Genomic DNA, 144179 nt, shown 5'->3' on the forward strand with positions numbered 1-144179 from the left:
AAATATGTATATTTCGCTAAAAATAATAATAATAAATTGTGTGTGTGTGTTGTCATTTATTGCATCTTCCAGACAAGTCTATTAAACTGTGCTGATTTTACATGAAACTATGGGAAATTCATTTTTTGATGAAAGCATTTTAGGCTGGAATTAAAAAAAAAAAAAAAAGAAATTTTTAAAGAAAATTTTTTTTTAATACTTTTAAACTCATAATTGCAAGTTATAAAGTCAGAATTGCATGATTAAAAACATGCAATTCTGACTTATTTCTCACAATTGCGAGTTTAAATCTCACAATTATGACTTCTTTTCTTGCAATTCAGACGTTTTTCTGAAAAATTACGAGTGTATCTCACAATTATGACTTTTTTTCTCAAAATTCTCAATTTTCTCAATATTGTGAGTTTATATCTGACAATTCTGACTTTACAACTCGCGAATGCAACTTTACATCACATAATTCTGAGAAAAAAGTCAGAATTGTGAGATAAAATCTCGCAATTGTCTTGTTTTTATGTTGCATGTTTATTAGTATTCCAACGTTTGAAATATGTTACAAATTACTTTTTAAAGCATGTATTTTGTAAAATATAGTGAAATACATTTTAAAACTCACCTACCCAGCCCTGTATATATATATTACTAATATTAAAAAAAAAACATACACTTTAAGACTAATTAAAAGTAATCCTAATTTGGGAGCTTTAGTTAATAAACGCATCATATTTAGATGTTTGTGCCACAATATTAGGATAAACGTTTGCTGCGTTTGTTTTTATTGAATCTTTCCCTTTAAATCCGGCTGGTCTTGTGATGTGACATCACTGCGCAGCTGACAGTAATGAAGCACAATTGAGTTCAGTCCGATCCTCTGAGAGAAACAACAGCAAACCTCAGTGAAATCCAGGGTTTTAGCGCGTGCGTTACATACATGCGTGTTGGAGCGCTGACATTTACCCTGTGGCGCATGTGCAAAGCGTCAGAAACCTGCTTTATTTCACTTCTCTGAGTGTGTGTCAGCGTTTCTGTTATATTTTTAGACGCCAGCCCAGCGGTAAAGTGCGTCAGTCATGGCCATGATCACCTCCACCCCGATGGAGAGCCGCGCCACCACCGCGCGTTCCTCCAGGCGGAGCGGCGCGTCTCCGTCCGGCGTCAGCCCGACGCGCCTCACGCGCCTGCAGGAGAAAGAGGACCTGCGGCACCTCAACGACCGCCTGGCCAACTACATCGAGCGGGTCCGACAGCTGGAGAATGACAAGTCATCCATGCAGCTCCTCCTGGAGGAGAAGGAGGAGAGCTCGGTCAGGGAGGTCGGAAACGTGCGCCGCTTGTACGAGACGGAGCTCGCGGACGCGCGTAAAAGTCTGGACGCCACCGCGAACGAGAGAGCCAGACTCCAGATCGAGTTAACCCAGCTGAAGGAGGACCACCGCAAACTCACGACCAGGTGAAGTTTCCTCTACTTGGTTTAATTACCAGTTGATTAATATGGAAAACCATTTCCACCACATCAGAGAAATGTGCTGCTGTAAATCACACACAACTGTGCTTTTCTCAACGTATTTGATTGCAGGAAAAATATATATATGTTTGTATTGGACATTGATGGAGCAACATATATTGTGTGCAAAAAAAAAAAAAAAAAAATTGGTTCATTTTGTTAAAAAAAACTTATAAATGCATGAGGTGGTGAGTAATGCATGGGGTAAAAGAGACAGTATTTGTACAAATACTTTAGCTAAAATGTTTTTAATAATGACTCAGTTTGTACTATTTTCTGTTTATTTTGATAAAAGAATTCATTTTTGTTCAATAAATATACTGTCATTAATATATATATAGATATATAGATAAATATAGATTTTAAAAATACAGAAACAAAATTATTTTAAAAAGGAAAGATTCTGAAAGCATTGAAGCAGATCCCATAATAGCCTATTTAATATAGATTTACAGTAGTGACAATAAATGATGTCATTAATATATGATTAATATATTTTAAAATATGATTGCTTCATAAATATGGGGATTATCTCTAAGATGGATACCCAGTTTGATATGTGAATCTAACCATGTCAAGAAATGGAAAGGTCAGTCAGCTCTTATTGTGCCTTTTGCCCCAACAGCAGCGGCGCTTTTACCACAAATACCATATTTTACATGTTCTTCAGTTATTGAAAAACTCTTGCTTGAATTACCTTGAACCAAACTGAAAATCATTCAGAAGACCTTTGTCTGAAAATACAAACATTAATTTGCTTCTTAAATCAACATTTAAAAAAAAAAAACATCAAATATTAGATCAAACTACCTCAGAATCAACTTTGTGTTGCTGCCCGCGATCGCGACAAAGATCAGACAAATTTACACGCGTCTTGAAAAGCGGATGTTTAGGAAAGTGCTGCGGCAAGCTTTTGTGCCATCTAGTGGTGTAGAGGGAAATTAAATCAAAGGCGCCTTTATGCTGCGTTCACACCAGACGCGACTTGCGCGAATAAATCGCGCTCTTCGCGCGTAGTTGGACGCTTGAACATTTTGAGTTTACTCGCTTCATTCGCGCGTGAAAATCCCTTTACAACAGACGCAAACTCGCGTCATGAGAGGGGCTCTCCCGCTCCTTTATGTGTCCCAGACTCTCCCACTGCTTTCTTTCAAACACGATCCTTTTTATTTCTGTTTAATCTATCTATCAAACTATATCTATCTATCTATCTATCTATCTATCTATCTATCTATCTATCTATCTATCTATCTATCTATCTATCTGTCTGTCTATCTATCTGACTAAATCTATCTATCTATCTATCTATAAAACTACTATCTATCTATCTATCTATCTAACTATATCTGTCTATCTATCTATCATAGCAACCACCCAGATCACCCAAGCAACCACCTTGAACACCATGGCAACAGCACAGTAACCACACAGAGCACCCTAGCAACCGCATAGCAACCACCCAGAACAGCATAGCAACCTTACTAGAATATCCTAACAACCTCATAGCAATACCCTAGCAACCACCCAAAATACCTTAGCAACCGTATAACAACACCTTAGCAACCACCCCGAGTACCCTAGCAACCGCATAGTGACACCATAGCAACCACCCAGGATACCTTAGCAACCGCATAGCAACAGCTTAGCAACCACCACGAGTACCCTAGCAACCGCATAGAAACACCTTAGCAACCGCCCTGAATACCCTAGCAACCACTCAGATTACCCTAGCAACTGCATAGCAACACCTTAGCAACCACCCAGAGTACGGTAGCAACTGCATTGCAACATCTTAGCAACCACCCCGAGAGCCCTAGCAAACACATAACACCCTAGCAACCGCCTTGAGTACCCTGACTCTATCTATCTATCTAAACTACTAAACTAAAACTTAAACTTTCAAAATTTCAAACTGAAAACTCTCAAACTTTAAGCTTTTAAAACTACTTCAAACTTTCTGGACCGGCTTTTTCAAGCCAACTTAAAGTTTGTCTTCAAACTTTATCTAGTTATAACTAGATAAGTCATTATTGACCGTTTGCAAAGACCCGCCCCCTTTATTTACTGTTGCTACGGTCGAACATGTTCTCACGCGGTGAAAAATACATCACGAATGAAAGAGGTCACTAACAACTAGGGCTGCACGATTAATCGCATGCGATTGTCATGCGTGTCTCGTCAGAAAAGCCGGTTCTGTGATTAGCGGTAAATGTCCATCACCTGCTTTCAAATGGAGCGGCACTTCATATACAGAGCCGTAGTTCGCGGACAAGCTACGCAATATTGCGTTTATAATCGCAGATGAATCGCATGCGGTTATGAACGTGATATTGCGTAGCTTACCGCTAATCACAGAACTGGCTTTTCTGATGAGACACGCATGACAATCGCATGCGATTAATCGTGCAGCCCTACTAACAACGCGTCGACAGACAAGAGCAGGTTACCTTTGATATGAAACAAATTCTCAAATTTTGTAATTTAAGAAATTAAACAATAAATACCATTTTGTGGCTCTTTAATGTGTCGCGACAGATCGCTGTAGCGGCTCGTGAACCGATCATCTCTTCCTACTAGTTAATTTATAGCATCAAATAAATGAATGAACATCAGAAGGAATGTTGTGCGGAAAGACGTCAATACACCATTTTTCAAGTTCAAGTCCACCAACCTTAATCTACTAAATCTCCCCTGACGTCTTTGTCAGACGTAACGGCGTTATGATTGGTTAGATCACCTGTCAGTCAAACTCCTGGGGTCCATTTTGATTTGGTATGTCATAATCTCGATTTATTACATTTACGATTTAGTGTTTCAATTTTAACTTTTAATATCATAAACAGGACTGTCAGAATTTCAACTTTGTCATAATTTCGATTTTTTTTATTATGAAATTTATGTATCATGATTTTTTTGGTCATTAAATTGACTGTCAAAATTATAATTTTGACAAATCAGAATTTTTTTTTTTAATTTTTTGTTATTGCTGCATATTTCTGTCAGTATTAAAACAGCTTATTAAATATAATCTTAAGTTTGTTCGCTTGTCCTCAGGAATAACAAGAAGGAGTGTGAACTGAACACGGCTGTCGGTCACTGGAGGAATCTTGAAGCCGCACTGAACTCGAAAGAAGCGGATTATGCCAATTTACTGGCCGCCAACCGCAGACTGGAGAATGACCTCTCTGACCTCAAGACTCAGGTGGCTAATGTGAGTCCAAAACATGCATGAAACAAACGGGACAGACTGGAGGTATTTGTACTAGTGGTTGCACCAACTATCCATAACTAACTTCATCATCTAGACACATAATTCATGGATGACACAGTAATGTGCAGTAAAATATTTAAAGGTGCAGTAAGCGATTTCTGAGAAACGCTGTTGAAAGTGGATCGGACTGAGCAGCACAACAGCAGTGGGGGCGTGTCCTCTCATCATGGAGAGGAGAGAGTGAGCCAATCAGCAGTAGGGGTATGCGAGATTTGAAGACTGTAGAAAGAGATGTGGCTGAGAGACATTAGCTCAGATGAACATAATTTTGCTTGACTTCAGCTTTGATCAAAAGACATCCACTCGTTTTTGTGCATTTTGTGGGCGGAGCAATGAAGGGAGGGGCGTGTCTGTTCAGGTTGATTTCAGATATCAAGTGTTTCTCATAAATCTCTTACTGCACCTTTAACTCAATTAAATCCAGTAAACTCTTCTCTTCTTCTGCCTTCCAGCTGGAAACGGCGCTGCAGAACGTCCAGACCCAGCTGAACTCGGAGATGCTGCGTCGAGTGGACGCCGAAAACCAGCTTCAGACGCTGCAGGAGCAGCTGGACTTCCAGAGGCATCTCAGCGAACAGGTTTCTGGTCATGTTTTGGATGGATTTGGTGTCGATCCCCGCTGACACGCGCTGTAACGTTTGCGCTGCTGTGTTCAGGAGGTGCGGGAGATGCGCAGCCGTCACGAGAGCCGGCTGATGGAGCTGGACAGCGGCAGACAGAAGGAGTTTGAAGGTAAATTGGCTGAAGCCATGAAGCAGCTCCGAGAGGAACATGAAGCTCAAATCCAGCAGTACAAAGACGAGCTGGAGAAAACCTTCGCTGCCAAGGTAAAACGCTTCATGATCGTTCTTCAGAATTATTATTATTATTTTTATTTTTATTATTAATTAATTGACCTATATATGTTTTTTTATTTATTTATTTATTTATTTTAACGGTCATGCAAAACTATTAGTTGAGTGTGTGTGTGTATATATAAATATAATTTCATTCATATATTTTATTTATTAATATTTCTTATTTACAAGTAAAAATTTAAAGTATGTGTGAAATTAATATATTTAAAAATATTTATATAAAATTTTATAAATATTTATAAATGTTATATGTAATTTACTATTTTATTCATATCTTATTTTATAAATTGTGTGTGTGTGTATATATATATATATATATATATATATATATATATATATATATATATATATATATATATATATATATATATATATATATATTTGTTAATATTTAACTTCTTAATTTCTTTATATTTTTATTTCTTATATACAAGTAATATTTATATATAAAATAAGAGTAAAGTTAATGTATTTATAAAAATATACAATTTATAAAATGTTTATTAAATATTCATTTAATTTATAAATATTTCTTATATAAGTAATATATATATATATATATATATATATATATATATATATATATATATATATATATATATATATATATATATATATATATATAAAATATTCATATATAAAAATATAATTTATTAGTTTATTCATATATTTATATATAAATATTACTCGTATATTAAAGTTTATATAAATATTTTATTTACATATTAAAAGGATTAGTTGTTTTGTTTTTATATATATCTGTATATGTTATTTATTTATAACATTCCTTATTTACAAGTAATATTTATAAATAAAGAGTAAAGTTAATATATTTATATAAAATATAGAAATGTTTATAAATATCCATTTGTTTAATTTATTAATATTAATTTTATTAATATTTCTTATACAAGTTTTATATATATATATATATATATATATATATATATATATATATATATATATATATATATATATATATATATATATATATATATATATTCATATATAAAAATATAATTTATTCGTTTATTCATATATTTTATATATAAATATTACTCGTATATTAGTTTATAAATATTTTATTCACATATTAAAAGGATTAGTTGTTTGTTTTATATATATATATATATATATATATATATATATATATATATATATATATATATATATATATATATATATATTAGTTAATTATTTATAACATTCCTTATTTACAAGTAATATTTATAAATAAAGAGTAAAGTTAATATATTTATATAAAATATAGAAATGTTTATAAATATCCATTTGTTTAATTTATTATTAATTTTATTAATATTTCTTATACAAGTATATATATATATATATATATATATATATATATATATATATATATATATATATATATATATATATATATATATATATATATATATATAAAAATATAATTTATTCGTTTATTCATATATTTTATATATAAATATTACTCGTATATTAGTTTATAAATATTTTATTCACATATTAAAAGGATTAGTTGTTTTGTATATATATATATATATATATATATATATATATATATATATATATATATATATATATATATATATATATATAGTTATTCATAACATTCCTTATTTACAAGTAATATTTATAAATAAAGAGTAAAGTTAATATATTTATATAAAACATAGAAATGTTTATAAATATTCATTTAAATATTTAATTTATTGCTATTCATACACGTATAATGTTTAGTTTATTAGTATCTTATTCTTAATATTCTTAATCTTATTTTTAATATATTTATATAAAATATACATGTATTAGAATACAATTTATTAGTTTATTCATATATAAATATTGCTCAAATTTTATATATATATTTATAACTTTAATATATGAGTAATATTCATAAATATATAATATTTTATTCCAATATTAAAAAGATGATAACCAGCGTGAGGATTCGCAGCAGTGAGGTTTGCCTGTGTTTGACGTCTGTAACTCTCAGATTGAGATAGTCTGCAGCAGAAGTGTAGTTCAGGGGTTTGAGCGACAGGAAGAGGCTGTGACCTGGACACACAGGAAACGCTTGGTTTCACCGCATCTTTCTTTCATGGTACCTCAGTGACGCGTTAGAGACCAACTATTCTCCAGGTTCTCGTCGGTCCGCAGTAACGGTGCGGTTTATCTCCTGCAGCTGGAGAACGCCAAGCAGACGGCGGTGAAAAACAGCGACTTCGCTTCTTCGACGAGAGAAGAGCTGGCGGGAACCAAACTGCGTCTGGAGTCTCAGTCGCTGCAAATCAACAACCTGCACAAACAGGTGGAGACCTGACCTGCTCAAATAGACGCAGAAACGTGTCAAAGCATCTGAATGAATGAATGCATGTGTGTGTGGATCAGAACGCGGCGCTGGAGGCTCGTGTTCAGGAGCTGGAGCAGATGCTGGACCGCGAGAGACAGCTGAACCAGCACCGGCTCTCGCAGAAGGAGCAGGAAATGGCAGACATGAGACAGCAGATGCAGGAGCAGCTGGAGGAGTATCAGAACCTGCTGGACGTCAAGCTCATGCTGGATATGGAGATAAACGCGTACCGGAAGATGCTGGAGGGGGAGGAGAAAAGGTGAGGTGGTTTTTATCATTCGGGATGTTTGTTTTATTTTTCGTGTTTCACGCACGCTTTTCCTCCAGACTGAACCTCTCTCCGAGCCCGATCCAGCAGTCCGCCGTCTCCCGAACTCACGCTCAGCCTGGGCGGAAAAGCTGGGGAAAGAAACGCAAACACGAGGGGACGAGTTCAGGGCTCTCGCCCAGCTTCAAGCTTTCCCAGCATTCCTCATCTCGAGGGAACGTGTCCATCGACGAGATCGACCTGCAGGGACGGTACATCAGACTCAAGAATAACTCCGACAAGGTACAGCGACGAGCTTCTCTCGAAGATTTGACCTGTCAGTCGAGAGTCATTTTATACCACACTCATTCATATTCTATTATAGTTTTTATTCATATTTTTACATTTCATTTTGTTGTTTTTGTCAATTTGTCAATCATGTAATTCTTTTTTTTTTTTCTTAAATATATTTTTAATTGTTTTAGCTTTATATTTTCCATTTTCATTTTAGTTAATTTTGTTTTGTCATTATTTATAATTTTTTTTTAAATATCATATTTTTAATTGTTTTAGCTTTATATTTTCCATTTTCATTTCAATTAATTTTGTTTTTGTCATTTATATAATTTTTTTAAAATATATTTTTAATTGTTTTAGCTTTATATTTTCCATTTTTATTTTAGTTTTTTTTTTCTTTTATTATATCTTTGTAGTTTTTATTAATGTTTCGAAAATAAAAAACAAAAATTAAAAAAATAATTAAAAACATTAATGACTATATAGACATTTTATTTTAAAAAATCAACAGAATTATTATAACTAAAATGGAAATGGAAATATATTAGTTTAGTTGAAGTTTTAATTTTTTTTTTCTTAGTTTTTTAAAATGTCTAGTGTCATTGATTTATAATATTATAGTTTTTATTATTATTTTTAAATTTACTTTTAAAGTTTTAGTAATTGTCATTTTTTTTTTCTTTTTTATATAAAAATCTTTTCATGTTTTAAAAACAATTTAAAAATTACATTTAAAAAAAGTAATAAAGACAAATGCAACAACAAAGTTACCAACTTTAAAATGATAATATAAATTCTATTTTTTTCCTCTTTTATTAGTTTAAAAAATGTCTATATAGTTTTTAATATCTTCTGTTTTCATTTCAACTTAATTTTTATTTTCATATTTATATTTAGGTTTTTTTTTGTTTGTTTGTTTAATATTACTTTTTTTATTTTGGTTTAGTAAATAATAAGATTTAGTAAAAAATAAGATTAATTTTAGAGATTGATTTTTATTTCAAATAAGGTTTTTTAGGTAACAAAAATAACCCTACAGTATACATCACAAGTGTTTTTTTCTAGAAAATTCAGTGTAGAGTTTAGATGATCATGTGGCAATGTCTATGTTTGGATGATCCAGCGCATGAAAGGAACTTCATCTCATTTGAATATTTTCTCATTTTGTTTTATTTGTGGTTTGATGGACGTAAAGCAGCGGATCAGATGATCATGATTACTCATCCAGCGCTGTCTGTGGATTGTGATTTCAGGATCAGGCTCTCGGAGGCTGGGTGTTGAGAAAGAGTGAAACAGGCGCTCCTGACATCATCTTCCAGATCCCCTCGCCATGTGTGCTGAACGCCGGGCAGATGCTGACGGTAAACGCGGTGAAAACGCGGTGAATGAGCTGAAGGTTTGTCCCTGTGACCCCTCTGAAGGTGTGTGTGGTGTGTGTGGTCAGATCTGGGCCGCGGGCGCCGGTCTGGAGCAGATGCCGTCGCAGGGGGATTTAGTCCTGAGGACCCATGAGACGTGGGGCCCGTTCGGTGAAGTCCGAGTCTCCCTGCTGAACCCGCAGAACGAGGTGAGGAAGGCTTGTCACGGAGATTATTAGAGGATTTTACATTTGATAAAACGTTATGTTGGCCAATTTGAGATTATTGATCAATAAATAATGTCTGCTTGATTTATTAATAAGTGTGTCTGTTCCAAACTCTACATTAATGGATGATAAAACATGTATTTATTTTGTATTTTGTATTGGCTGTTTTTTTAACATATTTATAGTTTTTGTTTATTTTGTTTGGTTTTTATTTGTTTTTATTTGTTTGTTTTACTTATTTTTTGTTTTAATTATTTTTTAAAAATTAGTTTTATTACTATCATGTTGTTGTTGTTGTTGTTGTTGTTGTTGTTTGTTTTATTTATATTTTGTTTATCCTTTATTTTATTTAAAATATTTTTGTTTCTTTATTATTGTTTACCATATTGAATAAATAATCCATGATCTGTAGATATCAGCATTGTCATATTGGTTGATCACCTGACATTGTATAGAGAATATAAATGTTTATGCTCACCTCTGAAGTCTGATTTTGTGCAGGAGACTGCGGAGTATTGTCTGGTGTGTGTTCAGGGTAAAGGTGACGAGGATCCGGAGTACGATGAAGGCATCATGACCCGTGATATTCACCTGCGGCGACAGGTAAAACAGTTGAGCTCTTGTGAAAACTAGCTGCTTTACTAAAAGTCACCTGACGTTATCTGATAGATTTCAGTCTGAACCTCACAAATCAGTGTGCGTAAAAAAATAATTTAAAAAAATCAATCAATTGGAACACCCTACCAACCAAAACACCAGAGCAACAATCTGGCAACTGCTCAGAGCACCACATAGCAACACCCTGGCAACCATCCAGATCACCATAGCAACCACATAGCAGTGACCGGACACCCACTCACAACACCATAGCAATGCCCTGGCAACCAATCAGAACATGGCGGCAACACCCTGGCACCCACCCAAAACACTGTAGCAATGACCCGACAACTACCCAGAACACACTAAAACCTACATAGCAACAGCCCTTCAACCACCCAAAACACCATAGCAATGACTTGACAATTGACCCTTTGCTGGGAGTTTAATTGACAAGCGATCTAACCAATCAGAACGCCGAATCCGCCATTTTGTCCGACAAAGCAGTCAGGAGTTAGAAGATTAACCTCAGTGGAGTTAAACTTGAAAAAATGTGTATATTGACGTCTTTCCGCGTTTGAAACAACATTCATTCTCATGTTCATTCATGTTTATTTTGGACTAGTAAGAAGAGATGATCGGTTCACGAGCCTCTTGAGCTGAGGCGCTACAGCGATCTGTCACGACACATTAAAGAGCCACAAAACGCTTTTTATTGTTTGAATTTCTTTAAAAACTACACAGTTTGAAAGCTGGGACTTTGTTTAATATCATACGTAACCTGCTCTGTCTTGTCTATCGACGTGTTGTCAGTGTCCTCTTTGCTCCGCAATGTATTTTTCACTGTGTGTGGCGTGACAGCGCCATGGCTTGACGGACAAAGCAACAGTAACTAAGGGGGGCGGGTCTTTGCGACGGGTCAATTGCCCAGAACACCCTAAAACCCACATAGCTTCAGCCTATCAACCACCCAGAACACCTTAAGGACCACATAGCAACACCCTGACAACCACCCAAAACACCATAGCAATGACTTGACAATTGCCCAGAACCCCCTAAAAACCACATAGCTTCACCCTATCAACTACCCAGAACACCACAGCAACCACTTACCACCCTGGCAACCACTCAGAACACTTTAAGGACCACATAGCAACACCTTGGCAACCACCCAAAACACCATAGCAACAGCCTATTAACCACCCAGAACACCATAGCAACACCCTGGCAACAACCCTAAACACCATAGCAATGACTTGACAATTGCCCAGAACACCCTAAAACCCACGTAGCTTCAGCCTATCTTCCACCCAGAACACCACAGCAACCACTTACTACCCTGGCAACCACTCAGAACACTTTAAGGACCACATAGCAACACCTTGGCAACCACCCAAAACACCATAGCAATGACCCGGCAACTGCGCAGAACAGCCTAAAACCCACATCAACAGCTGAAATCTATATTTTTGTTTCTTCTTCACCTGTTTTGTAAAAGCCTAAAAGAAGAAAAAAGAAATGTTGTTCCCTCTCCTGATCTGTCCTGATGCAGAAGCGTCTGTAGGTGAGATGGATCCAGTTGTCCGACTTTATCGCCGTTTATGCTTTGCTTCAGCAATAACTGTGGCTTTGCATATTTACTAATACATCATCATCATTATCGTTATAACGCATCATATTACATGCATGTTTAATCTGTGGTTGCTGAGATATGAGTGTTATGCATTATATTTTTATTCCATATGACAAAGAATCACTCGCTTTTCTGAAACATGTTTTAGCATCTTGGTTTGGTTTGGTTTGGTACCTTTTGTCATAAAAACCTGTTGCACAAACGGCTTCTTTCAGCATGTTTTTGATCATGTTGATCATTTAGAGGCCTTTGCATGTTAAATATGATGCAGTAGCTTTATAGAGTTAATCAGATGAGTCTATAACGATGTTCTAATGCACATGACATGTTTGTGAATGATCAATCTGTCTCTTTTTCAGGGTCAGAGACCCAATCAGGACGGCAGCTGTGCCGTCATGTGACTCTCATCGCGTGTGATGTCACACATTTAAAGACGCTCCATCTCTGTTTGCTCTCACTTATCATATTTGATAAATGTTAAGGGCCAGAACTGGATTATTTCATTTTTACATAAAGAATTATTTGTTGTTCTTGGTCTTGGTTCTAATAAAGTTTAAATAATTATTAGGTCATAATAAATTAAATAAATGCTTTTTGCAAAGTCATGTTTAAAGCTTATTTTCTTGATGTCTTAAAATGCCCTGACACCTACTCAGAACACCCTAGCAACCAAAACACTGTAGCAATGACCTGGGAACTGCTCCGAACACCCTAAAAAGAACATAGCATGGCAACCACTTAGAATACCATAGCAACCACATAGTAACACCTTGGCAGCCACCCAAAACACAATAGCAATGACCTAGGAACTGCTCCGAACACCCTAAAAGAGCAGAGCAACAGCCTATCAACCAAGCAGAAGACCATAGCAACCAAATAACACCCTGGCAACCACTCAGAATACCATAGCAACACATTGGCAACCACCCAAAATGACAATGACAATGACAATGACCCGGCAACTGCTCAGGGGTGCGTTTCCCGAAAGCATCGTTAGTCAACTATGGTCGTAAGTCCCATTGAACTCTATTGGTAGTGACGGAACTTGCGACCATAGTTTTCTTTTGGAAATGCACCCCAGAACAGCCTAAAAACCACATAGCAACAGCCTATCAACCATATAGCAACACCCTGGCAACAACCTGAAACACCATAGCAATGACCTGGGAACCACTCAGTCAGAACAGCCCCCAAAAAAACACATAGCAACAGCCCAAGCCTAACAACCAACCAGAACATCATATAAGCCATATAGCAACACCCTGGCAACCACCCAAAACACCATAGCAATGACCTGTGAACCATTCCAAGCACCCTAAAAAGAACATGGCAACAGCCTATCAACCAACCAGAACACCATAGCAACCAAATAACACCCTGGCACCCACTCAGAATACCATAGCAACACCTTAGCAACAACCCAAAACACCATAGCAATGACCCAGCAACTGCTTAGAACAGCCAAAAAACCACATAGCAACAGCCTTTAAACCAACCAGAACACCATAGAGACCAAATAAAACCCTGGCAACCATTCAGATCATAGCAACCATATAGCAACCATAAACACCATAGCAACACCTTGGCAACCACCTAAAACACCATAGCAAAGACCCAGCAACTGCTCAGAACAGCCTAAAAATCACATAGCAACAGCCCAATCAATCAACCAGAACACCATAGCAACCACAACCATTCAGAATACCATAGCAACACATTGGCAACCACTCAAAAATCCATAGCGATGACCTGGGAACTCATCCAAACCTCCTAAAAGAACATACTGTAGCAACAGCCTATCAACCAACCAGAACACCATAGCAACCAAGAATACTATAGCAACCATATAGCAACACCTTGGCAACCACCTAAAACACCATAGCAATGACCCAGCAACTGCTCAGAACAGCCTAAAAATCACATAGCAACAGCCCAATCAACCAACCAGAACACCATAGCAACCACATCCATTCAGAATACCATAGCAACACCTTGGCAACCACCCAAAAATCCATAGTGATGACCTGGGAACTCATCCAAACCTCCTAAAAGAACATACTGTAGCAACAGCCTATCAACCAACCAGAACACCATAGCAACCAAGAATACTATAGCAAACATATAGCAACACCTTGGCAATGACCATGAGCCTAAAAACCACATAGCAACAGCTGAAATCTGTGTTTTTATTATCTTATGAGCTTTTTTTTTTTTTTGGTGTCTTAAAATGATTGTAATGTTTTAATCTGATTTTGTGTGATTGGGTGTAATAAACTCATTAATATAGTGCTGGTTTTACGAGGTTCTTCAGTGGATTTTGAATTCAACAATGAACCTTTTTGTCCTTAAACACCTCTTAGAATGAACTACCACCTTAATAAAGGATGTAAAAACCTCAATAAGGAGTAGCACATCCTGTCAGCTCTAACCTTGAACCATCAGAAGTTTAAACTTTGGTTAAAGAGCAGCAAATCTTGAGCTCCAGGTGTTTCATGTGTTTCACTGGCATAACAAATAGAGAACTGCACATCTGTATTTCATATTGTATTTCCTTTGTAAGCATCTGTGTTCTATTGAAGTGTATTTCCATCTCGGAATAAAAATATAGGCGCTCTGTCCATTCCTCCCATGCGGCAGGTGTCGCTGTGGAGCCGCCGCCGCTGCTGCCGCCGTATGATGACGGAGGAAGCGCTTAGCTGCTGTTGTTGATGTGGCCCAGTGTGGATGTGAAACATGGAGTAAAATTATCCTGATTAAAACCAGCAAAGATCATTCATTTCACCGCAGAGAGTCAGACAGACGCGGCGCCGGCAGCATGTTTAAGAGCTGGAGCTCATGGCTGGGCGGAGAGCTCGAGAACGAAGAGAAGACTGACAAACAGGAAACAGCAGAGGAGAAAAACATAAACACAGAGACAGAAGAATCACAACAGATCCTACAGCAGGCCAAAGGGCTCAGCGGTGAGACCGATCACTTTATATCACTTTATATCTATGGAAGCATATAAGGAAAAAAAATAATTAATTATGGCACTAAAAACTCCGAATTGTGACATAAAAAGTCATAATTATGACATTTAAGTCGAAATTATTAGATAAAACGTCGAATTTATGAGATAAAGTCGAAATATAGTCATAGTCGAGATTAAAAAGTCGAAATTGACGGCAAGAAAAAAATGACTTTTCATTTCTTATGTCATTATTGTAACATATGACAGTACTATTTAAAGTTATTGACATGTTAGAGTTAATAATCACAAAAAAAGCAGCGAAAAAGGACTCAATGCGGCGCTGAAGCGCACAAACAGATGAAAGCGATCTGAATTTATCTCTCTTTCGCAGCTTATTTCGCTTGAATGGTCAAATACACACACAATTATGTCAAAACATGTAAACGCAGTCTGTTACGTCCTTCGCGAGTTAGGAGAAAATCGGATGTGTAACAGTATATTAGATCCGTGCGTTCATTCTTAAAGGGACAGTAGCCTCATAAACTGTTACCTTCTGTTTTATTAATGTTATTTTTTTTTTTTTTAAATCACTCCATCTTTAATATGAATCAATTTATATTTAATTCGTATTGTGAAGACTATACAGAACATACAAAACGGTAAACTAGAATCAAATCTATGCATATATGGAATCAAAAGTCAAAATGGGCTTCAATATCACTTTATATATGATAAATAATATAATATACCATGGTAAAGTTACAGTAATTTATGACTACATGATGTGATAGATATATGTTTTTGGACACGTCATGGGAGTCGCATGTAAATATATGCATATCTCAGTACCATGGTTAATTTTTTTATGTATGTGACTAGATAGCGATGCAGAACATCTCAGTATGTTATATAATACCAGATGACATCATATTATCATTGGGATGTTTATTGTCAGGATCTGGAGGTTGTTTTGGGGGATGTGGAATTGTACACACGGGTCAATCTGATGTTTTACTGGAGTTTTAATGTGTCTACGCTCCTCTGTCAGGCTTCATTCTGAACTTTGCAAGCACCGCGACTAAGAAGATCTCAGAGTCTGTGGCGGAAACGGCGCAAACCATCAAGAAAACGGTGGAGGAGAGCAACATCGACGGCATCATTGACAAGGTAGCGCACATCATGCAGAACTGAAGTGTTTCTCTAGAGTGACTTTTATTGTAAACACGACATTCACACTTGGCCCCTAATATTGTTTTGATCACGCATAAATAGCATGTTTACGCTCATAGTTCGGTGACTGACTGTAATAAACAATAATTACATGTTTTCATAAAACACTCAATTCTCTTTCAGACCATTTTGGGAGATTTCCAGAAGGAACAGGAAAAATTTGTGCAAGAGAAAAATGCAAAGAAAACAGGTATGATGCTGCACAAGAAATATCTTTTTGTACATTTCTGTATTTTCACCCATCTTTGTCCGCAGACGCAGCGGTGCCGCCCTGGGTCGGATACAACGAGGAGGAAACCATTCAGCAGCAGATACTGGCTTTATCCGCTGTGAGTTTCAGATCCACGTCTAAATCATTAGATCACCTGATCATTCTGGACAACGTGACCGAATACGAATGTTTTATCTTCGTTCAGGACAAGAGGAACTTCCTGCGTGACCCTCCGGCTGGAGTGCAGTTCCATTTCGACTTCGAGCAGATGTACCCCGTCGCCCTGGTGATGTTACAGGAAGACGAACTGCTCAACAGGATGCGCTTTGACCTCGTCCCTAAACAGTGAGATTCGGCTCCATTAATGGAACATTTGTTGCTTTCCTGGGTCCAAACGTGTGTCATAACTTAAAATACGATTTTAGTTTAAAAATATTATCTGATCAGTAACTTAATGAGTGAATGCACAGTTTTTATTTTTTTTACCATGCTATTACCTCATTTCCCCCTTTTTATTAATTAAATAATCAAGAAATTCTTTGAAATTTAAAATGTTAGTAGAGCTACAGCAAAAAACAGTGATGCAAAATATATATATATATTTTTTATCAATATTTATGAGAAATTTTATTTGAATATATCATTATGTGGAATTAATAAGAACAGATAACATGAGAATTATCAGTATGAACTCTATTGACTTCAATGGATTTAATTAAATTCATTTGAACTTGGCTGCTCAAAACACTCTAAATTTATGAAAGTTACATATTCTTTTTCTAACGAAACGACATCAGTATTACTCTGAAATGTTTTCATATTCAATTTACTTAAATAAACATTTACTTTGAGATGAAAGCAGATGATAAACAGCCTGAATGTGGCGTTCATCAGTAGGGGAATGAGCACTTCTTCAAACCCTCTTTCCTTTTTCATATTTAGACTATTTGAACTATGAACTTTTGATCAGAATTATTGTGTGTGAAGCATGTTTAGAAAAAAAATGCAGTCAGAGGATAAATGTGTTTTACTGAAGTAATTTGAGACAAATCTAACTAATAGATGTTAAAAAAATCAGCATGATTCCACATTTCACTTCCGGGTCAAAACAGACTTTTAACGCAAAAGGCGAATGCCTCGTTTCCTGTTTGTGAGAGCAGATGTGTGTGTGTTTCAGGGTGAAGGAGGACGTGTTCTGGAGGAATTATTTCTACCGCGTGTCTCTGATCAAGCAGTCAGCTCAGCTCACGGCGCTCGCGGCTCAGCAGCAGGCGGCCGAGAAGAGAGAGGAGGAGAAAAACGCAGCCGCTCCGCTCAACGAGACTCTCTCAGGTTATTACAGGAACTGATCTGACTCCACTACAGCTGATATTAGAGAAAAAGACTTACAGATGATATAATTCAGGTTATTATAGTTAACTAAAACCGTTAATGGTGTACACCAAAAGCGAAGCAAATATTCACATCATGTTACTCGCAGGATTACTTGATTTTGTGTCACCTGCGTGAATAAAAACATTGCGCGATGAGGAGTGTCTTCACGCACATCATCATCATCAACACCGGGAATGCTGTGCTAACTTTGGCTAATGCCAGTGCTAACCATAGCAATGTAAACTCAAGTTACAGACGCATATTTTCATCACTTTTCTCCAAGCTGCTTTTCTGTTTTTTTTGTCCGTTCTCTGTTTGAATAAGTAGTTGTGTCAGTAAACTCTTTGCTGATTGGCTTTCACAAACAACTCGTCATGCAAATTTCCAGCTGAAGTTAAAATTTTTCAGCTTGCGCAGAAGACGCAATTAGACGAAAAAGACGCAATTGAGGCGAATATTGCACGTTTACGGTTCAAGCTTGTTTCCTCCACTAAATAAAAAAGATAATCTTGACTTTTTTCTCAGAATTGCGAGTTAAAGTCAGAATTGCGAGTTATAAAGTCAGAATTGCAAGATATAAAGTCAGAATTGTGTGATATAAAGTCAGAATTGTGTGATATAAAGTCAGAATTGTGAGATATAAAGTTGGAATTGTGAGTCGTGTCGTAAAGTCGGAATTGCGAGTCGTAAGGTCGGAATTGCGAGTCGTAAGGTCGGAATTGCGAGTCGTAAAGTCGGAATTGCGAGTCGTAAAGTCGGAATTGCGAGTCGTAAAGTCGGAATTGCGAGTCGTAAAGTCGGAATTGCGAGTCGTAAAGTCGGAATTGCGAGTCGTAAAGTCGGAATTGCGAGTCGTAAAGTCGGAATTGCGAGTCGTAAAGTCGGAATTGCGAGATGTAAAGTCAGAATTGCGAGATATAAAGTCAGAATTGCAAGATATAAAGTCGGAATTGTGAGTCGAGTCGTAAAGTCGGAATTGCGAGTCGTAAAGTCGGAATTGCGAGTCGTAAAGTCGGAATTGCGAGTTGTAAAGTCGGAATTGCAAGATATAAAGTCAGAATTGCGAGATATAAAGTTGGAATTGTGAGTCGAGCCGTAAAGTCGTAGTTGCGGGTTGTAAAGTCGTAATTGCGAGTCGCAAAGTCGTAATTGCGAGTTATAAAGTCGGAATTGCGAGATATAAAGTCGTAATTGCGAGTCGTAAGGTCGTAATTGCGAGTCGTAAAGTCGTAATTGCGAGTCGTAAAGTCGGAATTGCGAGATATAAAGTCGGAATTGCGAGTTATAAAGTCAGAATTCTGAGATATAAAGTTGGAATTGTGAGTCGAGTCATAAAGTCAGAATTGCGAGTTATAAAGTCGGAATTGCGAGATATAAAGTCGGAATTGCGAGTTATAAAGTCAGAATTGCGAGATATACAGTTGGAATTGTGAGTCGAGTCGTAAAGTCGTAATTGCGGGTTGTAAAGTCGTAATTGCGAGATATAAAGTCGGAATTGCGAGTCGTAAAGTCGGAATTGCGAGATATAAAGTCGTAATTGCGAGTCGTAAAGTCGGAATTGCAAGATATAAAGTCGGAATTCTGAGATATAAAGTTGGAATTGTGAGTCGAGTCATAATGTCAGAATTGCAAGATATAATGTCAGAATTGCGAGATATAAAGTCGGAATTGAGTCGAGTCGTAAAGTCGGAATTGCGAGTTGTAAAGTCGGAATTGCGAGATATAAAGTCGGAATTGCGAGATATAAAGTCAGAATTGCGAGTTATAAAGTCGGAATTGCGAGATATAAAGTCTGAATTGCGAGATATAAAGTCGGAATTGCGAGTCGTAAAGTCAGAATTGCGAGATATAAAGTCGGAATTGCGAGTCGTAAAGTCAGAATTGCGAGATATAAAGTCAGAATTGCGAGATATAAAGTCAGAATTGCGAGATATAAAGTCGGAATTGCGAGTCGTAAAGTCAGAATTGCGAGATATAAAGTTGGAAATGTGAGTCATAGTCGGAATTGCAAGTTAGTCATATAAAGTCAAAATTACCTTTTTTATTTATTTCATTGCAGAAAACAAGCTTCCATACTAACAAGATTTAAAGTGATTTATTTGAAATCTAAACAAAATGTACGAATTTCAAAACAATGTTATGCATTAATAAGCCTGTCGAAACTGATCTCGCAATAGCCAAATATGAGCCACTTAATCGTCCTTTAAACAGAAATAAACATGTTTTTCTGCTTCACAGAAACCATCAGACCGAAAACGCCTCCTGTCACCATCAGCGCGAAACCCAAGACTAACGAGGTACGTTTTTTACTTCAGATTTGCATTATCATCACAATCGCCCTTCTTATCGTTCGCCCCGCTCACAGGAAGAGGAAGACATCTCCACCAGCCCCGGCGTGTCCGAGTTCGTGAGCGACGCCTTTGACGCCTGTGACATAAACCAGGAGGATCTGAGGAAAGAAATGGAGCAGCTGGTGCTGGATAAGAAGGACGGTGAGTCCAGAACGCAGCAAAAACAGCAACTAGACAAGCTACTGTACCTTTAAGACTTCTGTTGTTTCTCCGATAGAAGAGACCGCCGACTGGGAGAAGGAACTGCAGCAGGAGCTTCAGGAGTACGAGGTGGTCGTCGACCCAGAAAATCGTGACGATAACTGGGACCGTGAGATTGAGGAGATGCTGCAGGACGACAGCTAAAGCGTAACAGCGCCCCCTCTGGTGTGGAGGACACAGGAAATTAAATCGGTTTCATCAGTCTGACTGAACTGAAGTTTCTATAAGAATGTTTAATATAAACAAGAGTGGGATGTGATGTTTAGGAGGTAGCGGGATTCGGTGAGGTGCCAAAAGGTTCCTCTCTCTGATTGTAGTAAATCAGATGTAGTTTGCTGATTTATTTTTTCTCATTTCTGCCTTCTTTCAGAGGTGTAAAAGCAAACCAAAACTCAAAAAAGCTGAACACACAGAATATATCTAAACATTCTTAAATCAAGATATATTTACTGGAGAAGCAGAATGACTTTAACAAAACATATCTTCAGTCATTTCTCTTCTGCAGTAAATATATCTTGATTTTGTGCTGGAAAACAAGACAGAAACACTGAGGAAGAACATGTTTTTTTGCAGTGCTCAAACACTATAAGCACACATATGACATGTCATGTGACTTGTTTAATTAAAGAAAGCAAATGCTTCTCATTCCTTTGTTTTTTGAATATGGATTTGATATTTGTACTCATGATGTGACAGGATTCGGTTCCTCTGCTGAGATCAAATTCCATACATGTTTAATCAAACAATATTTACATGTTTGTAAGGCGAGAGCTTTAGTATAACTTTGTGTTTGTTTATATTTTCAAACTGCACCTTGTCTTATTACTTTACAGATGAATAATCATGATTTTGTTGCCGTAAATAAAATCTTTGTCTCTAAAATTATCTACTTTCTGGTTTGTTGCACCCGCATTCTTTCAATACACTATAATTATGAAGTTTTATTCACATCGTAAATACTTAATGTTGTTTGTTCACGTTTTATATGCACATATATGCGTTATTTGTTGACATCTGACAAGGTTTTAAAAAGTTATTTGGTTATTATTTAGTTATTTAATTGTGCGCACGTATGTGTTTACGGATCGTGTACGTTTGTCTAGATCGTGTGCCTGCGCACGTAGACGTGCTGGCGTCATCCGGGTTGCCAGATAATGCTTAATGAAGCTTCGAAACCTTTACGAATCGATCTCTGTGAACACATGCGATCATGCAGAGTCACTGAGATCGTCTCCATTGAACAAATAACTAGGTTTTACCTGATCTCTGATCAGTTTTATACATTTGAAGACGTTTGACATCAGTATAATTAAAAGTAGGTCAATAATAGTAGTGTTTTTGTTGCATTTACACTGTTCTGACCAGCAGGGGTCACTGCTGAGAAATATACAGAAATTTACATATTAATACACAGAGAAAAAATAACAACATGCCAGAGTGTACAAACTATTGATTCATTAATCAAAAACTGAATATTCCTTAAAAAGTGAAACAATTGGTTAGCCTCAACATGTGCAATGCATTTTATAAGCAACACAAAATTATAATTAGAACATTATAATCCATGTGTTTGGGACATGGATTTAATGGAGAGACTTTTGTTTTTGTAATCAGGCTCTCAAAAATTATATAAAAATTTGGATTTAGATTTATCGGCCAATATATCGGTTATCGGCTTTCAAATATACAGAATTATCGTTATCGTATCTGTCAAAATTGTAATATTGGTGCATCCATAATATATATAAAAATGATTTCTATGGAGCCTCTAAAAGGACATGGTGGTGGAAGAAATATATTTCAATGTTTTTGAGTTCTGAAAACTCCCAAAAGTTTTGTGAGCAAATGCAAAGTTTCTCAAGGGAGCGATAAACATTTGCGAGAGAACGCAAAATTTAAATAAACACTAGTTTCAGCTAGTTGCAACATTTCTCATTTATGATTAGCTTGTTGATGTACTTAACTAAAACTTAATAAAAACTAAGTAGACATATTTAAAATAAAAATAAAAATTACAAAAAAAAAATAAAATTAAATCAAAACAGAAAATGTAGAATTAAACGCTAATTCAAAATATTGTCAAAAACTATAATAGTAATAACAACAACCCTATAATAACACTGGTCAGGCCTATAAATCTGATGATATTTTGTGAATTGGAGAATATGATTTTATGTACGACTCAAATGGCATCAATATATTAAACAGTTAATAAAATATTGGCATTTTATTGGTTATCGTCCTTTCTAGAGCAAAGGTTTTCAAACTAATGTCCAGGGATAAAAATAAATACATAATAAAAAATTAAGATCTAACTAACAAAATAAATTGATTAAAGTATATAAAAAAAGATGTATTAAAATAAACAGAAATTTGGTTTAAAAAATGATTTAAATAAATAATATATAACAATACAGTACTATAGTGAATTGGGAAAAAAAAATGTACCATTTGAAACTAAATATTTTTACACATACTCATAATATAAATTTTTCCCATTATAATACTATATAGATAGCTATATAGGATAGCAGACCGTCTCGCACAAAGATGATCATATTTGGGGGTCTGAAAAGATTGGTCGGCCATTAAAAATCATCGCTTGAAATCCTCTGAATTCACGAAATAGCATTAAATCCCATCAGTATGAGGGTGCGTCAGTATTTCGGTGGCAGTTGCTGAAATTTGTCTTTGTTCATAGTTTTGTGCAGAAACATTTCATTTAACGAGGTCGCCATTTGTTGATTATACAATTTAGAGTTGTTAACACATGTGAATACATTTTAAATACTACTACTAATTATATTTTGTATTGTAACACTTTAGTAATAAATGTATGCACATATATGCCACAATGACTTATTGCATTACGAATCCTTTTTTTATTAGTTATATATATTATATTTTTATTAGTTTTTTTGTTTGTTTTTTTAATGTTATTTTCTGTTTTATTTTGTTAATGTTTATAATGTTTTTTTTGTTTACTGAGAGTTTTGACGAGTTTTTCCCTCTTTATTTTATTTTATTTATGTAGATTTTTTTTATTTGTTTCTTATTTTATTTTATTTATTTTATCATTATTATTTTGTTTTTTGTAATTTTGTCTGTTCTGAAGAGGAGGGTTTTTACACGGAGGATCTGGCACCCGTGTTCAGTCGCTGTGGGATCTGATGGAGGCGCGATGGCTCCGTTTCCCGACGAGGTGGATGTTTTTACCGGGCCGCACTGGCGCATGAAGCAGCTGGTGGGGCTCTACAGCGAGAAGGTTCGTGTCTGATCTGTTTTAAGTGTCATTTTACACATTAAAGCTGGTTTAAGGGGTCTGACGATGTGTTTGAGGAGAGCTAGTGTTAGCCAGACAGCTAACAGACAGAACAGAGTTTATTATGAGCGTCTGATAATGCTCTGATCTCAGATCAGCTCAGAGACGCTATCTTTATCTTCAAATATTATAAAGATTTTAACCAATTCTGACCGTGTGAGCTGACAGACAAAGATTATGAGAGTTTAATGTCAATGTCTGATCTCAGATCTGTACGAAATCAGACTTTATTATGTAATATTAACATGCATTTAATGTGAATATCTGATCACAGTCAGATCTAAGATATGTAAAACACTTTATTTGTGTGGAATAATAATAATATAAGCACTCACACACCACATGATATGTAAAAATATGCAGTGTCTGATAATGTTGTGACGTATGTTGAATACAGTTATTCTCTTTTTTGTTGTATATTGATTTGCTATCATGACATTAACTTCTAAACCTTATAATCTGTGCATTAAACATCCACACAGATGTGAATTACACCACATTCAGTGTGTCTGATCTATAATCAGATCGATTGAAAACAAACTTTAAATGAACTTTACGCTTTTCTGATTGACTTTAAACCCGTTAAACCCCTGAAACTGAATGTGGTGGAGTTTTATGGTACAGTGTGAGATAGTTTTATGACAAATAGCTTTAGTCTGATTCAGTCTGATTACTGTAATTTATTCTAAACAAGCTTTGCAAGGAGATTATGATGATTTTAATGGTTTTTAGTGGGTGTGTAGCTTTATACAGGGATGGGAGGTCACACACACTGCTTATGTAAGACACAAATGTGTGTGTTTGTGCTGTGTCAGTAGGTTTGTTGTGTTTAGTGCGTCTACACACTCATCTGAACTCATTTAACATATGACACACATCCAGCGTTACATAACACCAGTTCTATTAGTTTTTAATGGCCGACGCTGATGCCAGTGTCGTGAGAAATCGAGGTCTCCTTTAGGACCCAGGCCGTAATGCCTGATCAAAAGTTGTTATCGTGATGTCTTGACTAATTATAACCTCTTTCACTATTGTATGATGTTTATTACGTTAAGCACGCAAACAACATCATCTAGAGGGGGTTTCAATCTTTTCAGACCCACAAATATGATCATCTTCGTGCAAGGCTTCGCCATCCTAAAATTTAAAAGGCAGCTAGTATGTTATTATAAGTATGTGTAAAAATATTTAGTTTCTAATGGTACATTATTATTTTTTTTCCCAATTCACTATAATACTGTACTGATATGTATTATTTATTTTTTATAATTTTTTTTAATCAAATTTCATTTTTCAAAAACTTTTTTTTCAAAATCTTTTTTTATATACTTTAATCAATTTATTTCGTTAGTTAGATCTTAATTTTTTATTATATATTTATTTTTATCCCTGTACGTTAGTTTTTTTTTTTGTCATTATTATTATTATTTTTAAATATGTCTACATAGTTTTTATTAAGTTTTAGTTTAGTACTTCAACAAAGTAATCATAAATGAGAAATGTTGCCTCGCAAATGTTTTCCGTTCCCTTGAGAAACTTTACATTCGCTCACAAAACTTTTGGGTGTTTTCAGAAATCAGAAACATTGAAATATATTTTTTCCACCACCATGTCCTTTTATAGGCTCTGTAGAAATAATTTTTATATATAATAGGGATGCACCGATATGAAAATTTTGACAGATACGATAACCGATAATTCTTTATATTTGAAAGCCGATAACCGATATATTGGCCAATAAATCTAAATCCAATTTTTGAGAGCCTGATTACAAAAACAAAAGTCTCTCCATTAAAAGTCATGTCCCAAACACACGATTATAATGTTCTCATTTTAATATTATGTAGCCGATATGACAGACTTGTGCTGCACATGTTGAGCTTTACTGTATTTTCCTTTTTGAAGTTGATTTCAATCATATTTCTAGCAATTCAAAATCATTGCTGTGTACAGTGTGCACATCTGAAGGAAAAATTCGTTATTTATTGGCTTTAATATATCGGCCAAATGTTCTTATCGGGCTGATAACGATAACATTAAAAATACATTCATCAGTATCGGTCCATCAGTATATCGGTTCATCAGTATATCGGTTCATCAGTATATCTGTCCATCAGTATATCGGTCCATCAGTATATCGGTCCATCGGTCCATCAGTATCAGTCCATCAGTATATCGGTTCATCAGTATATTGGTTCATCAGTATATCGGTCCATCAGTATATCGGTCCATCGGTCCATCAGTATCAGTCCATCAGTATATCGGTTCATCAGTATATCGGTCCATCAGTATATCGGTTCATCAGTATATCGGTTCATCAGTATATCGGTCCATCAGTATATCGGTTCATCAGTATATCGGTCCATCAGTATATCGGTTCATCAGTATCAGTCCATCAGTATATCGGTCCATCAGTATATCGGTCCATCAGTATCAGTCCATCAGTATATCGGTCCATCAGTATATCGGTTCATCAGTATATCGGTTCATCAGTATATCGGTCCATCAATATATCGGTTCATCAGTATATCGGTCCATCAGTATCGGTCCATCAGTATCGGTCCATCAGTATATCGGTCCATCAGTATATCGGTCCATCAGTATATCGGTCCATCAATATATCGGTCCATCAATATATCGGTTCATCAGTATATCGGTCCATCAGTATATCGGTCCATCAGTATATCTGTCCATCAGTATCGGTCCATCAATATATCGGTCCATCAATATATCGGTTCATCAGTATATCGGTCCATCAGTATATCTGTCCATCAGTATATCTGTCCATCAGTATCGGTCCATCAGTATCGGTCCATCAGTATATCGGTCCATCAGTATATCGGTCCATCAGTATCGGTTCATCAGTATCGGTCCATCAGTATATCGGTCCATCAGTATATCGGTCCATCAGTATATCGGTCCATCAGTATATCGGTTCATCAGTATCGGTCCATCAGTATATCTGTCCATCAGTATATCTGTCCATCAGTATCTGTCCATCAGTATCGGTTCATCAGTATATCGGTTCATCAGTATATCGGTCCATCAGTATATCGGTCCATCAGTATATCGGTCCATCAGTATATCGGTCCATCAGTATATCGGTTCATCAGTATATCGGTCCATCAGTATATCGGTCCATCAGTATATCGGTCCATCAGTATATCGGTTCATCAGTATATCGTCCATCAGTATATCGGTTCATCAGTATATCGGTCCATCAGTATATCTGTCCATCAGTATCGGTTCATCAGTATCGGTTCATCAGTATATCGGTCCATCAGTATATCGGTTCATCAGTATATCTGTCCATCAGTATCGGTCCATCAGTATATCGGTTCATCAGTATATCTGTCCATCAGTATCGGTCCATCAGTATATCGGTTCATCAGTATATCTGTCCATCAGTATCGGTCCATCAGTATATCGGTTCATCAGTATATCGGTTCATCAGTATATCTGTCCATCAGTATCGGTCCATCAGTATATCGTTCATCAGTTCATCAGTATATCTGTCCATCAGTATCGGTCCATCAGTATATCGGTCCATCAGTATATCGGTCCATCAGTATATCTGTCCATCAGTATCGGTTCATCAGTATCGGTCCATCTGTATATCGGTCCATCAGTATATCGGTCCATCAGTATATCGGTCCATCAGTATATCTGTCCATCAGTATCTGTCCATCGGTATCGGTTCATCAGTATATTAGTATCGGTTCATCAGTATATCGGTCCATCAGTATCGGTCCATCAGTATATCTGTCCATCAGTATCTGTCCATCAGTATCTGTCCATCAGTATCGGTTCATCAGTATCGGTTCATCAGTATATTAGTATCGGTTCATCAGTATATCGGTCCATCAGTATCGGTCCATCAGTATATCTGTCCATCAGTATCTGTCCATCAGTATCGGTCCATCTGTATATCGGTTCATCAGTATATCGGTTCATCAGTATATCGGTTCATCAGTATCGGTCCATCGGTATCGGTTCATCAGTATATTAGTATCGGTTCATCAGTATATCAGTATATCGGTCCATCTGTATCGGTCCATCAGTATCGGTCCATCAGTATCAGTCCATCAGTATATCGGTCCATCAGTATCAGTCCATCAGTATATCGGTCCATCAGTATCAGTCCATCAGTATATCGGTCCATCTGTATATCGGTCCATCTGTATCGGTCCATCAGTATCAGTCCATCAGTATCAGTCCATCAGTATATCGGTCCATCAGTATATCGGTTCATCAGTATCGGTCCATCAGTATATCGGTCCATCAGTATATCGGTCCATCAGTATATCGGTTCATCAGTATATCGGTTCATCAGTATATCGGTTCATCAGTATATCGGTTCATCAGTATCGGTCCATCAGTATATCGGTCCATCAGTATATCGGTCCATCAGTATATCGGTTCATCAGTATCGGTCCATCAGTATTGGTTCATCAGTATATTAGTATTGGTCCATCAGTATCGGTATATTGGTATATCGGTATATCAGTTGGTTCATGTGTTTCTCATGTGTTTCCGCCCACAGCTGTCCAAGACCAACTTCTCCAACAACAGGGACTTCCGCTCGTTTCTGCAGTCGCTCCTCGCCACCTTCAAGGAGTTCAAGATGCACGAGCAGATCGAGAACGAGTGTATCATCGAGCTGCTGCAGGAGCGCAGTCACATGGTCTACCACGTGCACGCCGACAACAAGCTGTCCGAGATGCTGTCGCTGTTTGAGAAGGGGCTGCGCAGCGTGAAGGTGTGTGTGTGTGTTTGATTCCTGCAGCAGAAATGACACCCTTCTTATAGAATTCAGAAACTCTTGTTATTAGCGCCACCTGTGGCCGTCAGGTGAACTGCAGATTCTTACACACAACCCCTTTCAGCTGAGCTGATGTTTGGCACGTTCACACTCATCTGATGCTGACCACTGCTAATTACTGATGATGTCACAGACACTCGTGGTCAGACCCGAGCGTGACGTGACACAGACCTGGTTTATGCCATTGTGTTCCATAGATAAGAAAAATACACTGTTTATGTATTTAAACAAAACTTCGATGCAAAATCATCTGAAAGATTTTTATCTTCAATAGACAAAGTCCATTTTGACGTGTCAGTCCAAACTTGCCAAATTTTGGGAATTTTCCACTTGATTATTTACAGGGCATTGGGAAATCCTGCTCCGAGTTCCTGTGCGGAAAATGGAAAGAATGAAGATCTTGAGTGTCTGTAAACAGAGTCTTTATAATAACTTCAGTTATGAAGTCAATTCTCATGCTGACGGCAGCTTATCAAAACAATCATCTGCGGTTTTTAGATCATGAACTGTACGGAGAGACGCAGATCATACTCGGACCTTGAATATTGTATTAAGTTAGTTTATTTTTGCATTATATAAAACTTATACAATAAAAAGCAAGAGAATATAATTCATATTACAGTGCCAGACTTCTTAAAGTAAAGCCTCTACCCGAACATGTAATTTTCACTAGTATATATTTATTTAAATTATTTATTTTATATTTATATATTTTTTATAGTAATTTTTATTTTTCTTGTTTTTATAGTTATTTTTGTATTTATTTTTGTTTTTATATTTATATATTTTTTATATTTATTTTTATATTTTTGTTGTTTATTTTTATATTTATTTTAGTTTTTAATTTTTATATTTATTTTTGTTTTTATTTATTTTTATTTATATTAATATAAACCTAATAACACAGAAATGTATATGAACACATCAAACCTATTTTAGTATCACTGAGATACTATTATAATTTTTGACTAATATTTTGAGTTTTATATATCTTCATTTCTAGTTTCATTTTAATTAAATTAAATTTTAATTAAAATTTTTTTGAATTTTAGTTAATTTTACTCATGTTTTTGACATTTTATTTTATTTTTTAAATCGCTCTATGTATATTAATTTTTATTTATTTTAGTACATAAAATAAAAATGAAAAAAGTAAAATAAATTGTACATTTTAAAAATAATGAATATTTTTTTATGGTTTCAGTTATGGTTAACAATAATAACGCTGCATCATACTTATAAAAATCAGTATCATCATAACAAATATTAAAAACACAGTTAAATAGCATGTAAATCTATATGTGTAATATTTATTCCTGCATATGCGTGTTAATTTATGAATATGTATGTGAATGTGCAGGAGATATTGATTATATACTGCACACCAGAAACAAACAGTATAAAATACACACAATAAATGAGGGAAAACAGATACAAATCAACATTAAATGGTCTTTTAAGCATTTTTTATGTTCCAGAAGAACATTTTTACTCAGTTAAGCGTCTGAATCATCTGTCAGTCCCAGCGTAGACTCATTTATGCCGTGTTGTCTTTTAATCCTGTAATCGTGAAACAGCACAAACGTCTTGGTTTCAGGTGAAATGTGTTGAATGTTGATTATATTCCTCATATTCTCCATTGTTGCAGCTCCTCCCTTCCCAGTAACTCTTGTAAGGTCATGTGGTTGTGTTTCAGAGCGAGTACGAGCAGCTGAATTACGCGCGGCAGCTGAAGGAGAGGTTGGAGGCGTTCACTCAGGACTTCCTTCCTCATATGAAGGAGGAAGAGGAGGTGAGAGTCACGTTCATCATCACACTGATATCACAGCATCGCCAGATTTAACCCTAGATGAGCGCGTCTGGTGTCTGATGTGTCGTGGCTGTGCTCAGGTCTATCAGCCCATGCTGATGGAGTACTTCACGTACGAGGAGCTGAAGGCCATCAAGCGTCAGGTGATGCAGCAGCACTGCAGTAACCCGTCCTGGAGCTCCGCCGCAGACGTGCTGAAGGGCCTGAACCTCTGGAGTCACGCCGAGGAGCTGCACAAGGCCTTCAAATACTCCGACCACGAGAAGACCGGAGAAGGTGAGAGCCTGCAGACGCTGAACCATGTGATTGAGTAATAATCCAGTAATGTGGGAATAAAAATTGACCAAATAAAGTGTCAAAAGCAAATAGTCATATTGAATAACACTGTTAAAATATATAATGTGATATACAGTACATAATATAATAAACTTATGAACATTACTCATTATTACAAATGCCTCCAGAGGGCGCTAACGGCCTTACAGCGGCTGTACCGTAAACTACATTTATTATTATAATTAGTATTACTATGTTGTTTTTCTTAAATGCGTTATTTTTTTATTTTATATTGAAATATCACAAGATTACAAAGTAATATTTCCCGTTTTATTCAAAATTTTGTTTATTTTTGTAATGATAATAATAATAATAATACTTAATTATGATTATACTATCAGTATTATTTTATAGTTATATTTATATATAAACACAAAATATTTGGCCGAATTGTTCAGCCCTACAAACAAGCACAGACATTTTTTAACAATAATTTACATTAATTTATATTTATTTATTTAATTTATACACAATAATTTATATGTATTTGTTGGTTTTCTATCATATATATATATAATGTATGTATTTTATTTAGTTGTCTAATTTTCAAATTTCAAATCAAATTTTTATTTGTTTTTAGTCAAATTATATGTAAAGTTTCAATAAATGCAAAAATGAAGAATATTACACTACCATAAATATTAGTATTGTAGTTTTACAGTTGTGCTGTAAAATACATTATTATTATTATTATAATTATTATTGTTATTTTTCTTAAATACATCATTTTTATTTTACGTTGAAATATCATGAAAGTAATATTTCCCATTTTGAATATTAATCATTATTATTATACTATAAGTATGACTCTTATTTTATAGTTATATATTTATATATAATCACAAAATATTTGGCCAAATTTTGCACAGTGAAGCAAACCATATTTATTTTAATATAAGATATATAATAATATAATTTTATAATAATTTTTATTCATTAGTTTTCTGTTATTTATTTATTTGTATATATATATATATATATATATATATATATATATATATATATATATATATATATATATATATATATATATTATTTTGTATATAATATTTATTTTATGAAGTTATCTCATTTTAATTTTTTAATTTTTTTTAGAATTATATTTAGTCTTCAATAAATGCAGAAATTAAGACAACATAATTATTAGTATTGTAGTTTTACAGTTGTTCTGTAAAATACATTTATTATTATATTATTAGTATTATGATGTTATATTTTAAATACTTATTTTTTTATTTTATATTGAAATCACAATAGTAACATTTAACTTTTTTTTTAAATACAAAAATATATATATATATAAATATATATATATTATATATATATATATATATATATAGTGGCCATTAATTAAGAATTAATTCCCTCGTTTAGTAAATCATGGTCATGTTAAAACAAGGGAACAAATGATTATTTCCTGCGTGTCATGTGTGGAGAAATGATTGCGGATGAATCAAATATCATAAATTATCATAATAAATGAATTCAGTCAGTTTTGATGTTGTGTCACTTTGGTTCACAGATCAGCTGAGATCTGTGGAGTAATTTAGGGTTTATCAAAGTTTCTGATGAAACTTCACTTTCTGATGAAATATTATGAAAAACAAAGAATAACAGAATTTGTTCATTTTATCAGAAAAATCCCACCTTTTCCCCCCAATAATTCTCGTCTGCTATCAGTGACGTACTTCAGAGTGAAGATAATGTTGGACGGGACTTGATTTAGATTTTGATTTATTATCACGTCACCTCTGACCTCTCATCCAGTCACTGGCCGTGTCACTCTAGCTGAAGATTTCTCAACCTCCTTCCGTATTGAAGCGCTTCATTCTGACGCAAACCTAAAGTTCCCCTGAGCTGACAGGAAACCATGTGACTCTGGCAGCGTCCTCAGGTTTGTGTCAGATGTCATGTGTCAGTCCTGCGATGTGTTGTTTCCAGCAGAGCGGGGCAGCGAGCGCGTGTCCATCTCGGCGCTGCCGCAGGAAGTGCTCCTCCGGGTGTTCCGCTTCCTGGGTCCGGAGGATCTGTGCCGCTGCGGGCAGGTGTGCAGCGTCTGGAGTCAGGTGACCAGGACCGGCTCGCTGTGGAGACACCTGTACCCCGTCCGCTGGGCTCGAGGTGTGTGTCTCTTCTTACTGATCTGAAGTGTGACACAGACATTTACTGACACCTTTAATGTTTCTGAAAGAGTCTCTTCTGTGTTTACTTGATCAAAAATACTGTAGAAATGTGAAATATTGTTGAGATGTTTTCTATGTGAATATATAGTAAAGTGTAATTTATTCCTGTGATCAAAGCTGAATTTTCAGCATCATTACTCCAGTCTTCAGTGTCACATGATCCTTCAGAAATCAGTCTGGTGTGTGTTGCTGTACATGTATATACGCTGCTGTTGTGTTTCGAGGATAATAAAGTACAGTAGAGTTACTCTAGCTCAGAGGACCAGTGACATCATAAACAAATGAATTATTAATAAATAGGCTCAGATTTGAGTTCATGTCCCTTTATCGCCACCTTGTGACCAGCTGAGATGTGGGGAATAATTCAAGTCATGTTTATTACTTTATGATGGAAGATATTTTTATCCTTTAGAATAATAATGTGCACCAATGATCGAGCAATGATAGAAAAATAAATGTTTATTTTATAAATATAAAATATATTTTATATATAAAATATTTTATATTTATATATTTTTTATATAATATTTTTATTAAGATTTTAATCATTGTTTTAGAATTATATAGCGAATATTTATTTTTTATTTTTATATTAGAAAACTTCAATCAAAAACAGTAATATACTGCATTAGTGAATTATTTGTATACTGGTTTATTTCATTTTACATTATACATTTTTATTACATACAGTAGTGTATGGCATTAGTGAATTTATTTATTTTTTTATATTTTTGATAATTATAAAACTTTAAAAAGTTATATACTACACAGTGAATTTTTTTACATTTTTATTTAATTTTATATTAAAAGACTTTAATATACTGCATTATTCAAATTATTATTTTTTTAATATTATAAAACTTTAATTACAAACAGTAGTACACTGCATTAGTGAATTGTTTTTAAAATATTTTTTATAACTAATTATGAAGCTTTAATTGATTCTGTTAAAAACAGTAATATGCTGCTTTAGCGAATTATTTTTATAATTTTAAATTATTTTTTGCATTTTTAAATTTTAATTAAAAACAGTGATGTACTGCATTAGTGAATTATTTTTTTAAATATCTATTATAATTAATTATAAAACTTTATTTATACATTTGTAAATTGTTTTTAAAATTGTATAATTCAGGTTTTTTATTTTATAATTTGTTTAATTTTTTATTATCATAAAACATTTATTAAAAATGTTGATATCCTGCATTTATATATATATATAATTTTTTTTAATTAAATAAAATTGTAACTAAAAAAATACATTAATCCATGTTTAATTCAGCACATGTTGTCCAGTCACATCAAAAATAAACAGGATTATTTTACATTTTTAATGCAGTTTTATTGGAGAAGATCGGGTCGAGTGCATTGCATTGTGGGATACAGTATCTCACATCGATTAGGTCACATGTCATTGGTTGTTAACTGTGTTTCCAGGTGATTATTACTGCGGTCCTCCGGCCGAGTTGGACCAAGAGCCGGACGAGGAATGGGTGAAGAGTCTCCAGGACGAGGGACGAGCCTATCAGGAGAGGGACGAGGACGCGGACGTGGACGAATCAGGTGAGCCTCGCCGCTGCGCTCACAACTACACTTCCCATGATCCCGCGGGCCGTGCTCAGCTGTGTGTTCCTGCTGTGTTCAGAGGAGGCGTCTGAAGGATCTCCAGCCATCAGTGCGGTTCAGAGGGAGAAGACGCTGCTCAACGGGATGATCCAGAAGCTCCTGCCCTCCGTCGGCCCGTCCGTGCGCTCGCTCAGCTTGGCCTACAGCGCCGCCGTCTCCAGCAAGATGGTGCGTACGTGAAATAATGACATCATGAGTGAACCGAGTACAGAGCAGCTCAAGATTGTGTCAGTGTTGTGAAATATCTTACTTTTAATGTAATTTTTTATAATTATTAAATCAAATTAAACGTTCCTAGATTAAATCTTTTTTAAAACAAATATAATCTGATCTAATGTGATAATATTATAGTATATTTTATATTATAGATCTGGGAAATACTTTTACTATGAAGCATATTTTACTGGCCTTTCTTGCATTTCTTCTTATTAAAATTAATTAATAGTAGTTTTCATCTGGGAACTTTAATGTAATCTTATCTAATATAATTATTTTATATTATGTTATATATAAATATACAATATTTTAATGTAAGTATTACAGTAGAATACAGTACATTTCTATTTAAGTAGTTATTATATTTTTGTAAGATAACTTTGACTTTTAATCATTTTACTGATCTGTTCTGCTTTTAAAGTTATTCAGTGTAATTATAATAAAGATTTATTCATTATATATCTATTTTATTATAATTAAATTTAATTAATAGTCGTTTTTAAAAGGTTTTATCTGGGAACTATAATATTATAATTATTATTTAATATATTATATTATACTATGTTTTTTATATTATATGTCTAGGAAATATTATTATGTTTTTGTATGAAAATTTTGACTATAAAGCCTATTTTACTGGTAATGTTACTAATTATTAATTATATATTAATATTTTTTAATAGTTTAATTAATAGTTGTTTTCATCTGGGAACACTAATGTAATCTTATATAATATAATTATTGTTATATTTTATATTATAATAATATAATATAAATGTTATAGTGTAATATATTACCATTCTTAAAATGATATATTATATTATATTATATTATATTATACTATACTATATTATTTTTGAAAGATAACTTTGACTATTAAGCATATTTTACTGGTCTTTCCTGCCTTTTAATGTTGTTAAATATAATTATAATAAATATTATTATATAATTATTAAAATTAATTATTAATTGTTTTTAAAAGGTTTCATCTGGGAAATATAATATAATATAATATAATATAATATAATATAATATAATATAATATAATATAATGTCTTAGAGCTGCATGATTCTGGATAAATTGAAAATCTTTTCTTTTTTTAATTGAGATCATGATTCTCCCACAATTCTGAATAGACAAACAAAATAACATGTCATTTACTAGAGGTTCTGACAAAATGTTAATTTCTGCAGTCTTATTAATGAATTATTGTTAAAGAGTCGTTTTGATTCAATGACTTGATGTTCCCTTTACTGGATGAATCAGTATTTTTGTACAAATCTCTTGAATGAATGATTCAATGACTCACTCATAAATACTTCATTTGTTTCATTACCGGATGAATCAGTGTTTTTGAACAAATCTCTTGAGTGAATGATTCAATGACTCACTCATAAATACTTCATTTGTTTCATTACTGGATGAATCAGTGTTTTTGAACAAATCTCTTGAGTGAATGATTCAATGACTCACTCATAAATACTTCATTTGTTTCATTACTAGATGAATCAGTGTTTTTGAACAAATCTCTTGAGTGAATGATTCAATGACTCACTCATAAATACTTAATTTGTTTCATTACTAGATGAATCAGTGTTTTTGAGCAAATCTCTTGAGTGAATGATTCAATGACTCACTCATAAATACTTCATTTGTTTCATTACTAGATGAATCAGTGTTTTTGAACAAATCTCTTGAGTGAATGATTCAATGACTCACTCATAAATACTTCATTTGTTTCATTACTAGATGAATCAGTGTTTTTGAGCAAATCTCTTGAGTGAATGATTCAATGACTCACTCATAAATACTTCATTTGTTTCATTACTAGATGAATCAGTGTTTTTGAGCAAATCTCTTGAGTGAATGATTCAATGACTCACTCATAAATACTTCATTTGTTTCATTACTAGATGAAAATTAGCCCAATTGCATTCCACGGGGTAAAATCCGCATTTTTGCTGTGGTTCCCCTGGTAAAATTCGCATTCCAGGGGCTAAATACCATGTTATTTGAGGTCACTTCAACCCACAGACATAAAATACAACCTGCGGCAACATCGTTAAAGTAGTCAAATTTCACGGAAAAACTGCAGTCTTGGCAACAATGGGTAACGTAGACATCGGTGTTTATATCCGAACTATTTCTGATATAATCTGAATTATTATTCATGACAGCAGCTCTCTCTGGCTCAGAACGCAGATCTGAATGTTCGCTGTCATCATGCTTGTCAAAGGTTTAATAGACATGGACGCGAATCGTGGGTGTTTGAATCCAGATCGCGATCTTATAACCAGTGTTGCCAAGTCCGTGATTTTTCCACAGAATTGGGCTACTTTTAAGTAGTTGCCGTGGGTTGATTTCCACCCCGTTTGTTGCACAGACCTGGTAACCTTGCTTATAACGATTAATTGTGCATTAATAATTGTGATTAATTGTCTATGAAATATAGTTATACATAGTTTTGTAAGATGCGAACTGTAAAATAAAATAAAATTAATAATTTCTCCTTCCAGGTGCGACAGATCCTCAGTTTGTGCCCGAACCTGACTCACCTGGACCTCACGCAGACTGACATCTCTGACTCCGCCTTTGACAGGTTGGTTAGTTTTCAAAATGTTTGGCATTGACTATCCAAATCGGCATATTTGATATACTATAATGTTGATTTTGTGGAGCCCATTTGCAGTCCTGAATATTAGTTAATCAGTTGTGTTTCTCCAGCTGGGCGGAGTTCGGGGTGTGTCGTACTCTGGAGCATCTGGATCTGTCGGGTTGCGACAAAATCACCGACCGCACGCTGAAGATCCTGTCGCTGGGATTGGGTGACTTAACGACGTCCAGTCCGGATCGCAGAGCCAAGCTACTGAAAGCCCCGCCCTCTCCCATCAAACTACAGGACGAGCGCTCTCTTCCACCAATAGGACGCAGCTGCCAGGATCTCATATTCAAGCGGAGACCTGGTGGGCGTGGCTCCGGCTGTGGCCCCGCCCACGTGTGGGTTCTCGATCCGGCGAAACTAGCCGACATAGAGGACGCGGCCGACTGGAGCAGACGAGGGGGCGTGTCTGCGCAGGAAAGTGGGCGTGGCAGCATCTTTGAGCCGCCGGGAGGCGGCGGCTCATGCTGCTGTAGGAGGAGCCGGAGGCGGAGCTTCAGGACTGGTATTAGCTCCTCCCACTGGCAGTACAGCTCAATGGGTGACGCCCTCTGCGGTCACTCCACCTGCTGCACCTCCGATGTGTCGCTCTGGACTGTGAGAGAAGCGCACTGTGACCTCGAGGCCACAGGGGGCAGTGTTGATTTTCGGACTAAATGCTCGTTTGAGGGTGAATCTTGCCCCGAGCATCACAACAGGACTGACCAATCAGGAGCCTGTCGCACACTCAGGTTCCTCAGCCTGTCCGGATGCTATCAGATCACGGATCTCGGCCTGAGGTACAGAACACAATTTTGATACCTCAGTAAAAACGAATCCTATTGGACTATTGGGCTCTGAGTGTGTGTGTGTTGCAGGTGTCTGTCTCAGCGTGGAGGACTCCCTCTACTGGAGCATCTCAATCTCTCCGGCTGTCTGCTCATCACAGGGGCGGGGCTTCAGGAGCTGGTGTCCGCTTGCCCCGCCCTCAACATCGAGCATTTTTACTACTGCGATAACATTAACGGTAACACATAATCACACATGAATATAGACGATATACATGGTGATTGTGCTGATAGTTATGAAAACAACACTTATTGTAGTCCAAAATTATGATAATAGCCAAGTATCGGCAAATAATTAATTAAATAAATAACTCGCTCACAAACACGCAACGAATCTCTGAATATTAAATCTTTATGTTCTGTCATATCAGACTTTTCCGAACTGGGTTCCTGAGTTTATGAAACGTTATTAATAATGATTTCGATTTGACATTTTTATTATTTGATATTATATAAATAATAAAAAACTTCAAATCTAAATAAATAATATGTAGAATATAATAACACTTCCTAAAAAAGATTCAATATTTTGTTTACCTGCATCTGACATCAGAGCAGTTTTATTTTAATATCATTGAGATACTATTATAGTTTTTATTATTATTTTGAATTAGTCTTTTGTATTTATTTTTTAGTAATTTTGTTTGTTTTTTTCATCTGTATTGTTTATATATATATATATTTGAGTTTATTATTTATTAATTTTTATTATATATTTAGTACATTGTTGCTTTGGCAACTCTAGTTTTAAGGTATATTTTATCATCTTTCAGTTAACGTTTATGTTATTTCAGAAAACAAATCATTTGCTTTGTCGTTTTAGTTATTGTTTGTTTTCTTTAATCTCATTTTTATATATATATATATATATAATATGTTTTATTGCATCGTTATATATGTTGTGTTGCATCGTCATACTAAATGAAAATGAAAAATGTTGCATTGGCAGCTAATTAATTAATTTATATATATATATATATATTACGTCTGTCAAACGATTAATCATATGATTAATCGCATACAAAATAAAAGTTTGAGTTTGCATAATATATGTGTTAGTACTATGTGTAATATGTGTTTTTATTTATATTTAAAAATATAAATACATATACTTGTAAATATTTATCAAACATATACATGAATGTTTGTATTTACATAATTACACACAGTACACTCACATATGTTAGGCAAACTTTTATTTTGTATGCGATTAATCGTGATTAATCATTTGAAAGACACATATATATATATATATATATATATATATATATATATATATATATATATATATATATATATATATATATATATATATATATATATAATATTTTACAACCCCAGTTCCAGAAAAGTTGGGACATTTTGTAAAATGCAATAAAATCAAGAATCTGTGATTTTGATAATTCTCTTGAACTTTTATTTTTTATCTGACAAAAGTACAAAGAAAAAATTTCCAATGTTTTCACTGGCCAAATTACTCCAAAAAAGTAAACCTTCCTTTTAATTACACTTTTTAATCATTTGGAAATTGAGGATACTAATTGTACTCTGTACTTTGATCAGTTAAATAAAGGTTCAAGAGAATTAACAGATTCTTGATTTTATGACATTTTACAAAATGTCCCAACTTTTTTGGAAATGGGGTTGTATAATATTTCATATTTTTATTTTATTTCGGAAAACATTTTTTTAAATGGTTTTAGTTGTAATTTTAGTTAAGTATGATATCCCTGCATCAGAGAACTGTGAACATTATGAATATTCATTAGTTCAAAGGTGTTTGACTGACAAAGAAGTTTGGGAATCCTTGTGTTATATGAATGTATTATATGATATATGATATGATATGAAAGCGTCTGCTAAATGTAAATGACTGTAATGCCCACAATTCCACATATGAAGTCCAAACACAAGTATGACGGCATCTTGGTAAGTAAAGGGTGGGTTGTTATGAAGGCTGTTTTTATCTCACTTAAAATGTGTAATAGCTCATACAGTAAACTAGCTGCATTTTGTTTACTTTTAGTCCTGCAGTTCATTTCCCATCAGTTGAACACCACTGCTCTAGAATAGTTCTAGATTTACAATGTATTTTTCTCAGTTTAGTAGTAAATCTCCTCTGCGAGTCCATTTATGCAAAATGTAGTAATTTTTTTCTATATTTTTAACATGAATTCTCTCTGGTTCTGCAGGTCCTCATGCTGACACGGCCAGTGGATGTCAGAATCTGCAGTGCGGCTTCAGGGCTTGCTGTCGATCTGGAGAGTGATGCTCTTTTCTCCGTATTTATCTCTCTGTACCCCCTTCCATCCCTCTCCTCATGCCCCCCTCTCATCCCTCATCCACGTGCACTTTAATCGGGAAATTGCTTCAAGATGCTCTTCGATGCAGTTTGGCTTCACTACAATCAAAACGCTTCAAATAAAGTGAAATTGGGCTTTGTAAACCGATCCCATTCAATGCAATTTCTGAGAGGTGTTGTGAAGGAACGTAATGATGTATATTTGTAAATAATTCACAGGATCTTCAATTGGAAACTTTGAGTGCTTTAAGATGTTACTTCAACATCGTGTGGGTTATTTTGTTTGAGTATTTCACCCAGGCACATTTCGAAACTTCATCTCAATCTCCATCCTGAACCATTACTTGGGTTTGATGTTTTAATCACCAGATGATATGGTTCCCCTACACAAATAGGAACGTTCACAAGCTTGTTGAGTTGTAGTTTGTCAAATAAATCAGCAGGTGTTTTGGAAAACAAAAAGTTAATAACCAGAGGCTGTATTAGTTGTGTTAATCTATAGGTTTAACCTAATGCGGGAATCACGGCATGGCTGCCGGAAAGTTACAAATATTCTCTAACTTCATTGAACGAGACTTCATCTGTGATTAAAGATCTGGCAACCATGTTAAAGTAGGGGAAGCATTTTCTCAGAATTCAAGCTTTGGTTGATTCAAAAGGTTTGTGAACTGTAATAAGTCCTGGGTATATTACACACTTTAATTAATTTCCCAAGTTTTCATCTGAGTTTTTAGATGCTGCATGATGTTTCTTTGCGTTCAGTAGCTGACCATTAAACTCACCTTGAGATAACAATTGTCTGTGTTGAAGTCTTTATTGGGCAAATGGTGAGCAGGGGTTGTCAAGCATCACCAAAAAAGTGTCAATATCATGAATTGTGTGCTATATTCCATTAATATGATGCTTTGTACAAGGAAAATACCAAATTTAAGTCATTTTTGGTGAGTAAATAATGACAGAATTTTCATCCTTTGGTGAATTATCCCTTTAATGGAAACATGTCCAATACATCTATGAAAAGTTAGTTCTTACCTTCATTTAACATCAAAAGGCATCATAAATCTTAATAAATCATAAATATGCACATCAAGAGCAGTTTTGTATGTGAAGCTAAAGCACAAAATAAAAATGTAAATGCTGTAAATAAAATGAAAAACAAATGTAAATGCTGAATGCAAGTGTAGTACCTTAAAAACAGATTCTCTAAAGTGTCAAGCTATCAAAAAAATCAGACCTGAACAGAAGCTTTAGTATTGAGCGTCATTTTTGCAGCACTGTTGGTAATGCTATTTACCCCTTGATTTATTTTTAATTTGGGACAGAAAAATCTCTTAAATTAATGTAATTTTCTATTCAGGACTGCTGGCATCTTGCTTTCCACATCTGGGATACTTGTTTCTCCTCGCTGTTTTTCTCGGTCTTTGATTCATACTTTTGTTGTTCTTGGGTCTGTCAACTACTTGAGGTGATCCACCGCCTTTTGGTTCACAAAATTTTGCACTTGAGCCCTGAAAGAGCCCAAATCCTGGATAAAGGGGTTGAGTGAACCTGGTCTGGACTCTGTGTAGGAGGATCATGGTGTCTGAGACGCTGTAGAAGGACAGCAGTCCTGCTCGGTGGTCCAGATACACCCCAATCCGGTGGGACAGGGGTACATTGATCTCCACCTCCTCGTTATTGTGCACTAGTGCATACCTGAATATGGAACAGTCCAAACTCCAGGATCGTCTGTTGTACCCAAACCCACTGTCATCGTCTTGCCCAGTTCTGCTGATGTCTTTGTAGGACACTGCGATGTCAGCGCCATACTGCCCGGTCCAGACTACTTCCCAGTAGCAGCGACCTGTCAGACCTTCCTTGCTCAGCACCTGGGCCCACCACTCAAATCTGTCCTGATGTTCTGGGTACGACTGGGGCTCAATGCTGCAATCCACAGCCCGGTTCTGCTCCATTAACCGAAGGTTCCTATGGGCCGTGTTTGGGTCCAGACTCAAGGAAACCAGAACTGATGGGAGATGAGAAACAAGGTGAAAATGCAAAACCCAAGCAAAGCTCAGCCAAGACCAATGTATGCACACTTACTTGGATCTCACACAAATAGTAAGTGGAAGGCCCGGCGCCAGGATATGGGGGGTACCAAAATGAAATCACGTTCCGGGGGGGATCCCCCTCAGTTGAAATCGTGTTCCGGGGGATCCCCCTCGGTTGAAATTGCGTTCCAGGCGGATACCCCTCGGTTGAAATTGTGTTCCGGGGGGGATCCTCCTTGGTTGAAATCACGTCGTTCCGGGGGGATACCCCTCGGTTGAAATCGTGTTCCAGGGGGGATCCTCCTTGGTTGAAATCGTGTTCCGGGGAGGGTGTCCCCTTCAGCTAAAATCACGTTCTTGGACCGGAGTAGGACACAGGGATGTCCATGGGGGGGCCTGGTCCCCCCTCTGGCGCCGGGCCTGGTAAGTGGTCTTAATATGTAAAACAGAACTTAATGTGAAGGAAGAATTAAAATGATTTGTATCCTTTGGGACGGGTCTCCCGTTACTCCTGCTGTTGTTGACCGGTGGGTGTGGCTGGGAGACTCATCGCGAGAATCTGTACCTACCTGTTCAGGCTAATTGACCAAAGAATTCTTTAGAAATCGGCTGCAGGGTGGATTTTGCGCTGAACTTGTTTGGGGAAAAAATCAGACCTAAGCAATATGGAGGGGATAAGGATTTTCCTATTGTACCTTTGCCTTTCATTGTGAAGTTTTGGTTCTTTTTAAATGTAAGCAAAAAGAACGACTTACACTGTAGAAAGTCCTCCCTCGTTTGGGGTTCTAGCGGCAGTAGGATCTTCTCTGCAGTCACTAGAGAGATGTGAGGTGTAAGAGAATGAATCGGTTATTTGGGAATATGCAGACTTTTTTGCGAGGTGTAGGATTTTGTAAATCACAAGCATTCTGTGAAGTACTATGTAGCCCCTTAGACAGGACCCTCTGGCCCTCAAGTGCCACCTCAAGTGCCACTGTCCCTCCAGAGTTTAGCCCCAACCCTAATCAAACACACCTGCCTGTAGTTTTCAAGCAATCATGAAGAGTTTGGTTGGATTTTTCATGTGTGTTTGATAAGGGTTGGAGCTAAACTCTAGAGAACAGTGGCCGGCAAGGGCTAGTGTTGGCCATCACTGCACTAAGGGGACATGGAAAAGATATGAGATGAGTGGAAAAATTACATTTCAATGCTTTTGCGTTCCCCTGAGAAACTTTTGAGGTCACTCAAAAAACATTTGCATTTCCCTGAGAAACTTTGTGTAGAGTTTTGTGGGGGAACGCAAAAGTGTGAGGGAATGCATATGCATTGAAATATAATTTTTCCTCCCATCTCATGTTTTTTCTATTATCACATCCCATTGGGGTCTCCATAGGATTCAGTGGGTACAGATTCCATGCAGAACTACACTCTTAAAAAATAAAGGTTCCAAAAGGGGGTTTTCCATAGTAATGCAATAGAAGGACAATTTTGGGTTCATGAAGAAACTTTTGTGCTAGTTCTTCTTGGATCCATTGACGCCAAATAGAAACCTTTACTTTTTAAAGTGTAGCTATGCACTACTTTTGATAAGATGCATCCACTGGTGGATTTCAGCATTTAAAGATGCTGAAATCCACCAATTCTTAGATCAGTGACTCGCTGGTATGCAACTTCTGGGACTACTTGTTGCTCTTGGATGGATGGAAATTTCGACCACAAAGATCTAGTATTACTCTCATATGTTAAATTAAAACTGGCAACCACTTATGTGGACCAAATTTGTTCATAAAACATTACTTTTTACCTGCTGAGAATATCTTGGTCATTTCCAGTCTCCAAATGTCCTCTATTTGTGCTGTTAATGAGGAGAGGGACTTGATCACTTCTCCAAAAGAGAACTGTGGATTAGTGGTTAAGCTGGGAAAGTCAGTACACTGAGAAGTCGGCCAGCGAGATTGGACCTCCTACAAGATTTGGAGATAATTAGGAGTGTTGGTAAGGGATTAACAATTAGTCCTTTGATATCCACTTTTATCCAAAGTGTCTTGCAGTAAATGCTTGTCACAGGAATCAAACAAGCAACCCTCCGATAGCAAGCCCTGAGCTTGAGTCCTGAGCAACCCAGTCCCCATTATCTGAAAGACTTTGATACCATTTGTTGATAATTTATAATACGTGCTTTATTTCAAGACTAATGCCTGTCTTGGTCTGCCTTTAACTGTGGTAGTGTTTTTACTGTATCTAAGGGGTGTCCAATCCCGGTCCTGGAGGGCCAACGTCCTGCAGAGTTTAGCTCCAACTTGTCCCAACATACCTGCCTAAAAGATTCTGAAGACCTTGTTTACCTTGATTCAAGTGAGTTTTATTGGCGTTGGAGCTAAATTTTGCAGGACAGTGCCTCCTGGAGCAGAATTGGACTCTCCTGTGTTACCTGGAGGAAATGGATGTGATCATCAGTATGTGAAAGCTGCTCCAGCTCAGACCGTTTCCTCCTCAGCTTTGAGATCTCCTGTTCCAGACCTTCCGAATGTCCCTGAATTCGGTCCAACTCCGTGGTCATCTGAGTTTGGACCAGCCAATCATCTCCGTGTGGCTTCTCCGTATAAAGCCAAGCAGTTCGGTAAAGATCCGGTCACCTTCTTCCTCTGTGGCTTGAGTCAGATTCTGTTAGTGGACATGTAGTCAGATGTACTTAAGAATTTTAAGCATTTGTGTTTATTTTTTAACCCATCTTCCATTGTTTGTTTCAACTCACTTTAGGAAGTCAACAAATGGCTTAATTGTATTTTAATCTAAGATAAAAGAAAGTGTTTGGAAACTTATTTCACTTTTAAATGAGCCACAAACTTACCCTGAGGGTACCTGCAGCCTTTTGGATTTCCTTCAGCTCAGTCTCTCGACTCGTAACCATCTGCTTGGACTTTTCCAGCTGCCTCTGGGAATCATTGGACAACAAGACTCAAGACCATGGGTGTGTCTCAATCAACTTCCTAGGTTGTGAATTGGTATGTAGTGTACAATGATAAGCACCCTGGCTCACTACACATTGGGACACCATTTGGGACAAATTTTTTTGTAATGCAATTTACAGTAGATAATGATAAATACTTTGATTGTTACACATCTCTGCAACACTTCAGTTGTAAATTAATTATAAATGATAGTTGGATTATGTTCACTACCTGCCTATCAGTTTATGTTTATGCTGAAATATAATTAAATAATAGTTTGGTTTTTTTATACATCTATATCATGTCATTGAGTCATATCCTTCACACTTCAGAATTTCTATTAAGGCAACAAAATGAGCATTGATGCTCCTTGGTTTTCATGGTGCATTGTGGGACTTTTAGGGAGCGAATGTTTTGAACTGATTTTGCGATTGTGACAGTCCTTAAAATGGCCAACTCCTTGGCTGAATCCGAAATCTCCTCTTAAACCCTGAATCACTATTCCCGATGTTAGTCCAATAATACAGTTCACTTGAAGGAGTGAATGAAAACAAGTGAGTAAATTCGGACAGCCATTGAACGTACATCAGTTGTACACTCGTTATTGTGGTGCAATGTGGGATAGAGTGAGTGCACTCGATATCGTCCACTATGGTTGAATTGGGGGGCCGATTAAGATGCCCCCCAGTGTTTTACTTCCTCGATCCTTCTTTACACTCAAGCATCACTAAAAATTACTGCGGTATCACAAAGATACATAACGAAAATCCATCATCAGAATCATGTTTATGAACCCAATTAATTCCCAAACAAGTTCACCCAACCAGTTGATCCAAAATGATTCATGCTAAAACTTGTACATCATCGGACTCAAACCCAATACCTGTTCCTCTGCTCGTTCTGTAGCGACCGAGACCATGTCATGTCCTTTGTGGTTCATGTCCAGCATGCAAAGGCAGCAGATGCACTGGCGGTCAGTGCGGCAGTAAACCTCCAGGAGCTTATGATGCTCGGTGCACATCTTTCCCTGGAGTTGTCCGGTGACCTCCACCAGTAAGTGTGCTTTCCCTGCACTCAGGTCGTTGTGCATCTTGAGGTGAGTTTCGCAGTAAGACGCCAAACACACCAGACAAGTCTTGACGGCTTTTTCCTTGATACCAGTGCAGGAGTCGCACTCCACATCTTCAGCTTGGCCATTCTCAGCTGTGTCCGTCTGAAGTCCTGTCCTCTCTAGTCGCTCTGCAACCGAAGCTACGGATTCATCCGGATCTGATGAGGAGTTGTGTTTACACTGAGGGCAGCTGTTTTCCTGCAAGTCCTGGAGGCAAATTGAGCACACAAGTGGGTCCTTCTCTGCCATTTGCGTGAGGAGCTCGGTGTTAAAGGGACTCAGCAAACAGTTTCGTTTTCATTTCTTTTCCTCATGCGTGTATGTGGGTGGGACTCTCTAATGTGTGTGTGTGTGGCCACAGATAAAGAGAGACAGAACTGAGCAATGCTCTAATGTGAAACCCTAATGCAGAGAGACAGACGGTTGCTTGCAATGCGGCTGGTTAAATAATTCCAGACTAACCAGATAGGCAAATGAATCCAAAATATTCAGAGTACAGGAGAGATACTGTACCATCATGTGGTTATGTAAAAATGTTTCAAGTCTCTTTTCCTTTTGACAGTCATTGTTGTGTATTTGCATATAGAACAGAGGTGAGATGAACATCATAAACTCATGTTTTGTCATTGGTTTTATTATTTCTTTCCCCCTCAGTTTTGACCTGCAGTGTGATAAAGTTTATGTGGGCAGAGTTCAGGTGCCGTGAGTTTGTCAAACAGAATGTTGTATAACTTGTCAAGGGGGACAATAAACCTGTAGGAAGAGCCAAACATGGGCTGTTTCATAATTTAATGTTTTTTCGTTTCGTAATTTTATTTCATTTGTTCTTTGTTTTATTTCATGTAATTTCTTTGATTGTTGGAATTATTTTAACAGTTTAATATCAGTATTTATGATTCATTTTTCCAAAAAGTCTTGCTCTAATATCCAAAGACTAACAGATATGCTTATGTAGACTATATAAATGCTGACCTTTACATTGTTAACATGAGTAGGCTACATAAAGCAGAAGTAAATAAATGAGTAGTTGATGAATAGACAACTTTTATATCTAACATCAAGACTTGTATAAGATATTTGTATAGGGGAACGTGTGATTTGAGATGATTTAGCTAGTCACCATTTCTTTATATTTTTCTTCACTTCAGCTAAAATTTTCACTTCACTTTTTCATCTATTTTTAAATGATCACTTTATCAGTCCCAAGTCAAATTCAGTTGTTGTGCCTGAAGAATTGCCTGTCTAGAAATCAGGTTTTTATTTAAAAAAAAAAATGTATGAATGTATGTATATATAATGTGTGTGTGTGTGTATATATATATATATATATATTTTTTTTTTTTTTTTTTTTGGTATGTATATATAATGTGTGTGTGAATGTATGTATATATAATGTATATATGTGTATGTGTGAGTGTGTGTGTATATATATGTGTATATATAATGTGTGTGTGTGTGTATGAATGGATGTATATATTTATGTATGTATTTATGTTTATATGTATGTATGTATATATATATATATATATATATATATATATATATATATAATGTATATATGTGTGTGTGTGTATGTATGTGTGTGTGTGTGTGTGTGCATACACACCTGCATACCTGCATACATACATTACATATACATGCATTATGAACGTGGCCTAAAAGATGTTGGTACAATGATTATAATCCCACAATATATTCATATATTGATACTCATGCACCATGATATTTAACATGGTAATTAAAAAAAATCTCTCTTATACGGGCTGATGATGTTTGTATGTAATGCTGATATACATAAGCTATATAAAGTCACTCCGGTCATCGTAACACGTGTGACGCGCCTCGTGTCTGTTTATGAAACCTCATTCATATACGCACAGAGCGCGCACGCGCGTGCACACTCACTCCTCACATAAAACACAGACGCGCGCGCGCTGCGGATAGGCTCTGCTTCAGGTGAGTGTAAATGCGGCTTTTCTGAATCGCGTCTGCGATAATCGTTGATTAATTGGTATTTTTCCTATGTTCAGACAAAACGAGCTCGATTGTTCTCGTCTGTGTTGAATTGTGTAGGCTGTGGAGAGATATTTTAACAAAGTTTTGCATCATTTTCGCTTAGAAATGAATAGGTAAACATGATGAGAAATGACATAAGTAGTGCTTTGGCTCATCATAATTAGATAAATTAGCGCTGTTTGTGACGGAATAAGTTCTGTAGTATGTTTAGGCGTTTCAAAAACAGTAAAACAGTATTGCTTTTTGATTACTATATTAATGTTGGTATTTAAATACCATAAAGTAGCCTATTAATAAAATGTAAGTAGGGGTTTTCAATAATACCATGGTGTATCATCATGAGTGTCCAAAACATGGCATTTTTTGAAAGCATCTCGTAAATATCATTATCCCAATGAATTACCATATGATGGCAATACTTGTATTTTTGAAGCACCTAACATCTCATGAATATGCTAATGAGTTGATCAGGTATGTTGAGAATCTTTCATCAGACTGAAGCTCTTGATAAAGCTGATGTTACAGATTGATCTGATTTAATGATTTACTGCGTTCACACTGAGGGTTTTCTGTTCCTCAGGGTTTGCGATGGGAGAAACGGCGGTTCAGCTGACCGGAGTAATAGAGCTGGAGAATCATGTGTCCAGGACACCAGTGTCCACCAGCATGTCGTCCTCAGCGTCCCGGCGAGGAGCCACCGTGAGCTTCCACAACATCAACTACAGCGTGAAGATGAAGAGCGGCTTCCTCTGCAAGAGGAAGGTCACGCGTAAACATATCCTCGTCGACCTCAAGTGAGTCTTTGACTCTTTTCACATTGATGTAAAATATTTATTGAATTAAGGGCATTTCAAAAATACCATGGTGTCCAAAAATGTACCATGGTATTTTGAAAGCACCTTGGAGTTTCTGAATTTCAGCTCTCTGTTAAATATTTCAAGGTACTGCTAATTTACCATATGAGATTATATTATGGCAATACCTTCTTTTTTGAAGGTCCTTACAGTAACATACCATGGTATATGATTATGGTAATCAAATGGTGCCATGGCAGATATGTACCAGGATAGAGCCACAGTATTTTTTACATGGAAACTCTAACTTGGTCTAAAATAATGTGGAGTTACAATGGTGCAAAGATGATGCATGATTTTTATGTTTGTTTAATTTTTTGTGTGTGTGTGTGTGTGTATGCGTTTTAATTTTTTAGAATGGATGTTTTAAGGTTTTTTTTTTTTGTATACTTTTTTTGTATGCATGTTTTTATTTTGTATTTATTTTTTATTGTACTTTTTTTGTTTTTGTATGCATTTTTTTGGCTTTTTTATGCACAAATTTATTTTGTTTTTTGTAGGCATGTTTTTATTTATTTTAATTTTTTGCATGTTTTTATTTATTTGTAGTTATTGTAGGCATGTTTTTATTTATTTAGATTTTTTGTAGACATGTTTTTATTTATTTTGATTTTTGTATGCATGTTTTTATTTATTTAGATTTTTTGTAGACATGTTTTTATTTATTTTGATTTTTGTATGCATGTTTTTATTTATTTTAATTTTTTTATAGGCATGTTTTTATTTATTTTTAGTTATTGTAGGCATGTTTTTATTCATTTTGATTTTTTTGTAGGCATGTTTTTATTTATTTTTAGTTATTGTAGGCATGTTTTTTATTTATTTAGATTTTTTGTAGACATGTTTTTATTTATTTAGATTTTTGTATGCATGTTTTTATTTATTTTGATTTTTTGTAGGCATGTTTTTATTTATTTTTATTTTTGTATGCATGTTTTTATGTATTTTTTTGTAGGCATGTTTTTATTTATTTTTATTTTTTTGTAGGCATGTTTTTATTTGTTTTAATTTGTTTTGTAGGCATGTTTTTTATTTATTTTGATTTTTGTAGGCATTTTTTATTTAGATTATTTTGCATGTTTTTATTGTATTTTTTTATGCATGTTTCTATTTATTTTTATTTTTGTATGCATGTTTTTTATTTTTTATAGGCATGTTTTTATTTATTTTGTTTTTTTTTGTAGACATGTTTTTATTTATTTAAATTTTTGTATGCATGTTTTTTATTTATTTTAAAAAAATTGCATGTTTTTATTTAGTTTTTTTTGTATGCATGTTTTTATTTTATTTTTTGGTGTGCTTTTGTTTATTTTTGTGTTTATATATATATATTTTAAGTTATGTTTTTCATTCAAGCTTTATTTCACGTGTTCCTTTAAAAAATTCAGTGTAGTTTTGTGTACGTCTGGTGACCAGCAGATCTCTTGTTCAGACTTGTTTTCTGCCTCGTCTTTCTTCTTCTGTACCCTCTGAAAACGTGAAAATAGTCTGGCCCTTGCATGAATGTGATGGTAGTAATGGTTATCCTTGTGTTTTCTTGCCTGGGTTGTACAACAATCTTTCAGAGGTCGTAGGTCTGAGAACACGCTGTAAGTGCGGACGTGATGTGGGGTGACGGCGCCGTGTGGTTGTGTGATTGGGGAAATCACCAGGGAGGATTTGTGTGAATTGAAGGAAGGAAGTATGGAGGTGTTTCAACCAACTCCAGCGAAATTAGCACTGAGAAACATATGTGCTTCAGTAGGCACCTCATTACATCGACAAACATCAGCCTGAAGCATTGTTAACCGAGCGCACACACCCTGTGATGAGCACACACACACACACTTCACACATGTGCATGTTTACCGAACACGCTCGCTTTCATAACCTGATGATCACGGTTACGTATTCGCACCCCGCTGCGTCCAGGTCTTTGTCCGAGATGAAAGTCACTGCAGAACAATAGCTCTGAACTTGCACACGGGATCGGAAAACACAAGTGGGGGTGACATGCTAAAACAAGACAACTTTATTTTAGTGTTTGATTTGAAGGGTTTGTTGCTCTTCGCTGGACCTTGACTTTTACCCTGCTGTCAGATAAGAATCTGGTTTTGCTGTCTTTCTCTAACAGCCTCAATCACAGAATATAAATCACATGACAGGACAATTGTCCAGCAGTCTTAAATAAATCCACGGACTGCATTTCCCTTCTAAAATCACTGGTTTTCGCTCTAAACATCAGACGCAATGTCATTCGGAGACATTTTTCACTCCAAGAGCAAAAAAATCTGCATTTTTTGGAAAATGAAAATTGGAGATGAAGCGTATTTTTAGAACATCTAAGATTTTTATTATATTATTTTAATAAAAATCTTGTAATTTCAGAAGTTATATTTCAAAATTATTAATTGTACTTTTCGAAATGTTCTTTTAAATGAAATCATTTAAATACAATAGTCTTTTAATGTTTTTTTTTTGCACTATTTTGCAGATATTGTTATTAGAAATATTGCAGGTATAATAATTAAAAAAGAATTTAAAATCTAGTTTCTAGTGCGTGGCGCTGCAGGCCGGCCTGTACACGACCCTTATACAGTGTTGGTGTGTTTGCAGTCAGCTCATCTGAGGCTGTCGGGTGAGTTTGATCATTAACCCGTGTGTGTCTGTGTGTGTTTGAGCTGGTTGTGTAAGTGAGCGTGACTGCTGTGTTTATTTCCTCATCTGAACTTATGAAATTATTTTATCTGTATCAATGAGCTCTGTACGGGTGTTTCCTTGAAGAACTAACCTTCTGAAGAATGAGGGAGGACACAATATAATTCCTCAGCTCTGCTCAAGAATATTAATTATGTCACGTTACATTCACCCGGAGTTAAAAGTCGCACGCTAGTGTTTGAGATAGTAGGACACCGCTTCTTAGTCTTAAAATATTCTGGTCTCCTAAAAACAAACTGCACTTCATCACAGCTTCAAATGTGGCTCATCTAATCAGAATCCTGTGTGTGTTTGGCTTTATCTTTGGATTTATGTGATTATATGATGATGATGAAGAAAATAAAATTATTAAGATGATAATTATTAAATAATTCTGTATGTTGTTTTTGTAGTGGTATCATGAAGCCAGGACTGAATGCCATTCTAGGAGCGACCGGGAGCGGGAAATCATCGTAAGAGCCGTCTGCCTGTCTATCTATCCATCTGTCCGTCCGTCTGTTTGTCCGTCTGTCTGTCTGTCCGTCCGTCTGTCCTTCCGTCCGTCCGTCCGTCTGTCCGTCTGTCTGTCCTTCCGTCCGTCTGTTTGTCCGTCCGTCTGTCCTTCGTCCTGTCCTTCTGTCTGTCTGTCCTTCCCTCTCTCTGTCCGTCCGTCCGTCTGTCCGTCCATCTGTCTGTCTGTCCTTCAGTCTGTCTGTCCGTCCATCTGTCAGTCTGTCTTATTTGTGTAACCAGCATTAAGAAGTAACTAAAAGTAGTTCAGCTGTTTTCAAAACAGAGGAGCTTTTCCAGCAACAAGTATCAGCGCAACGTGACCAAAACCTGATTCATCCCTTCAGATGCTTGAAAAGGATCTTTTCCATACTTACTGTTCTAAAGTGTATATATATATATATATATATATATATATATATATATATATATATATAATATGTGAAAGAAAGGCTGCATTTATTTGATCAAAAATACAGTAAAAACAGCGAAATATTATTCCAATGTAAATCAGCTGTTTTCTATGTGAATATGTAGTAAAGTGTAATTTATTCCTGTGATCAAAGCTGAATTTTCAGCATCATTACTCCAGTCTTCAGTGTAACATGATCCTTCAGAAATCATTCTGATATGATGATTTGCTGCTCAAGAAACATTTCTGATTATTATCAATGTTGAAAACAGTTCTCTCATATGATGTGGTTTTAAATGAAGGTTCCTGGATGTTCTGGCCGCTCGTAAGGATCCTTCTGGTCTTTCAGGAGAGGTTCTTATAGACGGAGCGCCTCAACCAGCAAACTTCAAATGTCTGTCTGGATATGTCGTACAGGTATAAACTCACACAAACATTTGTACTTGCTTCTGCTCACTTAGTAAAGCAGCTCTCTCATCAACCACACAGATTTGATGAGTCATTCATATCTTTAGTACTCAAGCTTTACTCTAAAAACTGACTTCAGCATTTAAAAGAGGAAGTTGAACTCATTTTTCTGTCGAACACGTATCATGACTAAGGGAATTGTTGGATTGCTGACTAAGATTAGCATAGTTGGACAGAAAACTTGTGTGTAGTAACATATCAATACACATGAATATCACAAGCTTTATTTTTCTGTTTAAGTACACTTGAATACAGTCCGTTGGTCTAAACTACAAGTTGTGTTTTCTTCAGGAGCCTGAATTCCTCCAGCAATTGTTTAATCTAATCTCAAATCACGCCAGCCGTGTCATGAGACACTCTGCTTCCTTTTTAAAGCATGTTTACTAGACATGTGTGTTGAGAAAATGCTCTGTCATGGTTAAAACACATGAAACATGCTGAGAATGTGTGTGCGGCAGGATGACGTGGTCATGGGGACGCTGACCGTTCGGGAGAATCTGCGTTTCTCAGCCGCTTTACGGCTCCCGAAGTCGATCAAACAACGAGAGAAAGATGAGAAGGTTGAGAGACTCATCCAGGAGCTGGGACTGAGCAAAGTGGCAGATTCACGGGTAACACATGTGCATTAACCACAAACTACTGCTGATTATTAGTTTGATTATATTAAAACTGTGTAATCCAAATGGATGGAAGTTTCATATGCAATTCAAATACATTTAGGCCTATATAAGTGTTTCTGTGTTTTGATCTATGTCATTTAGTGATGGGAAATATTAGGAATTTAACAAAGTTTTAGTTTATTATTGTGTTTAGAGGACTTTGATTCACAGCTGCTCTGATTGGCTGGTTTTTAAGGTGGGCACACAGCTGATTCGTGGCGTTTCAGGTGGAGAGAGGAAGAGGACAAACATCGGCATGGAGCTGATCATTGATCCTCCGGTGCTTTTCCTGGATGAACCGACCACAGGCCTGGACGCCAGTACTGCCAACTCCGTCCTCCTGCTGCTGAAGAAGTGCGTTTACACACACACACACACACACACACACACACACACACACACACACACACACACACACACACACACACACTTACAGAATATTAAGGAAAAAATTGTCCAACACCGTGGTACAACGAGCCTGAAAAATGGAGTGCAGCTACAAGAAAACAAAAAGGTTTTTCGCATTTCGTGGAAAGAAAGCATTACTGCATACAGAAAGGTCTTAAAAACGTTTTTCCCCAACTCTCTTAGAAGAAAACAAACACAACACCAGGTATATATTTGATATAGTGGCTAAATTAACAAGAAATAAAGCTTCAACCCAAGACGTTTCCAAACAGCACAGCAGTAATGACTTTATGAACTTCTTTTTGATTGTGAAGCGTGTGTGTGTTTTGGGATAAACTACATAGACAGACATTCTGTCTCTTAAGCGTCACGTGTGTGCACGTTTTTGTGACATAGCAAGACACAAATGTGTATAATGACATGGGTATGACATAGGTATTACAACTAAGGCGACTTATGAGGACGTTACCCCATGTCCCCACTTTTCAAAAGGCTTATAAATCATACAGAATGAGTTTTTGTGAGAAAGTAAAAGTGTGCACAGTTTCCTGTGATGGGTAGGTTTAGGGGTAGGGGTAGTGTAGGGGGAGAGAAAATACAGTTTGCACAGTATAAAAACCATTACGCCTATGGAATGACCCCACAATTCACAAAAATGAACGTGTGTGTGTGTGATCAGGATGGCGATCAGCGGTCGCACCATCATACTGTCCATCCATCAGCCGCGTTACTCCATCTACCGGCTGTTCGACAGTCTGACGCTGCTGGTGGGAGGAAAGCTGGTGTATCATGGGCCGGCTCAGGACGCCCTGCAGTACTTTAGTGAGATCGGTATGAAAACACACTCTCTCTCTTACACACACACACACACACACACACACACACACACACACACACTCATGAACAGACCCTCATGTCTTCTGTTTGTGTGTCAGGATACACCTGTGAACCTCATAACAACCCTGCTGATTTCTTCCTGGATGTGATCAACGGAGACTCCTCGGCTGTCACACTCAACAAGTTAAACAGCAGTGAAGGTACGACACACACACACACACACACACACACACATACACTCTCCTTCTGTATGTTTGCAGTCTCGCTGTATAAATAAATATTTTAGTCAAGAACTGCCCACTTAGACAGGAAGTGAGCATCGGAATGACATGTAATGTTTAACTTAGACATATACGTAATGTTTTTTAGTGTTGCATTTAGAGGTTGGTTTATATCTGTACAAATGTATTAATTATCAGTTATTTCATGGTAATAAGTACATGGGTCCCAAAATAATGATTATTATGAATAAATATAATTTTTCAAATCTGAAATGGGAAAATTCAGAAAATCTTGTAATTTTTTTTCATAGTGAATATACCTTATTTAGAAAATATTTATGTATTTTTAACTAATTATTTAAATAAATTTTTAATTCTATATAAGATTTATTGTTCATAAATATCATGAAATTTTATGGAAATTCAGAAAATCTTAGTCATGGGCATTTTTATATTATATAGAAAAATTTAACTATTTTTTAAACTAATTAATTGGAATTAATATTTACTACAATATAATATTTATCATTCATAAATATCATAAAATGTTAAAATTGAAAAATCATGGAAATTCAGAAAATCTTAAGTCATAGACATTTTACATTATATATTTCAAACATTTAGCTATTTTTAAAATGAATTATTTCAATTAATATTTACAATATAATATTTATCATTCATAAAATATTAAATTTTAAAATAATAGAATAGAATAATATAGAAAACATTTAACATTTTTGAAAGTAATGAATTTAAATTAATATTTGCTACAATGTCATTCATAAAAATCATGAGAAAATTATGTTTTATTTTTACAATTTTAATTTTCTTTGTATTTGACATTTTAGTATATTTTTATATATATATTTTATATATTAATATATAATTTTAGTAATTATTTATATTAGTCTTTTTTTTTAAAAGAATTTCTGTTTAGCTTTAATTTATTTTTATTTTAGTTTTAGTAGTTGTAGTACTTCAACTTTATTCCAGTTGTCAAGTTTTTCATGTAACATTCATAATTTATTTTATTTTATTTAAGCTTTGTAACACATTTTGAATAGTTCTAGTGAACAGTAACTGTATGTTGTCAAAAGCTGTTTTGAGTTTGATGAATGTGTTTGAACATGCGTGTGACCATCAGAGCTGGACCAGGATCAGTTGAGCGCGTCTCTGAAGGGCATCGAGGACCGTCTGGTGGAGGAATACAAGACCAGCTCCAACTACAAACAGACCAAAGGAGAGCTGGAGCGAATCGTTCAGGGTCAGGAGTACAGCACTCGGGTCAAGTCCAGAACCATCACCTACAACACGTCCTTCTGCCACCAGTTCAACTGGGTCCTCAAGAGAACCTTCCGGAACCTCATGCTCAACCCGCAGACCTCCTTCGCTCAGGTCCGCTCCCGCCATTCACTCCTTTAATGTAGACAAATCAAACTGTTCATCTGGTTTAGTGCATTTTTCATTCGATTGAATTAATTATTAGCTTTTCACCAGCTCACGGACCCCAGTTTGAGAAACAGAGATGTTATGGAGGCATATTTTCACCACATAAGAAAACAAATCATGCTTTGGTAAATCTTAGTTATGACATAAAAAGTCATAATTATGACTTAAAAGGTTGAAATTGCAGTTTCATTAAATCATAAAATTCCAGTTTATGACAAATTAAGTCGAAATTATGACTTTGTGTCATTTCAACATTGTAATTAGAACTTTAAATTTTATTTATATTTTTAAACATTTTTATTTCATAATTTTAACTTAGTATGTCATAATTCAAAATTTTGGTCAATTTCAAATTTTCATTTCATAATCATGAATGATTATGACTGATAATTTCAACTTTTATGTAATATTTTTATGTTTTTCAGTTTGTCAATTTCAAATTTTATTATGTAATTTTAACTTGGTATGTCATAATTTTGACTTTAATGTCATAATTATAACTTTTTAAGTCAATTTCTATTATTAAGACTTAGTTTATTTCAACTTTTTATGTCATAATTATTTATTTTGTAATTTCAAATTTTTGTCATAATTTTAATTTAGCAATTTTGACTTTTAATGTCAACTTTTTAAGTGAATTCTGATTATAAAGACAATATGTCATCATTTCAACTTATTTCATAATTATTTAAAATTTTATTTCATAATTTTAACTTAGTATGTCATAATTATTTTTAAAGGTCAATTTCTAATTTTCATCTCATAATCATGAATGATTATGACTGATAATTTCAACTTTAATTCATAATTATAAATGTCAATTTCTATTTTTTTTTTCATAATTTTAATTTAGCAAGTCATAATTTTGACTTTTAATGTCATAATTATAACTTTTAAGGTCAATTTTGAATTTTCATCTCATGAATAATTTCAACTTTTTATGTCATTATAACTTGATAAGTTTTTAAATTTTATTTCATAATTTCAACTTGGTATGTTATTGTTAGAATCTAATAATTCAACTTAATAATACAATTCAAAAAGATCTATTCGGGTTGAGCGATCCAGCACAGAAAAGCAGGTACCTGGGTATCAGATGGAAGACTCAGACACAAAGAGTGCAGTTCAACCAAGATACAAAGTTTATTCAGCCAGAGAGCCAATAATATATTGAAAATACAGGAAGTGAAAATGGCACCTCAGTATTAATACAATCAGTAGGGGTTGTGCACAACTCTAAGAAAAGCAACATGTTCTCTAAGCATGATGTAATGGCTAGACAGAGATACAGATGCACAAAATTCCGTTCTTTATTGTGAACAGGTAAAACACAATTCTATCTGGATATGGTCTCTGAAGTACTATGTTCTCCAATCTTGGTTCTGACTCTAGGGAACTTTTAACCAAGTGAACAATATTCTCACCAAATGCTTCACCAGCTACTATGAATGAACACTGTGTGAAACTCTCTAGCGGTGGTACCTCCATTCATAAGAATTTAGCCCTTAGTGCATACAGGGTTGTGTAAGGAGTTAGCACTGTTTGACTCAATGGGTCATATATCTTCTCGCTTTGGATTACCCCCACCTCACTATTTGAGGTAGTTCCTTCCTCAGCTTAATCAGTGTTTTTCCTCCTCCCTGTTGGGCAGTAAGGTGAATCCCCGTTCGAGATTCTATTTTGAATTGGAGCTTGCCTGCTCTCCAGTAGGACCGTGCTTTATTCTTGAAGCGTGTATCCACTGCGGTTGGTAATCTGTCAGAACTCCTGTCCTGGTTACTGCGATCACCGTGGCTGGTCCAAGATACCTTGGTTCTCCCACCTTCGTTGGTTTTAAGCTTTTGATCAGCACACTCTGTCCTGGAACGAAAGGGTGAGTGGGGTTTTCTTAGGGAAGAGGAAGACACAAAGAGACATCAGCACATATGGAATTAAGTTTCTCAATGAGTGAAGTTACGTAGTCCTCCTGTATCACCTCCAGGTCACCTAAGGAAGGAATGCCTGCACGACCTTTAACCCATGGAGTCGGGAAAGGCCTGCCCATTAGTATTTCAAATGGTGAGAGTTTAGTTGTGGAAGATGGAGTCATTCTTATCTCTGTCAACACCATGGGTAATACATCTACCCATTTCTTCCCCGTATCGATGACGGCTTTTGTGAGCCTTCTCTTGAGGGACTGTTTCAGATGTTTGACGTTGCTCGACGATCCCGGATGTCTAACTTTCACGTAATTGATGGCGCTTTGTCTAAAAGCTGTGTTAACTTTGACGCAAATGGCGTCCCATTATCACTGTCAATAGTGGTAGGTATGCCGAATCGAGGAATTATTTCTTTGGTTAGAACCTTTACCACAGTTTTAGCATCTTCTTTTGCACACGGGAATGCTTCTGGCCACTTTGAAAATCGATCCACAATTACCAAAAGATATTTCAAATTACCTATTGGCGGCATGTGCGTGAAGTCAATCTGCACATTCTGAAACGGTGCTTCTGGATGCGGTAGTGCGTCATGTTTGATTGGTCTGTGCGGATTTAAGACATGAGTCTAGAATGAGCTTCGCAGTTTTGTGTACATCTGCAATACAATACATTTGATTGATTACTTGTACTACTTTTGCACAACTTGTGTGCGACAAACCATGGTAATGTCTGATGAGGATTATTAATCCTAACTTCGGAAGTGCTATTCTTCCCTTGTCATCTCTCACGATCCCGTCTTTATCTGGGGCACAGCCATGTTTTCCCCAATGCTCTAAGTCCGCCTGTGTCGGTTGACTCTGCAGGATCTTAATGTCAATATCAGGTATATTAGTTATATGCACAGTCATAGTTACCTGACTCTGGTTACCCATATTGAACATCGGTCTGATTTGGGCCTTCGCTGCTTCTTTGGCTATCTCATCCGCTTTCCTATTCCCTACGGCTTGTTCGTCATTCCCGGTTGCGTGACCTTTTACCTTTACTATGGCCACTTCCGCGGGTAACTGAACTGCCTTAGTTAATTGTCCTATTAAATTCGAATGAGCTATGGGTTTTCCATCTGCTGTTTTGAATTCTCTAGCTTCCCATGTTTTGGCAAAGTGATGTACCACCCCCCATGCATACTTTGAATCAGTGTAAATTGTTACACGTTTTCCAGCCATCAGCTCACATGCTCGTATTAATGCAACCAATTCAGCAGCTTGAGCAGAATTGTAGTCCAAAGCAAAAGCCTCTATTATCTCTCCAGTGTCTGACACCACTGCATAGCCACAAAGATAAACCCCATCAGAAAGTTTTGAACATGACCCATCAACATATACACTCTCCCCCCCATCCAGGGGCGTATCCGAAAGATCAGCCCTGGAGGAACATGAGGAAGTCAATTCAATGATACAATCATGATCTGTAGAATTGTCTACCATGTCAGCCATTCCTATAATCCCTAACAACGCGGGGTTAATTGACGCTGTTGGCTGTCATATGTTGTGTCTGCATATTATGCAAAATAGCTCCCACCTGATGAGAGGTGTAAAGGATCAGCAGATGCGATAACACCATTCTTTCTGCCATCTGTACAACCAGAGCAGCCGCAGCTACAGCACGAAGACATGCTGGCATACCTGAAGCTATATTATCTAATTTCTTAGACAGGTATGCTAATGGTCTATAAGTGGACCCATGCTGTTGCAACAGGACGCCAATAGCTACCCCCTCCGCCTCGCGGGCATGCAAATGGAAGTTTTTGCTGTAGTCGGGGAGGCCCAATGCTGGGGCCGTGGTGATGGCCTGTTTCAATGCGGTGAAGTGCAATTCTGCCTCTTCTGTCCAGTTCAAAAGCGTATTTGGCAGAGCTTTATGATCAATCAGGTTCCTCAGGTGCCTGTCATGCACCGCACAGTCAGGTTTCCAGGATCTACAATAGTTCACTAGCCCCAGAAAGCTTTGAAGCTGCTGCACAGTTCGAGGGGACTTCATTTCTCTGATCATCTGGACCCTATCTGTAGATATCGCTCGCAAACCGGGCATTATGATGTGTCCCAAGTATGTCACTTTGGACTGGACCCACTGAAGTTTTTCTTTGGAGGCTTTAAAGCCAGCTTGGGCGAGCACATTGCAGACGATGATGGAGGCCTTTTCGCAGTCCTCTTTCGTCTCCCCGGAGACCAAGATGTCGTCCGCATATTGAAGAATGCAGACTGTAGAAGGTAAATCAGTCATTTTGGCTAATGTTCTTTGCACTGCTGCCGAGAAAACAGCGGGAGAGTCAATGTAGCCCTGTGCAAGGCGTGTCCACGTTAGCTGTTTACCTTGAAATGTAAAAGCTAAAATGGGCTGAGTATCTGGATGTACAGGTATGGAAAAGAATGCTGCACAGAGATCTATAACGGTGAAATATTTATGCGTTCATGGAATTGAATTAACAACAGTTGGAACGTCAGGGACGATCGGTGCCATCGGTGTTATCAATCGATTTATAGCTCTTAAATCTTGTGTCAAACGCCACGTCTTTCCATCCACTTTAACCACTGGATTAACCAGCGTGTTGTATGGCGAATGGATTGGTACGAGGACACCCTGCTGGATAAAATTGTCAATGATTGGTATAATACCAAATTCCTTATCCTTAGATAAAGGATTTTGCTTAATAAAGACTGGATTGTTCATTTTTAATTTGGCTTTATAGGGTTCCATATCAATGAACCCTGTGTCATCTTTACACTGCGTTCCAAATTATTATGCAATTGATATATCAGTAAGATTTCAGTACAATAAACATTCAGATTTTAGTTTTTCTAAGAAAATGTTTGTTTGTTTATTTATCCATGTCTTTTTAGATAACTGGTATCAATCTCAGACAAAATAATTTGCCAGATCTATGGAAACCCTACTTAGAGGTTGTTCCACATTATTAAGCAAGTCACAGTTCTCATGCAATATAGGGAAGAAGAAAGATCTTTCTGAAGATGAAAAGCATGAAATGGTGCAATGTTGTGCAAAAGGCATGAAAACAACTAATATTGTGTGAAACTGAATGGAGATTATCAAATTATCATAAGATTTGTGAGTGATTTAGAGCACAGCAGAACTCGGTTAGATAAAGGCTTATTAATTTTAAGTTCCTATCAAAAAAATTAATTGTATTAAAAGGGCAGCTATAAAAAAAGCCAGTGTTGAGCAGCAAACAGGTATTTGAAGCTGCTGGTGTCTCTGGAGTCTTGAGAGCCTCACCATGCAGGCTGGCAGTTGTGCTTAAAGATGCATTTCAGCCACTCCAAACCAAACCTCACAAAGAGAAACATTTACAGTGGGTGTAGAAATACATTTTCAAACAGTTTTATTGCTGTGGTGTTTTTTGCAGCATGGGATAGTGCATAGTGCATTGTACAAATAGTGCATTGTACTATGCACTATCCTCCTTTTTATACCATAGCTGAAAATGGCCAGTTATGAGCTCCACATATCTTGCAAAAGTAATTTTAATACCCTCCATCTCACTTCCCAGTATTCCAGCCCAAATCATCACCCACCAGCTCCTTGCTGACGTCGCAGTCTTGTTGGAACGTGGTGGCCATTCACCAACCATCCAGAAATCCATCCATTTAGACCATCCATTGTAGTACGGCATTAGTCAGTGAATAAAACTATTTAAAAATGAGTCTTCATGTATTTCTAAACCCACTGTAAATGTTTCTCTTTGTGAGGTTTGGTTTGGAGTGGCTGAAATGCATCTTTAAGCACAACTGCCAGCCTGCATGGTGAGGCTCTCAAGACTCCAGAGACACCAGCAGCTTCAAATACCTGTTTGCTGCTCAACACTGGCTTTTTTTATAGCTGCCCTTTTAATACAATTAATTTTTTTGATAGGAACTTAAAATTAATAAGCCTTTATCTAACCGAGTTCTGCTGTGCTCTAAATCACTCACAAATCTTATGATAATTTGATAATCTCCATTCAGTTTCACACAATATTAGTTGTTTTCATGCCTTTTGCACAACATTGCACCATTTCATGCTTTTCATCTTCAGAAAGATCTTTCTTCTTCCCTATATTGCATGAGAACTGTGACTTGCTTAATAATGTGGAACAACCTCTAAGTAGGGTTTCCATAGATCTGGCAAATTATTTTGTCTGAGATTGATACCAGTTATCTAAAAAGACATGGATAAATAAACGAACAAACATTTTCTTAGAAAAACTAAAATCTGAATGTTTATTGTACAGAAATCTTACTTATTTGTCTCTTGCATAATAATTTGGAACGCAGTGTATATTGTGACCACAGCAATGGGTTAATCATGCTGTGCACCGTCTGAGGTGGGTCAGGCCCTGGTAGGGTAGGCAGTGGTTCACTGGGTTCGCTGGTTTCTTCCCATGTGGGCAATGGGTCCATGGAGACTTGCAAGCTGGATAGGAAGGAAAACACAACCTGTTTATCAGTGAATTTGATATCCATATTTAAACGGTGCATCATATCTAATTAATTTAAGGGTCATCATTGATAGTTTGGAACTGACATCACTCTGTGGGCCTCCCTATTCTGTCTTTTTGTTCCATGTAGTAGGATACATGCTAGCTGGTGTCTTACTTCTCTGTTGTTGTGGTTTAGCCCACGGCTTCCTCTGCAGTTGAACTTTCCATTCTCTGCAATCACGCCGCCTATGACCCTCTCGCCCAGTGATAGCAAACTATTGCTGGGCCTTTTTGCTGGGTCTAGGGTGGTTTCACTTCTGCTTTTTTGGTCATATAATCGTATTCCCATTCTGGGTCACCCCATCCTTCCTTCACTAAACGTTTAGCCAATTGCATATTTTCTTCTGTGAATGAACCCTCCCGTGGATACGGTATTTCAATTTGTGGTTTCATTTGTTCTGACCACCCTGCCATATTACTGACGTATGGTTCAGTATAAAATCCCTGATTATTTCTGTACATGAAATCAACTGGTGATTCTCCCGGTAGTGGTCTTGAGACCGAACCCCCCATCTTCCACTTCCACTTGTGTTAGTAAAAGCGTGCGCAATTCTTTCCGTACTCAATTGCTGAACCTCAACCGTTGTACATGTATCGTACAGTGACCAGTGGGTGGTTGGTCCTATTTTAGGCTCACACAAGACTTTCGTCCTGATCGCCTCTAAACCACCTTCTTTTATTTGGGTGTTATTCTAATTTTGGGTTCTCGCCTAGACAGTCCAGCGTTTGCCAAATTGCTTTTAGGTCACTATCAAATATCAAATCTAAAAAATTTTTTTTTTTTTCTTTTTTCCACGAACTAGTATACGCTGCCGTGATCCGAAGTACAGTGTGATCAGTACTGCACTTCCAACCACCCCGTTAATAGCTAATAAAAAATAAAAGCTACTGTTGCCAGTGTCACAACAATGGAATCGTAATTCCACTAACAATTGGTGATTCACTCCACGCTAATAGCCAATTGAACTACTGTTGCCATCTGAAATGTAACAACAATGGAAAAATTATTCCACTAGCATTTTCACGCTAATAGCCAATTCAACTACTGTTTGCCATCCGAAATGTAACAACAATGGAAAGCTTAATTCCACTAGCGACTACTAATAAAAAAACCTATCTCGTATCCCTTACGAGATGTTTCAACACAGGATCCTACAGGGGCAAGTGTAATATATTTCCTTCAAGAAATATCAGAAAACACTTACCCCCTTCTCGTAGGTCCTCCGATCCCCGGCGCGCTTGTTTTCTCTTTCCCAGTTCTTTAGGGAGTATCCCCCCTTTCCCGGACGAGCCCCCAACTGTTAGAATCTAATAATTCAACTTAATAATACAATTCAAAAAGATCTGTTCGGGTTGAGCGATCCAGCACAGAAAAGCAGGTACCTGGGTATCAAATGGAAGACTCAGACACAAAGAGTGCAGTTCAACCAAGATACAAACTTTATTCAGCCAGAGAGCCAATAATATATTGAAAATACAGGAAGTGAAAATGGCACCTCTGTATTAATACAATCAGTAGGGGTTGTGCACAACTCTAAGAAAAGCAACATGTTCTCTAAGCATGATGTAATGGCTAGACAGGGATACAGAAACACAAAAATGGGCACATGATGTTCTTAGAATCTTACGGTTATAATTTTGACTTTTTAATGTCAGTTATAACCTTTTTATAAGTCATAATTTTTGATCACATCATTATGACTTAGGATGTCATATTTTCAACTTTTTATGAATTGCACTGATTTACAAATGCAATTTTTTTTCTTATGTGGCAGAAATGGGCTTCCATATGATGTAGATGAATGTGAATTTGAAATATTCAAATATGATTTTTCTACTGATATAAAGTTAAGCAAAACTGATAATATTGCAGTGATTTAATGCACTTTTATTTTGTCATCAAATGTGAAAATGTGTGTTAATATTTCATGATCCTTCCTTTGAGAATGTGACGACCGAGCATCATGCGTCATGTGATTTTGACGGTCGCCTACTTTATTCTTCTTTCCAGCCGTGCTGAGTAGCTCCACCCACCGTTAACTCTCATTGGTCCAAAATCCTGCTCCACGGCTGTGATTTGTCACTTTCTTTTAGCACAGAAAACTTTGCAAAAGTTAATGCATCTCATCAAGAAAGAGAAGAAAGAAAGATGAGGTTTTAATTAACACTGAAGTGAATATTTCTATATTGATGTGAGGATTGTTTGTCCAGATCGGCGTGATGATTTTCCTGGCTCTGGTTGTCGGAGCGATATTTTTCGGAGTGAAGGAGAATTCAAGTGGGATTCAGAACAGGTAAGAATCACATTCATCACTGGAGATCTTCACACCGATGCATTTACTGAATAAATATTGTTGTATATTTGTTGTTGCCAATGAAAAACTCGAATTGTTTGTTCCGTAATAATTGTGTGTGTGTGTTTCAGGATAGGCGCCCTGTTCTTCATCACCACTAATCAGTGCTTTAGTGCGGTTTCCTCAGCTGAACTTTTCATCTCAGAGAGGAAGCTGTTTGTGTAAGTACACACACACACACACATATTTTGTTTATTAGCGGCAGTGATTTTGGTAATATTCATTCATTCATTAATTCAAACGGCTGATTCATTTAGGAATGATTCAATTATGTCATGTGACCTGTCGTCTCCTCAGGCACGAGTACATCAGTGGCTACTACAGACTGTCAGTGTACTTCCTGTCTAAGATCCTGTCGGACATCCTCACGCTGCGCACCATCCCTGCCATCATCTTCAGCTGCGTGGCGTACTTCATGATCGGTCAGTCACGCGGTGGCGTCACATGATCTTCTGATGTGAAACGTGTGAACGGTGTCACGTCTGATGCTTTGTTTTGATTGGCTGTCCAGGACTGAAGGCGTCGGCGGAGGCGTTCTTCATCTTCCTGTTCTCCATTATCATGGTGTCGTACACGGCGACGGCCATGACGCTGGCCATCTCTGCCGATCAGACGGTGGTGGCCATCGCAAACATCTTCATGACCATCAGCTTCGTGTTCATGATGGTAAACAAACACACAAATAAACAACTACGCAAAAATGTTTACAAATTTGACAAAAAATATTGTTTCCTTTCTAAACGAATCCATGTTTTGAGTGAATGATTCAATGATCCATTCATAAAGAGAGTCATTTACTTAATTCCTAAATGAATCAGCCGTTTGAATGAATGAATGACTCACTCATTTAGACATTTACCGCCACCTGCTGGCTGTTTAAGTTTCTTATTTAGTGTATATTTTCATATTTTGGGAAAAGTTTGCCCAGAAATGAAAATTCTGTTTATTTACATTTACTCATGTCATTTCAAACCTGTATGACTTTCCTTCTTTTGCGGAACATAAAAGAATTATTTTGAAGAATGTTGTTAACCAAACTTATTTGTATAAATATAAATAAAATTATTATAAATATAATTAAAAGAACCATTTCAGATGCAAAAAATCATGTCTGTTGTAGCCTAAAAGGTTATGTGTAATAAATTCCGTTGAATCAAATATAATAGAAATTACAAAAAGTAGTTTTTGAAATAAATATTTGATGCTTTTCTCATTTAACACAATAATGACTTTAAATGATCTTTTGGGGATCATTTTTGTTGTGCGAAATTTGATTTGCGATTAATTAATTGCCACATCATGTAATTAATTAGATAAAACATTTAAATCGCTTGACAGCCTTAAATTGTAAATTTATTTAAAGAAAATAATAATAGGACATCAGTGTTCAGAGTGTGTATCAGCTGATCCAGTTCATAAATATATAAAAGCGTTTTTTGTTTAGTTTGATATTGTTTGTTATTTGTCTCTCTAGATCTTCTCTGGGCTGCTGGTGAATCTCCCTAGTGTGGCTGGATGGCTGAACTGGTTGAAGTATTTTAGTATTCCTCGTTACGGTCTCGCTGTGAGTGTCCAATCAGAGCTGCTGTCTCAAACTGTCCCTGTTAGTGCTGCTGGATGTAGCATTTTCTGCTGACAGTTCTTCTGACACACTGCAGCGTTATTTTACTGTCATTGAGAGACTATATATTAAACTAGATAAAAACATTCATCGAGACAAACTTTAAGTTGGCTTGAAAAAGGCGGACCAGAAAGTTTGAAGGAGTTTAAAAAAGATAGATAGATAGATAGATAGATAGATAGATAGATAGTTAACATGTTGCTAGCATGATTTAACAGTGCTAACATGAAGTAGCATTTTGCTAGCATTATTTAGCATTTTGCTAACATGAATTAACACATTGCTAACATGATTTAACATGTTTGCCAGCATGATTTAGCATTTTGCTAGCATTATTTAGCATTTTGTTAGCATGATTTAGCACGTTCCTAGCATTTTGCTAGCATGACTGCAAGTTGTTAGCATGATTTAACATGTTTGCTAGCATGATTTAGCATTTTGTTAACATGAATTAACACATTGCTAGCATGATTTAACATGTTTGCTAGCATGATTTAGCATTTTGTTAGCATGATTTAGCACGTTCCTAGCATGTTGTTAGCATGATTTTGCAAGTTGTTAGAATGATTTAACATGTTGTAGCATGATTTAGCATTTTGTTAGCATGATTTAACATTTTGCTAACATGATTTAACACGTTAGCATGATTTAACATTTTGTTAGCATTATTTAACATGTTTGCTATCATGATTTAACAAGTTGTTAGCGTGATTTAACACGTTGCTACCATGATTTAGCATGTTACTAACATGATTTAACACGTTAGCATGATTTAACACATTGCTAGCATGATTTAACACGTTGCTAGCATGATTTAGATGGATGGATGAATGAATGGATGGATAGATAAATGGATAGATAAATGGATAGATGGTTTCTGTTATTTTACTGTCATTGAGAGACTATATTAAAAAATGCAGAAGTACTTTTTAAGTATATAAAAAATAGTGTTAAGTATGTTATGTTGGCTAGCAACATGCATAAACATGTTAGCAATGTAGTAAATCATATAAGTTAATGTTAAATAATGCTAACACATTAAAACATGCTAGCAATGTGCTAAATCATGCAAACATGTTAAACACAGTATTGAATAATGCTAGCAACGTGTTAAGTCATTCTAGAAATATGCTAGCAACATGTTAAATCATGCTAGCAATGTATTAAATCATGCTTAAAAACATGTTAAATAATGGTAACACATTAAAAAATGCTAGCAATATTGTAAATCATACGAACATGTTAAACACAGTATTAAATAATGCTAGCAATGTGTTGTCATGCTAGAAAAATGCTAGCAAAATGCTAAATCATGCTAGCCAATGTGTTAAATCATGTTAACATGTTGAAACATGTTAGCAATGTGTTAAATCATGCTAACAACATGCTAAGCACCGTCTTAAATAATGCTAGCAACGTGTTAAGTCATGCTAGAAATATGCTAGCAACATGCTAAATCATGTTAGCCAATGTGTTAAATCATGTTAACATGTTGAAACATGTTAGCAATGTGTTAAATCATGCTAACAACATGCTAAGCACCGTCTTAAATAATGCTAGCAACGTGTTAAGTCATGCTAGAAATATGCTAGCAACATGCTAAATCATGTTAGCCAATGTGTTAAATCATGTTAACATGTTGAAACATGCTAGCAATGTGTTAAATAATGCTAACAACATGCTAAGCACCATCTTAAATAATGCTAGCAATGTGTTAAGTAATGCTAGAAATATGCTAGCAACATGCTTAATCATGCTAACATGTTGAAACGTGCTATCAATGTTTCAAATGCTAGAATCATGTTAGCAACATTTCAAAACATGTTAGCAATGTACTAAATAATGTTAGAAACATGTTAAATAATGCTAACATTAAAACATGCTAGCAATGTGCTAAATCATGCTAACGCTGTATTAAATAACTTTTTCAAGTAACTAGTAAAGTAACGCTTTTAAATCCACAACAAAAGACTGTTATTAAACTTTACTCATCCAGTTTGAATTATTGTAGTACATGAAGGTGAAGGAGAAATGTAGGTTAAAAATATTTTAGAAAATTTGATTTCAAACTACAATTTTTGAGGGTTTTAGTGAAGTATAATAACCCTGACACATGCTGATTGGTTTGTTGAATGCAGAATAATAACGATGTTTATTTCTTTCAGGCTCTGGAAATCAACGAGTTCACCGGCCTCCTGTTCTGTGACGTCAGGAACTTGAGCGCACCGCAGTTAGAGTGAGTATGAAGCTGAACTTGAACACACTGCTTTATTCACAGATGTCTTATGCCATATTCCAACTTTGTGCACAAGAGAACGAAATTGTCATTTGCTGGAAATGATCCTGCAGCCACACTGTTTCTCTTGTCGTTGCAGTTGTTCCTCCGGCGAGCAGTTCCTGCAGGAACAGGGCATCGATTATTCGGCCTGGGGTTTGTGGCAGAATCACATGTCTCTGGGAATCATGACCTTCTGCTTCCTGGTCATCGCGTACCTCAAGCTGCGCTTCATCAAGAAATTCACATAAACTCAGACTCGCCGTCTTCCTAACACACTCCCTACTTCATCATGAACGTTTTCACACTGAACTAATCATACGCAGAATTCATACAAATAATAATGCTGGCAGAAACTAATGTGAAGCATTGACTGTGCTCAGGTTTATTATACAAAAAAAAATTGTTTTTAAAAAATATTGTAGCTTTTTTTTTTGTCAATTTGGAGTCGCTCCAGTTTGACACCTTTGTTTTGTTTGCTGCACATGTTTTTCTATGACTCTATACTAATGTTTCTGAAACGTTTCATTTATATATTTTAATATAAAAATAAATACTTTTGTAATTTTTCAAGAGAACAGTGTTTAATAAAAACAAATGTTCAGACTTTATCTTGGTTTGGTTTAAAAGGGTCATGACATAAGAAATCATCTTTTGGTCTTTGTAATATTAAAACATCCTGCAAGTTTCAGAGCTTAAAACAAAACTATTTAATCAAGCTCCAAAAACGGTTCATTTTGATCCTGTGGGATCTGTTACATCATACATTTGCATATAACTGCCTCCAGAGCAAGACATCACATCAACCAATAGTAATGCATAATCACATCATAGGCTCCGCCCAATTGCCTATGGCGTTAGCCAATCATAACAGTGGTCATTTGCTCAAGCCTTAAAAGAGCCGCACCTTAAAAGTGTCACACAGAGGGTCAGAAAGTCATGGTTTTTCTGTATATAGTGTTTTTTTTTTTTTTTTTTTTTTAATAAACTATTAACATTATAAGTGAACCTTAAAAACAATAAAACAATCCACTACATCTTGACCCCTTTAAACAAATTGCAAACGGATAAAAATGAATTAAACATGGCTTTAAGTTATTCATGTGGCTCTAACATTGTATTCAGGTAAGAAACTACAGCAGTTAAAGTAATCAAATGTAAAATAACACTGGATAGACTTCATTGTAAAAACTAAATTCAGATTAATGCCTACAATTCAAGTCACAAAAGTTATTCAGTCGAGAGCAGCGAGTGATTTTCTCTCTTCTTTGATTAACATGACAGACAGCAGCATGAATATTAGGCTGCTGTCACTTTAAGAGCGAATGCGCGGATCCAATATACTGTTACACAAAATGTGTTTTCTCAACTATTTACAATCCAAAACTGACTGTATTTACCTGAATACTCGACAAGAGAGGCATTTTGACATAATTTTGTATGTATTTGATAGTTTAAGTGCAATAAGCAATGAAAAAAAAGTCAATTTAGTACTCGCACGCGTTTGATGTGAAGTGCGAAAACTACGGGAATGAGTGAAATTATGTTCAATACAAGTCTGGTATCAAAATTTTATTTTATCTGAAGCTTTCAAATATAAAATACATTATATAACACATTGTATCATAAACACAAACAGCACAAAATGTACAATGTGATGTAGGAAACATGTTTGAAAATATATCTTTTTCTTTATGTCCTCCAGCACAACTAAACTTCATCTTTATATATACTTGCACATTAAAACAAAATATAATAATTACACCAATTTACAATCTTTCGTAAAGTGGAGAGGATCTTCTCGTTATTTCACAACTATAAAGTGCTAAAAATGTGCTCAAACAAAAACACGTTTGGACAGCTGTGCTGTTCGTGAGCTTTTTATGGATTTATTTACACTTCATATACAGATATTTTCACTTTCAGTCCACGATCACACACTCCAGGTGAAGGTCAGTCTGTGTCGTCATCAGAGCCGCATCACAAACACACAATATCACGTTTACTGTCTCTCACACACATCTCACAAGTCAAAAGAGCTTTAATGATGTTCAGAACAAATATAACAGAAGAGACTGACACGTTAGTTACTCCTTCTGCAGCTCTTCACATCATCTCTGATCGTCCCGTATGGAGACGTGACGAGTGTTCACCTGCGTGAGCAGCACATCAGGCATCTGCCGCGGGTCTCGTTCTCACTGAAGCAGCCCGATTCTGGAGGATCTTTACACTGCATGATGAACGCCTGAAGATCTGACACGGGCTCCCCGTCCAACTGCTGATGCTGCGACAACAATCAGCACATACAGTTAACATGTGACTCGAAAAACATAAAATAACTATTTATTTAAACTAATTTCTCATGTTAAGAGGTTGACTAATCATAACTGAGCTCATTTACATATAAAAGCACGTGATGTGATAAAATTCCAGTGACAAAATCAATAATTAAAAAAATAGCCAATCAGAAGAGTGTGTGGGCGGAGTCTCTATGCAAGCGTATTGCACTTGCAACCAAATCAGCTTGTAATCTTATTTTACGTTTCTATTCTTTTATCATTAAAGGATTAGTTCACTTTCAAATTAAATTTTGCTGATAATTTACTCACCCCCATGTCATCTAAGATGTTCATGTCTTTCTTTCTTCTTCTGATTAAAACATTCCAGGATGACATGGGGGTGAGTAAATGATCAGGGAAAATTAATTTGAAAGTGAACTAATCCTTTAAGGTTCCACTGGAACACATTGCTACTGATAACGGATGATTTGTGTCAGTCAGCTGACCTTGATGGTGTCGTAGGTGTCCGTGATGAGCGTGATGAACAGACTGAGCACCATGTAGATGAACAGAGACACGAACGTGTAGAGATACAGGCGGCTGAAGAGCCACACCACGAAATTCTTCTGCTGCATGTTCTTGAAGGTGGCGAACATGTCGTCTCCGTTGATGAGGGAAAACAGACTCTCGGACACCAGGTTCAGCGTCCGGAACTGATGGACAACACAAACCACAAACACGTCAGAATGATGCATTTCTTTCTAAAGCTACTCTCTGACATGCAAAGTAAAAATATGGCATTTATTATAATGGGTTTATGTGAAGATTGTTTTAAGTTTACTTAGATTACTTAGTTGTTTTTTTTTTTTAAAGGCCTAATAAATGTTTAAAATGTTGAATGTCTATAAATAATGGTCTTCATTCAAGAAAAGATGCCATTAAAAAAGTATTTAAAATATGCTGTCTTTCAGTTGTTTCTACATTAATTTGGAGAATAACTGTGAAATTATTACAATATAGAAATATTAAAAATGCCAATGTTTTATATATAGCATTGCTCTGTTGTATACAACATATTTTGACAAAAATACAAAATGAAGAGTAAGCATAGGCTACTTAAAAGAAGTATAATATGAGCAGTGTTATGCGGTGACCTGCCTTGCTGTGGTACGGTCCCAGAACGATCCATCCGCAGAAACAGTACCCGAGGTAAATCATGGCGGCACAGCAGGTGAAACGGATGACGTTCGGAAAGGCCGCTCGCAGAGTGATGATGAGAATCTGACCAGAGGACATCAGATACACGCAGTTACACATCACAGTCAACAGAGGGCGCAATCACTTACACCAACAGAACAACTGCACCTGCCTCTGCTGAAGTCCACCACAATATTGATAAATACACATAATTCTATGGCAATAAAATTAGATAAAACTCATTTTCACATTTCTATAAAAATAGTGATCACAAAATTAGAGACCTCACAATAAGGTTAATCTCAGCAGATGTTGACATCTTTCTTAATAATATACAATACAGCGCTCATGTTGGAAGAAGCAGAAACGCCCAAATCAATTTCAGTTCAGTTCAGTCTCCTGAACACTGCAGTGAGAAGTGAGAACAAGCAGGTCGTACGTTGTATTTTCTCAAGTATCCCATGTAGCGTAAGACCCCGATCCACACCAGCATGGTGCCGGTGCCCAGCAGGATACTGCACAGGTCATAACTGGCCACGGCCTGAGACGACAGAGCAAAACACCGACATCAACACCTTAAACAGAGTCACTGCGCCGGTTTAACAAAATCATGCAAAAGATTAAGAGATTTAGAGGGATGACATCAGCATTTAAGATCAACACTGCAATTATTTGATAAAAAAATACAGCAATATTGTGAAATATTATTCCAGTGTAAATCAGCTGTTTTCTATGTAAATATATAGTAAAGTGTAATTTATTCCTGTGATCAAAGCTGAATTTTCAGCATCATTACTCCAGTCTTCAGTGTCACATGATCCTTCAGAAATCATTCTGATATGATGATTTGATGCTCAAGAAACATTTATGATTATTATCAATGTTGAAAACAGTTTTTTTGTGGAAATTGTGATACATTTTATTTTTCAGGATTCTTTGAAGAATAAAATGTTCAAAAGAACAGCATTTATTGTTCATTATAAATGTGTTTACTGTCAATTTTGATCAATTTAATGCTTCCTTGCTGAATAAAAGAATTAATTTCTACTGATAAAATGAATACCTATTTTGAGGCGTAATTAATGATAGAATTTTCATTTTTGGGTGAAATATTGCTTTAACAAAAAAGCAATTATATATGAGATCAGTACTCTGATGTTCCACCCGTTAATCTTCACCTTCAGCTGGATGATGATCTTCAGCAGAGAGCCTGTGATGGTGAGAACGTCACTAACGATGATGAGGATGAACCAGCCGTTAATGAACTCCATACGGTCGGAGAAGGACACGCGTTTGCTGTAACGACTAGAGAAGAACGCTGTGTATTCCTAAAGAACAGATCAACATTTCATTACTGTCTGAACTTTGATTGTCTGCAAATAAAATTATAATGTTTTTCGTACAACTCATGCACTCAATAATAATAATAATTTAGACCTACATTCAAGATTTATGCATTTGAAATGCATATATTTCCAGTCTTTTGGAGTTTTAACATAAACTAATAAACTTAACCTCTGTGATAAATATTTGACAGTCATACATACATTTTTATTATTAACTATCTATTTGATTCTATTTAAATAATCATATTTTAAAATTGCTTAGAATCAGCATAAATCTGGTCATTGTGAAAACAATTAAATTAAATTTATTCCGTTAAATAAATTTAGTTGTTTTCACAATGTGAATATTCAAGCAACATTTAATTAGTTAAAATGTATCAGATTGAAACAAATTACATTTATTGATGATAAATATATAAAGCTGGTTATTGTGTATTTAAAACATTTTATTTTTCCATACTATTTCAGAAGTATGACTGACAAATATGCATCACATTAAGTTTATAAATTTTTTATGTTGAAACTGTGTTAAAGTAATGAATGGACATTTTATATGCAATTCAAATACATGAAAAATTTTGGTAACATTATTTTTTAAGGTGATGTAGTTACATGTTACTAAATGTACTTACTATAGTAAGATTAAATTATGCTAAAATTACAAGTAACTAACCCTAAATCAAACTCTAATCCTAACTGTAACTCTATAGTAAGTAAATGTAGTTAATTAATATTACTCAGTACTTATTTGAGTAAGTACACTGTAACTACATCACCTTCAAATAAAGTGTAACCAATTTTATTTTCAGAGTGCCCTATCTTAAAAGTTACTCACAGAAAACATCATATGACTAGCAGTATAATCTTTTATGATACTTTTATGACATGCTTTTGACCTTTTTGGAGCTTGAAGTTATAAATCACCTTCTACTTTCATTGTATAGTAAACCGCAACTGTTTTTTGTTTCACGGTAAGTGTTTTTTCTCTCTCAATGATTAATTGCACAAATATCACAGAACAAACGAAACTCACGAACTGCAGCAGGACTCCAGCTTTCACCGAGCGCATGCAGAGAAGCAGCGACAGCGCGAGAATCAGAATGACCACCACGTCAAACAGAACCATAATGTACATGTTCCCCTGGGCTATAAACAAAAAACATTCGTTAAAATGAGTCTGAGAGCATAAACATTTCAGGTCAATGGCTTTTCATAACATGTTGTAAAACATCCAAAACACACATTTAAGTCTTTATTTTATTGCACTTTATCTATTTGCATCTGTAGATTTCGATTACGATACATATCTTTAAAAAGTTTTTTCCTCCACTTCAGCAGCACTTACAAACACCAAAATTTACAGCTTTATTCCTGACAATATTCTGAAGGTTTTTACTGTGGGGTTTGTTCATATTTTATTCACACTCATTTATATATCATTTTACATAAATACATGGTTAAAATGTTTTTTTTTTTTCTGTCAGTTGACAGTATTTTCTGATTTATGGAGTGATAAAAAGAAAAATCCCAAATCCACTCTGTAAAAACCTTTATCTCTAATGTGTCAACTAAATCAAACAAGAATTTTGAATCTGGCTTCATCCAATGTTCAAATTAAATTTCTGGAAATGTATACAAATTAGTGCATATTTCAATAGTTAATACATCATTTGCAAATTTAAACATTTCAGAAAACTTGTAATACAAAACAGTTTGTAATTCTTAATGTAATCAATCAACTGGAGAATTATGATATCTTTTTTATTCAATCTATTCACCTGTGGTGTTTTAAAGATGACAACGCAATCACAAATACATGAATTTTACATTAAACTTGATTGGTTGGAGCAAATGTTAATTTTTCATTAAAACATTCCAGCCCAACTATAAGCTTTTTAACTTCTTTCATCCTTTAAATATTTTAATCAAGGTGTCAAAATAATCAAGTGATTATTAAAGCTGAAGTGTCAGAGACTGACCAAAGCAAATTTCTCCAAGTCTGTGATACGTTTCGTAGGAATACTTCCTTAAATGACAACACAAGCTTATTCGTTTATTAAAAGTAAAAGTTTAAGGGTTTTATTTGTGAACAGGGGAGAATCATGGGAAAGACTCACATGCACCAGTCACGGTCCAGTCTCTGCATTTATAGATCTGCACATCGTTGTCCAGGTCAATCACCATTCTCCCGCTGTGGGGCTTGTTGTCAAAGGTGATCTGCTCATAAAAATAAAAATAAAAAACAGACATTTATAGCTGTTTATCTTTATTTACACTACCATTCAAACGTTTGGAATCATTGAGATTTTTAACGTTTTTAAAAGAAGTCTCTTAAGCTTAACAAAGTTGCATTTATTTGATTAAAAATACATATTTTTATCGTATTTCATTGTATATTCTTATCATTTTATAATATTATTACAATCTTTTTATTACAAAATTATGTGAATATATGTTAAAATGTCATTTGTTCCTGTGATCAAAGCGGAATTTTTTCTATGAATAGCTTCATATTTTTCTGGAAACAGGCCGATGATCATCAGGCCGAAAACCTGCAAACTTTTCCAGCTGAGATTCCTTCCCTTTTTATCCCACTCATGAGTTCATGAATGTAAGAGGAAATGGAGACCAATGTCAGAGATGAGCAACAGTGTACTGAAAGGTCATGTGACATACCATAACGTTGAAGACGTAGCAGTCTGGAAGCTCGTGATACTGAACCGTCTCCAGGTTAATGGCTTTCAGAGTGAATTTTACAGTCACTGTCAACAACCTGACGAACACAAACACACAAACTGAGTCAACAAACTACATTTGTGCTTTTTCTAAAGATCTGTACAAAAGTATGTGTAATATTTACAATGTTTAGATAATTATTTGATTTAATGCAATGCTTTTTAATATCATTGATATACTATTATAGTTTTGTTAATATTTTGAGTTTGATTTCATTGTTATATTTTAGTTCATTTTAATTAAAATTTAAGTAATTTTGTTGTTTTATGTCATTTTTATTTTAGTTTTTAGTTTTAGTTCATTTTAAACAAAAATTAGAAATGTTGCCTTGGCAGCTAGCTGAAATAAAAAGTTTATTTTATTTCAAATACTGAAAATGTTTTTTTTTTTTTTATGGCTTATTTTTAGTTTAAGTTAATGATAATGACCCTAATTTAAGAATGCATCACACAACATCTATTATTTAAAGGAGATACCTCTCAAAGTGCAGAGTAAAGTTCAGAGGGTCTGCTGTGAGAGTTGAGAAGGGATGTTGCGGGTAAATGAGCGAACACTCTGAAAGAAACCAACAGAAGATCAGATCAAACGTGCAGGATTGGTGCAGCTTCACTGCAAAGTAAATGTCTTTTTGAGCATCGTCTTGTCATGAAACACGTACGTCACCTTCATCCACCTGAGTGTCAATGTCAAAGGTCTCATTGGCTGGTGAGACGCTGCCGTTGTGGTAGAACTGCTGGCAGATGGTGAGGGGAGTGTAAACGTCACCTTCCTTCTCATAATCATGGTTGCCCACCGTTATGCTAGGCAACATCAGAAACTGCAAGGTGAGAAAAAAAGACCTTTTCTGATTTTTTTTTTTTTTTTTTTTTTTGAGAATCATAAACTTTGAAAGGCCGGTGTGAAGATGCATTTGTTTAAGCTTGACATCAAGGATCTACACACACAAATAATTAAATTAAATTAAATATATATAAATATATATGGCATGCAACATAAAGTACATTTTTGCATCGTTTGTGTACTTTTAAATATAAATATTTACATATGGAATGCAATTTAAAATACATTTGTGCAATTTAGTCTAATCTTGTGTGCACCTTTAAATATAAACATTTATATACTGTATGGCATGCAATTTGAAATAAAATTTTGCATCTTTTGGCAAATTTCTAGAAATATTTATATATGGCATGCAATTTAAAACACATATTTGCTTTGTTTGTGCACTTTTATAGATACATTTTTATATATAGCATGCAATTTAAAATACATTTGTGCATCCTTTGACAACTTTTAAATATAAATATTTATATATTGCATGCAATTTAAAATCAACTTTTGCAACTTTTAAGAAATGTTTATATATGGCATGCAATTTAAAACACATATTTGCTTTGTGCACTTTTATAGATACATTTTTATATATAGCATGCAATTTAAAATACATTTATGCATCCTTTGGCAACTTTTAAATATAAATATTTATATATTGCATGCAATTTAAAATCAACTTTTGCAACTTTTGGCAATTTTTAAGAAATATTTATATATGACATGCAAATTAAAACCAACTTTTGCAACTTTTAAGAAATATTTATATATGGCATGCAATTTAAAACACATTTTTGCATATTTTTCTTTTGGCAACTTCTAAATATAAAAATGTATATACGACATGCAATTTAAAATATATTTTTGCTTTGTGCACTTTTATAGATACATTTTCATATATAGCATGCAATTTAAAGTACATTTTTGCATCCTTTGGCAACTTTTTAATAATAAATATTAATATATTGCATGCAATTTAAAATCAACTTTTGCAACTTTTGGCATTTTTTAAGAAATATTTATATATGACATGCAATTTAAAATACATTTCTGCAAATTATTTTTGTTAATTCTGTGTCAAGTTTGTAGCTGGTTGCTCGTCGTTTAGGCATGGAGATCATTCACACGTCACTCGAGGACTCACCTGCTCCACGGTGTAAGCGATGTGTGTGTAGACGTCGTGCTGCGTGTAAACGGCGTAGGTGTTTGCGCTGCTCTTGGTGAAGTTCTTCAGGAACAGATGCCTGAACACCATGAGATTCTCCTCCTTAAACTGAACCACCATCTGATTACTGAGACCAAACGACACCAGCTACACACACGCAAAGAGAGAGCAGTCTGAATGAAGCTTTTGATTCTTCTTAGACCAGCATTTCTGACTGTAACTCTTCATTCAGTACCTGTATGGTGACCAAAGCGATTTTAACGATCTGCAGAATCAGTTTCCAGGGTTTTCTTCGGCGAGCTTTGTACTTGTCACAGGGGTTCATGAAGAAATACTTCAGCTTCCTCCTGAACTTCTCCACCTCCTCCTCCAGCGGCTCCAGGCAAGCGTGTGATTCGGAGCAGTGGATGGCTCTGTTGCCGTTGGGATCGTTTATGCATAAATAGGTCTCACTGGAGTCGTCCATCTCTGAAAAACCAACGCAATCATCTGCATTAAGACCAGCATTTACATTTCTTTGTTTGGGAGACACATTCTTATCTAAAGGCCCTACCATAAAATGCTAAGCTGTTTGTATGCTTAATTAGTATCCAAGATCGGATTGACTTGATGGACTATTTAATTGTAGGTCTATTTCATGACTTTGGTTTTTGTCTTTAATTTGTATGTATTCTAACAGATCATTTATAGTGTTATTATAATATTTTGTGCATTATTTACATCAGCATTTGTATTTAATTTGATATTATGATCATTTATTCCAATAAAACTGATTCCACTCAAGTATTTAAGTCAAGTCAAGTCACCTTTGTTTACGAAACGCCATGATATCTCCCAAGGGTAGCATGTACAGGGTGAAAAGCAACGGTCCTAGTACTGAGCCTTGCGGTACTCCATATTTAACTTGTGATCGATATGACATCTCTTCATTTACTACTACAAACTGATAATGGTCAGATAAGTATGATTTGAACCATGACAATGCAATTCCACTAATGCCAACATAGTTTTCAAGTCTATTTAGAAGAATATTGTGATCGATAGTGTCAAAAGCAGCACTAAGATCCAGTAACACTAATAGAGAGATACAACCACGATCTGACGATAAGACATACATTTTTATAATTGTTTAGAAAATAATAATACCTTTTAATAATCAGTTTTCAGTGTTATTGTCCCATAAAATATTATTAAAAAAAAAAAAATTATATGGGCAATTCTACAGAATTGGTGCAAACTTTACTTTAAAAAGCATTCAAGTATTCAAATTTTTGATGTTTACTAAGATCCTTCTATTATCTATTGAATCCCACAATAATATTTACAATATCAGTAAGATCAATATATTTACTTTCAATTGGGATGAGTCTGTCCTGAACCCTAACCCATAAATTTAAACTTGTGAAAATGATATTGACATAATTTTTTGCATTTTTTCCATTGTTGTTTTTAAAATATATTGAATATAAAGTGAAGTTAAAAAAATATTTATTTTATTTTTAAATCATGAAACTACAAAAAAAAGAAAAAAAAAAAGTCCCGTATGTTCATGTCACTACCGGAACAGTGTGTGTTTGAGTCATTGATCTGAGACTGATTTTAACACACTTCTACATTTCTGATCAGGCAACATTCCTGTGTTCCTCCTCTCACAGCCTCTCTTTCACAGCAGATCATCATCATTCTGAGTTAAATGTGTTCAGAAGCCTGAAAATCTGTGTGGAGCTTTAAGGAACGTCACTAACAAACACCTTTTTCTGCAATTAAACAAACTTTTTTGGGTGTTATTCCATAAAATGTAGTGTTTATGTGTGTTCATCTGTTCAGAACTGTGCTAGATAACCATGTGCTGATTATCATCTTTGAGCGGCTCAAAAGTGTCTGAAATTGTCACGACTGAAACATGTGGTGAAGTTTCGGTAGTGACATCATTGTTCTGGTAGTGACAAAAGAAACTCATAATCATTTATTTGGGGGAAATAAACTATATTTCAGTACAGTTATGCAAATCATTAGTGTTTTAATATGTTTTAGTATGTGAGTTAAATTGTGTCATGTGATGTGGTCACTACCAACACATTACTGTCACTACTGAAACTGTGCATCACGACCGAAACATGGGATGTTTTGTCAGAAATAAAGTATATTGAATGATCAACTCAGATGTTATTATAGTGTTTGATTCAATGTTTATTCAAACTAATGAATCCTTCACTTTGAAATCAGTTTGATAAACTTTATGACTTTACAAAGAAAGACTGGATTCAAAATACAACAAATCTCATAAATTACACTTGAAATATTGATAAAATTGTAATTATTATTGATTTACCTGTGAAAACGTTTTAAAAAAAATGTGAACAAAATCTTAACAGGTCAATGTGACCCTTCTTATTAAATTATTTATTATTGTGTTTCGGTAGTGACAAATTTGGAGAGATGAAAAATATTCCAAAACTTTCTGAGAATACAATATGAGAATTAACTGTACAATTACTAGAAATGTGTAGCTTGGATATTATACAATTTGCAAACATATAAAATGAGTGGAAAAAGAAATTTTTTTTCAAGACGTTTCCAACTCTTTAGAATGTTTTTTTGCGGTATTTGTACTCCAAATATATGTATTAGCCTATAGTTTTCTAATATTAAGCAAGAAAATAACAGTATTAACATTGCAAAGTTCTTCAATTATGAAATTATGAAAGCAGCTCTACAGAAGATGACAGTGTCATTATTCAGATTAATTATAATAGGTAACAGCATAAACATTGACGTTGTTATGGTACATGCTGTTACATAAATATTTGGTTCATGATGTTACATATGGCATTATGTCTGTTTTTACATGGTTTCAAAATAAAAAACTGCCATAAAGTAAAATGGAAGTAAATAATCATTCATGCTGGAAACCATCAATATCTAGCCAGTGTTATTTTTCCATTATATATCAGCATATATAAATCAGTAAACACCAAAGAGAACATATCTGAGCTTGTAAAACAGCATCACATGTTCACATTAACTTAAACATAAACTCAATGACCCATTCCACCTACTAAAGCCACCAGCTCTCTAATAATATCGTGCAGACGTGCAGTAATGTGGATCTTCCACTTTTCAAAGACTGATGGACTGAATCCAGCTCACTGTCATTGATTAATTGATCCACATTCCTTCCTGACTGTGTCACATGACACTCATGTGACACCATCATACCTGTGCATGCATCAACACCTTGTGATGCTAGCTCATCATGTAAAACAGGTGGATAAGGCTTATTCACATTTAAAAGAGATCTATGGAAGCCCAATTCTGACACACAAAAACAATTATGCTTTTGTAAATCATAATTATGACATAAAAGTCTAAATTAAGACATACTAAATCATATTTATTAGATAAAAAGTCATAATTATGACATAATAAGTGCAAATGATGGCACACTAACGTAAATTTGACATAGGGTTGTCATAATTTCGACTTTTATGTCATAATTAAGCTTTACTAAAGCATGATATTTTATCTTATTTGCTGGAAATGGGTTTCCATAATGATCTGAGGTGTTTTACTGTCGTTTAAAACCTCAAATCAAAGCATCACATGCAAATCTCAAACCTAATGCAACTGTTTACAGTATTTTATCCAGAATAGCTCAATAAAATCATGATTTCATCACTAACTCACCAGCAGCTGATGACAGCAGATCAGTTATTCTGTGGTAAATTCCATAAGGTTCATGAAAATCTGGAGTCAATTCGGATTAAAGCGCATCTTTGGACTGAAATGAACCGAGTTCTGTGCTGCCGACAGTCAACAGGTTAAGGGGGCGGGGCTACCGCTAAACAACGCCAGGATTGCGTGTGCGGTCTGTCAATCACACGAATCTCCGCCTCTGAAACCAATAGCAACCGTCTGTGATGCCGGAAACTGATGCTTGAAGACAGTTCACGACGGTTTACTCGAAATAATATGTTTTTATTCTATAAAGTGACACCATAAAGCTTTTAAAAAGAGGTAAGGTTTATGAATCATACTGAGATTATTTATATATTTAAAAATATTGCATGTGGTAAATCTTAATATCTCATATCTCGCTCGAATGTGTCCGTATTTACCTGTTTTGGGGCTTTTATCTGTTTTATTCTACGCTTAAATTCACATAAATAAATGTATTACAGGTAGAACTTCGCTAACATAATTTTTTTTCGATATTCTTTGACGTAAACACTATGGTATACGAATACTGTGCTCATTTACTTATCATTAGGACACATTTAAATCAGGCTTATGTTTAATGAATTTCATTTTACAGTATTTTTCATAAGGAATTAAAAAAAGATGACCCAGTCATGTTTGAAATCAAAAATAAGATACACATTTTAAAAGACTGAGGTGAAACTGTTTGTTTGTCACCACCAGATGTCGCTCATGTGTTGTACAAGTGTACTACATACTGCATACTACACATGATGTACACTATGAAGTCTGTTTTCCCCAAAAGTTTTAGAAAACATCATCCATCTCTCTGTATATTAGGGTTGGCTCTATACCACAATTTTGGCTCAAAAACAATCATGGCTAATGGGTATATCAAAACAGACAAAAATAATGAATAAACGTTAAGCAACTTAATTTGCTTCCTCTCAGATTTGTGTTGTTATTTTATGTTTATTTTGATCATTCATATGAGTACAATCATATAGTATATTTTAATTTTCATACAGTGCTCAATGCAATCAAAAAGTGTCTTTACAATATGTAGACATGTGCAATTACCTAATGTAAATTGTACTCCAGAGGTGTTAAATTGTTTCAAAGTATAACCTTTTTTCCCTAGTTAAAATAAAACAAAACAAAATATATAACTAAAGCTGAAAAAAAACCTGATCATTGTTTTTTGCATGTCAAGCGCGCTTGTTTGAGCTTCCGTTTACCATTTTTAATGTGCGTAAGATGGACGAAAATAAAATGCAAAAATGTAACGAGCACTTTTCAAGTTGAAATAACATCGTAAGGAGTTTTTTTTTCAAGTAAATCAAGTAAAAGTACAAGTTGTCAGTTTAAATTGTACTTGATCCCCCAAAATAATACTTCAGCGGGTCATTGACGAATAAGGTTTTTAAAAGTGTAAAAAACATAATGGAGATATAATTAATTTTGAAGTTTTATTACATGTTAAGAAAGAGATTATGCGTTTTTTATAATCAATTAACTCTGCTTTTGTCATTTTTTACATGATGGACAAAATTTGTCACCAAAAAAGTCGGTTCAGTTTAAATTCGGTTTAACCAAAATTTGGGTTTTACCGAATGACACTTTTGGTTTTACCGAATGACGATATTTTCAAACAAAACAGGCTGATATCTAGCTAAATATAGAAATATTTTATATTTAGTATATTTATATTTAGTATATTTACAAGTTTTTAAAATATTCCAACATTTTCCATGTTTTATAGCGGTTCCACCGAATTACCTGATGTTTCGGGACATGCGTATGAACAAGTGAAAACATGAATTTTTCAAATAGTTAAAAGAGAGTTAGTTACTTTGCTTCATGACCATGTGGTCCTTTGCAGGTGTCTGAATGATGTCACATGATATTGACCACATGACTTGATCTAAAATGATCCCTTTATATCGGTTACTCCAAATGACATCAATGAAATTCATTTTTCCGCACATTCTTTCTCATAACAAAGCAATGACTTCTACACATAATTTTAACACCATTTTGCACTATGTTGATATATGATGTTATAAAATCATGCCAGAATAAAAAATATATACATTTATTACATTTTAAGATATTTTAATCACAAATGAAATGGCTGTATTGGCCTTTGGACGGTTAAACCGAATGACCTTTTGACACTTCAAAATCTTTAAAATACCTTTATATGAAGCAAAATATAATTAAACCCTTTTGGATTCAGTAAAAGAGATCCAGCTGTACTACTTTACATACTTTGGATGTCATATCTTTGTTTTTTATTATTATTAAGGCCTTTCAACAAAATAAAAGACCCCCGTCGTGTCATTGACCCAAGTACAGTAATCAAGTAAAAAGTATTTTACACCCCTGTGTGTTCATCTGAAATAATGACTCAAATGAAAGACACTCTGAGCATTGCATTACAACAAATTAAGTGAAGCTTAAGGCCTCGTTCACACAGAACGTGTTTTAGCCTTGAAAAATGCATTTTCATATTCCAACACGCTACTTTTCCATTGTTTTTCTATGTAAACACGCTCTAGACGGACATGTATGACCGTTACGCTCGCGTCTTGTGACTTTTCCAGCGTCTCGCCACGTTTTTAAGACACCGTGTCGAGTTAAAAGAATTTCAACTTTTACCTATTTTCTCAAAAGCGACAAATATTACCCAGAATGCATTGTTTTTACAGTATATAACTTCTGTATATTATAATGCATTCTGGGTAGTATTATTTGTAGCCTATAGGCCTCTTTGTCATCTTAAAATGATAAATATTACCCAGAATGCATTGTTTTTTACTGTTTCAATGGAAAACGGTATTTTACTGTGTCAATTTGTTTAGTTTTTTACAGTTATTTTTTAGAGAGCATAAAGCTACTCTGTTTTACAGCTTCAGATGAATGTATGAAATCTCTGTCTTTCTGTCAGACATGAGTTCGAAGAGACCCAAGAGCAGAGTGAGCAGCGGGACCAGTAAAGTCAAGGGGAAAGGTATGAATATTCTGCCCCAAGTGAACAATCTCGTGTTATTATTAATAATACTTATCTTTCTCATGCTATAATCTTGATCTAACACCTCTAGCATCTTTTGGATTCTAATGTCTTGTTTTTTGCAGATAAAAAAAATGAGAATAATTTCCCCACCCCGGATGAAGGTGCAGCAGAATCTGGTAAGTGTCTCATATCACTCTTATAGAGTCATAGTCAGCGCTTACAACGTCAGTCAGGGTCTCTCGCACCAAAAACAGCCGTAATCAGATTCTCAGATCTGTTTCGAGCGTCTGTTTCCAGCATGTATCCACTCGCTCTTGTCCATTCACCCAGCGTCTGTGATCAGATTAAAGATACAGAAACACAAACAACACGTCTGGAGACACACACCGAGGCACGTAGCCAGACCTGCTTTCTCTCGTCTTTTGTTCCCAATTTCCCGACTTGTCCTTTACACTGCTGTGCAGGTGATGATGGGGAAAGTACAAGACACTACATGTATCTTGATACCTTTTTGTATTCTGTTTGTGTTTGCATTGAAGCATTAACATGTGCATGAAATCATTACCCTCACTTTTAGGTTAATACATTTAAAAGAGCTGCAAACTCAAGTTTATTTGAAATAGCCTGACCTCTTCTGGTCAAAACAGGATACTGCATCATAAACTGCTTCTATTAGTAAAATTAGGGCTTGTAATGTCATAAACCCTGTTAAAGTCTAACATGGCTTGTTTAATATCCCAGACAGCCTCCTTTCCATGTTAGTAGAGAAAGTGCAATTATGTAATTATATGGGCTATAAAACCATAGGAGTTTCCATTGCAGTAAAGCGCCAGCGGCTCCTCGGGATTAAATGACCTGAACGCTGCCGCTCCTATCAGATGTTACCGGCTGAAGCGTGTTCAGCTGGTTTCTGATGATGTCTGGATTTCCCTCAGGTGTCCAAACATGTGATGTCATACAGAAAATATAACATGCACACACAGTTTGATATTTATAGGAATGGTTCGCTTAGCAGAATGTTCACGCTGCTCTTTTCGTCATTGTTGAATCTCAAGAGTCACCATTCACTGTCACTGTATGCTGTATATGCTTTTGTGTAATTAACTATAGGGCAATCCTTTTATGTCGCTGAATATCTTCTGATCTAAAGGCTGGGTCTCTCATCCATTGGGCATCTCTCAGATGTCGCTTCAGGTTCAGTAAGGGAAGCTGATATCTCTGTTTGTATAACACACTCCTCCCTCGTTCAAGAGAACATCTGTCAGTAAAACACCGGACAAAAGTGCTGTGAGCTTTTGGTCATGTCACACCTGTAAGATAAAAAAAGAGTGGAAATCCTAAATACAAGATACTGGAAATATGGCAGATAATTCTGTGAAGTACTGCATCTTCCATTAATGTATTTGTCTCTTAGCCTTAAAAAGAAAGAAAAGTCTCAAAATAAGATCACTTTAATATCAGCGCTGAGAATAAACAAAGATCATTTGGAGACTTTTGCTGAATGTCCACCTAGTAATCACCCACAACAATATAGCAAATTCATAGCAACTTCCTGGCAACCACACACAACACTCTAGTGACTGCATATCAACCCCTTGGCAAGCATGCACAACACTCTAACAACTGCATAGCAACCCCTTGGCATTCTAGCAACTTCATAGCAACCCCCTGGCAACCATCCACAACACTCTCACTACTGTATAGCAGCCTCTTAGCACTCTAGCTTCTTCATAGCAACCCCCTGGCAACCATTCACAACACTCTAGCAACTGCATAGCAATCCCTTGGCACTCTAGCAACTGCATAGCAACCCCCTGGCAACCATTCACAACACTCTAGTAACTGAATAGCAATTCCTTGGCACTCGAGCAAATGCATAGCAACCCCCTGGCAACCATCCACAACACTCTAACTACTGCATAGCAACCCCTTGGCACTCAAGCAACTTCATAGAAACCCCCAGCTGCCACTCACAGCACTCTAGTGACTGCATAGCAATCACTTGGCACTCTAGAAACTGCATAGCAACCCCCTGACAACCATCCACAACACTCTAGTGACTGCATAGCAATCATTTGGCACTCTAGAAACTGCATAGTAACCCCCTGACAACCATCCACAACACTCTAGTGACTGCATAGCAATCCCTTGGCACTTTAGCAACTTCATAGCAACTTCCTGGCAACCATCCACAACACTCTAACTACTGCATAGCAACCCCTTGGCACTCTAGCAACTTCATAGAAACCCCTGGCTGCCACCCACAATACTTTAGTGACTGCATAGCAACTCCCTGGCAACCATCCACAACACTCTAACTACTGCATAGCAACCCCTTGGCATTCTAGCAACTTCATAGCAACACCCTGGCAACCATTCACAACACTCTAGCAACTGCATAGCAATTCCTTGGCACTCTAGCAAATGCATAGCAACCCCCTGGCAACCATCCACAACACTCTAACTACTGCATAGCAACCCCTTGGCACTCAAGCAACTTCATAGAAACCCCCGGCTGCCACCCACAGCACTCTATAGTGACTGCATAGCAACCCTCTGGCAACCATCCACAACACTCTAACTACTGCATAGCAACCCCTTGGCACTCTAGCAACTTCATAGAAACCCCTGGCTGCCACCCACAACACTCTAGTGTCTGCATAGCAATCACTTGGCACTCTAGAAACTGCATAGCAACCCCCTGGCAACCATTCACAACACTCTAGCAACTGCATAGCAACCCCTTGGCATTCTAGCAACTTCATAGCAACCCCCTGGCAACCATCCACAACACTCTAACTACTGCATAGCAACCCCTTGGCACTCTAGCAAGATCATAGCAACCCCCTGGCAACCATCCACAACACTCTAACTACTGCATAGCAACCCCTTGGCACTCTAGCAAGATCATAGCAACCCCCTGGCAACCATCCACAACACTCTAACTACTGCATAGCAACCCCTTGGCACTCTAGCAACTTCATAGAATCCCCTGGCTGCCACCCACAACACTCTAGTGACTGCATAGCAATCACTTGGCACTCTAGAAACTGCATAGCAACCCCCTGACAACCATGCACAACACTCTAACAACTGCATAGCAACCCCTTGGCACTCTAGCAAGATCATAGCAACCCCCTGGCAACCATCCACAACACTCTCACTACTGTATAGCAGCCTCTTAGCACTCTAGCTTCTTCATAGCAACCCTCTGGCAACCATTCACAACACTCTAGCAACTGCAAAGCAATCCCTTGGCACTCTAGCAACTGCATAGCAATTCCTTGGCACTCGAGCAAATACATAGGAACCCCCTGGCAACCATCCACAACACTCTAACTACTGCATAGCAACCCCTTGGCACTCTAGCAACTTCATAGAAACCCCTGGCTGACACCCACAACACTCTAGTGACTGCATAGCAATCACTTGGCACTCTAGAAACTGCATAGCAACCCCCTGGCAACCATCCACAACACTCTAACTACTGCATAGCAACCCCTTGGTACTCAAGCAACTTCATAGAAACCCCCAGCTGCCACTCACAGCACTCTATAGTGACTGCATAGCAATCCCCTGGCAACCATCCACAACACTCAAACTACTGCATAGCAACCCCTTGGCACTCTAGCAACTTCATAGAAACCCCTGGCTGCCACCCACAACACTCTAGTGACTGCATAGCAATCACTTGGCACTCTAGAAACTGCATAGCAACCCCTGACAACCATCCACAACACTTTAGTGACTGCATAGCAATCATTTGGCACTCTAGAAACTGCATAGTAACCCCCTGACAACCATCCACAGCACTCTAGTGACTGCATAGCAATCACTTGGCACTCTAGAAACTGCATAGTAACCCCCTGACAACCATCCACAACACTCTAGTGACTGCATAGCAATCCCTTGGCACTTTAGCAACTTCATAGCAACCCCCTGACAACCATCCACAACACTCTAACTACTGCATAGCAACCCCTTGGCACTCTAGCAACTTAATAGAACCTCTTGGCTGCCACCCACAACACTCTAGTGACTGCATAGCAATCACTTGGCACTCTAGAAACTGCATAGCAACCCCCTGACAACCATGCACAACACTCTAACAACTGCATAGCAACCCCTTGGCATTCTAGCAACTTCATAGCAACACCCTGGCAACCATCCACAACACTCTAGCAACTGCATAGCAACCCCTTGGCACTCTAGCAAGATCATAGCAACCCCCTGGCAACCATCCACAACACTCTCACTACTGTATAGCAGCCTCTTAGCACTCTAGCTTCTTCATAGCAACCCTCTGGCAACCATTCACAACACTCTAGCAACTGCAAAGCAATCCCTTGGCACTCTAGCAACTGCATAGCAATTCCTTGGCACTCGAGCAAATACATAGGAACCCCCTGGCAACCATCCACAACACTCTAACTACTGCATAGCAACCCCTTGGCACTCTAGCAACTTCATAGAAACCCCTGGCTGACACCCACAACACTCTAGTGACTGCATAGCAATCACTTGGCACTCTAGAAACTGCATAGCAACCCCCTGGCAACCATCCACAACACTCTAACTACTGCATAGCAACCCCTTGGTACTCAAGCAACTTCATAGAAACCCCCAGCTGCCACTCACAGCACTCTATAGTGACTGCATAGCAATCCCCTGGCAACCATCCACAACACTCAAACTACTGCATAGCAACCCCTTGGCACTCTAGCAACTTCATAGAAACCCCTGGCTGCCACCCACAACACTCTAGTGACTGCATAGCAATCACTTGGCACTCTAGAAACTGCATAGCAACCCCCTGACAACCATCCACAACACTTTAGTGACTGCATAGCAATCATTTGGCACTCTAGAAACTGCATAGTAACCCCCTGACAACCATCCACAACACTCTAGTGACTGCATAGCAATCACTTGGCACTCTAGAAACTGCATAGTAACCCCCTGACAACCATCCACAACACTCTAGTGACTGCATAGCAATCCCTTGGCACTTTAGCAACTTCATAGCAACCCCCTGACAACCATCCACAACACTCTAACTACTGCATAGCAACCCCTTGGCACTCTAGCAACTTAATAGAACCTCTTGGCTGCCACCCACAACACTCTAATGACTGCATAGCAACCCCCTGATAACCACTCACAACACTCTAGCAAATAAACTGCATAGCAAACCCCTGCAAACCACTCTCTAGCAACTGCCTAGCAAGCCCCTGGAAAACACAACACTGTAGATACTGCATAGCAACCACACACAACACCACAACCACTGCACAGCAAACCCTTGACAACCACCCACAACACTCTAACGACAGCATAGCAACCCAATGGCAACCACCCACAACACTCTAGCGACAGCCCACTTTGTTTGTAAATACATGTTCTGAGGGGCTTGTATCCCCTTTGAAGAGACAAAGAACTTCAACAACACTGTCATTAAGATGAGCCGTGTTTACTGATGTTTATTGGTCTTGGATCTGAGCAGATATCTCAGGATTTACTACTGTGTGTGACACATGTCTACTTTTATAGCTGTGACTGTATCTGTACTGTGATAAATCTACACTGAGATGAACCAGCTTCACTGAATTACGAGGCTCATGTCATGACAAACAGGATTTTTCTTTGTTTCATTGCAATAAAATAGTGTGATGTACTACAAGACATACTGTTACTTTCACAAACAAAAGTATGACTGTTTTTGGTGCACCTTGACTGACATATAATACAGCCAATGTTGCCATAAAACTGCTAAAATTCAAATTCATATCCCTGTTCATTATGATATATACCTGATCTCCCACAGGTCATCCGGAATACATCTTCCCGCTGGTCCTGACCTCCGCCACACAGGAGCTGTTTGGTTGCCGGGCAGATGAGGATGTAACCGGAGAAAATCCTTACAAGCTGCTGAAAAAGGAAGACATAATTCAGGACATGAAAACCAGAGCGGCCGTGTCTGACTTCAGCCCCGTCAAACAAATAGTGCTGGTGAGATTCACAAACACATTCTGAACCCATTCATGAGCTGAAGAAGATCCAAACCTCAGCAGATGGAGCTGATTTAGGGTAGCCTAGTGGTTAACTGAAGGTTCAGACCCTGAAAGGTCTGTTTTATTCTTTTCTGTACTGCTGTTTTTCTGCAGGAGTACCCTGAAGATGAACTTCTGCTGGTGTTTGACAGAGACTTCACATACGGACAGTGCTTCTATCTGGTGCTCACAGAAGAGGCCAAAGGGAACATGTTGAAGGTGAGCGATGGATGGATGGATGGACGGACAGATAATTTTGAGATTTTAGTTTTTTTTATATAGATTGTGTTTGTAGTCTCCAGTACAGGGTGATGATGAGGAGCTGGTGGAGGATAAAGAGGAGGAGGACATGATTGTGCCAAAAACTCCAGAGTCTCATCCATGGATCCCTCTGGGAAGTGAGCAGGAGATCGAGGAAGAGTCGGTCACAGAGTCCAGACCCAGAGTAAGAGAAGCCTTTAGTGCTGACATCATTTCTGATGTCATTTTCATGTTGTGTTTGAGCTTTAGCTCACCTGTGTCTCTCTCTCTGTCTGTCTGTCCAGCTCAGGTATAAGATCTCTCCTCTGATGCGGCACTGCGGCGCTCCGGTGTGTTTCTCTGACCGCAGTGCTCTGGATGGGAAGGACGGATACGTGGAGTGTCCGTCATACGAGGACAAGAGCTTCAGCATCAGACAGATGGAGAGACACACGGCCGTTCAGGCCTCTGGCGACACCAAACACTCGTCCACTCAGACACTGTGGTACAAACACCTCGAGACGTTCACATTGTCTCAATTTTCTATCATTTGAATGATGCACTCAGAGATGTTCACGTGTTACAGGAAATACCCAAAGAACATGTGCACCCAGTACGAACCCCGAGAGTTCAGTCCTGAGGAGAAAGAACATCACCTGCGATCAGAAAACATGAAGAACTTCATCACATCTGTAGCAATAAGGTAGGACGCGTCAGTCGACAAGGTGAACATGACGTTTCAGTCCCAAGAACTGCTTTCCTACTGTGTTATTCTGAACTCACTTCTCTGGCGTCTCACAGGTTTGAAATCTCCCTGCAGCAGAATCACATTGCAGACGTGTTTTGTGACGACTGGACGGCCCTGTGTGAGGACGACGGCATGCCGACGGGGAAAACAGAGACACAGCTGAAGGAATATCAGTCTTTCATGGACCTTCACTTCAGCAAAGAGAAAAGCATCAGCCACGTCCACTGGCATCCCACCATCAGCGGTCAGCACGAGCTTCGCTGTGGACAGAATAGGACTTATAAGTCATTTTAGTCAAAGTAAATAAGTAAACAAATAATAAATAATTAAGTAACCAAATAAAATGGCCAATGTGCAATATCAAATAAAATAAAATAATAATAAAACAGCGATAGTGCAAAATAAAAAATAAAACAATTATAGTGCAAAAAATATACATAATGCAAAAATAAAATAGAATAAAATGTAATAATAATAAAGTAAAATATCTATAATGCAAAAATAAAATAAAATATCCATAGTGCTAAATAAAACACAATAATAAAATACAATAATAATAAAATAGCCATAGTGCAAAATAAAATAAAAAATCCATAGTGCAAAAAAATATCCAGTGCAAAATAAAATAAAACAATAACATAAAATATTAGTAAAATAAAATATTAATAAAATATCCATAGTGCAAAATAAAATAATACTAAAATAAAATATCCATAGAGCAAAATAAAATAAAATAAAATAAAAACAAAATAATACTAAAATAAAATAAAATAAAATAGCTATAGCACAAAATAAAATACAATAATAATAAAATAGCCATAGTGCAAAATAAAATAAAATAATACTAATATAATATAAAATAGCCAAAGTGCAAAATAAAAAATAAATAAAATATCCATAGTATAAAATAAAATATCCATAGCACAAAATAAAATAATAAAATAGAATAAAATAATAATACAGTAAAATATCTATAGTGCAGTAATAAAATAAAATATCCATAGTGCTAAATAAAATACAATAACAAAATAATAATAAATAGCCATAGTGAAAAATAAAATGATAAAATATGTATTTGTCTGAGTTTTATTTTAAAATCAAATGTGATCAAATTGTACTGCATTTTCACTATTATTCTGCATAATAAATGTGTGTTTTGTGTGTGTGTTTTCAGGTGTGATCGCTGTGGCCATGACAGAGAGAATGTCTCTTGAGGAGCGGATTGATAACTCCACTAAACTCCTGTTAAACCCGCCCTACATTCTCTTCTGGAGCTTCACTGACCCTATAAATCCACAAGTAATCATCATCAAAATCAACAGTATATATTAAATATACAAAAGTACCAGTATAGTGTTTACTGCATACTGTGCAGTATGTACAAACCATGAAAAATTCAACAAACACAATCATACAATGTTCAGCGTTAATAAAAACATCTCTATTGTGTGCTTCTTTAATAGAAGCAGAAACGTGAGCAGAAGAACAGATGTGAACTCAATCTGTCTGTTTGCTTTACAGTTGCAGCTGGAATGTCCTGATGATTGTCTTAGTTTCCAGTTCTGTCCGTCTGACCCGAATATCATCGCTGGCGGCTGCATGAACGGCCAGGTGCACAATTAGTTTAGAAATCTTCTCTTTTCTTTCTCGGCTTCAACTTCCACTTGCTTTAACTGTTCCGTCATTTTACTGTAAATTTGATCTCTTATGCATCTGTTTTGATTGTTTTATGATTATTTTAAAGGATATGGAATAAAATACTATATATATCACCAGATGTTCCCCAGTTTATTCAAAGTTTAATCAAAGTACATTAAGATAGTTGTAGGTATTACAAGTTTTCTAGAATGTTGGGGAACCTTTATCGAACTAAATATGCACTAATTTGTATTTCCACAACATAAATCTGAACATTAGATAAATCCTGGTTCACAATTCTTGTTTGATTTTGTTGACATTCTAGAGTTAAAGGTTTTTACAGAGAGGATTTTGGATTTCTCTTTTTATCACTGCATAAATCAAAAAAATACTGTTAACAACCGGAAAATAAATACATAAACATTTTCACCATGTTTTAGGAATAAAATGTTATATAAATCAGTGTGAATGATATTTGAACAAACCCTACAGTAAAAACCTTCAGAATATAGTCAGGAATAAAACTCTAAATTTTGGTGTTTGTAAGTGCTGCTGAAGTGGAGGAAAAAACTTTTAAAGATATGTATCGTAATTGAACTCTACAGATGCAGATTGATAAAGTGCAATAAAATAAAGACTTAAATGTGCTTTTTGGATGTTTTCTTTTCACTAATCTGAAGGAAGTTATGTTGGTTTTGTCTGTAGTGTATTTTTATGTAAAGCATTTTGAATAATTAATGTGTATGAAATGTGCTATAAATAAACTTGCCTTGGCTTATGTACCAAGGATTATAAAATTGGATTATAAAGATTTTTAAATGGCTTTCAGTGGCTTAAAATCCTCATCTCTGGAAGCACGTCTCCACAAAGAACTAAAACAAACCAAACACATTATGTTCTGATTTTTTATTTATTTTTAATGTTCAATATAAGTCTGTGTGCATCATCTGCGATGTTAACATACCGTGATACTTTTGTCTCATGACGTCCAGCATATCCACTAACATGTTTTGTTTACAGGTAGTATTATGGGATATTTCAGCACATGTGGAAAGACTGCAGGACACCCGCAGTGGCGGCAAAAACATCTCAAATAAACTAGTGAGTTACACACACACAACAGCAGTTTACAACTGGTCATGTGACCACCAACAATCTGTTTAGAGCTCATTTAATGAACTGACGGTTAACTGATACCTGATAACACTCTTACGCAATCACAGAAGACGAATCCTGCGGTTATTAAGAGCGTGTTTGTGTTTACTGGCAATACTTTGGGTACCATATTCTGTCCAGATGTGCTAAATGTGACAAAACCTGCCTTTGATGACATCCTCAAATGTAAAAATGACATCTAAATAAAGACTGTGTTAGTTTCTAGTTATTATTATCATTAGCTTTGTATAAAAACAATACTAGATTATGGTATGTGCTCATTCAGATACAAAAAATGATACTAATTTCAATGGTAAATGACTGTAAAAATGCTAAAAAAAAAAATTAAAAAAAAATCGGTAAATGGCTATCGGGACATTTCATGTAATTTTACAGTAAAATACTGTTAAATGTACAGTTTTTGGAAGTGAAAAAGAACAAGTCATCTTATAATAAACAGTGGATGTGTGCACGAGCACGAGCATGAGCAGTAAGTTATTGCCTGCAGTTCCATTAACGGCCACCGGTGTCGCTAATAACAAGGGTCTCTGAATTCTGCATACAGCCTCTTTAAATAATGTTAACAGACAGAACTTTTGATATTAAAAATGTATTAGTAAATGTTGAGATTAACATAAATTAAGATTAATAAATGCTGTAGAAGTATATTTCATTCTTAGCTCATGTTAACTAACTAATGTTAACAAATGAAACCTTATTGTAAAGTGTTGCCGCTTTTTTACACTACAGGTAAGTAAAAATATGTGCATGTTATTCCAGGACAAAAACAATGCAGTTCCAGTGGTCCGGTACTGCGCTGTGTCTGGGATAGAGAACGGACACAAAGCTCCGATCACAGATATCCAGTGGCTGCCAGAAACCTTCGAGGTAAACGACGGGACGTGAAAAATATAGCTGTTACTGTACCTTTAAGAGTTTAATATTGAAATAAGCATTTCTGTTCATTAATTTCTCTTTCAGGTATCCAGATTAGGGATTCCTGTGGAAAATACAAGTCGTATCTCCGTTCAGATAGTCACATGTGCTCCTGACTGGTGCTGCGATCTACATTAGATGCACACATACATGTTTATGCACTTGTTTAACTTCAAACTCACTCTTACTCTGTGTGTGTGTGTGTGTGTGTGTGTGTGTGTGTATTTTAGCTGTGTGTTATTCTGGGATCTTCGACCTCCTCGTGCCGTGTCTCAATCCCTCACGGACGTGAAACAGAAATCGGAGGACAAGCCTCTGGAAAACCCTCAAGGTGTTCCAAATACATTCAAACACCTCAACCTGACCTGGAAACCCTTGATCCGAGTAAGTGATGTCTAGGGCTTTTCACACTGCACTTAAAGTCGGCATGAAGCGAAAGTTGAGCTAGTTTTTTCTTCCCTATTGTTCTGTATAATATAATATTATATCTGAGTAAAATGGCTTCTTGTCTGTGGGGAATTGATTGGATGGTTGTGGTTTGCTATTGGCTGATCTCATGTGAGTGACAGGTTGCCCCGCCCTCATCATCGGAGAAGAGATGTTGCTTCCTTGTGCCCTTCGTGACAGCATACAATATTTAAAAAGATGTATAAACATTAAATTTGATGAAGTCAGTGATTGTTATGTTACTGTGTAGCTGCTTTATTTTGTTTAAAGTGATTTGAAAAGCCCTTAAATCAGGTTCACTCCATCTGCTGCAGGTCTCCCTACCAAAGATCGGCTCCAGTGGTGAATACAGTCCTCTGAAGTTCAGCTTGAGGGACAATACAGTGGACTACATTACAGGTGAGACACCAGTAGTTTTGAGATTTTTAAAAACGTCCCCGTGACTGTTTGTGTAAACGCTTAGTGAAAAGCGTCAAAGGTTTCTATTTACAATGTGTTTCTGCAGAAAAAACATATGTTAGAGAATATATATTAGAAAAATATATTTTTGTTTTCATACAAATAAATAGTTTAGGTGTTTTTTCTTCTGTATATACACATAGCAAACAGTTCTGGAGTTCTGGAAAGAAAAAACTTTGTCATCAAATAAATGTAAAATTATAATAAATAACATTTATTAAGATAAATAATAAAATATTTATTTGAATCTAATAAAATGAAAACAATCAAAATAAAACAATTACTAAAAATATGAAATATTTCATTTGAAATAAGTTTCAATTAAAATACATACTTTTAAAATAAAAACAATCAAAATAAAACACTAAAACAGATTACATATTTTTTTAAATAAATTACAAATACAATAAATTATTATAAGATAAAAACAATCAAAATAAAACACTGAAAAATGAAACATTTTATTTAAATTATAAAGGAAATAAATAACTAGTTTTAAAACAAAAACAAAATAAAAATTTAATTCAAGTTTTGTTTACCTGCATGTCATGTGACCATTTCCTGATATCAGAGAACCGTGAACGTGTTGTTAATTTATTAATAAGGTAATATATTATAATATATAGATAATACCTTATATGTAGAATTCAGAAACCCTTTTTATTAGCGACACTGGTGGCCGTTCAGTGAACTGCAGCCAGCATGTTCGCACTGCTAGCTTTTTTTTGCATAGCTTTTTTCATACAAATACAGTTCATTGGGGGCAAAGTCTGCCAGTTGTTACTTATAAGCAAATAAATTATGACAAATCTTTCAATTTATGGTGAAACGATGCATTATTGTGCGACTCCAGCCAGTTTCTACTCACATTTGATGCGTACGTTTTGCATCCATTCCTCTCATCTGTCTTCTCTCTAGGCGATAAACCTGCACAGATCACGGAGCGTGAAGAAGGCTGTGGATTCGCTCAGCTCCGGGTGCCGTCGGCCAAAGAGCAGAAACCTCTAGACAACATCAGCACCAAACTGTATGTGGGGACGGAGGTGAGGCGATGGGCTCTGCATTTCAATGACAGAACGGACAAAACATGTTTATAAGACAGATTCCATGCAGGAGCAATGTTCTTAAATCACACATCAACTGCTTTCCATCCACTGAACTATAGTACATGTATAAGTACAGTAAAATATCTTGTATAGTAGCTCATTTCTGTCTAAAGTGGTTGTCTAAAGACAGACGTGTGTTCTTGAGTCTCTTTTAGGATGGAGAACTCGTTTACACCGACTGGAAAATGGAGAAGGACAACGACTCAGGACGACTCTTCAGTAAGTGAACACCCAAACAACACATGTTTACACACATACACAGATGAAAACGTGTGGGTTTAAATTCAAAGGTTTACACCTCATAAGTGATAGTTGAGTTGTGTCTCTATTGTTCACTTGATTGAGAACCTGAACCTCCGGCTGTTCCAGGGGATCCTAGTCGGAGGAAAATCTAGATTAAATTGCTTTAAATTTAAATAAGCATCTGCTAATAAGCAATACATATTAAACAACATGTTTTACTCAACTTTGTGTCGTTCCAAACCTGTATGTCGTTTGGAGAATCTTCACGCTGCTCTTTTTCGTACAAAACTTTATAGTGAAGAATTAACTTATAAATATTTATTTTGCACAAATTTTATTAAAAAACACATTTTTGATGCCATACAATAAATGATTTTGCTGTCTTTCCTTATTATTTAACGCAAAAAACACAAAGTTCTGGAGTTCTGGAAAGAAAAAAAAACTTAACTTAATCAAATTAAAACGAAATATTTTATTTTAAATAAATTCAAATAAATAGATAAATTGAAAAACAAAAATAAACATACTAAAAAGATAAAATTTTATTCGAAACTATTTAAAATAACTAAATTGAAAAAAAATAAAAAATAAATATAAAACACTAAAAAAGATTCAATATTTTTAAATCTAAAAAAATGGAATAATTTGGAAATAAAAGCAAAAAATAAACCACTAAAAATATTAAAAATTTTATTTAAAAAAACAAATAAAAACAAATTAATAAGTACTTTTAAAATTAAAATAATCAAAATAGAACACATTAAAAAGATAATATATTTTATTTGAAATAAAACTAAAATAAACAATTTTAAAATAAAACTAAACTAAAACTAAAAATAAGAAACAGTTTTTTGAAATAAAATGAAATGGAAAAAAAAAAATATATAAAACATTTAAAATAGTTTTTTTATGTCATGTGACCATTAACTGAACATGTAACAGGGGGACTTCAAGTAAATATTTTAGCTCTAAATATCCTGTATGTTATGTAGAGAATCTTCACGCAACTCTTTTCCACACAAAACTTCATCTGACCACGTCTGTCAAGATCCAAAGTGGACAAAAACACCATAAAAGCCAGATTAAACACCTGCACAGTCAGCTCTGACAAACAAAACCACACTAAACCCTTCACGATTAATGAGGAAACCACATAATGAGTCATCAGCGAGCTCCGCTTCTAGGACGATGAGTCAATAAAACAGGACCTGTGCCGTCCAAACTCTAAATCAATCACTGTTCATCAAGCTGCTTGTGGTTTCCCAGCATCCCTCCTGCTTCAGAGAAACACTGAGCTCATGGTGAAGGCTTCTGGCAGAGATCGAACCTAATTCGACCAAACCGACACCTTGAGCATGTAAACCGAGGCAATTACAGACTGATTTCCATAAATATGACGGGATATTAAGTTTCATTAGTGCTGAGGGCGATAAAGCAGCGAGTCTGAACAACAGAGGTCATTTACTGTGAGCGTTTCATCTTAATGAAGTTACTGTTGCTGTCATTTCTCTCTCGCAAGCCCTGCTGTTCCATTCATCCCTTCTCTTTTGGCACATGCTTTTCACACCCAAGTGTACTATTTGCTTGTTCCCTATAGTAGTATATACTATTATATTTACACATGCATTTGGCAAATGCTTTTATACAGTACATTTTTTTCAATTGATGCATTCTCTGGGAATCAAACCCATAACCGTGACCTTGATAATGCCGTGTTTGAGTGACAGATAAGAACATTAAAAACAATTTTTGAGATAAAATATTTACTTAAAGACCCAAAAATTTTAAGTTAATATTTCAATAATTTTACAACATACTAAACATAAATGAAATAAATTAAATTTAAAATAAATTATTTGAAAATAAAAACATTCAAAATAAAACACGTACTAAAAATTTAAATATTTGTTTAAATAAATTACATTTAAAATATGTAATATGAAATTAAAACCATCAAAATAAAACACATACTAAAAAGATTAAAACATTTTTGAAATAAATTAAATTTAAAATAAATTATTTGAAAATAAAAACAATGAAAATAACACTTACTAAAAATATATATATTTTTAATAAATTAAAAACAAAAAAATAAAATACTAAGAAAGGTGAAATATTTGGCTTGAAATTTAAAAATGAAATACATTTAAAATAAAAAAGACATGCAGGTAAACAAATGAAATATTTCATCTTTTTTAGTATGTGTTTTATTTTCATTGTTTTTATTTTAAAGTTACCTTTTTATTTCAAAATTTTTGACAATGAATTATTAGCCTTTTATCAACATTGGGTAATTTTTTTAATTAGATTGCACTATTTTTATCAAAACGTCTCAGAATTGAAATATATTTATAAAAAACATTTTTGCACTGATCTTGTCACAGTGCATTCTGGGATTGCGCTCTCTGTAGGTTTGCATTATAAGGGTAGTTCAGTTCTGTCATCGTTTCCTGTGTTATGGATCTTATGGTTTATTTTTATTTTTGTATATGCATCATGCAAAAGTTGAGTTTTTCACGTCTCTTTTCCGTCAGGTGCCAAACCCAGCCATCGGTTCCTCTCACACCACACTATGATCAACACCGTGAGCCGCTCTCCGTTTTTCAAGGACATCATCCTGACGGTGGGCAGCTTCAGTTTCGCCATCTGGAAAGAAGGGGTCACGGTGAGGTCACGGCACAATCACATCAGATACGGGCAAACGGAAAAAAGCATCTGTGTTCTACAGCGATGAAAAGTGTACAAATCTAGTTATGCTGTCTTGAGAAAGCCAACATACTGAAATGCTAATTAAACTTAAAGTTATTATTCTCTAGGAAAGCCTAGCAACTAGCCTAGGACATGCTAAATAATGCTAACAACATGCTAAAACATGTTAACAATTTACTAATTCATGTTAGAAACAAGCTAGCAATGTGCTGATTTTTTTGCTAGAAGGATTCTGAACTAGAAACATGTTAAAACATGCAAACAAAGTGTTACATCATGCTAGAAACATGCTACCAATGTGTTAAATCATGCTAACAAGATGATAAAGATGTGCTAATTCATGCTAGCAACATACTAGCAATGCACTTATTCATGATAGAAACATGCTCGCAATGTGAAAAAATGTACAAATTAATAATAGAAACATAACATGTTAACATTTTAATTTCACATTTTAAACATGCTAGCAATGTTAAATCATGCTAGAAAATACTAACAATAATGTTAAATCCTGCTAGAAACATGTTAAACATGTTAGCAATGTTTTAAATAATGCTAGAAACATACTAACAAAATGCTCTCTCATGTTATCAATGTGCTATTTCATGTACAAACATGTTAGCAATGTGTTAAAAATATTAGCAATTTGTTAAATCATGCTAAAAATATGTTTACAACATGCTAAAACATGGTAGCAAAGTGTTAAATAATGCTAGAAACGTGCTACCAATGTGTTAAATCAATAAGATGCTAGTGATGTGCTAATTCATGCTAGCAATGCACTTATTTATGATAGAAACATGCTAGCAAAACATGTTATATCGCTTTAGCAACATGTTAAAACATGCTATGCTAGCAAATGTACTACTTAATGCTTGAAACATGTTAACATTTTTAATCTATACTAGAGACTTGCTAGCAATGTGTTAAATCATGTTAGAAAATGCTAACAAAATGCAATACCATGTTAACAATGTGCTAATTCATGTACAAACATGTTAGCCTTTTTGCTAAAAATGCTAGCAATTTGTTAAATAATGCTAAAAATATGTTAAAACAAGCTAGCATTGTGCTAATTCATGTTAAAGACATATTAGCAACATGGTAAAACATGTTAGCAAAGTGTTCAATCATGTTAGAAAACATGCTAACAAAATGCTCTATTATGTTAGCAATGTGCTAATTCATGTACAAATGTTAACAATTTGTTAAAAATGTTAACAATTAGTTAAATCATGCTAACAAGATGATAGTGATGTGCTAATTCATGCTAGCAACATACTAGCAATGCACTTATTCATGATGAAAAAATGCTAGCGATGTACAAATTAATAATAGAAACATAACATGTTAACATTTTAATTTCACATTTTAAACATGTTAGCAATGTTTTAAATCATGCTAGAAAATACTAACAATAATGCTAAATCATACTAGGAACATGTTAAACATGTTAGCAATGTGTTAAATCATGTTAGAAACATGATAGCAATGTGTTAAAAATGTTAGCAATTTGTTAAATAATGCTAAAAATATATTAAAACAATGCTACCATTTTGCAAAATTATGCTAGAGACATGTTTACAACATGCTAAAACATGGTAGCAAAGTGTTAAATCATGCTAGAAACATGCTACCAATGTGTTAAATCAATAAGATGCTAATGATGTGCTAATTAATGCTAACAATGCACTTATTTATGATAGAAACATGCTAGCAACATGTTATATCGTGTTAGCAACATGTTAAAACATGCTATGCTAGCAATGTACTACTTAATGCTTGAAACATGTTAACATTTTTAATTGATACTAGAGACATGCTAGCAATGTGCTAAATCATGCTAGAAAATGCTTACAATAATGCCAAATTATGATAATAACATGTTAAACATGCTAGCAATGTGTTAAAACCATGTTATAAACATGGTAACAAAATGCTATACCATGTTAACAATGTGTTAATTCATGTACAATTTGTTAAATCATGCTAAAAATGTTAAAACTAGCTAGCATTGTGCTAATTCATGTTAGAGACATATTAACAAAATGCTAAAATATGTTAGCAAAGTGTTAAATCATGCTAGAAACATGTTAACAATGTGCTAAAGCATGCTAGCAATATGCAATCAAAAATATCCTAGCAATCTAATCCTTTCTCAAGTTAACATCAAAGTTTGTCTTGACAGTTTATCAGTAGTTTAAAATAGTTTAGCATGTGCAGTATATGATTCTGTCTCACTCGAGTTTTCTTCCATCCCGTTTCAGAGTGGCCCGATCCTCTTGTCGGCCTGCTCCAAAATGATGTGTACGGTCGGTCACTGGTCCCTGTCCCGGCCGGCGGTCTTCTTCATCGGGAAGGAGAACGGAAACATCGAGGTTTGGGACCTGCTGCAAAACACCCATGAGCCCTCACAAACCCAGAACATCAGCGCCACCTCCATTACCTGCATCAAAACCAGCAGCACCTCCGGTAAGATGAAAACACTGAAGTTAAAGTGGTCATGACATGGATTTTTTATGTTCCTTGAGGTTCAGTATATTGTTAATAAAGATTTCTGCACAAAAAAAACAAATATATATGCGGAAAAATTATTATTTTCAACCTTCTTTTAAGGTGTGGCTACTGTATCAGTGTAGACAGCATCAGTGATTATAATGGATTCTGTTTGCTTTTGACGCTTTTCGACACTCACTTCCAGTTTAGGCAAATGTCATAACTATGGTGTATAACTATTTGTCGTTATATAACTGATAGTTACACATCTCTCCCGTAGCGAAGCATCATCTTCTGGCGGTTTCAGACCGTATCGGCACCCTACACATCCTACAGATCCCATGGACCCTGCGCAAATCCTCCAACAGCGAGGTGAGAATGTCATCTCAGATAAGTGATGTGACATGTGGCCAAGTATGGTGTCCATACTCTGAATTTGTGCGCTGAATTTAACCCAAGTGTGCACACACACAGCAGTGAACACACACAGCTTGGAAATGTGAAAAGAGTCCATTGCAATAATATTCTGGGATTGGGATTAAGATAGAGATGAGACGATTGAGATATTTAATGCTGACTTGTTCGAAATTAGGTATCTTATAAGGCAGCTGCATAACATTGCCAGAACATACTGCCAATTGTGAGCATGACTATAAATGCAGTCTATGTAGGCAGCACACTAGAACAGATCATTGAGATGCATGTGTAACAGCGCTGTGTGTTCCCTGCAGAGACAGAATGTGAGGAAGTACTTTGAAAAGGAAGAGGAACGGCTGGAGTACTTTGAGAAACGGCAGATCAAACACGAGAAGCAGAAGAAAGAGATGGAAGCTGAACAACTGAAGAAGAAGACGGTGAGGGAGGAAAACACTTGTTTAAAGGAACATTTACCTGGGGTTTGATAGTTAACTAAAACTAAAAGCATGAAAAACATTTTCGTTACTATAAATGAAATTAACGTCAACTGGAATTAGATAAAATAAAAAAACTTATTTCAGCTACTGTAGAAGCCAAAGCAATATTTCTCCTTTTCATTTAGTTTAACTTGATATACTAAAATAACTAAAACGAAAAAAAAAAAAAAAAAAAAAAAAAACGAATAAAAAAAAGACAAAAACTAAACTAAAACTTCAACTAAAATGAAAATGTAAAATACAAAAATATAAAATAATTCAACATTTAAAAAGCAAACTACAGTATAATAGCATCTCAATGATACAAAACTAACACTGACATTTACTCATGTGGTTCCAAACTTGTAGCACTTCCTGTCTTCTGTGAAACACAAAAGAATGCATTTTGAAGAATATGTTTTACATATAATGAAAGTGAGCTGAGGCTGTTGAGTGACAAAACAACAAAAAGCACTAATGATGTGCAGAATATTTTAGGTCTTTTAAGGTCGTGTGATGCTGAAAAATAAGAATTTGTTTCTGATGAAAGAAAAACAATAACAGGTTTGGAACTTTTTTGGCTGAATTATTCCTGTAAGAATCAGAATACAGTTATCGTCTATTTCTATGTGCTTTGAGATTATGTACACTCAAAAAATATTTAGGTGTAAATTTAAGATTTAAATGGAATATAAAATTCCCATCCATTTGGACTACACAGTTTTAACATAATGTGATGCGTAATTGTCAGTCATACTGTACATAAATGAAACCAGTTATATTTGCACTAAAAAAAACATGGCATACTTTATTATTAACTATCTGCATCCATTTGGTTCTATTTAAAAAAAATCATATTTTCTTATTCAGATTGCTTGAGACTGAAACAAATGAGATTCATTGCTAAATATATAACGCTGGTTATTGTGTATTTAAAACACACTGAGTTTATTAGAGCTATTACAGAAATCTGACCTGTTTCATGTATGATTGACAAATATGCATCACATTGTTTATTAGTTTATGTTAAATCTCTGTCAAACAACTGGATGGAAATTTTATATGAAATTCAAATACATAAATCCTAAAATACTAAATATTTTTTGAGTGTTTTCCATGTGTATATGTATCTACTTAACCATAATTTTGAGCTAAACCTAACAAAACCTTCTTTAGGGGACATCCTGATTTGTAAAAATGGCATAAAAAATAAAGAAAAAAGTAGCAAAATTGTAAAAGTGCAGAAAGTTTTCTGTTAGGGTTAGATTATAGTATTTATAACTATAGCTGTATATGAAAACAACAGAAGTCTATGCAATGCCCCCATTTAGATAGCTATGTAAGTGTGTGTGTGTTTAAGCTCACAAAAACACAGATGAAACCCACTGCAGCAGCTGTAGTTCAGCTGGAATGTGTGATTGAGTGATTCCAGATCTGCTCAGACTTGCTGAATATATTTACTAAATATGAAAGTATGCTGCTGTCTGTCTCTCTGAGGGTCCAAAACACACATTTGTGTTTCACACCCCACTGACGCCCACGGACACACAATGCTGGAGGGGTTCTGAGAGATATTTCAAGACAAACACTTAATGTTTCTGATTTAAGGAGAAACCATTGTTTTTCCAAGTACTGGTCAATTTTGAGATTTTGGGCTATTTTGCTTCCATAACATTCTTCCTTTAGATCAGTGGAAAGAATACATCCAAAATACACATTTAAGTTTTTATTTTATTGCACTTTTTCTATTTGCGTCTGTAGATTTCAATTACGATACATATCTTTTAAAGTTTTTTCCTCCACTTCAGCAGCACTTACAAACACCAAAATTTACAGTTTTATTCCTGACTATATTCTGAAGGTTTTTACTGAGGGGTTTGTTCATATATCATTCACACACATTTATATAACATTTTATTCCTTAAAACTTGGTTTTTTTCCAGCTGTTGACAGTATTTACTGATTTATGGAGTGATAAAAAGAGATATCCAAAATCCCCTCAGTAAAATCCTTTAACTCTAATATGTCAACAAAATCAAACAAGAGTTTTGAATCTGGCTTTATCCAATGTTCAGATTTACAGTGTATGTTCTGGAAATGTGTGAAAATTAGTGCATATTTAATTTGATTGTGCCTCATTTGCATTTTTAAACATAACATAACTTGTAATACAAAACAATAGTACTGTGATTAATCACTGGGGATATGTATTAGTTAAAATTATTACCCTATTAACCAATTTTGCCTTAAATGTTCATTTGTATGTTTTCCTTCCTATACTTTCCTACTTCAGTAGATGTTTGGTATTTTAGGAGGTGTTCTTCCTCATTTTTATCTTGTTTTCCACTACATTTAAAAAAAAAAAAAATCTTAAATCAAGGTACATTTACATGAGAAGCAAAATGACTTATGATGTTGTTTTCTGAAAAATTTATCAAAATGAAGTGTTTCTGATTACAAGAAAAATGCTCTGCCATTGGGGTCATAAAAATAATCGTTTTTCCCCACTAAATTAAGTTGATTTATCTGATCCCATTGGCAGATTTTTTTTTTGTCTTAATCATAAACTCACTTCATTTTGATACTTTTTTCGGAAAATAAGACTTAATATATCTTAAGTGATTTTGCATCTCAAATAAATGTATCTTGAATGTGGTGCTCTTCGGTCATTTTAAAAAATCTGATTTTTTTTTCATCAAAACTGTATAAAACTTGATAAAGGTTTTGGCACTTGCAATGTGAAAAAAAAAACAAATCATGGACATGATCTGAAAAGGTTAAATGTTCCTGAAAATATGGTCATGCTTGTTCTCTTCGCCGTCAAAAACGAGCAAATTGGAAATGAATGGGAAGCGAATTTTATCTAGTGGAAGCGTTTGGTACTGCGCCCAAACAAACTTTTACTGAAAGCTCATTTTTTGAGATATCAACCTCAAATTTGGAACACAACTTGTTTTGATTTATTGCTTTGATTTTTTTCACAGTAAAACATGTTTTGGAAAATATATATTTCATATAAAAATTGAAAATAGTATTTTTGTGCATTTTTCATAACAATAAGCTTAAACTTATATAACCTTTTTTAGGTTCACTTTTCAAAAATGTTTTTCGCTTCATCAATAATCTGCCAAGTGTCTTCTTTAGAAAGAGACCAAACTTCAGTCTGTGCTCCAAAGATTCAAGATTTATCACTATTTCAGTTTAATTTTTAGGTCTATGCTCAAAAAGTGAATAAATGGATTATAAACTTCAGCATAATTTTGTACCATAAAATCCCCTAAAAAAAAAACAAAAAAAAAATTAATAAAAAAAAACTAAAATATAGTACATTCATTCCATTTAAATGATAAAAAGTGACCACCACATGAGGAGCCCCAGAGGGTTAAGATTGTTGTTCTGGAAAACAAGACAAAACACAGAGGAAGATGTTTTTTGCAGCGCACACTGCTTTTGATTGTTCAGTCTGAACGCACTGACGACGACTTTAATAAACCACATGAAACGTTGATCTGTATCAAAAGTTGTAGTGTGAAATGGCCTTAACTTTGTTTGTGATTACTGTGATTTGTTGTTCATCAGGAGCCAGTGATACCACTGAAACAGGTAGAGGAGCTGGAGGCGGAAGCGCTGAAGGAATATGAACAGTTTCTGGCTCTGGGGAAGGACATTTTGAAGAACATGGGCCTCCTGACTGAAACACAGGACGATTCAGATCTGTAATGCATTAGAGACATCATTATCGTATCATCACCATCACGCTCTAGAAAAAAGCACAAGAATCTAGAAATTGCAGCTGAGTCAGATGTTCAGATACTGTAACAAGAATTAATTATTTGTACTTCTGTAAGTTCTTAAAAAAAAGCCCATCTAGTTTGTCATTCCAATTAGAACAATGTAAATCATTCAGTGTTATTCAGTGTAAACTTGCTTTTCAAGTTGGAACAACATTCCAGATGTAATAATTTGAAATCAATTCTAAAGGATCAAATAAGAATCAGATGAGGTCAGAAATTCAAACTTTTTGGATGATTCTAATTGATTGGTTCCAAAACAAAAATCCATTAGCAAATCCTTTAGTTTTTTAACAACTAAAAACTACTTGTGTATTATTTTCTGAATGTAAAACAGTAAAAACAGTTTCTTAAGAAGGGCAGCTGGCGTGTTTGGTTCTCTCAAGCTGCACGCGCAGTGACCTTGAAGATCGATTCTTCCTCCGGTTACTCGTCTGAGTTCATCTTCATTTCCCCTCAGCGCCGTAATCAAACACGCTCTTAATTCAGCGGCTTCGCGTCCGACAGCTAATCTATAACAGGTTATCTGGTTACACGCAGACACATTCAGGCACTTAATGTACAATATTGATCAACTTCAGACCGACTCGTATCGATTCAGTACAGATACTAATCTTCCTTTTCAAGAGCGTACGTGACAATTCACATATAATGCAGGTTTAGTCGATATACAGTGACTTTCAGGTCAATTTCATAAAAATGCATCCTATGAATTTCAAGTCAACTTTATAAAATGCATTTCTATAGGTCACTTAGGTAAGGTTTTGGCAGCCCTAAAGTAGTTGATTAATGTAGAATTTCAATTATCGACTGCTTTGTCTACCATTTAAAAACATACCGCTGATGAAACAGCAGAAGAGCAAATTTCTATGTAAATTGTTAATGATTACATATTTGCATAAACTGAACCCAATACAATAACATAATGTATACAGAAATTAATTTTGCCTACATTTCATGAATAAGGCACAGTATGCAAAATGGTATGCATAAAAGTTTCAAAAAGTAGTACAAAACATTACTTTTGCAAGAGATGCATTTTCCTCTCAAAAATAACAATGCTCACTTTGCATTTTTAATTTAGTTTGTAAGCAAATGTTGCAGATAACGAGTCACGAAAGAGAAATAACAATGGATGCCGTTTCGAATTCATTTCCTCACACTGGAAATCGAGTACGATGCATTATGGGATGCTGTTGTTCATGCAGTGTTCTCTGTTCCACATCTTGGCAGTTGTCTTAATATGTATTAGTGTGCAATAACACTAATTCACAGGCTCATAAATTTTGTGTCTGTTGCATGAATCCGCACGTCGTTCTACGAACCAAACAATCACATCATCTGTTCATTATCCAGCTGCATTAGACGTCTATCTCAACATTTTCTCTTCTTAATCTGTTCCTGTTGGGCAAACAAAGGCAGTTTTGACTAAATCTGGCCGCGTTTCAACACTGATAAAGCTTTTTTCTCCTTTAAGCTCCGTCCGATACTCTGATAGACGTGTAATTTTACAGACTTCGACGAGTGCAATCTGCAGATTTTACAGAGTAAACGCTAAATGTACAGTGACGACATCAGCGTGATCACCTCTACAAAGCGCCGGCCAATCAAAGGTCATCTCTTCCAGGCATCCAATCACAACGCTCTGTTTCACATCAAAGGGTCTTTGGGACTTGACTGGGCCAATCGCACGTCTGAAGTGCAGCCAAATGCTGACAGAGGGTATGGATGTTTATCACAGAAAGCAAAGCAGGTGTCTCTGAAGACGTACGTCTGCGCTGCTGGAGAAATCAGCGAGATTTCAGACCTACAGAATGACATTTACCCAGAGTGTCTGTGGAAAAGAGGCCAATAACTTTACTAGCTGCGTCCCAATTCAGAGGCTGGATCATTCAAAGGCCAAACGCGTTGGCACGACAAAGGCTGTCCCAGTTCGAAGGCTCCATCAAATGAGGCCTACAAATGAATCCTCCTTTCCCTGGGCCTCGAAGGATAGAACGAGATCCTTCACAGCCCAGCCTATCCCAAGATTCATTGCGTGCCATTGTTTTTTTGGCACAGACTCACCTGATATATCAGACTGATGATGACTGAGCTTCCATGACAGATCACGGGCTAATCTTCCAGTGACAAATTACAGGAACCGAAATGTGAATCCGCAGAGGAAAAACGTGACTCGCTGTAGCCTGACCTTGCTTCGATCACCCGGCCATCTGTAAATTTAAGCTGCCAAATATATCCAGACATTTAAAGAAAAACATTTGAGTCGTCAGGGCTGCATGAAACAAACTTTAATATGATCATATACTTCTCAATATCAGTACAAATAATATCTGCTTTAGTCGTACGTTCATATTAGCACAACCAAACTTTTACAAAATCGCAGCAAAAACAGAGGAGAAAAACAGGAATGTTTTATCAAAGCAGCTCTCAAGTTTCCTTCTTGCTGACCATGGATCAGTCAATGTCCCTGACATGGAATCTGATCCCAAATCAGGCTTCAGGAAACCAGATTAAACACTCTAAAGGTGCGGCCACACTAGATTTGATTCAATACACATTTAAAAGCATGCATACTGAATTTAGCATTATTATTATTCTGAATGTGTTCCAACTGAGAAGTCCAAATGCAAGAGATGATATTTAAAATATTTAGTATGCACATTTTTTTTTCCATACTTTTGCATTCTTAAAATCTAGTGTGACCAACTTACTGAGAGGAAACAGACCAATTATAACTCAAATTATTTCATTTATTTCCATTTTCTGTGTAACAAATCCTTTATTTTTATCTTTTAAAATAAGATCTTCAAGCAGACTGTGGAGACCATTGTCAGGTGAGAAGCACAATCAGAAAATGAACAGCCCGTGTATAGATTCAGTCTTGAATTTACAAGAACTGCAAATTTACGTGAGCAGCTGCCAAATGGAAAAAAACACAGAATTTCACTGTAATTAAAATAATCTCTATCTACACGCATAAATACATCCCGCTGTAGGATACACTGAGAAACACTTTATTTTTGACCGTAAAGCTTTTGACCATGCAATGCTCAAATTTCCTGCACTTTCGTGACCACAAAATACCCAAAATCCACCCTCATTCTGTGACTGTGGGTTATATCATTACATAGATCCAACAAAATATATATATATATTTATTTAAGGCTGATCTACAGGCCAAATACTACAAGGTAGCTGACGAACATTTAAATATGCACAAATTGAAGTGTACGTCATCGAAAATACATATTCCAACTATATTCCTACATACATACACGTGTCTGTCAAATACTGATGAGTTTGTATCCCTGGACTGCTGAGAATGACGCTTTTACAAATATAATGATCAAAAGGGGGACTGTTGTCATGGTGTTATCATGTTACCATAATTATCACAGGCCATTTAGATTGCTCTTTTAATTTCAAGTGAAATTTTGTGTTTAGGGGGCGCCCTTTGAAAGCAAAATAAACATCAGCAATTTTAAGTTACTTTTTAAAATTTCATCTTCTTAAGAAACTTGCATTAAAGTTCTGCCTAACTATTATTAAATATTCAATTTACTATTTACTACAAGCATATTCTGCTGTCCATAGCTTGTTTAGGGGGATGTTTAAGTATTTTTGCAAGGAAAAAAACTCAATCTCAGGCGACTGCATCCTTAACTAGACCTAGCAGCGTTAGTCGCTCCCTGAATGGAAAGGGTGTTGAGTGTCTGATACCGTTTTTGGAGAGCCACCTTCTAGCAAAGTTTATCTCTAAAACACCTGCATGAAAGTTAAAAGATAGTAGTTAAAGACCTTGATTAGAATCAGGTGCATTTAATTGGAGCTGGAGCTGAAGGTGGCCTTCCAGGAGCAGGACTGGACACCCCTGGTTTAGGGTACGAGGATTAGGATAGGGTTAGGATATAACATTCAGAGTTTAGAAAGTAAGGTGCAGGGATCTCAAACTACTAGCTAACACCACCTCAGTAGGTAATTTGCATTCAAGACCCCTGGTGAAGGGTTCAGGGTCATGGGGGTTGGGGTTAGGGTAGGGTTCTCAATCATGCTCCTGGTGATCTACCTCTTTAAATGACCCAATTAACTGGTTAAAGTCAGTTTGGAGGGTTGGAATTTAAGTGTACAGGAAGCAAGATCTCCAGGAGCAGGACCGAACACCTCTTGATCAGGGTAAGGTAAGGATATGACATTCAGAGTTGAGGGATTAGGGTGCAGGGATCTCAAACAACTGGCTGATACCACCTCACTAGGTAATTTGTGTTTGAGACCCCTGATGTAGAGTTCAGGATCAATGAATTAAGGTTTTGGCGCTCTATCCTGCTCCTGGTGATCTACCTCTTTAAGTGATCCCCAACTAGCTGGTTAAAGTGAGTTCGGAGGGTTGGAATTTAAGTCTACAGGAAGCAAGATCTCCAGGAGCAGAACTGAACACCTCTAGATCAGGGTAGGGTTAGGATATGACATTCAGAGTTGAGGGATTAGGGTGCAGGGATCTCAAACAACTGGCTGATACCACCTCACTAGGTAATTTGTGTTTGAGACCCCTGATGTAGAGTTCAGGATCAATGAATTAAGGTTTTGGCGCTCTATCCTGCTCCTGGTGATCTACCTCTTTAAGTGATCCCCAACTAGCTGGTTAAAGTGAGTTCGGAGGGTTGGAATTTAAGTCTACAGGAAGCAAGATCTCCAGGAGCAGAACTGAACACCTCTAGATCAGGGTAGGGTTAGGATATGACATTCAGAGTTGAGGGATTAGGGTGCAGGGACCTCAAACAACTGGCTAACATCACCTCACTAGGTAATTTGCATTTGAGTCCCCTGGTGAAGGGTTCAGGGTCATGGCGGTTGGGGTTAGGGTAGGGTTCTCAATCCTGCTCCTGGTGATCTACTTCTTAAGGTGACCCAAATAGCTGGTTAAAGTGAGTTTGGAGGGTTGGAACTTAAGTGTACAGGAAGCAAGATCTCCAGGAGCAGGACTGAACACCTCTAGATCAGGGTAGGGTCAGGATATGACATATGACAGAGTTGAGGGATTAGGGTGCAGGGATCTCAAACAACTGGCTAACACCACCTCACTAGGCAATTTGCATTTGAGACCCCTGATGTAGAGTTCAGGATTGTTGAGTTAAAAGTTGGGCACTCTATCCTGCTCCTGGTGATCTACCGCTTTAGGTGATCCCCAATACCTTGATTAGCTGGTTCAAGTGTGTTTGGAGGGTTGGAACTGAAGTCAACAGGAAGCTGGATCTCCATGAGCAGGATTGAGTTCCCCCGGTTTAGGATCTGGGATGTATCTGTAGTACCTAGTTCTCCCAACCGTAAGGCTTCACACCTGTACCTGAACTAGCCGTGCCTCTATCAGCAGGCCCCATAAGTGCATTGGTTTTCATCGTAATGTTTTGTACCTCCGTAGAAAGTAAAAAGCTCTAGCTGTCGTAAGCACCACCTTGACACAATGAAGGCACCTGGCGCACCCCTCAGGGTTCAATGAGTTCTTCTCATAAGAAGAAAAACAATGATGAGATCAACAACATGGAGACCAGGAGACAAACAAAAACACAAATCAGAAGTGAGGAATGTCTTCTTGAACGTTCCATAGCGCTTAAGTCTCTAGGGAATCACCACCACATTTCCACTGTTCAGGTAAAGAGTCAATACCCTACGTTGAGCTTGTTCTTGTTGAGCTCCCTCTCCAGGTTGCCAATGAGCGTGTCGATGCTCTCCTGCAAATCCCGTAGGTTGACCCTGTTGCTTAGTACTGGGCTGATCTCCTGGATCTTCATGTAGGCCTGGTAGGTGTGCTCTTTGGGTCGGTGCTCCCCGTAATCGGGGAGGATCTGATCGCAGGGGCTGATAGGCAGAGGTTCCTCTACTTGTAGCCTGTCCAAATCCTCTTCCTCACTCACTTCCTCTTCCTCCTCTATCTGCATTTCCTCAACCCTCTCCGTAGCCTCATCCACCTCAGACAACTCTTGTTCAGGGACGACATCTTCAGTACCCTTCGGTAAATCCTCCTGTACCACGTTCAGAGGCTCTTCGCTGGGAACGTCGTCATAGTCAGCCTCCTCCGGGCAGCTCGGTTGGAGGTACGTTTCCCGGCATCCGCTCCAGTCCCCGGCGTAGCGGTTACTGGGACTGTCCAGACGGCCAGCTCTGGGTCGCAAAACTCCCGCCATATCCGCCTCAGTTAGATTCAATACCTGTGGACGCTCTTTCCTCCTCCTAACGGCAGCCGTCACCACTGGGAGCGACTCCATCGGGGCAGGAACCGGAGATGAAGATTTACCCTGAGCGTCCACAACTACAAGAGAAAGAAAACAATGGGTTTAATAATTTGATTACAAATTAATGACATTTCAGATGATGAGAGAATATGTGGAATAACCAGTGTTGGGGGAAATGGTTAGCTACACTACAAGCTACTATCAAAAGTATTTTACATCATTGAAGCTATTAAAAGAGGCAATATCTTTGAAATAAAGAAATGATTTACAAAAATTAATTGAATGAAATGACAGAAAGAGGAGAATTTAGGCATTTCTTCTTTTAGTTATTTACTCCCCAACACTGACAATAACATATGGGGTTTTATTATAAAAAAAACTCAAAGCATGCAGAACAAATGAGATACATGCCACAAAACCCCAAACACACTCAAAAATCCTAACTACTGACACCAACCCAACTGGGCTAAACCTCAAATACTTTTTGTTGAACTCTGCCCAAAAACCCTTCTATTAAACTTGCCACAGAAGTCGTAACTAGATCTGGTGAAGGAAAGTGGCACAACAGTGGCAAACGATCATTATTTTTAGCTTCTATTTGAACAAATCTTCATGCTAGCAAGATATTGAGATCATGAAAGGATAGCGGAGGACACGCAAAGCACACCCGTTAATCCTGTTTACCTGTCCCGAACTGCCCTCTAAACCCTCTGTTGAATTTAGCTGCGGCCTACATGTGATGGGACGAGTAAAATAAACAAACAAACAAACAAGCAAAAATAAATATAAAAATGTGAGCTAAATAATTAGATTTGGTTGCTCTTAAAGGTGCCATAGAATGGAAAATTGAATTCACCTTGGCATAGTTGAATAATTAATAATTAATAATGAATAATGAATCGTAATGAATCGGGATCATTAATATGTACGGCCCCAATATTTGCATATGCCAGCCCATGTTCAAGGCATTACACAAGGGCAGCCAGTATTAACGTCTGGATCTGTGCACAGCTGAATCATCAGACTAGGTAAGCAAGCAAGAACAATAGCAAAAAATGGCAGATGGAGCAATAATAATTGACATGATCCATGATAACATGATATTTTTAGTGATATTTGTAAATTGTCTTTCTAAATGTTACGTTAGCATGTTGTTAATGTACTGTTAAATGTGGTTAAAGTTACCATCGTTTCTTACTGTATTCACGGAGACAAGAGAGCCGTCGCTATTTTCATTTTTAAACACTTGCAGTCTGTATAATTCATAAACACAACTTCATTCTTTATAAATCTCTCCATCAGTGTGTAATGTTAGCTTTAGCCACGGAGCACTATCAAACTCATTCAGAATCAAATGTAAACATCCAAATAAATATTATACTGCATGACGAACACTTTGTAAAGATCCATTTTGAGGGTTATATTAGCTGTGTGAACTTTGTTTATGCTGTTTAAGGCAGTCGCGAGCTCGGGGGCGGGGAGCGCGAGATTTAAAGGGGCCGCAGCCTGAATCGGTGCATATTTAATGATGCCCCAAAATAGGCAGTTAAAAAAATTAATAAAAAAAAATCTATGGGGTATTTTGAGCTGAAACTTCACAGACACATTCAGGGGACACCTTAGACTTATATTACATCTTGTGAAAGAACGTTCTAGGGCACCTTTAAGCCCAAAGTATACTCCATTTGATAGCATGCACGGGTGCCGGCGGTCGATGCATATGCTCTAGAAAGTTTCATCTTTGTCCAGTGATTTCTCCAGATGTTATGACTAATAAAAATGTCTTTGTACTCTTTTAAAATAAAGTTGTGGCTATCTCATAACCCCCTCACACAAGGGATTGTGTGTACATATAAAAAAGTAAATTATGTTGTTTTTATAATAAAAGAAGTACTTAAAGAATGGGCTAAAGGCTAGAATTTCTATGTACACAACCTGTTAAGCATAAGCTGGTTTTAAGTTGGTTTTTGGATGAATTTTTTTGGATGAGTTCCTGAGGTCAACAGCAAATCAAAAAGGTTTATGCTTAAACCAAAAAACTAACAAACAAGCATAAAATAAAACATAAAACAGCATAAAAGAAGGACTCACACATCATTACAGAAAATAAACAAACACACTCACACACTGCAGAATACACATCAATATATCATGCGTGTCAAACTGTGTGTGTCTCTACATGGGCTCAAGCAGACAAAAAGCCAGCCGTCCCACCGGCAGCTGGCCTCATGGGAGTTCTCCACGCCTGATGGAGGCTCTTTTGCAGCGAGAGGCCCTTCTAAACGGGCTGATTGTTCTACAGGGTGAGGCGGGCGGGTCGGACGGAGTTGAAGGTTAAGACAGGAATGTGCGTAATTATAGACTGAGGTTTACTGTACCGTTCCTCTGTGCTGGAGGAAGTCACGCACACGGCAGAGCGGGCGGGAGGGGGCAGCGGTCTGAAATCGGGACGAGTGGTGGGACGAGTTTTACGAGACGACCCCGAGACGCACAACAACACAACACACACCTCAGCCTTAAAGGAACAGCTCACCTAAACACATCTAATTACAATATTTCTGAAAAAATATAATGCAGTTTTGAAAAAAAAGAGCTTCAGGTTTCTGATGCTTGTGTGTAAGGCTCATCTATTCAAATATGCATAAAAAAAATATAATAAAAAACATAACATAGAAACACCACACACACAAAAAGGTAAAAAAATAATTATAAAAATACAATTTAAATAAAGAAAGAAAAAAATGTAAAAAATACAAACTAATAAAAATTAGATTAAAATAAATAAATAAAAATAAATACGTAAATAAAGAAAGAAAAATGTAAAAAATAACTAATATAAATTTGATTATAATAAATAAATAATAGATTAAAGTAAATAAATACATAAATAAACAAACAAATGAAAAATAATAAATAAAAAATGTAAAAATAAATGATAAAATAAGATTTAAATAAATAAAAATGAGATTATAATAAATAAATGAAAATTAAAAATTAAGTAAATAAATAACTAAAGAAAAATGAGATTAAAATAAATAATATATTAACGTAAATGAATACATAAATAAATAAAAAACTAGATTTGAATAAATAAATGATCAATTAAATTATGTAAAAATAAATAACTAAAATACATTTTCAAATAATATTTTGACAAATCTATTTATCTATGCATATATTTTTACTACTACTATTATTATTGTCTTAAAAATCTTAATTAAATTATTAAATTGAAATATAGTTGTTTATATATATTTTATGTTTAATAAATACAAAAAATATACTGAAAAATAATTGGTTTATTATTAAATTTATAAATATATCATTAATATTTAATAAAATAAAATAACTGTTTATTATTATTAATTGCTATTTTATAATAAATATTTGTATATTTATTAAATCATTAAAGAAATGTATTCCTAATAATGCTATTGCACTGTAAAATAAAAACTATAATTTTATAAAATAATAATAATTTTACAGAACAACATTAAAATAACAATACTAATATTCAGTGCTGTTTTCAGTTTGACTTTCTTAACCCAAAGAGTTTTCATTTTATCAGAAAACTGCAGGGAAACCTTCAGATAACAGGTTTATAAATGATTCTCATGACAAAACTGTCCTAACTTTCTGCCTTGTGTCTCCTGTCGAGTTTGACGTGAAGAATCAAACGTGGAGATGAGTTATGATGAACTGTCACCTGGCCAGAGCTGGAGCAGGTAATGAAGGACCTCGATGTGTTTCTTGAAGTGCAGAGCGCTGGCCAGCTCCTCCGAGTCGATGAAGACCCGGTTCCCGTGACACGACGCCTCCTGCCTCTGGCTGAGTAGAACCGGACCGAAACACACCGCCAGGTTCTGACAGGTCATCTTATTGACCTCGTGATGGGACGCCACGCGCTTCAGGTGATCCAGGAGCTTCCGCAGGGTCACCTGATGACACAAAACACACGCGTGAGAACGCGGACGACAGACGCTTCCGGCTTCTTCCAGAACGTTCCGGTACCTTCTCGACGTCCGGCAGAATCTCCAGCAGGCTGACGGCGTGGTCCGTGTCGGACGCCTCGTTCTCGCAGCCGCCGCTTCCCATCTGCAGCGGCCTCTTCGCCATGGAGTCCAGAACACACTCGTACAGCTGCTTCGTGATCAGAGGATGAGGAAGCTCCCGCAGGTAGTCCTTCAGCACGCCTGCACACACACAAACAAACACACCGCTCTGAGCAAATGTGAAAATACAGCAATAAAAAATACAAAAATAAGATTATAAATAAATCAAAATAAGATTAAAATGAATTAATACAAATATATTTGAATAAATAAATCAAAAAATGTTAAAAACAAAATAAAAATAAGATTAAAATGTAAAAAATAAATAAATAATAAAAATAAGATTAAAATGAATAATTTTTTTTTAAATAAATATAAATGTAATATTTAAATAACTAATAAGAATTAGATTTAAATAAATAAAAATTGATTAAAGAAAAACAAATACATAAATAAGCAAATAAATACATATGAAATAATGAAAAATGTAAAAATAAATGATAAAATAAAATTTAAATAAATAAAAATGTAAAATATAAATAACTAATAATAATTAGATTAAAATAATAAAAGTTAGATTATAACAAATAGATTAAATGAGTAAATAAATAATGAAATAAAAATTAGATTAAAGTAAATAAATCCATAAATAAACAAAGAAATGTATATTCATAAATAAAAATATAAATAAATGATAAAATAAGATTTAAATAAATAAAAAATAAATAAATAACTAATAAAAATTACATAAAAAATAGATTAAATAAAATAAATAGGTGAACAAATAAATAAATTAATAAAATTAATAAAAATTTGAATATAATAAATAAATAAAAATAGACTAAAAATATAAAATGAAAATAGCTTAACATAAATAAATACATAAACAAATACATAAATAACAAAATTACGTAAAAATAAGTAACTAACTAAATAAAATTAGATTAAAATAAATAATTAAAATAGATTAATGTAAATAAATACATAAATAAACAAACATAAATAACAAAAAATAGATTCAAATAAATAAATGATTAATTAAATAATGTAAAAATAAGTAACTAAATAAATAAAATTAGATTAAAATAAATAATTAAAAGAAAAATGTCAAACAAATAAATGAAAAAAAAAAAAAGATTAAAATAAAAAAAAATTTAAACAAATGAATAATACATATAATAGTAATAATACTATAATGAGTCAAAAATGTAAATGTATATGTAGATGTTTCTGTCATTTTAGGATGAGTGTCCGTCATATTTGAGGATCTGTGGCATCTGAAGGAACGAAAACCTGTTATAGAGTTTTTATATTTATCTGCTATTGGTCAGTCAAACGGACAGTCCCGCCCCTAAACTCACACCATTGGTCGAGACAGAAGCTGATCTGTCGGGCTGCTCAATAAAACCGAGTATATTTTTTCAGAAATTACTGTTATTATCAGCTGTAATATAAATGTTCATTTGTCACTCTAAACCTGACAGAGCTGGAGATGTGAAAGCACAGCGTAAGATCGCGGTGAGATTAAACAAACCGACAAATGAAAGATAATATCATCTGGAGTCGGTCATTACTCGTCTCTCCAGGGCTGTGATTGGCTGGATTCGTTCCCGCTCTGAAGGCCTGGGATCAGTGCGCCGGGAGCCAGAGGAAGCTCTATTGTTGTGCCGGTGTTTCAGCGGAGGAGCTGGAATTCAGCCCGGAATGTTGCGGTTAGAAACGAGATTCAGACGCAGGTTTCACACCTGAGCGGTCACACACACACACACACACACACACACACACACACACACACACACGCACACTCTTTCCATAGGTGTAATGATTTTTATACTGTACAAACTGTACATTCTCTCCTCTTACACTAACTCTACAATCACAGAATTTTACATTTTCAAAAAACATAATTCTGATTTATAAACTTCTTTCCTCATGGGACCAAAAAAACAACCAAAAAACAAAAAAACAAACAAACAAAAAAACTAATTAAATTAGATTTAAAGATTAAAGAAAATAAATATATGAATAAATAAATGAAACTGTAAAAAAGTAATAACTAATAAAAATTAGATAAAAATAGATTAAAGAAAAAAAAATATATGAAAAAATAAATAAACAAATAAATGAAAATGTAAAAAATAAATAACTAATAAAAATGAGATTAAACTAAATAAATGAAAATAGATTAATGTAAATAAATAAACAAACAAACAAATAAATAAAAAAATATTCAAATAAAAAATAATTAATTAAATTATGTAGAAATAAATAACTAAATAAATGAAATTTGATTAAAATAAATAATTAAAATAGATTAATATAAATAAATACATACATAAACAAACAAACAAATAAAAAATAGATTCAAATAAATAAAGGATTAATTAAATGATGTAAAAATAAATAACTAACTAAATTAAATTAGATTAAAATAAATACATTAAAATAGATTAATGTAAATAAATACATAAATAAACAAACAAATAAATAACAAAAAATAGATTCAAATAAATAAATGATTAATTAAATGATGTAAAAATAAATAAATAACTAAATTAAATTAGATTAAAATAAATAATTAAAATAAGAACAATGCCAATAAATAAATAAATAAAATAAGATTAAAATAAATAAAATTAAAATATGTAAAAATTAAAATATGTAAATAAATATTTGGGATATTTTGATTATAAATATTTGCGTTTTTCCACAGGCCAATTAACAGACTGTAAATAGAAGCGCTAATTCAGTCAGACGTGACCTCTGACCTAGGAAGTGTATGTGACAGCAGCAGCATGTCATGAGCAGCACACACACACACACACACACACACACACACACACACGGTCGTGACCTGGAGTCGTTTAAAGCTCTTGAGGTCATCAGGAACAGCGCCTCGATCTGTCGGTGTCGTTGTGGTTCAGTTCATCTCAGCTGTGTGAGTTTATATAAATATATATATAAATACTGAATAATGTTGATAAATGTGGGCAGCTCTATATCAGCAGACTGATTGGCTGGCTGGCGGCCAGATGCATGATGGGACTTTGAGCCACACATTGGTTTAAAAGGCCAAAATTGGCTAATAAACACCACCTGCTCATACAAAACTACAACTTCACACACACACACTGAACTCTGACGCTTCAGTGATTCAACAGCTCATGATTTCTGTCAATATATCACAGGATAAAGATCTGAATATATAGAATCTTTGTGTCGACCTCTGACCTCTGGTTGATCTGAAAAAAGCAGAATGCTCCAAAAATAGGCACAGATGTTCGGATGCCGTACCTGTGATGACGTTGATATCGGGGTAGTTGTTCTCGGAGAGCTCGACGGCGTGACTGTCCCTCTCGAACGCTTCCCGCAGCTCCTTCTTCACCGCAGCCGAACCGCAGAGACGATACAGACCCACCACCTGTCAATCAAACACACACAACCTTTACACAACTTCACAACAACGTTACTAATCTGTGTTAGTGTTTGACTTAAGCCTTCATTGTTGTAGATGTAAAATCTTGCACGCAACTCCTTATTATCCACTTCTTCATGAACATTTCCTGTTTGCTGCAGGAATGGAAAGTTCCGGAGTCTTAACCTGTCTGGATTGGGAGCAGCTCACACCTGGAGTCAACAAGTGCTCAGTGTGTGTGTGAAAAACAACTGAACAACCCTTCCTGTGACACACACACACACACACTCATTCAGAATGAGTTCTGCTGTGGGCGGAGTTAAGATCAGAGGGAGCCAATGAGATTACTAGAACACTAACAACTAAAACCACACAACCTGCCTAATGTATACTACACTAAATATACTATAATGTAGTATTTATACGATATTAAACATTTTTAAATTAAACAGAGTTTTTTTAAGAGAATACCTGGATTTCGATTCCAATATTAATCACGCAGCGAGGTCATGTGACAAGATTAACACACTACTATTTTAAACATTCATAAATGCACAAATTAATGCATGAATTAATGCATTAATAAATAAATAAATGCAAAAATGCATGAATAAATAATGCAAAAAATAAATGCAAGAATAAAAAATGCATTAATAAATAATGCATAGATAAATAAATGCATAAATAAATGCATGAATAAATAATGCATAGATAAATAAATGCATGAATAAATAATGCATAGATAAATGAATGCACAAATAAATGCATGAATAAAAAATGCATAAATAAATAATGCATAGATAAATAAATGCATGAATAAATAATGCATAGATAAATACATGAATATAAAAAATGCGAGAATAAATAATGCATAGATAAATGAATGCACAAATAAATGCATAAATAAAAAATGCATAAATAAATACATGAATAAAAAAAAATGCGAGAATAAATAATGCATAGATAAATAAATGCATAAATAAATGCATGAATATAAAAAATGTGAGAATAAATAATGCATAGATAAATAAATGCATAAATTAATGCATGAATAAAAAAAAGCATTAATAAATGCAAGAATAATTAATGCATAAATGCATGAATAAAAACATTAATAAATAAATGCATGATTAAATAAATGCTTGAATAAATTGATAAATAAATAAATGCATAAATAATTATATAAATAAATAAATAATTAAATATTGAGAATATACTTCACAGAATTCAGCAGGCATTAAACTAGTATTGTATTTCAATCACAGTCCAGCACATTCCGCAGTGATTTAGCAGCACAGGCTCCAATAAACAGAAGAAATTCCCTACAATGTGAAACAGCAGCTTGATTCAGACCCGCGGTGTGTGTGTGTGTGTGTGTGTGTGATGGTGTGTGTGTGTGTGAGAAACTCTAAAACTGTCACCCAGAGGAAATAATAGCTTGACCACAGTCCTGTTAAAAACAGCTGAGGAGTTTCCTGAATCCACCAAAACCTTCCTCTTTTCTTCCCCTAGTTAAGAACACATCCTGATTCTGGGTTAGCCTTCATTTTTAGCTTCGCCATGTGACCACAGATTCCATGCGACCGCTAACGTGACATGCATCAAACCAAAGGAGGAATTTTTCATTTGGGCAGGAGCCAAACGTCCCCACACGGACTCTCCGCTTAGTTTCCGGAACTGCTCTTTAATAGGTCAAACTTTAGAGGTCACATGCTAATTCATAAAAATAACACAGTTCGAAATGAGAAATAATTTAGCACGAGTAAAAGAGACAAAATGTTCCATTTTTAGATGAACTATTCCTTTAAACAGGCAAGAAGGGCTGGGGAAAAACCCTCCCGGCACACAGCTAATCATTTACCCGCACAAACACACACTGAGTGGATGTTTCCCGCGGCCATAGTTCATAAGAAACATTCCTTTAGTATACGTGACCTTCGAATGTTGTGTATCTGAAGCCCGAAAGAGCGGCTTTCTTAAGACAAACTATAAAAGCTTTAGTAAAGAACCCCACACAGTGATCAGCTGCGCTTTGACCTTAAAACAAGCTCTTACCAAGAACACTACAGTAACGCCAATTCAGTGAACTAAACCACAGTAACCACTACATGCTATATACTTCATATTAGCTTTTAAAAAGCAGTAAACTCAATGTGTCTCAAACTGTAGTGTGCTACATTGCTGTCACATGACCAAGCATATTTACATTAGCAAGAAACATCCAATTATCATCTTAGAAATAAATGCAATAATTACACATTTGTGGTACCCGTGATACCACAGAAATACCGCAGATTAGAGCTTGTGAAGCTGTAGGGTACTTAAATACTGCACAGTATAGTGCAAAAAATAAGGAAAAATCTGAAAAATAGTATGCAATAACCAACGCTTTAAACTAGTATGCTGCACTTGTCACATGACCTCACTAGTCTGCATGAATCCAGAAACAATCTTGTTGATTTTGGTTACAAATGTAGTTGTTATTTAAATACTGCATACTAACTTAAAATAGCATGTGACTTTTTTTTTTTAACCCGTATTAGGTTACACAGTTGTCACATGACCTTGCTAGGTTGCATCATCTAAAAAAAATGACATATCAGTGCAACCTGAAAGCAGCGCAAGAAAAACATGCTAAGTTTGATATGCAGATCCATGGGATTTAGCAGTAGATTTAGCATTCGGAGGGTCAACTGAGGTAAAAACAGCAACTTTAAAGCCTTCCCAAAGGATCTACACCAAACTCTTTCTCAGCTGGTCCAGAATCAGATTGTCTACGTGTGTGTATTAGGGTAAATCTGGCTACATCTGATCTGAGAACAGCAGACAAGAGTTGTTTAATGGGTTGACAGCAGACACACTCGGTGGGATGAATGGACGAGAACAGCATTAAACTCTGGGTGACACTGTAACAGAGACAGATTGTGTGTGTGTGTGTGTATAACGGAGATGAATGGCTAGAACTTTGGCAATATGCCTGTGCACACAAACCACGGAGAGGCCTTGCTAAGCTTGTTTGTGTGAGTGTGTAATGTCCCCGGACAAGGACTTTAGAACGGTTGGCAAGCTCACTTTAACCGAAGCCTAACAAATGACAGAAGACACTCATACACTTCAAGGCAAAGTGCGTAATTTCTGGGCTCAATTCTGATTTATTGCTCAGATCAGGCTGGTCACAGTATTTTTTTATAGTGTGAACTGGTCATGATCCTGAACTGACCCGCATGTGCAAAAGATAAACAAAGATTTAGCCACAGCCATATCACACTGTAACCCACAAACGAGGGTCAATCCAATGCTGGATTTGCACAAAAGATGAACATGACGGCACATGCTAGTGGATGAGTTGAATCAACTCCACAGCAACTACATCAATTTATCCACTAACCATTCAGAAACGTCCAGTTTCATTCTAAAAGTTGTAACTTCTTCCTGAGTCTCTCCATCAGTGTCGACTCCGGTTTGAACAATGTAAGGCCAGCTTTCCAGCTTTGTTGTTGTTGAGCTGTTAAAGCTCCGCCCTCTTCTGGAAAGGGGACGGGAGCAGCAGCTCATTTGCATTTAAAGGGACACACACAAAAACGCCGTGTTTTTGCTCACACCCAAATAGGGTCAAATTTGACAAGCTATAATAAATGATCTGTGGGGGATTTTGAGCTGAAACTTCACAGACACATTCTGGAGGGGCATTACAGGTCCCCTTTAAACAAAGATTTAGCCACTGCCATATCACCCTGTCGCCCAAGACTGGATGCCCACTGAAGCCAAGCAGGGATGAGAGATGGATGGGAGACCTCCTGGGAAAACCAGGTTGCTGCTGGAAGAGGTGTTAGTGAGGTCAGCAGGGGGTGCTAATCCTGTGGTCTGTGTGGGTCCTAATGCCCCAGTATAGTTATGGGGACAGTATACAGTAACAAGCACCGTCCTTCGGATGAGACATTAAACCGAGGTCCCGAGGTCATTAAATTTCCCAAGGCACTTTTAGTAAAAGAGCAGGGATGTAACCCCAGTGTCCTCGCCTCTATTGGCCCTTATCAATCATGGCCTCCGAATAATCCCCATCCATTGAACTGACTCTATCACTCTCTCCTCTCCACCTTTAGCTAGTGTGTGGACTGGCACCATTGTACTGTGGCTGCTGTTGCATCATCCTGCACACTGGTGGTGGTTGAGGACCTCGATTGTGAAGCACTTTGGGTGTACAGTAGTACATAGTAAATGTAAAGGTATGCAGCATGCTTTTGTACAGAATTAAACACAGAGGCACTGAAGTAAGTGTTTACACATTCATTTATAAGGTAAAGTGCTGCATAAGCCAGGCAAACTGGTGTGCATGTGATAAGAAGGACACAGACAAGGACGAGGAAAAAAAGAGAGCAAATTTTATAGTTTTGCTTGTATAGAGTTTTCAACATAAGACCTCAGTGTCCCTCCATTGACTACCTTGGCAGCTGTCTTCCATATTAATATGGAATATCAGATATGGGACATTTCGCCTGCAGTCTGAATGCAGCCATGGAGATACAAGAGTGCATAATTTCTGGGCAACTACTGGGACCAAATGAAATTGCAAAACTCCACAAACATTTCTACTGCTCTTTCTGACCCATCACTGGCAGTTCTAAACTCTTCTAAGACTCTTTTGAAGGTGCCACAGTGAAAGTTAATGTATCAATGGCTTATTTACAGTTACAGATTAAACTGGATTAGAAGAAATCTTTGTCTTATGCAATTTGGCATCAAAAGAAGAGATTTGGAGATTTGGTTTGGAACTGCATGCAAATCAAAGAGCCATAAAGATCTGCTCCTCTCACCTGACAACCCCTCCTCTCGATCTCAGAGATGCACTTCTCGATGAGCAGTGGAACCATCAATCCAGATGCTTCCCGTTCCACCACGCGCCGAGCCTCTACGCCGAACACCTGCGTTTCGTGATCCCCCGCTGGGCCATCAAGAGAGTTCTGCCTCTGCTCCATGAGACTCAGCTTCACGTAGATCATCCCACGCGGTTCCAGGCGGACCGCAAGCTGGTGTGTCTTACTCACACGAAACAAGGCTGGGAGAACCACGGTTCCATGGCAGCACACCCGGTTCCGTCGTGGCGTGGATTCCCAACTGAAGACGACAAGTTTGAGGTGCTGAGCGTTCTCCAACTCGATGTTAAAGGTGTGGTCCATGTCCAGAAAGGCTGTGCGACAGGTCAGCAAGGCCGTACGAGCTTTGTTGACAGAGTCCACCTGGATGGCACAGTAGATGTTGCGGGAATCAACCCGTGGTGGCTTCAGGTCCTCCGCACCATAGAAGTGCAGACTCATTAGTCCCGAGATGTACGTTAGGCACTTTGGCTGCTCGGAGAAACTGTACGAACGGAAGGCATCGATATCCAGCTCTGTGCCAGGAAGCTTTGGACTTCCACCATTCCCATTGGGATCCCTGTCTCGGGGTTTACCGTTCTTTCTTTCCGAGTTGCCGTGCTTGCCCGACTTGGCCACAAGTTCAGGAGAGTCTCCGTCACTTAGGTAACCTCCCTTACTGGCCGATTTGGGAATGCCGGCGCTGTTGCTCCTTCTCTTATCAAAGTTGTGCTGAGTAGAAACACTGCTGTCCAGATGGTACCGCCAAATCACATTCCCACTCGCCAATGCAGTCGTCACACCTGACGGTGACAGTCTGGGCTGGGACTGGCCCAGCTCTGCCATCCCATTGGCTCTAGGTGAGTGAGCCCTGGGTTCTGATTGGCTGTTGCTGATGGGCACATTGCTGGGAGGGTTCCCTTTAACGCTAAGCTTCCGACTAAGATCAGGCAGTTTCTTCATCTTCATAGAAAGTTTTCGGACAGTCCGTGGTGACTTGATTTTATCGGGAAAAGACCAGTTGATAGATGTACTCCTTTTAGCTGGGTTTGGACTAGAAGAAGGAGAAAGTCCACCAGTGGACTGCTCTGAAGGATCTGTGGGAAGAACAAGGTGGATTTAATTAGTAAATTTCCCTGAAAAACTGACCCCCAGGTCTTGTGGATGTGCGATTTAAGTGATTTACGTTGGAAAGGTCACACGTGACGTAGGCGGAAGTACCGACCCAGTGTCTACAAAGAGACTGTGCAAAGACTGAGTCAAATGCCCTTTACAAAAAAAGGTAAAACAACGATGTTGGACGATTTTGAAGAGAAAAATTAGTTTTCCGGTACTTCCGCCTACATCATGTGTGAACGTGATTACGTAATGCGTGAAGTCGTGGATGCGCATCACAGAGCAGTGCAAGACGAGCATTTCTGGTTAAAAAGTATATACATTTTTATTTCTTTTTAGAAAATGACCGATGGTTTCTCTAGATAAGACTCTTATTCCTCGTCTGGGATCATGTAGAGCTCTTTGAAGCTGCACTGAAACTGACATTTGGACCTTCAACCCGTTGAACCCCAGTGAAGTCCACATTAATTTCTTTCCGACTGAAGACAGAAAGACATGAACATCTTAGATGACGTGGGGGTGAGTAAATGATCAGGAAATGTTAATTCTGGAGTGAACTAACCCTTTCAGCAGCACATATTATCGCATCTTACATCTTCAGTAATTCAATGACTTATCATCAATTATTCCTTACTTAACCAAGACCCTTGTTGTGTGCCTGAAACTAAGCTAGCCCACTTGACCCATTATCCATAACTCCTTCCTATTCCTTCTGACCTGTTCACTCCTGTTTAGTCCACAGGATTCCCCCTTTGCTCTACACACATAATAACTACATATATCCCAAAAAGTCCCTTTCCAGCTCAACCACACACATCAAAAACACGGAACATCTGTGGAACATTCCAGAGCGGAACATTTAACCAGACCTTCCATTGGCCGAGAGCGTTGTGGTTAAATCGCTCCATCACCCTCAGCATAATTTGCTCTTGCTCTCTCGATTAGTAGATTCCTTTTTATGAGAGACTTCTGGATCTGGGATGCAGTTATCTCCGCAGCATGTTACCGCAGTCATTGTGCAAAAGCTGACAAATCAGATTTCTATTAAAGTTGTACATGCAACCAAGATCGGCCTCTTTTCCTCTCTTTCTCTCATGTTCGTCTGCTTTACTACAACAGCGGCTCTGTTGCCGTAGTCCAGGGCCTCCTTCAACACCCGCCGTTTGATCTGGTACTTACCCGCCCAGATAAAACAAAGACCCGATTCTGTTAAAGAGAGAGAGAGACATGCCAGTGTGAAGAGACCAAAGCAAGGAGAAAGACTCTATTTTGAAAGAGACTGATGCGGCGGAGATGGGACGGGGTTCACTCTTTGGGGTTGGGGTTATGGAAAAAAAAATCAACGTCTACTTAAAGGGACAGATCACCCAAATATGAAGATTTTGTCATCATTTACTCCCCCCTTTGTTGGTCTTATACATACAGGTACACCTTTCTATCATAACTGAGTCACAATGAAGTCCGTTAAAACAGGCAACTTATATTCATCTAGTTTCTTATTGTTGACATTTACCATTGCATGTTATTCTGAAGAAAACTCTTGCCTCAAAATATTTACAGTAGAAGTATCAAAATATGACTTTTTCTGCCTCTGGAACGACATTTCTTTCTGCTGATGTAAGCAAGGCCATGTGGGAGGAGTGCAATAATGCTGACCAATAATATCTTAGCCCACTTTTCACAATCCAATCAAATGCCACCAATTAAACATAACAGTAGTCTATGTGAACTGAATGAAAGAGATTTGGGATTCATACAGGTTTGGAACGACACACTGCAAAAAAATGCTGTTCTTACTTAGTTTTTGTCTTGTTTCTGGTCAAAATACCTTAAAGTAAAAATTATTTCTTGTTTTCAGAAAAAATAAGTCAAAATTAAGTGAGTTTTTCCTTAAAACAAGCAAATCTGCCAGTGGGGTGAGTAAAGTAATCTTATATCAAACCAAAAATAAGATATATAATCTTGTTTTCAGTTTGGATTAAGATTATTTTGCTTGTTTTAAGGAAAAACTCACTTAATTTTGACTTATTTTTCCTAAAAACAAGAAAATAATTTTTACTTATCAAGAAAATGCTTCTTGATCTAAGAATTTTTATATATTTGGACTGGAAACAAGACAAAAATTCTAAGAACAGCATTTATTGCAGTGCATGATGACAGAAAATTCATTTTTGAGTGAACTATCCCTTTAACAAAGACTTATACTTTATCATCAAGCTCTTTCTTTATTTAAAAAGAGCTAATTTGGGGGCTGCACTATTAATTGTAATAGTGATTTCTGTCGATTAAAGGGTTAGTTCACCCAAAAATGAACATTTCTTACATTAATTACTCACCCTCATGTCGTTCCACACCCGTAAGACCTTCATTCATCTTCAGAACACAAATTAAGATATTTTTGATGAAATCCGATAGCTCCGTGAGGCTTGCAAGATAGCTAACACTTTCAGATGCACAGAAAGCTACTAAAGACATATTTAAATCAGTTCATGTGACTACAGTGGTTCAATATTAATATTCTAAAGTGGCAAGAATACTTTTGTGCGACAAATTTTTTTCAACAATATCTAGTGATGGGCGATTTCAAAACACTGCTTCATGAAGCTTTATGAATCATTTGTATTGAATCAGTGGTTCAGAGCGTGAATCAAACTGCCAAAGTCACGCCACCCAGTGGTGAACCATTGAAATTTCGAAACGCTTATGACATAACGAAGCCTCGTTTACTGAAATCACGTGACTTTGGCGCTCCGAACCACTGATTCGAAACAAAAGCTTCGAAGCTTCATGAAGCAGTGTTTTGAAATCGTCCATCACTAGATATTGTTGAATAAAGTCGTTATTTTGTTTTTTGGCGCACAAAAAGTATTCTCGTCGCTTTATAATATTAAGGTTGAACCACTGTACTCACATGAACTGATTTTGAACCATCGGATTTCATCAAAAATATCTTAATTTGTGTTCTGAAGATGAACAAAAGACATGGGGGTGAATAATTAATGACAGAATTTTCATTTTTGGATGAACTAACCCTTTAAGCATGCGCATCTGCTGGTTATTTATCCTGAAAACTTTTTTCATTTTACATTTTAACCAGTTTTCATGATGTAAAGAGTGTGTTAATCACATTTCTGTTAACATACTGTAACTTTCAAAACTGTTTTGCATATACAATGTGTACATGAAAGAGTTGCTAAAGCTCATGACTGTGTGTGTGTGTGCGATTATTTAGTGTTTTTGATTAAGACAGGTGGTCAGTGGGTCGATCTGGTCACTCGTCACACTAATTATAGAGTGTCAGAAGACATTTTACATCTTAAAACTGTCACACACACACACTAACCGAAGTATTTATCTGAGACAGTGAAGTCTGATGTCATGGACTGTGTGTTGAACTGATCCCAGATCTGCTCTCTCTCTCTAAATGATTCAAAAGCTTCATTTAGAGTCTCAGAACAAAGCTCAATTACACACAGCAGGGTTCGGCTCACTTCATTAATACTTTAAGGCTCTCGTTTAATTCATGAGTGTGAATTTGAATTGAACGGCTCACGGCCCACAGGATGCTGAATAGTAAAGACAGGAAGAGGAATTTACTGAATTACAATTGAACAAAACTCAAACAGAGTCACACAATGGAGGAACGTCATGAGCCGACAATATAAATAATTCATCGTAAATTTGTACGGCTTTAAGTCCTGAGAATCACACACACACACACACACACACACACACACACACACACAGGTCTGGGGTCGACTGCTGCCTTTTGCAATGCCACACTCAGATCCAGTTACCTGCCACCCACAGGATTATGGGTAATATTACCTTCTCCATGTCATCACTAATGTAAAAGTAGAGAGCGCTCAATCTGAGTGTGTGTGTGTGTGTGTGTGTGTGTGTGTGTGTGCCACTCGTGTTTCAGAGGGTGATGGGACACACATGAGCTAAAGTCAACAACACATGAGGAAAGATCCGGAGTGGAACACACCACTGCATTCAGAACAGAGCCTCACACACACACACACACACACACACACACAAAATGTAATCAGTACCATATATATATAATTACAGTTTAACATTATCATGTGATCTAATGTCACTCATCACACGGCGCTGGTCAGAACGAGACATCAGCTCAGGACGGCCTGACGCGCGTCTTTAATGTGCATGACTGCATTAGTGAATAATGTCACACATTCATACAGCGCTAAATATAGAGCTGAGAGAGTCCGAGATGAGAGATGATATCAGTGATCCTTCAGCCGATTCGTCCGAACAAACACACATTAACAACTCGCAAACGCTGTGATTTAATTAAATAAATGTGTGTGTGTTTCATATGTGTGTTCATTCTCACAAGATACAAATGCATTTAAAAACACAACATGTGGAAAACCATCTTCACAAACTTGTACTGAGAAGCATTTATAGACGGTTTTCTGACGTTTAATGTTTCAAAATGAAAATTCAAATCTATATTCTATAATAAGGCCATTAAGGTCATAAGTATTAGTACTGTCCTGTAAAATTATTATTATTCATAAATACTCTTCTTAAAATATTTGTTTCACAGTGAAATGTTACAATAGTAACATTACTTTTTATATTTAATATCTGTATTTAGTAACAATAATAATTGAATAATAACAATAGTAATTATTATTATAATATTATAATAAATGAATTACATTTTAAGTTTAATACTTTTATTATTTATTAATAATAATAACAATAATTATTTTTATATTTTATATTACAATAATTTAATTACTACACTGATATATCTTAATTCATTTAGTATTTTTATTTAGTAGTAATAATAATCAACATCATCACACACACTTCTCACACATACTACTACTATATATTATTATTATTATTTGTATTAAAATAATTATATATTACAATAGTAATATTTCTTAATCTTATTCTTAATTCTATTATTATTATATTATATACAAAAAATACTCTATTATATTGCTTTTCTTAAATATTTATTTTACAGTGAAATGTTACAATTTTTTTTATTGAGTAATAATAATAGTATTATAATAATAGCAATCATTATTATTATTATTATTATATTACAATAATTGAACTACAACAGTACTATTTCTTATTTTGTTTAATATTTTTATTTAGTAGTAGTAATCATCATCATCACTACTAATAATAATTACAATTATTATTATTATTATATTTTGCATTGATTAATAATACAAAAAATAATAATATAAAGTAATAAATAATTAAATATTAAAATATTAATATTTTTCATGGTGTTTAATATTTTTATTTAGTAATCATAATCATATTATAATAATAATATTTTTTATTTCAAAATGCATTTTATCATAAAAATCACAATTTCTCCAAAAACACATACGCACAACTTCTGCTCCACAAAACAAGACAACTTATAATTTTCCGAACAGGTTTTGTTTTTCCCGTTGAGCGTAATCCAGTATCCTGAACATGTGTCGTATCTCAGACAGAGAAGCGAAGAGAGCGAAGTGTGAACAGACGAGTGCGGCCTGACGACAGGTGTTCATTAAAGCCACAGGTACGTCCTAAACACACTCGCGCGGCAGACCACACACAGACGAGTGTTCAGCGGCGCTGGTTCAGGAGTATTTTTCCCACAAATGTCTTTAAAATGTTTAAAATCACAACATTTGAAGCAAAAAAAAGTACTTGAAAGGTACAACAGCTTTAGTGAGGGAAAGAACTACAATCCCATGATGCATTGCAAATTACATAATCAAAACGAAAATCAAAAACAATGGTGAAATGTACTACTCATTTAAAGTTGTCGATTATATCAATTGAATTTTAGTTTATTGCAAAATATGAATATGTATATCATTCATGGGAGTGGGCGGAGCTCTTTTAGCAGGATTTGCTTGCCGAGACTCTAATTGGTGGAATTTTTCTGCATCATGGGTAATGTAGTTTTTACACAACAAATTCAAAATATGATTATTTTTAAAATAACTTGAAATATTGTGAGCAGATGGCTTCAACAAAAGCATAAACTGTCAAAATTGTTAAAACTATGGATTTACCTGTCGCTCTGACGGCGAGGTTCTCCTCCTGCGTCTTGCACGTGAGCATCTGTCTTTCGCTGGGATGCGAGACGGCCCCGTCGCCGTCGCTCACCGGACTCGTTCGTGACACCCTGATGGCGGGAACGCAGTCGGCCTCGTCATCCTCCGGAATGGGGTTGTACCAAATCTCCCCTTCGTCGTCGGCGTCGTTCTCCTCGGCCGGGTCGGCTCGGCGGGGCGAAACTCGACCGGGTTTGAGGCCGGCGGCGGGCAGCGGGAGGCGGCGAGGACGCGCCGGCGCTTCTGCGTGATCCTCCTCCGCTGCAGGGGGCGCTGTGACGTCCTCGGCGTGAGGGAACGGCCAAGCGGCGCTCTGCTGGAGCCAGTTGCGTTTTTTGGAGACGGTGATGTGGTTGAACGGGGCCTGACGTGCGAAGAGTTCTCGCTGATGTACGCCAGACGAGCCGGCGACACACTCCATCGGCGCTACGAAAAGAAACGCAGAACGTCACAAAAGAAACTTACGAAAATATGTTTTCCCAAATTAATTTATGGTATCTTCTTTGATTAGCATATCATGCAAGTACATCCAGTTAGAACAATAGGTGCATTCACGCCATGTCGTAATTACCAGATTTCAATTCGTAAAAAGCGCAATCTTTGTCGAACTCGTAATTACAACTTTTTCTGAGAGCTCCTACTTGTACCACATGACTGCTGCAGGTTCATTTATAGGTTGATAGTGTTGTTATAGAAACTAATAATTCAAGGTCTGAGTAAAATGCCACATCTTGAAATTACGGTAATTACGACATAATATGAACACAGCAAAACATGAGGCAAAAATCTGCAATTACTGCTGCCGCAAAACATCATAAATGCATTTTTGACCGATTTAACGCATTCTAAATGAATAAAAGCATTATTTTCTTTTAAAAAGTTTTGAACGGTTTCGTATACAAGATAAACTGTGAATAAAATCTTCTTAAATAACATTTCTTTTCTGATTTTCCTCAAGTATTCTGCCACCATATTCTTAAAAATTAATGGCAATTTAATAAATAAAAAGAAATATACATCTACATACAAATATATATTTGGAAAAAAGAAAAAGAAAATTAATGTCAATATTTAAAATCCCATATATATATATATATATATATATATATATATATATATATATATATATATATATATATATATATATTTTAAGATGACAAAAGCACAACCAAATTACTAAAAATTAACTATAAAACTAGAAATATAAAAATGCTACTTCAAAATATCGATTAAAAACTATAATAGTATATAAATAATGCTAAAATAAGTTTAAAAGTTATTTTTCCTTTTAAAAAAATACCTTTTTCATATTTATTTTGACAACTTAAAAAAGGGATAATTTTACAGTTGAAAATGTAAAACTGAACATATAAAAATTAAAAGCTACTTCAAAATATCAATAAATCTGTAATAGTCTACAGACAATGCAAACATAAGTTTACAAACTATTTTTCTATTTTTAAATATATTTTTTTCATATTTAATTTGACAAATAAAAATGATTTATAAAAGTGAAACTATAAAAAACTACTTCAAAATCTCAATAAAAACTATAATAGTGTATAATTAATACAAAAAATAAGTTTAAAAGTCATTTTTCTATTTAAAAAAATATTTTTCATATTTAATTTGACACAAATTATTTTTTATGTATTTTAGTTCAACTATAAAACTATTCCATTTTTATTAGTCAAACTAAATATGAAAAAAAAAAATAACTTGTAAACTTAGTATGGATTTACTGATATATTGAAGTAGTTATTTTTTATATTTTGAGTAAATATAAAACTGAAAATATAAAAATATAAGATACTTCAAAACCATAATAGTATATACATAATCCTAAAATTACACTGTTATTTCTCTATATAAAAAAACAAATTGTGATATATGTACAGTTTGTGCAGATATGATGTGTACTTTAGTGCTGATCATTCAGCCAACAATACACTGAAAATAAGTTTTTCCTGAAAAACCTTCAGTGGATGAAAAATCCGTAAAAAAGCTTGAGAACCAGACATCACGAGTGTAAATTTTAAATACTTAAATCTGCCAACACTGAATTCTGTCAACATTTAGGAGAACATAATGTTGCTTAGAAAAGTGCCTTTAAAGCCTTCTCTGACTTTCTGAACCACAAGAAACAGAGTAGAAGCGCTTTATAGAGCTGTGGATTACAGCCTGCCGTTTCCTGCCGCTCAGACACTTTCACACGAAACAATGCAATCCCACAATGCAACAGCAGTATGCTATTATGCCAAGATCAGAAACGCTGGCGAACACGGCGTCCAGTGCTTCGGTCAGTGTGTGTTTTGAGAGGTCAGAAGGAGACCTGAAAATAAAACTCAGAACGCTTCATTACAGTCGGCGTTCTGTCGACGCGCCAGAGGATTCCAGGCTGCGGAGGCCGACGTTCCCCCCACGGGAATTCTGGGACACGGGAATGATCGGCAGCCTGAGAAGCTGGGAACCAGCGTTCTGCAAATCTGATGTTCCTGTTCCTGAAGTTCAACGAAATTCAAATGTTTGATTTTGGTACTTATGCGGTTTTATGCAGTTCTTTTTATAGCGAGAAACGAGATACATTTCTAGTTTAAACATCTTCAGATATTCCTCTTTAAATGCATTAAGAATGAGAATCTAGAAGGATATTAAGATATCTTGAATATTTTTAGAGTTCCAGGCATGCAATATTTATGGCATTCAGACAGGTTTGTTCTATGCAAATGAGATGACAGAAAAACACGAGATGCATTTCTAGTTTCAACATGATTTGTTCCTCTTTAAAAGACAAAAGTATCAGTTGTATGCAAAGTGACCCACATTTGGTTTTTGACCACTGAAAATGTGTGCAATTTACAAATTTACTCATGGAGCCGCTTTAAGATCTCCATATCTCTTGAACCATCGAGAGCATTTAAAATGAAGATACCAAAAGAAAAGTTTGTTAAGAACCAGAATCTAGAAGGATATTAAGATATCTTTAACACTTCTTGAGTTACAGGCATGCAAACTTGAGGGAAAAAAAGCACAAATATGGCTTTTTGCCATTTCTGAGCTCCAGAATGGTATGATCATACGTGTGTGGAGGGACGTGATTTATGGACGCATTAGCAGCGAGATCAAGTCTTGCTGTGACACGCTGCAGTAAAGACTGTTGTGATATGCATTATCCCCTCCGCTGATGACACGTTCCTCTTTCTTTAAAGACGGCAGGTCAGATCGCAAACATTCCTAGACGATTTCACTCGTAAAGCCTGTCAGTATGTCATTACAGACGCTCAACTGTTCCCTCGTGTTATTACAGCTGAAGCGTTTACCAACAACTACAGCATGTGATGCGGGACTTATGTAAGGTGGATTTGAACGCTCTCACTAAGCTCTTTAACGGATCTTTCCTGCTCGGCTGATTCTCCTCTAAAGACGCACGGAGACCCGGAGAACAAGGCAGCGGAAAAAGGAAAACAAGGTGTTGAATCTCTGAAATGTGCTCAAACAGGCCTCGAGTTTAAACTCACGTTCTCACATTCATTCATTCTGTCAGCGTTAATCTTGAGGTGTAAATTAAACTTTACTGTCCGCAATCATTTGTAATTCACACCATCGCACCGTTCAGAGGGAACAACGCGACAGCTGCGGCTATTTTCTGCTCAGCATCCGCAGTCAAAGAATTAACCCTTTCCTTGCCGTTGACTGAATTTTCCTGCAATCCTGCTTTTTCATTGTTTTAGATCTTCTGAAAGAGTACAGAATCTCCTGATCAAAACACAGGCGAAGAAGAAGCAGAAACAGGCAATAGAAGCATTGCTGACGCACATAAATGATACGATCATCAAACAGCATATCAATCAAAACTGCGTAACGTTACTGAATGAAAAGGGTTAATGACTGTGAAGCTTTAGGGGTGTTGATGGACTCGATCTACTCCATCTGTGTTTTGATCATCCCATCCGGATGAAGACTTTGACTAAAATGCGATTTTTTTCAGGCTGCCCATCAAGGCTTTGCCAAGCCAACATCACAGTTTGATTTCAAAATTTATTTTCTAGTTCAAAATGTTGCTTTTTAATGAAATTTACCCGCATTTAAGTGTTGATAAAAAAGAACGCATGAAGCTCAAATAAAATGGTTCAGATATTCATACAACAAAATATTCTGGGAGCCATTAAAATTTTGTGAAAATCATCAAAAAAAAAAAAAATGCTGGCAGGGAAAGAGTTAACTTATGACCATTCATATTTATAAAACATCTATTCAGCAACTTAAAGGAATATTTTTACACTAAAAATGCAATTTCTGTCATCATTTAATCGCTTTCATGTCATTCCACGAAAAAAAAAGACATGAACACACACCAAAAAAGATATTTTGAAGAACGTCGGGAACCAAACAACACTGGACCCCATTGACTTCCACTGTATGGAGACAGACATTTTTCAAAATATCTTATTTTGTAAATGATGACTGACTTTACATTTTTGGGTAAAATTTACCTTTGGATTTCAAGGAAAAAATACAATATTACTTTAAATAGGACCTATTATGCTTTTTTCTAAACAATTCCCGCCCAGAATAAAGGGGCGGGGCCTGGTTGAGTTAGTTAGTATTGTGTTGAAACTGGCAGTTATGGTAAGGGGCGGGACATTTCCCAAACACCAATCACAACACACGTCTCCAGCTGACCAATCAGAGCACATTGTGCTTTTCAGAAGGCGGGGCTTCATAGAGACAGGAAGTAAACAGAGTGTTACTGACAGACTGGGAAGAGAGGAGCTGCAATAATGGAGAATATCAGGAAAATAATCAACATTCAATCTAGTAGAGCACAAAAACAACAACAAGAGTTTGTAAAAGAGCCTCTTTAAAGAACTGATGAAGTTCACTCAAAGCAGTGTAGAAAAACCACTTCATATTCACTGTTTCGAGAGCATCCAGAAACATGCGTGACAGCTGTGTGTTTGATAGTGACTCCACAGAGAAACTCTTTCAGATGTTGCTGGTGGATGGGCTTCAGTCGAAGTGTGCTGCTGGAGGGTTGGGGTTATTACGGTGAGGTTACGGAGTTAAAAGCTCAGCTGTGATTGCCGAGACTCTGTTAAAGGGTCTTTCATAACGGAGGACAAGCTCGCACACGCACAGAATTCCAGCCAACACACACACACACACATTCACTGCCTTCCTCTGAATATTTACACACACACACACACACACACGCACGTGCACATCAGGCGCACAAACAAGCGTGAACTTTAGACACTTCTAAATATGGAGCAGCGTATTCAATTACAAAAGCAGCGGCTCCAGGGAGTTGAACGTTCTGCTGAAACAATCAAACACAGCGGAAGAAATGGATCAGGAGCGAACCGAAATACTTCCGAAGAAGGAAATTAAAATAAATACAGTCTGCATGTCGCAATATTTTTCACAGTAACGTGACTTTCATTGTTTCCAACTCATTGTTTACAAACTGCTTTTCTCCGAATGTTTTGATCGTAAGATGTGTTTCTAATCGAACACTGACATTCAGACATCTGAAGAGTGGGTTAATGCTCCAGCTCGAGGGTTTCTGGGGGCGAGGAAGCGTCCCTCAGGGCTCGAGAGGAACATCCACCCCCTCCTCGATGTCCTCTGCTCCGGTTTCTCCGCTGTCATCCGAGTATTCCCATCATTACTATAGACACATCCCAACACTCTTTAGTTCCAGACTGCAGACATTCCAAGAACACAGCGCCGCATTCTGACATTCAATCTCGCTATGATGTCATTGCCGCCTCCGACCAATCAGCTTACTGTATTAGAGGACACACTGGATACAATGTTACCTCACCAGTATATCACTGCACTTACAAATCTTTCACCTTAAAATAAAAACAAAAAAAAAATTGTATTTTGCATAAAATTAAGCTTGTTTATTTATACATATTAATGGCAACTTGATTTAAATAATGCCTGTCAAGAAAATAGTCACAATGCAATAAGATTAAAGATACAAAAACAGGTCTAATATAATTTGTTTTCCTTTTCTTTTGAATTAGGGATGAAGTATGACTTCAACATGTTTCCTGAGTATTTTCCTAAAAAGAACTGGGTAACAATCGATCTACAAAAAATGCTCCTACAATAAGTTTAGTCCAGTGGTTCAGATCTCTCAGCACCTACGACTGAAATAACCTGATCGAGGGACTAATCCGACCTTAACCAGCGTGTAACGTCTCTTTTCTAATCCCCGCCTGCATTCAAGCCCTCAGGAACAGAGCGCAAACAAGTGAAACGACGGCCTTGGCATTCCAAATATTCCCTCCCTGGGGCTCCGCGTTTCCATGGGACGGGAATTCACTGGAGAATAGCTCCCTCCGGGCAAAAACAAACACCATCGGCTCAGCAGACCATACATTTTTGGGATAAAATTGTTAAGCGTAATGTTGACAAGGAGAAGCACAGTGTGTGTGTGTGTGTGTGTGTGTGTTTGTGTGTGTTTGTGTGTGTAAGTGAGTGAGTAGGTGTGTGAGTGTGTGTGCAAATGCTGGATTAAAAATGCTGGGTTAAAAACAACCCAAGTTGTGTGAAATATGGACAAATTCAGTAAATGGGTTGTTTTAACCCAGCGGTTCGGTTAAATGTTTGACCAACCTGCTGGGTAGTTTTATTTAACTCAACTATTGTTTAAAAATTACTGTATTTCTTGCTTAAAATGAACCCAAAATAATTTCAATATGTTGAAAATTAACATTTATTAATTGCTTATTAATAAATGTTCACTTTTTGATTATTATTGTTGCCTCTAGTAATTATGTGTTTGATTTTTAATTTACATCATATTTTGGGTTCATTTTAAGCCAGACATATAGTCATTTTTCATTTTTAAAGTAATGTGTTAAATAAAACTACCCAGCATGTTGGGCAAACATGTAACCCATTCACTGGGTTAAAACATCACATTTAATGGGTTAATACAACCCAACCTCTGCGTTAAAACAACCCAACCACTGGGTTAAAACAACCAAACCGCTGGGTTAAAACATCAGATTCAATGGGTTAAAACAACCCAACCACTGGGTTAAAGCAACCCATTCAATGGGTTAAAACAACCCAACCACTGGGTTAAAACAACCGAACCGCTGGGTTAAAGCAACCCATTCAATGGGTTAAAACAACCCAACCACTGGGTTAAAACAACCGAACCGCTGGGTTAAAACATCACATTCAATGGGTTAAAACAACCCAACCGCTGGGTTAAAACAACCCAACCTCTGCGTTAAAACAACCCAACCACTGGGTTAAAGCAACCCATCCGCTGGGTTAAAACATCACATTCAATGGGTTAAAACAACCGAACCGCTGGGTTAAAACAACCCAATCGCTGGGTTAAAACATCACATTCAATGGGTTAAAACAACCCAACCACTGGGTTAAAGCAACCCATCCGCTGGGTTAAAACATCACATTCAATGGGTTAAAACAACCGAACCGCTGGGTTAAAACAACCCAACCGCTGGGTTAAAACATCACATTCAATGGGTTAAAACAACCCAACCGCTAGGTTAAAACATCACATTTAATGGGTTAAAACAACCCAACCTCTGCGTAAAAACAACCCAACCACTGGGTTAAAACAACCCATTCAATGGGTTAAAACAACCGAACCGCTGGGTTAAAACAACCCAACCACTGGGTTAAAGCAACCCATTCAATGGGTTAAAACAACCCAACCACTGGGTTAAAACAACCGAACCGCTGGGTTAAAACATCACATTCAATGGGTTAAAACAACCGAACATCTGGGTTAAAACAACCGAACCGCTGGGTTAAAACAACCCAACCGCTGGGTTAAAACATCACATTCGATGGGTTAAAACAACCCAACCACTGGGTTAAAACATCACATTCAATGGGTTAAAACAACCCAACCACTGGGTTAAAACAACCGAACCGCTGGGTTAAAACATCACATTCAATGGGTTAAAACAACCCAACCGCTGGGTTAAAACATCACATTCAATGGGTTAAAACAACCCAACCACTGGGTTAAAACAACCGAACCGCTGGGTTAAAACATCACATTTAATGGGTTAAAACAACCCAACCACTGGGTTAAAGCAACCCATTCAATGGGTTAAAACAACCCAACCACTGGGTTAAAACATCACATTCAATGGGTTAAAACAACCCAACCACTGGGTTAAAACAACCGAACCGCTGAGTTAAAACATCACATTTAATGGGTTAAAACAACCCAACCACTGGGTTAAAGCAACCCATTCAATGGGTTAAAACAACCCAACCACTGGGTTAAAACAACCGAACCGCTGGGTTAAAACATCACATTCAATGGGTTAAAACAACCCAACCGCTGGGTTAAAACATCACATTCGATGGGTTAAAACAACCCAACCACTGGGTTAAAACATCACATTCAATGGGTTAAAACAACCCAACCGCTGGGTTAAAACATCACATTCGATGGGTTAAAACAACCCAACCACTGGGTTAAAACAACCGAACCGCTGGGTTAAAACATCACATTTAATGGGTTAAAACAACCCAACCACTGGGTTAAAGCAACCCATTCAATGGGTTAAAACAACCCAACCACTGGGTTAAAACATCACATTCAATGGGTTAAAACAACCCAACCACTGGGTTAAAACAACCGAACCGCTGAGTTAAAACATCACATTTAATGGGTTAAAACAACCCAACCACTGGGTTAAAGCAACCCATTCAATGGGTTAAAACAACCCAACCACTGGGTTAAAACAACCGAACCGCTGGGTTAAAACATCACATTCAATGGGTTAAAACAACCCAACCGCTGGGTTAAAACATCACATTTAATGGGTTAAAACAACCCAACCACTGGGTTAAAGCAACCCATTCAATGGGTTAAAAGAACCCAACCACTGGGTTAAAACAACCGAACCGCTGGGTTAAAACATCACATTCAATGGGTTAAAACAACCCAACCGCTGGGTTAAAACATCACATTTAATGGGTTAAAACAACCCAACCTCTGCGTTAAAACAACCCAACCACTGGGTTTGTCTATTTTCAACCCAACCTGGGTGTTTTTAACCCAGCATTTTTTAGAGAGAGAGAGCGTGTGTGTGTGTGTGTGTGTGTGTGTGTGTGTGTGTGTGTGTGTGTGTGTGTGTGTGTGTGTGAGAATCTACAGTT

The 144179-nt window shown here is 36.1% G+C and overlaps 8 protein-coding genes across 15 annotated transcripts in view; 5 read left to right on the forward strand and 3 right to left on the reverse strand.

Moving 5' to 3' along the window:
* Nucleotides 1-824: 824 nt before the first annotated feature.
* lmnl3 (lamin L3) lies at nucleotides 825-12946 on the forward strand. Of its 2 annotated transcripts, XM_048177867.1 has the most exons (12): nucleotides 825-1450; nucleotides 4559-4715; nucleotides 5228-5353; nucleotides 5432-5602; nucleotides 7815-7940; nucleotides 8021-8241; nucleotides 8310-8532; nucleotides 9780-9887; nucleotides 9971-10093; nucleotides 10613-10714; nucleotides 12207-12272; nucleotides 12701-12946. In XM_048177867.1, exons 1-11 carry the CDS (start codon nucleotides 1071-1073, stop codon nucleotides 12243-12245), a joined length of 1776 nt encoding a protein of 591 aa, XP_048033824.1. In that variant the 5' UTR covers nucleotides 825-1070; the 3' UTR covers nucleotides 12246-12272; nucleotides 12701-12946. The 2 variants fall into 2 exon arrangements, with proteins under 2 accessions (XP_048033824.1, XP_048033823.1); XM_048177866.1 differs by lacking the exon at nucleotides 12207-12272.
* Nucleotides 12947-14952: 2006 nt separating this feature from the next.
* syap1 (synapse associated protein 1) lies at nucleotides 14953-21543 on the forward strand. Of its 2 annotated transcripts, XR_007182927.1 has the most exons (10): nucleotides 14953-15301; nucleotides 16340-16458; nucleotides 16645-16711; nucleotides 16777-16850; nucleotides 16938-17077; nucleotides 17910-18064; nucleotides 20345-20403; nucleotides 20472-20598; nucleotides 20675-21072; nucleotides 21167-21543. XR_007182927.1 is itself a non-coding variant. In XM_048177869.1 (9 exons), the coding sequence occupies exons 1-9, from the start codon at nucleotides 15157-15159 to the stop codon at nucleotides 20800-20802; spliced, it is 1014 nt and encodes a 337-aa protein (XP_048033826.1). In that variant the 5' UTR covers nucleotides 14953-15156; the 3' UTR covers nucleotides 20803-21543. The 2 variants fall into 2 exon arrangements, 1 of the variants encoding a protein (XP_048033826.1); XM_048177869.1 differs by having other exon boundaries at nucleotides 20675-21543.
* A 2228-nt stretch (nucleotides 21544-23771) lies between these two features.
* fbxl5 (F-box and leucine-rich repeat protein 5) lies at nucleotides 23772-41557 on the forward strand. Of its 2 annotated transcripts, none has more exons than XM_048177537.1 (11): nucleotides 23772-23923; nucleotides 28524-28739; nucleotides 30499-30594; nucleotides 30693-30888; nucleotides 32890-33069; nucleotides 34569-34694; nucleotides 34777-34925; nucleotides 37491-37573; nucleotides 37699-38412; nucleotides 38491-38639; nucleotides 40653-41557. In XM_048177537.1, exons 1-11 carry the CDS (start codon nucleotides 23840-23842, stop codon nucleotides 40727-40729), a joined length of 2070 nt encoding a protein of 689 aa, XP_048033494.1. In that variant the 5' UTR covers nucleotides 23772-23839; the 3' UTR covers nucleotides 40730-41557. The 2 variants fall into 2 exon arrangements, with proteins under 2 accessions (XP_048033494.1, XP_048033495.1); XM_048177538.1 differs by having other exon boundaries at nucleotides 32893-33069.
* A 175-nt stretch (nucleotides 41558-41732) lies between these two features.
* ftr92 (finTRIM family, member 92) lies at nucleotides 41733-47593 on the reverse strand. 3 transcript variants are annotated; one of them, XR_007182878.1, is made up of 6 exons: nucleotides 46606-47593; nucleotides 45623-45706; nucleotides 45203-45435; nucleotides 44576-44735; nucleotides 43362-43607; nucleotides 42647-42767 (listed from the first exon to the last, which is right to left on the reverse strand). XR_007182878.1 is itself a non-coding variant. In XM_048177539.1 (5 exons), the coding sequence occupies exons 2-5, from the start codon at nucleotides 45329-45331 to the stop codon at nucleotides 42112-42114; spliced, it is 1005 nt and encodes a 334-aa protein (XP_048033496.1). In that variant the 5' UTR covers nucleotides 45332-45435; nucleotides 45623-45706; the 3' UTR covers nucleotides 41733-42111. The 3 variants fall into 3 exon arrangements, 1 of the variants encoding a protein (XP_048033496.1); XM_048177539.1 differs by lacking the exon at nucleotides 46606-47593 and having other exon boundaries at nucleotides 41733-42767; nucleotides 43548-43607; XR_007182877.1 differs by having other exon boundaries at nucleotides 42690-43607.
* A 1068-nt stretch (nucleotides 47594-48661) lies between these two features.
* On the forward strand, nucleotides 48662-70657 carry abcg2a (ATP-binding cassette, sub-family G (WHITE), member 2a). Its single transcript, XM_048178204.1, has 16 exons — nucleotides 48662-48789; nucleotides 49430-49643; nucleotides 52793-52852; nucleotides 53604-53718; nucleotides 54228-54380; nucleotides 54625-54782; nucleotides 55516-55667; nucleotides 55772-55873; nucleotides 57039-57289; nucleotides 66008-66090; nucleotides 66222-66311; nucleotides 66448-66572; nucleotides 66662-66816; nucleotides 67625-67714; nucleotides 69937-70007; nucleotides 70147-70657. The coding sequence occupies exons 2-16, from the start codon at nucleotides 49438-49440 to the stop codon at nucleotides 70295-70297; spliced, it is 1962 nt and encodes a 653-aa protein (XP_048034161.1). The 5' UTR covers nucleotides 48662-48789; nucleotides 49430-49437; the 3' UTR covers nucleotides 70298-70657.
* A 946-nt stretch (nucleotides 70658-71603) lies between these two features.
* On the reverse strand, nucleotides 71604-83434 carry mcoln3b (mucolipin TRP cation channel 3b). Its single transcript, XM_048178205.1, has 13 exons — nucleotides 83288-83434; nucleotides 79836-80068; nucleotides 79580-79747; nucleotides 78268-78421; nucleotides 78081-78159; nucleotides 77545-77641; nucleotides 76986-77085; nucleotides 75902-76014; nucleotides 74701-74850; nucleotides 73962-74063; nucleotides 73484-73606; nucleotides 72832-73038; nucleotides 71604-72330 (listed from the first exon to the last, which is right to left on the reverse strand). Exons 2-13 carry the CDS (start codon nucleotides 80064-80066, stop codon nucleotides 72196-72198), a joined length of 1659 nt encoding a protein of 552 aa, XP_048034162.1. The 5' UTR covers nucleotides 80067-80068; nucleotides 83288-83434; the 3' UTR covers nucleotides 71604-72195.
* Nucleotides 83435-83488: 54 nt separating this feature from the next.
* Nucleotides 83489-111349, forward strand: dnai3 (dynein axonemal intermediate chain 3). Of its 2 annotated transcripts, none has more exons than XM_048178203.1 (23): nucleotides 83489-83617; nucleotides 86250-86312; nucleotides 86438-86491; nucleotides 92140-92324; nucleotides 92480-92584; nucleotides 92661-92810; nucleotides 92911-93110; nucleotides 93192-93308; nucleotides 93407-93597; nucleotides 94528-94652; nucleotides 94875-94964; nucleotides 96012-96092; nucleotides 96927-97034; nucleotides 97128-97201; nucleotides 97313-97466; nucleotides 97844-97928; nucleotides 98907-99031; nucleotides 99250-99313; nucleotides 101872-102002; nucleotides 104314-104518; nucleotides 104823-104914; nucleotides 105274-105396; nucleotides 109015-111349. In XM_048178203.1, the coding sequence occupies exons 2-23, from the start codon at nucleotides 86252-86254 to the stop codon at nucleotides 109153-109155; spliced, it is 2661 nt and encodes an 886-aa protein (XP_048034160.1). In that variant the 5' UTR covers nucleotides 83489-83617; nucleotides 86250-86251; the 3' UTR covers nucleotides 109156-111349. The 2 variants fall into 2 exon arrangements, with proteins under 2 accessions (XP_048034160.1, XP_048034159.1); XM_048178202.1 differs by having other exon boundaries at nucleotides 83510-83617; nucleotides 86212-86312.
* A 153-nt stretch (nucleotides 111350-111502) lies between these two features.
* syde2 (synapse defective 1, Rho GTPase, homolog 2 (C. elegans)) overlaps nucleotides 111503-144179 on the reverse strand; it is a 35119-nt gene continuing 2442 nt past the window's right edge. For both annotated transcript variants that reach the window (XM_048178199.1, XM_048178200.1), the window contains exons 2-7: nucleotides 134964-135431; nucleotides 127738-128873; nucleotides 122803-122929; nucleotides 119468-119649; nucleotides 119163-119394; nucleotides 111503-115533 (exon numbers count right to left, since the gene is read on the reverse strand). In XM_048178199.1, coding sequence (XP_048034156.1) covers nucleotides 114884-115533; nucleotides 119163-119394; nucleotides 119468-119649; nucleotides 122803-122929; nucleotides 127738-128873; nucleotides 134964-135431 — 2795 coding nt within the window. In that variant the 3' untranslated portion in view covers nucleotides 111503-114883. The remainder of the gene's footprint in view (nucleotides 115534-119162; nucleotides 119395-119467; nucleotides 119650-122802; nucleotides 122930-127737; nucleotides 128874-134963; nucleotides 135432-144179) is intronic.

The sequence above is a fragment of the Megalobrama amblycephala genome, linkage group LG24 (genome assembly GCF_018812025.1).
Source record: "Megalobrama amblycephala isolate DHTTF-2021 linkage group LG24, ASM1881202v1, whole genome shotgun sequence".
Lineage (NCBI taxonomy): Eukaryota > Metazoa > Chordata > Actinopteri > Cypriniformes > Xenocyprididae > Megalobrama > Megalobrama amblycephala.

What these genes read in the sequence shown, in the direction of transcription:
- dnai3 (XM_048178202.1), top strand. Translation starts at nt 86,222, where the DNA reads ATGTATGAAATCTCTGTCTTTCTGTCAGACATGAGTTCGAAGAGACCC. An exon ending in GTCACATGTGCTCCTGACTG is followed by an intron (nt 97,202 to 97,312) that starts GTGCTGCGATCT and finishes TGTGTATTTTAG; the next exon opens with CTGTGTGTTATTCTGGGATC. An exon ending in CCTGGAAACCCTTGATCCGA is followed by an intron (nt 97,467 to 97,843) that starts GTAAGTGATGTC and finishes CATCTGCTGCAG; the next exon opens with GTCTCCCTACCAAAGATCGG.
- syap1 (XM_048177869.1), top strand. Translation starts at nt 15,157, where the DNA reads ATGTTTAAGAGCTGGAGCTCATGGCTGGGCGGAGAGCTCGAGAACGAA. An exon ending in AGATACTGGCTTTATCCGCT is followed by an intron (nt 16,851 to 16,937) that starts GTGAGTTTCAGA and finishes ATCTTCGTTCAG; the next exon opens with GACAAGAGGAACTTCCTGCG. An exon ending in GCTCAACGAGACTCTCTCAG is followed by an intron (nt 18,065 to 20,344) that starts GTTATTACAGGA and finishes TCTGCTTCACAG; the next exon opens with AAACCATCAGACCGAAAACG.
- mcoln3b (XM_048178205.1), bottom strand. Translation starts at nt 80,066, where the DNA reads ATGGACGACTCCAGTGAGACCTATTTATGCATAAACGATCCCAACGGC. An exon ending in TGACACTCAGGTGGATGAAG is followed by an intron (nt 78,160 to 78,267) that starts GTGACGTACGTG and finishes GGTTTCTTTCAG; the next exon opens with AGTGTTCGCTCATTTACCCG. An exon ending in ACACCTACGACACCATCAAG is followed by an intron (nt 72,331 to 72,831) that starts GTCAGCTGACTG and finishes TTGTTGTCGCAG; the next exon opens with CATCAGCAGTTGGACGGGGA.
- ftr92 (XM_048177539.1), bottom strand. Translation starts at nt 45,331, where the DNA reads ATGACCACGGAGTTGGACCGAATTCAGGGACATTCGGAAGGTCTGGAA. An exon ending in ATCACATCCATTTCCTCCAG is followed by an intron (nt 44,736 to 45,202) that starts GTAACACAGGAG and finishes CAAATCTTGTAG; the next exon opens with GAGGTCCAATCTCGCTGGCC. An exon ending in GAGGGAGGACTTTCTACAGT is followed by an intron (nt 42,768 to 43,547) that starts GTAAGTCGTTCT and finishes ATCTCCCATCAG; the next exon opens with TTCTGGTTTCCTTGAGTCTG.
- lmnl3 (XM_048177866.1), top strand. Translation starts at nt 1,071, where the DNA reads ATGGCCATGATCACCTCCACCCCGATGGAGAGCCGCGCCACCACCGCG. An exon ending in TGCTGAACCCGCAGAACGAG is followed by an intron (nt 10,094 to 10,612) that starts GTGAGGAAGGCT and finishes GATTTTGTGCAG; the next exon opens with GAGACTGCGGAGTATTGTCT. An exon ending in ATATTCACCTGCGGCGACAG is followed by an intron (nt 10,715 to 12,700) that starts GTAAAACAGTTG and finishes TCTCTTTTTCAG; the next exon opens with GGTCAGAGACCCAATCAGGA.
- fbxl5 (XM_048177537.1), top strand. Translation starts at nt 23,840, where the DNA reads ATGGCTCCGTTTCCCGACGAGGTGGATGTTTTTACCGGGCCGCACTGG. An exon ending in TGGGGCTCTACAGCGAGAAG is followed by an intron (nt 23,924 to 28,523) that starts GTTCGTGTCTGA and finishes TTCCGCCCACAG; the next exon opens with CTGTCCAAGACCAACTTCTC. An exon ending in CCCCGTCCGCTGGGCTCGAG is followed by an intron (nt 33,070 to 34,568) that starts GTGTGTGTCTCT and finishes CTGTGTTTCCAG; the next exon opens with GTGATTATTACTGCGGTCCT.
- abcg2a (XM_048178204.1), top strand. Translation starts at nt 49,438, where the DNA reads ATGGGAGAAACGGCGGTTCAGCTGACCGGAGTAATAGAGCTGGAGAAT. An exon ending in GCAGTACTTTAGTGAGATCG is followed by an intron (nt 55,668 to 55,771) that starts GTATGAAAACAC and finishes TTTGTGTGTCAG; the next exon opens with GATACACCTGTGAACCTCAT. An exon ending in TTGAGCGCACCGCAGTTAGA is followed by an intron (nt 70,008 to 70,146) that starts GTGAGTATGAAG and finishes TTGTCGTTGCAG; the next exon opens with TTGTTCCTCCGGCGAGCAGT.